Below are 144,179 nucleotides of genomic sequence, written 5' to 3'. Positions count from 1 at the left end.
TATCGCGATAGCGAGCGTGTAAGTACCCGTCCCCGTCGCGCATGCGATTGGTTGTGATCGCTGCCGTAGCGAACATTATCGCTACGGCAGCGTCACACATACTTACCTGGTCGGCGTCGCCGCTGTGACTGCCGAACAATCCCTCCTTCAAGGGGGAGGGACGTTCGGCATCACAGCGACGTCACCGCAACGTCACTAAGCGGCCGGACAATCAAAGCGGAGGGGCGGAGATGAGCAGGACGTATCATCCCGCCCACCTCCTTCCTTCCGCATTGTGGCCGGCGGCAGGTAAGGAGACGTTCCTCGCTCCTGCGGTGTCACACATAGCGATGTGTGCTGCCGCATGAGCGATGAACCACCTGGATAAACAACCCTTACCGATTTTTGAGTTTGGGACGACCTCTCCATGGTGAACGATTTTCACCATTTTTGAGGTCGCTTAAGGTCACTGGTCAGTGTCACACGCTGCGATATCGTTAATGACGCCGGATGTGCGTCACTAACAACTTGACCCCGACGACAAAACATTAACGATATCGTAGCGTGTAAAGCCCCCTTAATTGTTGAGCTCATTGACTGGCTGCAGCACTGTGGACAGGAAGTCAGCATTGTAGGCAATAGAAGACACTGGGAGCAGTCAGTTCTAGACCTCCGAAGGAATAATAATGCACAGATTGTTTTTTTATAGAGCAATTTATGCCTGAAGACAAGGTTTTCATGAAAAAACCCTTTGACCTCAAGACTAAGAAAAATCAATAAAATCTGAATTTGCTCCAAAAAGGTCTTATGGCATAATATATCACGTGTTCTTAAAGGTCATAGCAGACTGTGGACCTCCCAATATAGCAGTAAGGGCCTTCATAGACATTTGAGTAGAATCTTCTGAACTCAACCAGTCAATCATCCATTGTGTATATGTGCCACCCCCACGCCAGCAGCCAGGCTGCTCGGATCCGGATCCGCGGTGTGGCTCGCGGACACTTCAAATAAAAGGGGATTTGGTTGTATGTGGGATTTTCTATATACTCCATGACGCCCACCCACGGCGTGTGGCAAGATGAGGTACCACCGCTGCTATTAGGGAGTAACCGGGGGCATTGGAATGGCAGCTAGTTGTTTTTAACCCTCCGTGGGTAGGGGTGGATGCCCCGGGTCCCAGTGTCACTGTGCTGAGGATGGTGGCTGCAGGGACAGACGCGCCCGGTCGGACTGGGGGATGTTAGTGTACTCACAGTCAAAGAAATCACACAAGTCAGCGTTAAACTAAGGTGCCAGTGGCCGGCCGCTGCGGACGGGTGTATTCTGATCCCTCACCCGGGGTGATGGTCTGTGTCCCTTTCCTCTACACGGTTTAGTTCTCTTTGGACTTCCCGGTATGGAACACGGGAGTCTGCTCCCAGAACTATGGATGGGAGCCTTGCCCGCAGACGCTGACCTGTGGGAACTAAAGGGGCCCTGGCGGATGCCCTATCCCCTGTGGTGGGCTGCTGGTCTGCTCTTTTGTGACTTTGGGTGGGACAGGACCTATAATCCTGTCCTCAACTGGTGAATTAACAAAGCTGGTGGTTCCGGTCCTTGCTTCAGGGTCCAGGTACCCCCTCTGTGCACGCTTTCCGGGTCGGTTCTCCGGTGTCGGCACCAGTGGGCTCCTACCCTGTCCCGGTCCACCTCGGATCTCCGGCAGCTGTCTTCCTGTCTCCTGAAAGACATGGACCACCGTCTGCCACCTAGCCAGAACGCTGGGGCTCCAATCCCGACGCCTTTCCTTTCTGACTTCCACTTGAACTTCATTTTCTCCCCTCCTCTCTACTCCACACGCTCTGCTCAACTCCACTCTCAACTTAAAACTTCAAACTGTTCTTTTTCCCGCCCCTGGATTCTCTAGACCCCTATGTGGGCGTTTTCCTTCCGCCTGGTCCGCCCACTGGTGTGCCTTTGTCACCCTGGGGGGTGACTAGGGTTTTATCAGCTCAGTGTAACCCTATGAGGGATGGTGTTATGTGGGGCTCTATTTTGTGTGTGCCCACCTGGAATCGAGCATCATAAAATTTGCATTCCTCATTCTTTTGTTGTACCTAAGATAAGATGCCTCCAGAGGTGTCTGACAGCAGCTTAATCTCCTCTGACCATAGAGGACACATGCATGATCAGCTCAGTGTTGGGGTTGTTAGAAGAGACTACATATCCAAGCTATGAGGGCTATGTCACCAAGAAGAAGGATGATTGAAGCTGTGTCAGATATCATGATCTCCCCAATAACCTGACCTAAACCCAATTGAGAGGGTTTGGGCTGAGTTGGACCACAGAGTGGTGGCAAATCAGCTAATAAGACTTCCACACCTCTAGGAACTCCTTCATGACTATTGGAAAGCCACTGTAGATAATGACGTGATGAAGCTGAGAAACAACAAGGAGGTGTATAGCTGACTTCCGAGTAAAAGGAGGGGTTGAGGAATGTAAAGTTTAATACATACTCTGGTATGTATTACCAGAGTATGTATTACACATGTGATTCTTTACTCCTTGTTTCCATATGAGTTTACGGTTTTGGTGCCTTTAGTCTGAATCTACAATGTGCACATTCCAATAGCTGGTTCTCACGGGAGTGATGGGTAACTGAAGCAGGGGCACCTTACACTGACCTTCAGACTGGGGGACTCTGGGCTGTCCCTTATCCCAGAGGTATGCTCAATGGAAACGAGGTCCGGACTCCCAGTGTGACCCTAACTCTTTTCCGAACCCTGGTCTAATACCCTCGCGTCCCTGTAGAGGGCCGGGACCAAAGCAACAAACACCAGAAATAACACAGATAGGGGAGAACCAAAACACATACACACTGCAATCAGACTTAAAGAGAGAGACAGAACATGCACAGGAAAAAATAACATACAGGTAGGAAATAAATTAATATAAGAAAGATACCCCTGCGCTAGACACCATAAAGATTTATATTGTTTCAAACAAAGAAAAGAAGAAAGCAGGAGGGTTGATAGCTAATTGTGATAATCAACCCTCAAACATATAACCAATGTGAATAGCCCTATACAGAAGTCTACAACCAGAGGTCCTAAAATGACAATATTACAGAAAAGCAGTATTATAAATTATTACAAATGGGTGCAAAAAGTTACAAAAAAGGGATTCATGCAGTATACAATAAAATTAAACATTACACTCACCCTCCCAAACGATTAGCTGGAGTGAATGTCTGTACAGAGATCCTCCCAAACGATTAGCTGGAGTGAATGTCCATGTGGATAAAATCTCCAGATAAGAGTCCACAGATAGAGCCCAAAAATAAATTTCCTCTGAAGAAGAAACCCGCCAGGTTTTGAAACATGTAAGGATTAGTACAAACCTTCTCGGCCTCTGTACTCTGCCCGTGTGACGTCACACGCCGTTCTGACAGCGGTGCCGCTCTGCTTTACTGCTGGGATAGCAACCGGCCGGGACATCGACAACGGCAGCATTGCAATCTCACAGCGTGGGTTAGCAGGTCTGACAGCTCTTATCCTCCTAGCACTCTCCAGCTCCCTGGAGCTTTTAGAATAAATACTCTACAGGAGCGAAGAGGTATTTATCTGCACCCACCTTTTATTTTTGGATTCTAGAGAAGACACGAGGAGGACACACTGGGGAAAATGCATGAACTACTTATCTACAGATGACTCAGGTAGAAGTTCAACAAAGTTTCAGCAACAATACCACAGCTGAGTATAAGCCACTTGCTTGCAACCAGAGCTTGAATGAACTGAATAATATCTCCAGCACAAGTCCAGGGAAGATGGGAATGTTTAAGCGAAGGGGAATATTGGTAATCAGCACCTCGATGGAAGGAGAGCTCCACTGGGTCCTAAAGGGGAAGAGCTGAAAAGCCAGCAGGAAAGCTACCTAGTACGATGAATACTAACAGGAACAATAGAATGTCATGGAATATTTTGTGTAGCCAAAAGTTGTGACCTTCTATTGCCAAAAACCACATGATTGTCTATCACCTGTAATAGAACCCCAATGGAAGTCACTAATTGGGTAGTTCAGATCTCCGCCCACATGCAGCAAGTCATACACAGATCACTTTCGGGGGCAGGTGGGCAGGGTTTATCCATTTTTTTGTTTGGTGCACATTACATCCGATTCTTTTTACTCTTTTTATTAATGACCTTGTGGATGGGATTGATAGTACAGTGTCAGTCTTTGCCGATGACACCAAACTATGTAGGATATTAAAAACTGACCTTGATAGTATAATATTACAAAAAGATCTGGATAAGATGTCAGAATGGGCAGATACTTGGCAAATGAGATTTAATGTTGATAAATGTAAAGTAATGCACCTAGGACGGAGTAATCCTATAACTGCGTATACATTAAATGGAAGTAAACTCGGGACTACAGAACAGGAGAAGGACTTGGGTATTCTCATTACAAATAAGATGAGCAGCAGCACTCAATGTCAAGCAGCAGCTGCTAAAGCAAACAAGATTCTAGGGTGTATAAAAAGAGAGATTAGATCCCGTGATCCCAACGTATTGTTACCCCTCTATAAATCACTTGTAAGGCCACATCTGGAATACGGGATCCAGTTTTGGGCTCCACATTTTAAAAAGGACATTCAGAAGTTAGAGTCAGTTCAAAGGCGGGCAACTAGACTACTACAAGGAATGGAGGCCGCCCGTATGATGACAGGTTGAAAAAGTTAGATATGTTTAGCTTAGAAAAAAGACGTCTCAGAGGAGATCTCATTTATATGTATAAATACATGTGTGGTCAATATAAAGGACTGGCACATGACTTATTTTTTCTGAAGACAGTACTAAGGACCAGGGGGCACTCACTGCGAGTGGAAGAAAAGCGATTCCGACACCTAAATAGGAAAGGGTTCTTTACAGTTAGAGCAGTCAGACTGTGGAATGCCGACCACAAGAGGTAGTAATGGCAGATACTATAACAGCTTTTATATCAGGGCTGGATGATTTCCTCAGTACACACAACATTGTTGGTTATAAATGACTTAGTGACTAAATGTAGAACTGGTGGAGGAAGGTTGAACTAGATGGACCTAGGTCTTTTTTCAATCTAAGTAACTATGTAACATCAGATCACTCTGTTTTTACCCGCAGTGTGAGCTGATCAAACACTGCAAGCGGCTCGCCCCGGGCTGAGCATACCAGAGTACAGCGATGCTCACTCGAGTGGTTTGCATACATAAAGCATCCAAACTCTAAAAGTCGGTACAAATACCGAACATCTCTAAAAATCTGTAATTCGAGCTTTACGCTACTAAGAAAAATGAAAATAGTAAGTAGCAAACCATATATTAAGTTCTATAATACTAACGTCTTACAGCTTTCAAATGGTACAAATCCAAGAATGGTGTAAAGAAAAAAAAAAAAAAATATATAAATATATATATATAATGTGAAGAAAAAAGGAAGCGCTAGATTTGACCAGCAATACTAAGTAGCAATATTCCCTGTTGTTTAACCAAACTTGTTATCTTCTTTTGTTTATGTGGGAATGTCACTGGGGATTGTAACTTTCTGAACTTTGAAGTAACTTTTTCTCCATTCACAGCACAATTCCCAAAGAAAAAGCACATTCCATTGATCCATGGTTATGCAGAGAAAAATGAGCGTGGCTCTAGTTACAGCAACCCAGAGCATCCCTGGACAAGAATGTGGGCATACATTGTGTGCTAATTTATTTTCCACTCAATCCTGCCACAGATCAATAAAACACATGGAGGAATATATTTGCAGAACTCGAGGGGTTGAAAAAAAAAGTTTTTATTTAAATAAATAAACATAGAAATCAAGGGGCAGCATGCTAATAAATTATAGATGTACAGAGCCTTCTCCATGCAGAACGATTGTAAGCTCTTGTGCCAAACCTATTAGTAGGCAAACACTTGTGAGTTCTAGGTTACAAAAAATCAATAACATCATTTTCTTCGCATCCCCATCTCTGTCATATATATACGCACAGTATATCAAGGAGGTCTGTACAAGGTGCGCCAGTGTTTTTACATTTTGGTACTGGGTCCATCTGTATGCTGTATTTTTCATAATATAATTGTTAACTTACCTTAAATTATTAGATTTACAAGTGAATCTTAATAAATTAGAATATCATCAAAAAATGTATCTTTAAGTAATTCAATACAAAAAGGGAAACACATACAGTCATATGAAAAAGTTTGGGCACCCCTACTAATGGTAACCTTTTTTCTTTATAACAATTTGGGTTTTTGCAACAGCTATTTCAGTTTCATATATCTAATAACTGATGGACTGAGTAATATTTCTGGATTGAAATGAGGTTTATTGTACTAACAGAAAATGTGCGATCCGCATTTAAACAAAATGTGACCGGTGCAAAAGTATGGGCACCCTTGTCAATTTATTGATTCGAACATTCCTAACTACTTTTTACTGACTTACTAAAGCACTAAATTGGCTTTGTATCCTCATTGAGCTTTGAACTTCATAGGCAGGTGTATCCAATCATGAGAAAAGGTATTTAAGGTGGCCACTTGCCAGTTGTTCTCCTATTTGAATTTCCTATGAAGAGTGGCATCATGGGCTCCTCAAAACAACTCTCAGATGATCTGAAAACAAAGATTATTCAACATAGTTGTTCAAGGGAAGGATACAAAAAGTTGTCTCAGAGATTTAAACTGTCAGTTTCCACTGTGAGGAACATAGTAAGAAAATGGAAGAACACAGGTACAGTTCTTGTTAAGCCCAGAAGTGGCAGGCCAAGAAAAATATCAGAAATGCAGAGAAGAAGAATGGTGAGAACAGTCAAGGACAATCCACAGAACACCTCCAAAGACCTGCAGCATCATCTTGCTGCAGATGGTGTCAATGTGCAGAGGTCAACAACACAGCGCACGTTGCACAAGGAGAAGCTGTATGGGAGAGTGATGCGAAAAAAGCCATTTCTGCAAGCACACCACAAACAGAGTTACCTGAAGTATGCAAAAGCACATTTGGACAAGCCAGTTACATTTTGGAAGAAGGTCCTGTGGACTGATGAAACAAAGATTGAGTTTTTTGGTCATACAAAAAGGCGTTATGCATGGAGGCAAAAAACCACGGCATTCCAAGAAAAGCACTTGCTACCCACAGTAAAATTTGGTGCTTTAGGGCTGTGTGGCCAATGCTGGCACCAGGAATCTTGTTAAAGTTGACAGTCGCATGGATTCAACTCAGTATCGGCAGATTCTTGACAATAATGTGCAAGAATCAGTGACGAAGTTGAAGTTACGCAGGGGACGGATATTCCAGCAAGACAATGATCCAAAACACCGCTCCAAATCTACTCAGGCATTCATGCAGAGGAACAATTACAATGTTCTGGAATGGCCATCCCAGTCCCCAGACCTGAATATCATTGAACATCTGTGGGATGATTTGAAGCGGCTGTCCATGCTCGGCGACCATCAAACTTAACTGAACTTAACTGAACTGGAATTGTTTTGTAAACAGGAATGGTCAAATATGCCTTCATCCAGGATCCAGGAACTCATTAAAAGCTACAGGAAGCGACTAGAGGCTGTGATTTTTGCAAAAGGAGGATCTACAAAATATTAATGTCACTTTTATGTTGAGGTGCCCATACTTTTGCACCGGTCAAATTTTGTTTAAATGCGGATTGCACATTTTCTGTTAGTACAATAAACCTCATTTCAATCCAGAAATATTACTCAGTCCATCAGTTATTAGATAAATGAAACTGAAATAGCTGTTGCAAAACCCCAAATTGTTATAAAGAAAAAAGGTTAACATTAATAGGGGTGCCCAAACTTTTTCATATGACTGTATATTATATAGAGTCATTACACACAGAGGGATCTATTTCTATGTATTATATAGAGTCATTACACACAGAGTGATCTATTCCTATATATTATACAGAGTCATTACACACAGAGGGATCTACTCCGTGTGCAGAATTATTAGGCAAGTTGTATTTTAGAGGGGTTTTTTTATTATTGATCAACAACTATGTTCTCAGTCAACCCAAAAGACTAATAAAAATCAAAGCTTAATATTTTTGGAAGTTGGAGTGGGTATTTTTTTAAGATTTGGCTATCTTAGGAGGATATCTGTTTGTGCAGGTAACTATTACTGTGCAGAATTATTAGGCAACTTAATAAAAACCAAATATATTCCCATCTCACTTGTTTATTTTCACCAGGTAAACCAATATAACTGCACAAAACTTAGAAATAAACATTTCTGACATGCAATAATAAAACACCAAAAAATTAGTGACCAATATAGCCACCTTTCTTTATGATGACACTCAGCAGCCTACCATCCATAGATTCTGTCAGTTGCTTGATCTGTTTACGATCAACATTGCGTGCAGCAGCCACCACAGCCTCCAGACACTGTTCCGAGAGGTGCACTGTTTACCCTCCCTGTAGATCTCACATTTTATGAGGGACCACAGGTTCTCTATGGGGTTCAGATCAGGTGAACAAGGGGGCCATGTCATTATTTTTTTATCTTTTAGACCTTTACTGGCCAGCCATGCTGTGGAGAAGTTGGATGCATGTGATGGAACATTGTCCTGCATGAAAATCATGTTTTTTTTGAACGATACCGACTTCTTCCTGTACCACTGCTTGAAGAAGTTGTCTTCCAGAAACTGGCAGTAGGTCTGGGAGTTGAGTTTCACTCCATCCTCAACCCGAAAAGGTCCCACAAGTTCATCTTTGATGATACCAGCCCATACCAGTGCCCCACCTGCACCTTGCTGGCATCTGAGTCGGAGTGGAGCTCTCTGCCCTTTACTGATCCAGCCTCTGGCCCATCCATCTGGCCCATCAAGAGTCACTCTCATTTCATCAGTCCATAAAACCTTTGCTAAATCAATTTTAAGATATTTCTTGGCCCAGTCTTGACGTTTTATCTTATGTTTCTTGTTTAAAGGTGGTGGTTTTTCAGCCTTCCTTACCTTGGCCATGTCCCTGAGTATGGCCCACTTTATGCTTTTTGATACTCCAGTAACGTTGCAGCTCTGAAATATGGCCATACTGGTGGCAAATGGCATTTTGGCAGCTTCGCGCTTGATTTTCCTCAATTCATGGGCAGTTATTTTGTGCCGTTTTTGCCCAACACGCTTCTTGCGACCCTGTTGGGTATTTGCAATGAAGCACTTGATTGTTCGGTGATCACGCTTCAAAAGTTTGGCAATTTCAAGACTGCTGCATCCCTCTGCAAGACATCTCACAACTTTGGACTTTTCAGAGCCCTTGAAATCTCACTTCTGACCCATTTTGCCAAAGGAAAGGAAGTTGCCTAATAATTAAGCACACCTTATATAGGGTGTTGATGTCAGTACACCGCACCCCTCCTCATTACAGAGATGCACATCACCTGATTTACTTAATTGGTAGTTGGCTCTCAGCCTATACAGCTTGGAGTAGGACATGTATAAAAAGTATCATGTGATCAAAGTACTCATTTGCCTAATAATTCTGCACACAGTGTATTCCTATATATTATATAGTCATTACACACAGAGGGATCTATTTTTATATATTATATAGAGTCATTACACACAGAGGGATCTATTTTTATATATTATATAGAGTCATTACCCATACAGTGATTATTAAACCAGGTATTGGTACTTTTGGCAGTGTGGACAGGTGTCAAGACCTGCTAGAAAATGAAGTTGCCCTCTCCAAAAAGCTTGTCGGCACCGGGAAGCGTGAAGTGCTCTAAACTTTCTTCGTAGATGGCTGTGCTGACTTTGGTCTTGATAACCCACAGTGGACCTACACCAGCAGATGACATGGCTCCCAAACCATCACTGATTGTGGAGACTTAACACTAGACCTCAAGCAGCTTGGATTGTGGCCTCTCCACTCTTCCTCCAGACTCTGGGACCGCGATTTCCAAATGAAATACAAAATTTACTTACATCTGAAAACAACACCTTGGACACTGAGCAATAGTACAGTTCTTTTTCTCTTTGGCCCACGTAAGACGCTTCTGGCGCTGTTTATTGGTCATGAGTGGCTTGACACAAGGAATGCGACACTTGTAGTCCATGTCCTGGATGTGTCTGTGTGTCTACATGACTGAGACAAAAACGCATCAAAAACACCTTTATCAAAAACGCACACACAAAAAAAGGAAAAACAACCTACATTATTGAGACAAAAACACATAAAAAACGCACACAAAAACACAAAGAAAAAACATAATCTACATGATTGAGACGAAAAAACATCAAAAACGTCTTTACCAAAAACGTACATAAAAACACACAAGGAAAAAACAACCAACACTACTGAGACAAAAATGCATCAAAAATAAATGTAACAAAAAATGAAGACAAAGACATAAGGAATCAACACAACCAACATTACTGAGACAAAAACGTATCAAAAATGCACTCAAAAACACAAGGAAGAAACACAACCTACATGATTGAGAAAAAATGCATCAAAATATGAATTTAACAAAAACACAAGGATAAAGCACAAACTGGTACAGAAATAATTCAATGCCAAAAACTCAACAAACACTGATCATAGGAACGTACCCTTAAAAGCACAACTATTTTTTCCCTTCAGATCTCTAATTCAGGGGTGAACCGGTTATTGAGACCTATAATTTGGCTCTTATGGCCCATTTACACACAACGATATCGCTAATGAGATATCATCGGGGTCACGGTGTTGGTGACGCACATCCGGCCTCGTTAGGGATGTCATTGTGTGTGACACTTTTTTGCGATCAGTAACGATCGCAAAAAGGTGTCAAATCGTTCGTCGTTTATGCGTCGTTCATTTTTAAAAAATCGTTCCTCATTTGGAACGCAGGTTGCTTGTCGCTCCTGCGGCAGCACACATCGCTAAAGGCTGCTTTACACCAGACAATCTATCGTGCGATAGATCGTCGGGGTCACGGTTTTTGTGATGCACATCCGGCATCGCTGGCGATGCCGGCCTGTGTGACACCTCCTAGCGACGCAGTATCGCTCACAAATCGTGCGTCGTGTACTGGTCACTAGGTTCCATAATATCGTTTAATTTAGTTGTTCATCGTTTCCGTGGTAGCACACGCCGCTCTGTGTGACACCCCGGGAACGATGAACAGCAGCTCACCTGTGTCACGCGGCCGCCGCCGGCTATGTGAAGGAAGGAGGTGGGCGGGATGTTTACGTCCCGCTCATCTCCGCCCCTCCGATTCCATTGGCCGGCGGCCGTGTGACGTCGCTGTGACGCCGAATGTCCCTCCCACTCTAGGAAGTGGACGTTCGCTGCCCACAGCGTGGTCGCACGAGAGGTAAGTACATGTGACGGGGGGTTACCAACTTTGTGCGACACGGGCAGCGATTTGCCCATGACGCAAAAAGGATGGGGGCGGGTACGATCGATTTGGAAATTGCACAATCGGTCGTACCGTGTAAAGCAGCCTTAAGTGTGACACCGCAGGAACAAGTAACAACAGCTTACCTGCGTCCACCGGCAATGAGGAAGGAAGAAGGTGGGCGGGATGTTCCGGCTGCTCATCTCCTCCCTTCCACTTCTATTGGGCGGCCACTTAATGACATCGCTGTGACGCCAAACGAACCTTCCCCTTAAAGGAGAGATTGCTCGGCGGCCACAGCGACGTCGGTGAACAGGTTATTTCGTGTGACTCTGCCGTAGCGGTATTGTTCGCTACGGCAGCGATCACCCCATGACGCGCCACCGATGTGGGCGGGTGCTATCGCTCGCGACATCGCTAGCGATGTTGCAGCGCGTAAAGCGCCCCTTTAGATAGATGTTGTTCCATAATTTTGCTACTGAGTGAGGAGAAAGTGATATGTACCCTTTTTACTCTGGATTGAAAGAGGAAAAATATAAAAAGTAAAAGAAGAAAGACAGAAAAAAAGGGGACTGAAAAAAAGAAAGCTTAATTAATCTAATATTAAATTAATGATCAATATCAGATATTATTAGGTTTCCTGACACATAAACAATCTGAACAGTTCTCTACAGAGAGTACAGTACTTCTTTATTTTATATTTGATGCCATACGCACCCGGTCTACATTTCTGTGGTTCCTTTCCTGCACAGAGCAAATGCTAATATTTGATATGCATTTATGCAAAAGAACACAGGGAGGTTTGATTCTTAATTTAGAGTGAGGGTCTCTAGGGTTCCAGAGCTTGAAGATAAATTTATTTCCGAACCTTTTCTTTCTTTGCGATGTGTATTCTTTTTTCAGGGCAGTATGATCCCGACGAGACTCCTTGGGTTTGATGATGTAAATATTGCCACTGTAGGATGGAGTCCTTATTACGGCTGCCGTTATTATTTCATTGTACTGTGAGGGGATTTCTAGTAAACAAACACGGAACTGAATGGAAATTAATCATGTGAAAGAGAATTCGGCTTAGGCGTAAACTTGCAATACTATATTGTAACGTGCCATAGAGAATTACCTAAAACACTATTATAACACAAAAAGTGTAATCCAGATTCTTAACTTTGAAAAGTAAGACATTGATATAGAAAAACATAAAATAATCGCTTTGTGTTAAACAATTGTGGGCTTTTTAAATTATTTTATTTTATTAAAATGTTTGGGGTTTTTAACGGCACAATTGACTTCAGGAAAACGTACAAGAAATTAAGTTTTCCAAGACTTTAATATTAAGATTAGAAAAAAGAAGCGCTGATAGGGTATTACCACTCACCTAATGTGGTTGTGAAAGTCACAACCACTGCCAAGCATAAGATAATGGCGTCTGTCGCAGAACCACGTGGATGAGCATTCAAACAGGAGAAGAGAAGGGGTTAACGCCGCGCATCAGCCAAATGAAGATGTAGAGTTGTTGATGAATAAATATCTTTTTTATTTCATAGGTCTACGCGTTTCGAGGTTGACACCTCTTCCTCAGGACCAGGACATCAACAAAGAAACTGCTGGTCCTGAAGAAGAGGTTTCAACCTCGAAACGCGTAGACCTATGAAATAAAAAAAGATATTTATTCATCAACAACTCTACATCTTCATTTGGCTGATGAGTGGCATTAACCCCTTCTGCTCTCCTGTTTGAAGACTTTAATATTAACAGCCTCTCCTTACAAAATTGATAATTGCTCAATGGACATCCAACTCCCAGAATCTACCTTTATTGTTTACACACACACTGCCACTAGTTTGGTTGTGGCTGTGCCTGGTACTGCACTTCATATCAATATTAACATCATTGTCCCTTGTAAGCAACTGTGTTAGATTTTTGATCATGGGTGGCCTCTGATAAAACCAATGTGTGTAAGCTATACCAGCAGGTGGGAGTGATGCTGTTATAAAGATCCTTTGGTCATGTAGCTGTCTCTGGGGGTGGATTTAAATCAGAATAGGCACTATATGATGATGGTGAAGAGTTTTTATATACAAAGTACATGTACTTTAACCTGTGTGCCATGCATCTGAAGAAGCCATTACTGTGGCGAAACGTGTTCATGGGACTCCAGAGAAACAGTCATCTATAATATACTCTGTGCCTGTATTTTGACTATTGACATTAGGATTGGGTGCTGAAATCCCCAAAATCCTGTCAGTGAATAGAATTAAGAGCGCTAATTCGATAAGATATTGGAAAATTACAAATAGTAAAGACACAGTTTGTTTTTAATCACATTCTGTCCCTGACCCATTCAGCAAAAGTTATTTTTAATAGTCCAAGAGACAAGGGTTTGGTTACTATCTGGACCTTGGCCCAGTATAGAAATGAATTATCATACAGGTCATTGTTTTCCCCAATCATACTGGTAACTTTGGTTGGTAAATAATGAAGAGAACAAGATGGAGAATCAATATTGTTAGAAACAGTTTTAAAGAGGCCCAACCACCAGAATTTCCTATATAAACTGAAGCCAGTGCTATACTGGCGCTATCATGCTGATTCCATACATACTGTTAATTGTGAGATCGGATGTATACTTTCTGGAATATAGGCTGGTAAAGTTTGTGAAGTGCACTGTTATTTGATTGATAGCAGCTACAGAATATCTAATAGGTGAGTCGGTTTTGCTAAGTATTCCCGCCCCTGTCTGCCTGCCTGTCCTTCCTCCCCCATCTCTGTTATTACAGGAGGAGGAAGGAGGGAGGAAGGGCAGGCAGGCAGACAGGGGCGGCAATAACTAGCAAAATCTGACCCACCTATTAAATATTTTGCAGCACCTATCAATCAAATAACAGTGTATTTCAAAAACTTTACTTTCCTGTATTTCAGAAAGTATACCTCTAATCTCACAACTAAAGGTATGTATAGAATCAGCATGATAGCGCCAGTATAGCACTGGCTTTAGATTATATAGGAAAATCCTGGTGGTTCGTGCTCTATAAGTCAAAGGCCAGATGATATTGAATTTTTATCTAATAAATTATTAATAAGCAATACCTGTTACAAATAACAATTGTAACATAGCACCCAAATTTTGCTCTAGTCTCCTGACTCTATTAATTGTTTGTTTCCCACTGTGTCATTGACAACTATTAAAAAACACATTGAACATGCAAATTTATGCTCCATTCAGGATGGGACTCTGCACATCCCGATTCCTAGGTTTCAGAGAACCCATTTTTGGGGTCCTTGGGGGTAAGTCATAATTGCATTTCCTGCAGCGATTTACGCAAAGAATTAATAAAATGTGTAAACACAACCTCAGACCCATAACTTCTGGATGTCAGAGAAATTCTGTTGGACAGTTTTTGAAGATATTACATTTGTTTAACCACTTCTGGACTTCCATAGACTTTAAACGTCTGCGTTTTATGTGTCTGCTCCTACTCTGCAGTGACAATCTAAAACATCCCTGTATAGGGACGTAGCTACACACTGTGCGGATCCGGGAATCTGGCTATTAGACACAGCCGGCAACCTGATAGAAAAGGCACCGACAGTTTATTACCTTATATGAGGCTGTTGCCTCACCACTGCCGTAGCTGCCGCCTAACAACCACCACACCTACTGTTTCCTCCCCAATATCCTATAGAATGTAAGCCTGTAAGGGCAGGGTCCTCTTCCCTCTGTACCAATCAATCTATTCTAACTTGTATATGTATTTTGTATGTACCGTATTTTTCGGACCATAAGACGCACTTTTTTTTCCCCCAAATGTTGGGGGAAAGTTGGGGGTGCGTCTTATGGTCTGACTATAGGGCTGCGGCTGGGAATGAGGGTGCTGCAGGTCATCGGGGGCACGAGCAGGCAGCAGCAGCGCCTGCCGTAACCACGTGGGCCCGCTCATTACATATGCACGCCCATCCTCCCGCCCATCTCTCAGCGCTGAAGCCGGCGATGACAGGTGGGCGGAAGGATGAGCGGGGACGCGCACATAGTAAAGAGCCGACATGATCACCCCTGGCAATTACAGCCTGGAGTGATCATTTGCGGCTGTATTCACTGCTCCCCGCGCGTCATTACCAGCGCGGGGTGCAGTGAATCAGTGCACTCACCCGTCCCCGTGTGTGGAGCCGGCCCCCTGCAGCACGCGATGTTTTCCTGTCTGTGCCGGTCAGCTGATCGGCACAGACAGGAAGACATCGCGATGTTGCAGGGGAACGGCTCCACACACACACAGATCAGCGTGCCAGAGAGGAAGATGTGATCGGTGCTGCAGGGAGTGAGGAAAAGGTGAGTATAAACGTTTATTTTTTTCTCTGTGCTATAGGATACAGGCCATATACCAGGATGGTATATGAGCACGATGGGGGCATATAGCAGGATGGGAGTACCGTATATGAGCAGGCAGGATGGGGGGGTATGTGAACAGGCTGGATGGGGGGGGGGGTATGTGAACAGGCTGGATGGGGGGGGTATGTGAACAGGCTGGATGGGGGGGGGGGTATGTGAATAGGCTGGATGGGGGGGGTATGTGAACAGGCTGGATGGGGGGGTATGTGAATAGGCTGGATGGGGGGGGTATGTGAACAGGCTGGATGGGGGGGTATGTGAACAGGCTGGATGGGGGGGGTATGTGAACAGGCTGGATGGGGGGGTATGTGAACAGGCTGGATGGGGGGGGCATGTGAACAGGCTGGATGGGGGGGGGCATGTGAACAGGCTGGATGGGGGGGGGTATGTGAACAGGCTGGATGGGGGGGGGGGGGTATGTGGGCTGGATGGGGGGGTATGTGAACAGGCTGGATGGGGGGTATGTGAACAGGCTGGATGGGGGGGGCATGTGAACAGGCTGGATGGGGGGGTATGTGAACAGGCTGGATGGGGGGGGTATGTGAACAGGCTGGATGGGGGGGGTATGTGAACAGGCTGGATGGGGGGGGTATGTGAACAGGCTGGATGGGGGGGTATGTGAATAGGCTGGATGGGGGGTATGTGAATAGGCTGGATGGGGGGGGTATGTGAATAGGCTGGATGGGGGGGGGTATGTGAACAGGCTGGATGGGGGGGTATGTGAACAGGCTGGATGGGGGGGGTATGTGAACAGGCTGGATGGGGGGGGTATGTGAACAGGCTGGACGGGGGGGGTGTATGTGAACAGGCTGGACGGGGGGGGGTATGTGAACAGGCTGGATGGGGGGGTATGAACAGGCTGGCTGGGGGGGGGGTGTGAACAGGCTGGCTGGGGGGGGGTGTGAACAGGCTGGATGGGGGGGGGTATGTGAACAGGCTGGATGGGGGGGGTATGTGAACAGGCTGGATGGGGGGGTATGTGAACAGGATGGATGGGGGTTTATAGCAGGATCATATACAAGGCAGGAGGATCATTACCAGGATGGGGTACCTTAGTAGAGAATTTGGGGACATTACCCCCATAACAGTGTCAGCAGCAGATCCTCGCCCCGTAACAGTGTGTCATGACCACATTTTTTGCTTAAAGTTTTATTTTCCCATTTTCCTCCTCTAAAACCAGGGTGCGTCTTATAGTCAGGTGCGTCTTATAGTCCGAAAAATACGGTAACCTCTTCTCATGTACAGCACCATGGAATCAATGGTGCTCTATAAATATTATTATTATTATTATTATTATTATTCATAATGATAATAATTTAAAAATAGCATATAAAAATAAATAAAAGAAATAATGCTTCTGTCAATCCAAATTTATGTTACTAGTCTCATCCTCATAAAAACAAAAGTTACCAATATGTAAAAGTATTTGTTTCAAATATTTAAATGTATTTCAATGGTCCTGTGTGGTTATAAAAAATGGAAAAACAGGCACTTATTTATTTTGATTGGTTTATTTTCACCGATCAAAATCAGTAAAAAAAATAGTAAAAAAAAAAAATAAAAATGACAATAACATAAAAATGAAGCCCCATAGATTTGGAAAATGAAAGAAAAATTATTGTGCATCTAAATAGGATTTTTTTGAAAAGCTCTTAAAATGTATGGAGGAAAAAGAAAAATTGTGTCTGGCCAGGAACGAATGTAAATGGCCCAATATTCATTATTTTAAATATTTGCTTCCTAGTTAAAGATTTGATAAGCAAACCATCTCTTTAGAATAAATATACAAAACTACATATAATTAATAGGGATGATCGAATACCTCAAATATTTGGCTTCGTGAATATCCGACGAATAGGTTGCCGCTATTTGAATATTCCATGCGCAATGTAAGTCTATGGGAAGCCCAAATAGATCCGAATAGTTGTTATTCGGGTTTCCCATAGACTTACATTGTACATCGAATATTTGCGAATAGTTGAATAGCGGCGACCTATTCGGCAAATATTTATGAAGCCGAATATTTGAGGTATTCGATCATCCCTAATAATTAAGCCTTCCAAAAATACAGATGCAAATATTCAAAGTTTTGTCTCATTCCTCAGCTCTAAAACACATTTTTGGAAAACCTTTGTTTTCATAAAATCACAATTCCGTATTTAAAATAAAAAATATAGAAAGTAATCTTGTAGCCTTCTTGGCTTCGAGTCAACTTTGAAGTTTTTGGAAAATTCGACCTTGTGTTCGTTCTTGGTCTCATATTTTTAAATATACCAAAGAAAATACTAAAAAAAAAGCTAAGTGAAATGAATAGCTTTGTAAATCTGAACTACAAATCCAGTTAGTGGTTAAAACAATGTCCTTTTGCCGGTACGGTGTAAATCGTAACGTTCGGACATTATTCTTATACCGTGTCTAATCATTTTATTCACCTTCCCCCTTTGGAGTCGTCAATGCAAGAACTTTCTGCAAACTTCAATACCTTTGTCTTATTACCCAGAGTACGCCGGCAAGATGATACATTTCTCTCTTATGTAAAACGGGTTTGTCGAATTGATAAATGTAATTATTTTTCGGTGGCGGGGCGCTTGTCACATCTTTTTGACCTTAATGCAATCATTTGTTTTAAACCTGTCCAGGACAATGGACTATAGAGACTATGGGAAAATTGTTCTGTCTCTTTTCTGCTCTGTAGACCCATCGCTCTTTTGTTGTTTTTCACCCATTTTACAGTTGGGTACCTTTTAACAAAAGGGCCGAAAGTGACTTTTGCTGCTGTAAAGATCGGTCTGCACGCTTCAAGCCACAATCAAGGCTTTGGTGGAAAAAGCCTGCCGAACCTCTTATAGTAACACAAACTGAATAGAGATTCCAAAAGGCTATTTGCTGGAAATGTATTTTGTGAGTTTCTTATCAGAAAGCCTGGAGAATAATGGAGGACAATTGAAAATGCTTTTAACTCTTCTACTGCTGCTTTTCTTTTCTTATTGCATTTCTTTTGTAAAAATGATGTATCATTACATTCACAGTAAATCATTTATTCTTCTTTTGAATAAATGTCCCTAGGGCAAACATACACAAACATAACTTATATCAATATATTGCTACAATATCAAATATGTAAGAAGATAGGCAAGTCTATGTATTAATTTACTTAGTAAAACTCAAAATCCAAGTTGATCTCAAATTAGCAAATTCTTTAACATAGATTATAACTTACGAATCACTCGGGGTCCTATCATTAAGATCTTCACCAATCCTGAGAATGGAGCTCTAAAGTGCCCATTTAAATGCAGTAAGGAATGTACGTGCAAGTCACTGCTCCATTCATTATCTATGGACACTATTTTCTATCTTCAGCAGTCCCATAGTTAATAGATGGAGCAAAGCAGTGCAGGAGTAGTTAGTGGGAATTCCACTTATAGGTTTCTCATTAAGTTATTATTTATAGAGAAAAACCTGACTCTTTGAAGGTTTATTTTTAGAATTTCTGTCCAATATGTAGTAATATTTTGACGTAAGTCTGATTTGACTTCCATATACATGGGGTGTAAGAATTGTTCTAGTCTCTCTCTAGTCTGGGTGTAGAATCTCATGTTTTCACCCTTTATCACAATTTTAACTGGTAACAGTAGACATCACGGGACCACAATGGGGTGTTATATATTGTAGAGAGTTCTTGAAATCACTGACAATGAAAGTGATATTCCTTTTTCCTCTTTTAACTGGTCATGAATCATGATCACTTGATCTTTCATGCTGAAGGCAACAATCATTTTCCCTGCACTTCACCTGGCAAAAACGCTGACATTCTCACCTCCCCTGTTGCACAGTGTCTCTCTGCTTCCAGGTCCCGAGCATGCCATGCAGGTCTCCTAGGAGCATACTAATGGTTCAGGTATGTGTATTCCTTGCCCCTTAAAGGGGCAGTGTGTAAATTCTGTGAGTGTCCCCATACAATAGCTGGAGGACACTAAGTACTTCAGGCACCCTATCCTATTGGCAGGTGAGTGAGTAACATATATATTCAGTCTGGGTGCAAGCTACTAGTTGTCAGATTCCTGTAATCCTGACCTGGTCCTTTGTATCTGAGCCTGTGTTCCAATTCTTTAAAGTGCAAGCTTTTATTATTGTGACGCCCCTGGACTATCAGGTCATCACAGGGTTACTGCACGCTCTTTTCCCTTAATGCAGTATTCAAATCCCTCATGATTCTGGGTCCCCATCTTGCAGTGCTGCCTTCAACAGCAAATCAAATCCTATAAACACCCTGCACCACACCCACCAGACACACCAGTGGGTGGCATGAGCAGAATAGGGTCGCCCACCTAGGGGTCAGGAAGGGAGGGTCAGGAGAGTGTCAGTGAAGTCGGTGAAGTAAGGAGTGAAGTGGGGGAAGGAGGGAGCAGTGGCTCCCAAGAGTAGCTGTCTAGGTTGCAGGCGGTGTCTGGGCCTAGAGGAGTCAGACCCCCAGTCGCAGGGGATTGAGGCGAGGTGCATAAGACCTGTTCAGAGGACGGTCAGCAGCTTGGTCTTATCTCCGTTCCGGGACCGAAGGCACGGTGGGGTACACGGACCCTAGGTCGGGGAGAAGCTTCAGGCAACCAGGCAATTAACCTGTGGAGAGCGGCACCTTCATGGACTGTTACCACTAGCTCCAGAATCGGGCCACTAGCGCAACAAAGGGGATAGTGCCTCCCACATACGCAGCCCACAATATCCTAAGTCTGAGCCCTGAGAGCAGGCTCCCACACTTATCCACAGTGGGGAGCGGGGCCCAGCAAGTTCCAAAGTACCGGGCCACTTCAGTAAATCTCAACTTTGTGCCAGGAGGCAGGTCACAGATCACCAGGCAGCACTGCAGGGGACGGGACCCGGACGATCTCCCCGAGAGAGGCAGCAGCACCTAGAAACTTGGTTTACCTGGTTATCAGCATCTGCTTATTTGCTGAGTGGGTACATGAGTGATCTTCCCGTCACGGCACCCAGTAGCACTATCCAGAGCCTCGGGGCCTACCCCTACCCGTGGAGGGTAATAACACCTTGCTGCCCTAATCTATCACCCCAGGTACTCCCAACAATGGCAGCTGCGGTACTCCCAATTACCACACACCACAGGTAGCGTCACGAACTATCATCCCCCTATATATATCCCCTTTACATTTGAGTGTGGCCCCTAAGCCCCCGGGTCCGGAGACCCTTGAGCCATGAACGAACAGTACCCCCGGATCTGAGCAGTTCGATCCACTGCTGGGGTGGCATATGATCATCATGGTCCTCTCTTTTTTGTAGAGTGTGAGCTCTTGTAGTCAGCAGAGTCTTCACTCTCCTATAGAGTGTAAGCTCTTATGGTCAGTGGAGTCCTCTCTCTCTTTCCTGTAGAGTGTAAGCTCTTATGGTTGATGTGGTCCTCTCTCTCTCTCTTATAGAGTGTAAGCTCTTCTGGTCATCAGGGTCCTCTCTCTCCTGTAGAGAGTAGGCTCTTATGGTCAGTGGGGTCCTCCTCTCCTATAGAGTGCAAGCTCTTATGGCTAGTGGAGTTCTCTCTCTACTGTAGAGTGTAAGCTCTTATAGGAAGAAGAGTTATCTCTCGCTCCTTCCCTACATGTATTTTTCAAACAATTACAAGTTTTCTAGAATTGATATTCATTGAAATTTATTTGCTACAAATCAATTTATGGGGCAAAATTTGACAAAGCCCACAAATTTAAATATCAAATCCGCTCATCTTATTTGTAAGCTCTTGTTGGCAGGGATAAAGGTTGACTGTTCAAGAGGGCATGGTATAATGTATAGAGAGGAGCGGATCGAATAGTGGGCCTCCGGACCAACATCCAGGTCAGTGGTACCTGGCCACTAGATGGTAGCCCCGTGAATCTCTTACATTCCAGTGTCTTTGGCCTTTGATTTGTCAGGGCTGGTGCAACGTCATCTTTACAATGTGAAAAAAGAAAGAGGAAAGGTTCCGCACATACAAGCAGGGGCACACCAATAATGTAATGTATAAAACACACCTTTATTTATTGCACAAGAAAACACATCTTTACAATGTGATGCACAGATGACGTCGCTCCAGCCTTGGGTAATAAAAGTCGTGCCAGGGATGAAAGTAAGAGATTTTCAGGACTCCAGTCTAGTTGCCATTTACCACTCACCTGAACGCTGGACTGGATTTCTGTGACTTGATCCGCTCATCTCTAATTAATGAAAAAGAAAACATAATGACCTGGAAAATGGAACCATCTATCCTGTTTCCCCGAAAATGAGACACTGTCTTATATTTTTGTTTTGCCCCGAAAAAAGCACTGTGTCTTATGTTCAAGGGGTGTCTTATTCTCGAGGAGACATGGTTGAGGGTAAGTTTATCCCCCACAAAAAGTACCCCCCCTTCCCAGGATCGTCATACTTACCAGACCCAAGAGTCTGTATGGCTCCCAGATCTACCTGTGATCTCCCAGTAGGTATGCTGCACGCCTCCCCTGCGTTTGGCTGACACACATACTTCAGATCACGTCACACTCACACATCAGATAGCATACACTAATATAGACACACAGATACACACATCAGATTCTATATCATTCCTCCCTGTGATCTCTGTGCAGCACACTGTCCTCCCCTGCATCTGACTGACACACATACATCAGATCACACACACACCTCAGATTTCACATTATTCCTCCCTGTGATCTCTGGTGGGCGCTGCAGGCAGCTGTGCTGCACGCAGTCCTCCCCTGCGTTCGGCCGAGACTCACACATCAGATAACACACACACATAAGACAGCATACACTCACACACATTCACACATCCGATCGCACACACACACACTCACGAAATCGCACATACTTGTACAATCGCGCACACACACTCATAACATCCGGAGATACCACGTGCTTCCGGCCATGTGATGCAGGTCCTGGTAGCTCACTGCATAGTGCACAGCGTCGCAGGTCCTTACGCGCGCTGAGAAGCAAGCAATATCGCTGGATGTGGTGAGTGTGTGTATGTGATCTGTAGTGTCTGTGTGTGTGGGTGAGTATATGTGATCTGATGTGTATGTTCCGCCGCAGGTTCTTGATGCGCTCACATCCACCCGGTCGGCGTCTGGTGAGTATGATCGGGGGGGGTCTTCTCTCTTCTTTCTTCTTTCTTTAGGGAGTGTCTGCTGTCTATAATGAAGTGTCCTGCAGGATTCTTTAACTTTTTTACCGCTGCATGGACACTTCATTATTGGACCGCGGCTAGGGCTTATTTTCGGGGGATGTCATATTTAGGCATCCCTGAAAACTCCTACTAGGTCTTATTATCGGGGGAGGTTTTATATTTAAGCATCCCTTAAAACTCCTACTAGGTCTTATTATCGGGGGAGGTCTTATATTTGAGGAAACACGGTAAAACACAGATCTATTTATATTAACTAGAAAGTGATCAAACTCTTTCAACCATTTAAAAGTATCTTGGTCCTAATTGTTTTTGTTTTGTTTTTTTCATGTAAAAAGCCGATGAGACATTGATGTTAAAAACAAATACACGTATGGAAACTTGATTGAAAAAACAGGAAACTGAAAAAAAATTATCCATTTTGCCGACATTAAAATCACAAACACAGATAATTCTATAGACTGAAACTTATATAAAGGAAAGACATTATCAATTGATTCATACATTTCCAGAAAGATTAAAAAAGGAAGTAAACAATTTAGTATTTGAATAAAAGACATATTGATATTTAGTGTAAAATACAAATATCCAGTAATATTCTAATTAAAGGGAAGGTGATGCATTTTTAAATTTTTGTATTAATAATAGTGATTATGAAATCAATTATTTTTAATTCAAAATAAATTCACTGTTTATTTAGTTATTATTTAATTCTATTTTCACTGAAAGCACAGGGGCTGCCATCTTGGGGTAACAACAGTTACTCACCTCTAATATGGCAGCTCTCTGTGCACTGGGTCTGATAGTCAGACTCTGACCCTCTAACACTGAGAGCTTTCTGCTGTGAAATGGACACGCCCCCTAGGCTGTCCAGATTACAGCTCTGGGAGGAGACTGCGGCCATCTTTATGGAGCCCACAGCATATGACGTGTGCTGCATTTTCCCTCTGTCACCCACTGGTATGAGTACTGGTGCTGTCGCGGGCGGAGGAGGGGACGCCGCGCTCTCCCACTGCTGCTCGGGTCCGGCTGCCGCGGCTGCTGCGGCCTGCTGCTGCTCGGTGGCTCGAGCGATGGGCCGGATCCCGGGGACTCTAGCGGCGCTCCTCGCCCGTGAGTGAAAGGGGATTTTGGGTGTGGGGATTGGTTATTGTCCGTGACGCCACCCACGGTTGTGGTGATTTGTTGACACCACCGCTGCTCTGTATGGGGATCCCGGGAAGGATGGTATGGAGCAGCCAGTTGTTGTGTTGCCCCTCCGTGGGTAGGGGTTGGTGATCCCGGGGCCCAGTGATTAGGTGGGTGATGCAGGGCTTGGTGGGGTGTAGGGACGCGGGGACAGCGCTGTGCCTTGCGGCACTGTGGTACACACTCAGCCTGAGACGTTGACACAGTTTTCGGTAAAACACACGGCTGGAAAGACGGTTCCCACGGACGGCTGCACTTGCTTTCCCCAGTAGGTGACGGTGACGGTCCCTCTGTCCTGCACCTAAGTTGATGATGGTTGCGATGGGTTCCCACCGGTAACCCGCTCCCCGGCTTGGATATGGGCCGGAGGAGCCCTACTTTGCCCGCAGGCGCTGGCCCTGAGAAACTGGTGCCCTGGCGGTGGCGGTGTCTCTCTGTAACGGTCGGACTGTTGCCTTCAATCGGGGCTTGGTTGTTTGGAGACAGGACAGACGTCCCCTTCACTGACGGATTTGGCAAATTATGGCGACTCCTAGCCTTGCCGGGATCCGAAAGGCCCCTGCCCTGGGGCTGACTGTTCTTCGTATACTGCTCCAGACCGCCGGGCCACTACCCGTCCGCGGTCCTTCCAGCAACCTCCGAGCAGTCACCCCTGCGGACTATCACCGCTGTCTGCTGACCTTGCTGTCACTGTCCGGGCACACAGCCGGACCAACTACAGGCTTTACTACTGTCACTTCAGCTTCTCTCTTTAGCTTCACTACTCCTTCCTTCCACTTCACTTCACTTTCCTCACTCGACTCTACTGTTTACTCCTTCACTTCCCTAACTGAATTCACTCAAGCTCTGCCTGAGCTAAACTCTAACACTCATCTTTCCACTTCTTCCTCCAAACTCTATCTGCCTGGTTCCTCCCGCCTCCAGGGCTGTGTACTCCTCGGTGGGCGGAGCCAACCGCCTGGCCCACCCCCTGGTGTGAACACCAGCCCCTGGAGGAAGGCAACAAGGATTTTGGTAGCTTGGGTGTTCCTAACTGGGGTGTAGGGTGTGGTGGTGTGATGACCTGTGACCGCTGGCTTGTCCAGGGCGTCACAGTGCCGGGCAGCGGTGATTGCACTTTAGATGATCCTAGTGTTCTGCTCCCCCCGCCACTCCACTCCCCCCACCACACGCCCTTCTCCCCACTCCACTGCTCACCCCCCCTCCCCGCGTGTGCTCACCTCGGGCCTCCACTCCAAGCAGCTCTTCACTGCTCTGTGCTGTGATAACTGACGGGAGGAACAGACACCAGGCTGACAGGAGAGGCTGCCAAGTGCGAAGGTCTAAGGTGAGTGTATGTGGCTGCGAGTGGTGATCATGGCGTGACATCTGTAGTGCAGTGCCAGGCTCCAGGCATAGGCTGCAGATCACCCCTCCTCGCCACATGTCATCTCGGACTTCCGATCCTGTCTGACAGCTACTCTTGCCAGCCTGGTGTCTCTTCAGTTTCTCCTCTCAGCGCTCAGAGCACAGTATAGTATATGGGGGCAGAGTATATGGGGCACGGAATACAGTGGGGCACAGTATATGAGGTCACAGGAATATTGGGGCATGGTATATGGGTCCGCAAGAATATTGGAGCACAGTATATGGGGTTATAGGAATATCTGGGCACAGTATATGGGGGCACAAGAATATTGGTTCACAGTATATAGGGGCACAAGAATATTGGGGCACAGTATATGGGGTCACAAGAATATCTGGGCACAGTATATGGTGGAACAAGAATATTGGAGCACAGTATATGAGGGCACATAAATATGGGGGCACAGTATATGGGGCATAGTATACAGTGGGGCATAGTATACAGTGGAGCACCATGCCGGCCATCCTTGGTGACACTTTAGACATATCAGGATCACTTTGCAGGTCCCAACAAAATGGCTCCGCACTGTGATGCTAAACTTTTTCTTCCCTTATCCTTTTGGAAACACTCCGAACGGGAAGGGCAGGCATGACATCACACACATGAGAGCAGATTCCATCCATTTTTACTGCAGTTGTAATGTGAGCTAGTCCTACAGTAGAATTTTAGTAGTTGCTCCCCCTAGTGTTTAAGAGTGGAAAATGTCAAACTTTTAAAAGTCTTTTGCTCAGTTAAAAACAAATATAATATTTAAACAAAACATTAAGGCTATGTGCGCACTAGAGCTTTTTACCTGCGGATTTACCTGCGGATTTGCCCCGGAAATTTCTTGAGAAATGTCTGCAATCTTTGTGCAGACATTTCCCATGAAATTCAATGAGAAAAAAAAATAGTTGTGCGCACTGTGCGGATTTTTCTCAAGAAAATTTCTTGAGAAAATTTTCTCGAGAAACTTTCTTGAGAAAATGTGCATGTCCATTAATTTCCGCAGGTACCTGCGGTATTCCGGGGGTATTCCGCAGGTAGCAATGATGTGCGGTATACCACCAGAATAGCCGCGAATTACCTGCGGGAATGCTCATCGCTGCCTGCGGTTTTCCAGGAAGCGATGTCATTATGCCAGGAAGAGGAAGCGGAGCAGAGTAAACACAGACGTCGCACTCCCTGGACGCCACACAGAAGCACTTCCGTGCGACCTCCAGGTGCCCGTGCAGTCTGTGTCCTGCTCCGGCCTCGCGGCTGCCTGCACTGCAGTGTCAGTGTCTGCCCGCAGTGTCAGCAGCCTGTCACGCGGCAGCGCAGGCAGACACTGACACCCTGCAGTGCTGAGAGCCGCGGGGATGACGATCGCTGCTGTCAGGTGAGATGAGATCATTACCTGCTGTGAGGATCTCCTGCCTCCTGACGTCAGCGCTGTCACTGCTCTCTATGCCCGTCTCGCGAGCGGCCCGAGACTGTCACTAGCAGTGACGTCACGGGCTCTCGCGATTTCTTCTGAGAACGCGGCGGGCATAGAAGTCAGTGACAGCGCTGACGTCAGCAGTACAGGAGATGATCACAGAAGGTAATGATCTCATCTATGCTCCTGATGGCAGCGCTCGTCATCCCCTGCAGTGACCTGAGCTGACCTATTGATGTTAGCTCAGGTCACTGCATTGCTCTCCCAGCCAATGGGGAACATTCTGTTCTTCATTGACTGGGACAGTGACTATGGTATGGATCGCCGTGCCCCCCCCCTTATTGGATTACGCCAGACGTGGAATTGATTGTGCTCTTTTCAATAAATTGGTTAAAGAGGGAATGTTTTGGGGAGTGTTTTTTCAAATAAAACATTTTTTGTTGTCTATTTTTTAATTATTACTGACTGGGTTGGTGATGTCGGGTATCTGATAGACGCCTGACCTCACCAACCCCAGGGCTTGATGCCAGGTGACATTACACATCTGGCATCAACCCCATATATTACCCCGTTTGCCAACGCACCAGGGCGCGGGATGAGCTGGGGCAAAGCGCCAGGATTGGCACGTCTAATGGATGCGCCACTTCTGGGGCGGCTGCGGCCTGCTATTTTTAGGCTGGGGAGTGTCCAATAACAGTGGACCTCCCTAGTCTGAGAATATCAGACCCCAGCTGTCACCTTGGCTGGTGATCCAATATGGGGGGACCGCACGTTTTTTGTTTTAAATTATTTATATAATTTAAAATAACAGCGTGGGGTGCCCACTGTTTTGGATTATCAGCCAAGGTGAAGCTGCCAGCGGTGGTCTGCAGGCTGCAGCCGTCTGCTTTACCCTAGCTGGCTACAAAAAATGGGGGGACCTCACGTCGTTTTTTTTAAATTATTTATTTATTTTATGGCTAAATACAAGGCTAAGCACCCTTTAGTGCCACATGAAAGTCACTAAAGGGTGCCAGCTTAGAAAATGCAGGGAGGTGGAACATTATATAGGTTTTTCTCATCTATCTATCTATCCCTCTATCTATCTATCCCTCTATCTCTCTATCTATCCCTCTATCTCTCTATCTATCTATCTATCTATCTATCTATCCCTCTATCTATCTATCTATCTATCTATCTATCTATCCCTCTATCTATCCCTCTATCTATCCCTCTATCTATCCCTCTATCTATCCCTCTATCTATCTATCTATCTATCTATCTATCTATCCCTCTATCTATCTATCTATCTATTCATCTATTCATCTATCTATCTATCCCTCTATCTATTCATCTATTCATCTATCTATCTATCCCTCTATCTATCTATTCATCTATTCATCTATCCATCTTTCCCTCTATCCATTATCTGTCTATCGATTATCTTTATTATTTATTGCAGGGACAAACCTGCGGTAAATCCGCGGTAAATCCGCGGTAAATCCGCGGCAAATCCGCGGCAAAACCGCATGCGGATTTTTTCCGCAGGTCCGGAAATCTTTCACTGGCAGAAGTTTCTCAAGAAATTTTCTTGAGAAACTTCACATTTCTAGTGCGCACATAGCCTTAAACATTAATACTTGTCAAGACTGACGAAAAGATAAAAAAGTTACTGCTCTTGAAATAAGGGGAGCAGAAAACGAAAAATGGAAAATCGCCGGGGAGTAAAGGAGTTAAACAAACAGCAACCAGATGGCACATGGATGGCATCCAAATGTTATCAATTTTGATGGAGCTGTTTATTTGGATGAGTAATTTTGATGTGTCAAAAAAAAAAATGTATGTGAATATGACCATAGACCATATTAGGTGCGTGCTCGCTTTGTGAAAAGCACGGATTAAACACATATGAAAAGCAAAAGTCTGAATGAGGCTTAACACAGACATGTCGGAGAGTTGATGGGTTCCCTTCAAACTGAATTATATCTATCTCAATTTTTTTTTTTTAAAAATGTACAGTTTAGGTGATATTTTAAGTTGCTATCTACTTCCAATTCCATTATTAGGAGACTTTAGACTTTTATCAAATATGATCCCAAATTTTAAGAAAGGTATATTTAATTTTGCATACATAATATATTATCAATTATCAATATTTTGTGCATATGTAACTGTTCTAAATATATTGTAAAATTTTGACCAATCAGAAAGTCATACTTTGTGGGCCAAATTAGACTTTATTATGCAGCCTGCATCTAAGGGACAGATAGACAAGTTCTTAGCCGTGATGCCTGTGGCAAGAGGTTTCAAGGCAGCACTTTACGCAGTACGGCCTCAGGTACCATGATAAGAAGCGCACCGTCCATGCAAGGTGACAGTCTGACCCAATCACTTTTCTTAATTGGAATCAAGCCAAGGCATTATTAATATTATGTTTTCATCTTAAAGAAGAAGGAAGTCAGGTTGCATTTAGGAGATACAAATTACGGATCAGGACTCTGGGAATTAATTTTAAAATGAAACGTTGAAAAAAAAAATGAATTTCAATTCTCAATTCATTAAAATGATGAAAAGTTAGAACTCCAAATAGACTTTCTCTAAATAGACTTAAAATGTAAAATAAGAGTAATAGTAATAGTTTATGGCATTGGTGAACAACCTGTGGTCCATCGGCTGCCCTTGTTGCAGTCATGACTGAAGCTGGCCAATTTTTTGGCTTCAGCTTCCCACTGTCTACCATTGGTATAAATTGGTGTGCAAAAACCTACAGATCCAGGAAAGGAAACAGGTTTTTGACAACAATGGAGGACAATTACCTTTCACAACTAGTTAAAGACCCACAGAAGAAGGGGAAACTGGTACACCTAAAGGCCCCGTTACAAGCAACGACGTATCTAACGATATATCGCCGGGGTCACAGATTCCATGATGCACATCCGGCATCGTTAGTGACGTCGTTGCGTGTGACAGCAACGAGCGGCCGTTAACGATGGAAAATACTCACCAAATCGTCCCTCGTTGACACGACGTTCATTTTCAAAAAAATCGCTGATTGTTGAGGACCCAGGTTGTTCATCGTTCCCGAGGCAGCACACATCGCTATGTGTGACACCTCGGGAATGACGAACTACAGCTTACCTGCGGCCGCCGGCAATGAGGAAGGAAGGAGGTGGGTGGGATGTTACAGCCGCTCATCTCCGCCCCTCCGCTTCTATTGGGCGGCCGCTTAGTGACGCCGCTGTGATGCCGCACGAACCGCCCCCTTAGAAAGAAAGTGGTTCGCCGGCCACAGCGACGTTGCTAGACAGGTAAGTCCGTGTGATGGCTCCTAACGATATTGTGTGCCACGAGCACCGATTTGCCCATGACGCACAAACGACGGGGGCGGGTACACTCGCTAGCAATATCGCTGCATGTAAAGACCCCTTAATACTAACAAATAGGTAGTATCGCATATCAAATATATGGGTTGGGGATCACTTGGGTAATAGTGATCACAGAATAAAAAGTTTTCATGTATCCTTTAATAAGATGGACAGTAGAAGGGCTGCAAAGACACTAAACTTCAAGAAGGCAAAATTCCATGGCATAAAGATGAACTTAGTGCCATAAACTGGGACAATGTCCTGAGAAGTAAAAGCACACAAATCAAATGGGACATGTTTATAAGCATCCTGAAGAGGACTTGTGAACAATACGGTGTTTCACCTAAAATAAGACAGGGTTTTATATTATTTTTTGTTTCGAAAGATGCACTAGGGCTTATTTTCAGAGGATTTCTTATATTTTCCAGTGAATAACAATCCACATTTATTTTAAACAAAAAAAATATCAATATTTATTCAACTATAATCATGTCATCACATTCTGGAACATTCATATTATATGTTAATCCTATTACTGGTTCACATGCACATTTTCTTATCTGATCCGCTATTCTCATGGTGGAGAACCCGTCCTATAGTGGCAGGTACATATCATATTTAGAAAGGGTTAAATGACCTGTTTAAATATATAATTCTCTATGTACTACTACTGTAAGTCTACCCTGAATAGAAAGCAGACACCCCCTAAAAGAATCGCACTTACTATATTCCTAACAATTAGTGTTGACAAGTGAATGGACACTCATATACAAATCTGCACGTTCTACAGCGGTTGGCTCCCTCTAGTGACTGGAAGCAGTATCACCTGCACAGAGGGATACTGGTACCCGATCTCTTTGTGAGAGCTGCAGTGCAATACAGTTGGAATGGCAAGGGACCGGACATCGATGGACATCTCTATGTCAGAGCCTATCCACCATTGGCACTTGCCAACTGTAATTGTTTGAGGTCTGGTGAGCAATTTTTTTGAGGGGGTTGGGGAGAGTGCTTCCTGCTTTCTTTTGGTGGTGTCTGCTTTATTTTATGGATGTCTGGTTTCTTTGATGTGCTTGGACGCTTCCTTATGGAACCGCAACTAAGGCTTACTTAGACTTACAAAATCACGAAAGTAGATAAATCCCCAGGCTCGGATGGCATACCAGTTACATCCCAGACTGGACCAGAGAAATGCAGTGGATATTGTATATACGGACTTTTCAAAAGCATTTCATACAGTGCCTCACAAAAAGTTAGTACATAGAATGAGAATAGTGGGAGTGGGGAAAAATATGTGTGCCTGGGTTAAGAACTGTCTCAGTGATAGGAAAAAAAGGTGGTTATTAATAGAACACACTTAGCTTGTGTCATAGTTAACAGTGGGGTACCACAGGGGTCAGTATTGGGCCTTCTTCTTTTGCAACATAATTTTTAATGACCTTGTAGGGAGCATACAAAGTAGAATTTCAATATTTGCAGATGATACTAAACTCTGCAGGGTAATCAACACAGAGGAGGATAAATTACTATTACAAAAGGATTTTTGTAAGCTGAAGGCTTGGATTGAGAAATTGCAATTGAAATTTAACTTAGATAAATGTAAGGTTATGCACTTGGGCAGAGGAACTAAAATGTATAATGATATATTAAATTTAAGCACTGAGTAAAACCGTTACTGAAAAATTCTTGTTTTTATGAGTGTACTGCAAACTCAACTTTAGTAACCAGTGTTAGGCAGCTGCTGCCAAAGCTAGTGAAATAATGGATGCATTAAAAGAGGCATACAGTAGTGTGAAATAGTGTTTTCCCCCTTCCTGATTTCTTATTCTGTTTGTCATACTAAAAATGTTTTAGATCACCCAAAAAAATCTAAATATTAGTCAAAGATAAGACAAGTAAACACAAATGCAGTTTATAAATGGAGATGTTTATTATTAGGGGGAAAAATCCAAACCTACAGGGCCCTGTGAGAATAAGTTATTGCCTCCTCCTAAAACATAGCCTCACCCAAGCCTGATTATTGCCACTTCTGTACTTCAAGAATTAACTTAAATAGGACCTGCCTGACAAAGTGAAGCAGAACAAAAGATCTTCAAAAGCTAAACATCATGCTGCGATCCAAAGAAATTCAGAAACAAATGAGAAACAAAGTAATTGAGATCTATCAGTCTGGAGAATGTTATAGAGCCATCTATAAAGCTTTGGGACTCCAGCAAACCACAGTGAGGGCCATTATCCACAATTGGTGAAAACATTGATCTGTGGTGAACCTTCCAAGGAGTGTCCAGCAGACCTAAATTACCCCAAGAGCGCAGCAATGACTTATCAAAGAGGTCACAATAGACCCCACAACAAAATCCAAAGAACTGCACGTCTCACTTGCTTCATTTAAGGTCAGTGTTCATGACTCCACCATAAGAAAGAGACTGGGCAAATATCATCTGCAGTTCCAAAACAACAACCACTGCTGAGCTAAAAGAACATAAAGGCTTGTTTCATTTTTCCAGGAGCATCTTGACGATCCCCAAGACATTTGGGAGAGTACTCTGTAGACTGATGAGACAAAAGTTAAACTTTTAAGAAGGTGTATATCCAACTACAGCTGGCATAGAAGTAACAGCATTTCAGAAAAAAAACATAATAACAGTAAAATATTGTGGTGGTCGTGTGATGGTGTGGGTCTGTTTTGCTGTTCCAGAGTCTGGAAGGCTGTGGTAAATCGAATCATGAATTCTGCTGTCTACCAAAAAGTCCTCAAGGAGAATGTCCGGTCATCTGTTCCTGCCCGCAAGCTGAAGCACACTTGGGTTATGTAGCAACAAAATTAATACTTTGGAGTGACCTTAATGCGATTGAGATACTGTGGCATGACCTTAAAAAGGCGATTCATGCTTCAAAACCCTCCAATGTGGCTGAATTGCTACAATTCTACAAAGATGAGTAGGCCAAAATTCCTCAAGAACATTGTAAAAGACCAGTTATCGCAAATGCTTTCTGTTCTTGCAGCTAAGGGTGGCCCAAAACATTATTATTTTATGAACTGTCATGGAATTTCTGGACTATTAGCAATGCTGATGCTGAACCTCCCGGCACACTGAATATTGTGTACTTTGAAGTACTTTGATGTTCTAGACAGATGAGACCAATGTCACTTCCCTCCCCAGGAAAGTAGCAAGAGCCCTAAATGCATTTTTCACTCAACTCCACCACCACAGATGGATCAGACGACCATTTCCACTAAAATTGTTACCTTTTTCACCAAACAATACTAGCCAAAGTAAAAAGGGGTGTGCTTTAAGGGTGTTGCTAAATAGGGTATGTGATTTCACAGTTCAATATAGGAATTATTCACTGTCAACACAAAACCAGAGATAAATAGCGATAGTTATGGAAACGAATATAGGTTAACTATAAAGGGTTTGTTTGGTTTCAATTAAAATATCCAATATTTGATTGACACCTTAATGAAAACCAACAGACTCCATTATAAAAAAGGGATACCTCTGATAGTGCTTGAGTCTGTTATAAATCGGGCTTTAGACGCTACAACAAATCTAACGATGTGTCCACGGGGTCACGTCGTAAGTGACGCACATCCGGCATCGTTAGTGGTGTTGTAGCGTGTGAAAGCTACATGCGATTGCGATTAGACATAAAACCGTTCATCGCATGCACGTCATTCATTTCCTTAAAATTGCACGTCGGGTTGTTCAATGTTTCCGAGGTACCACACATCGCAGTGTGTGACACCCCGGGAATGATGAACAGATCTTACTTGCGTCCCGCGGCTCCGCTGGCAATGCGGAAGGAAGGAGGTGGGCGGGATGTTTATGTCCCACTTATCTCCGCCCCTCCGCTTCTATTGGCCGGCTGCCGCGTGACGTCGCTGTGACGCCGAATGTCCCTCCCACTCCAGGAAATGGATGTTCGCCGCCCACATCGAGGTCGTATTGAAGGCTAAGTTCGTGTGACGGGAAATAATCGTTTGTGTGACACGGTCAACAAATTGAACGTGCCGCACATATGATGGGGGCAGGTACGATCGCATACGATATCGTATGTGATATCGTAAGGTGTAAATCAGGCTTAAGACAAATACAGCTTGCAACAAAATGGTTGGTGATTCTGTTGCTGTATTCATGTACTTATTGTGGTTCTGGTGTCATATTCAAGTAGTAATAGTGGTTTTAGTGATGTATTTATGTAGTGATGAAGGTTTGGTGATTTATTCATTATCAGAACCATTAGTACTGGAAAATTGCACAAGAACCACCTTCAGTACTTGACTTCAAGAGCAAAACAGTAGTGATCAGCTACAATGTCAGGTCAGCCCAATATATATTTTTATTGCATGAACCAACAACTCCCTAAATGTCCTTAAAATGGTAAGGAGATGATGGAAGTCATTCTTACCAGCCATCATCAGGCTGCAGATTATACAGGAATAAGATAACAACATTACTGATTAGATGATATCCAAATCTCAAATAACCAATTACATTCAGTAACTTTATAGGTGTCAATACCAAGTATGCAAAATACGCCAGTAAAATAAATAATCACACAAAATCAATCAGTAATTTTATATTTATTCATGCAAAATAGAGAGTAAAAACAACACAGCGCAACGATGTGATTACAAATAAATAGATGATAAGGAAAAGTACAAAATTAAAATGTAACCAAGTAAACCTCGAAAGAAATTAAATACTGGTCAACTAGGATGTATCAAAATATTTGAAAATTAAACATGCAGACTTGTAGTCATAATGACAACTATTTGCTCCCCTGCTATGCACCTTATCAATACTAACCCTGAATTAAGAGAGGTCATTATCTAAGACATTGATACCTAGATCTTTCCAGGACTTTACTAAAGCTGGTGTCACACATAACGACGACGACAACGACGTCGCTGCTACGTCACCATTTTCTGTGACGTTGCAGCGACGTCCCGTCGCTGTCGCTGTGTGTGACATCCAGCAACGACCTGGCCCCTGCTGTGAGGTCGCCGGTCGTTGCTGAATGTCCAGCTTCATTTTTTGGTCGTCACTCTCCCGCTGTAACACACACATCGCTGTGTGTGACAGCGAGAGAGCGATGAAATGAAGCGATCAGGAGCCGGCACTGGCAGCTGCGGTAAGCTGTAACCAGCGTAAACATCGGGTAACCAAGGGAAGACCTTTCCCTAGTTACCCGATGTTTACGCTGGTTACCGGCCTCCGCTCTTGCTGCCAGTGCCGGCTCCTGCACTGTGACATGTGGCTGCAGTATGCATCGGGTAATTAACCCGATGTATACTGTAGCAAGGAGAGCAAGGAGCCAGCGCTAAGCAGTGCGCGCGGCTCCTTGCTCTCTGCACTGTGACATGTAGCTGCAGCACACATCGGGTTAATTAACCCGATGAGTACTGTACCTAGGAGAGCAAGGAGCCAGCGCTAAGCGCGGCTCCCTGCTCTCTGCACATGTAGCACAGCGACGTTATGATCGCTGCTTCTGCTGTGTTTGACAGCTAAGCAGCGATCATAACAGCGACTTACAAGGTCGCTGTTACGTCACCGAAAATGGTGACGTAACAGCGACGTCGTTGTCGCTGTCGCTTAGTGTGACACCAGCTTAAGCCACCCAAGGTCATTGTTATTTAAATAAGCCAAGTAACATTTTTGACCAGGTACCTATACTTAAAGGGAATCTGTCACTAGGATGAACCCTCCTAAGCTGTTCATATGAGCATGTAGGTCATAGAAATTTAAATAAAGTGATACTTTGATATCTATGATCCGATATCTTATTTCATAGAAATCCACATTTTCTTATCCCCTCCACGGTCGGGCAATTTTCCATTTTTCAGCTTTTTTAGCTCCCCCTCTTCTGAGAGCCGTAACTTTTTTATTTTTCCGTCTATCTTGCCATATAAGGCCATATAAGTTCTTTGTGGAACGAGTTCTAGGTTTAAATGAAACTGTAAGTTTTACCAAATAGTGTACTGGAAAACGTCAAAAAATTACAAATGTGGAAAAATTGCAAAAAAAGTGCAATTGCACGGTAGTTTTTGGGATATTTTATTGACCTTGATTTGTCAGTATGATGCCTCATGTTGGTATGAGTTCATGGACACCAAACATGTATAGGTTTATTTTCATCTAAGGGGTTAAAAAAAATTCAGACGTTTGTCCCAAAAAGGGGCACATAGTGGGATCTATGGCTCAGTGATGGCTAATTTTTTGAGTCTCGAGCTAACGTTTTTAATGGAACTATTTTTTATGTTTTGATCGCCTGATATTGCATTTTGTGCAAAATTTGAGTCGACCAAAAAAAAGTAATTTTGGCGTTTGGAATTTTTTTACACAATTTGACAATCAGATTAATTTGATTTTATATTTTGATAGATCGGGCATTTCTGAACTCTGCGATGCCAAATGTGTGCATTTTTTTAATTTTTTTAACGCTTTAATTTTCAAGGGGAGTGATTTGAACTTTTAGCTGTTATGTTTTTAATTTTTTGAAACTTTTTTTTATCTTTCTAGTCCCCCTAGGGGACTATAAGGATCAGCAGTCTGATCACTCATTCATTTCTGTTGATCACAGTTACACAGCTGTGATCACCAGAAATGCTCATCACTTATAACAGTGGCTGTTCTGCTGGCTGTTGCAGGAAGGGAGTCAAGTGATCTGCTGAAGTCATCACATGATCTGATCAGCTGAAATGCACAGCTAACAGGAGCAGGTGGATCTCAGATTCATCTGAGCCTGTTAACTAGTTAGATTTTGTTGTCAAACTCCAACAGCGTGATGCAACATGGGCCAATGGAGATTGTGCCGTTCCCCGCCGCCATTGGCAATCTTGTGATGCGGTCTGTTGTCTGTACATTTTTCAGTTTTGGGCTCCCTCTTGTGGTCAGTGTTGGTGGTGCAGTTAATTTGTGGAATGAGAGCCAGACACCTGTGGAGGACTGGCAATCAGGTTATTCAGATTGGGACTATATAACTGAGTAGTTTTATCATGTTACTTGCGGGTGCTCAATGGTCTCCTGTGTGCTAAGGACATTCTGTAACCAGCCCTTCTCTCTACCAGAACTCCTCTCAGATAAGTTGGTCTTTGTACCCCTGCTTATTGTTTTCACTTTCTTGTAGTTTTTTCTATTTTGATACTAATGCTTGATTCCTGATTTTTCCTGTGTGGAGTTCTTGGTGGAGTAAAGGGGGCTTTACACGCAACGACATATCTAATGATATGTCGTCGGGGTCACGGAATTCGTGACGCACATCCGGCATTGTTAGCGACATCATTGCGTGTAACAGCTCCGAGCGAGTGTAAACGATCAAACATACTCACCTAATCGTTGATCGTTGATACGTCATTCATTTTCAAAATCTCGTTGGTCATTGTGGACGTAGGTTGTTCGTCATTCCTGAGGCAGCACACATCGCTACTTGTGACACCCCGGGAACGACGAACAGCAGCTTACCTGCGTCTTCCGGTAATGAGGTAGGAGTGTCATTAATGCAGCTGGTCACCGCCCATCCACTTCTATTGATTGGCCGCTGTGTGATGTCCCTGTGATGGCGCACGAACCTCCACCTTAACGAAGATGTTGTTCGCCGCCCACAGCGACGTCGCTAGGAAAGTAAGTATGTGTGACAGGTGTTAGCGATATTGTGCGCCATGGGCAGCTATTTGCCCATGATGCACAAACGATGGGGGTGGGTACTTTCATGAGCGACATCTCTAACGATGTTGCTATGTGTAAAGCAGCCTTTAGATCATTCCCTGCTGGGAGTGTCTGTATAACTAGCTATATGTGCTGCTATGTATTGTGTTTTGTCATGCTTGGTATTAAATTCAGTCCCTCAACTATTTTAGTGTTTTTTGGATCCCAGTAACACCAGAGTCCTGATTTAGTGGGGGTGAGCCTGTGTGGGCTCAGGGCATTGTTTCATATCAGGCGTGCTGAGATTTATTAGGGTTTGTGCGGCTGCAGACATTGCTCTTTCTGTCCTTTCCTATACAGATAGATTGGGCCTCATCTTTGCTGAATCTTTTCTCTAGCTGTGTGTTGTGTTTTCTTATATCACCATAGTCTTTACATGTGGGGGGGCTATCTATATCTTTGGGAACTGCACCGAGGCAGATTAGCTATTCTAATATTTCTCTCTGTAGGATTATTTAATTCTCCGGCTTTGTTGAGGCGTGTAGGTCATCATGGGCACGCCCCACGGCTATTTCTAGTTGTGTGTCACTATTAGGTCTGCAGTCCATTAAGGTACCTGCCACTCTGGTTACTTTTTGTGTTTCCGCATTTTTGTCCCTTTTCTGATCCTCCTCGGTCACTGATCATAACAGCGGTCATGGGGTGTCGATGGGTTATTTTGACAGCCGAGGCTCAAATGATAATCCCTACTGCGGTCATTTCCTGTGAATGTCAGCAGAGAGTCGGCATTCACAGGAGATCAGCATTTCTGCTATATCGAGCGATGATGAAGTATCTCTCTGAATAGTGGAAGTAGTCGCAGCACATCAGCTTCAAGTCCCCTAAGGAAACAAGTAAAATCAATAAAAAGTTTTTAAAAAGTTTTCAAAAATATTAAAAAATTGAAAAGTTCAAATCAACCCCCTTTTGCCCCATTGAAAATAAAACAATACAAAAAAATAAAAAATACACATATTTGGTATCACCAAGTTCATAAATGCCCGATCTATAACAATATAAAATCAAATATTCTGATTGGTACATGGCATAGCGAGAAATAAAAATCAAAAGACCAGAATTACATTTTTTTGGTCACCGCAACATTGCAATAAAATGCAATAAAAGGTGATTAAAACATCGCATCTACAAAAAAATTGCATCATTAAAATTGTCAGCTCAAGACACACAAAAAATAAGCCATAACTGAGCCCCAGATCTTGAAAAATGAGAAAACTAGGAGTCTTGGAAAATGGAGATAAAAACGCAATTACGTTTTTTTAACAAATTTCAGATTTTTTTTTTTACAACTTAGATAAAAGTAAAACTATACATGTTTGGTATCTATGAACTCGTACCGACCTGAGGAATCATAATGCCTGGTCAGTTTTACCATATATTGAAAATGGTAAATAAAAAAAACATGCAATTGTACTTTTTTGTGCAATTTCTCCACACTTGGAATTTTTTTCCCATTTTCCAATACAATATGGGACAGAATGAATGGTGTAATTCAAAAGTATAACTCGTCCCGCAAAAATAATCCCTTAAATGGCAATATTGCTGAAAAGTTAAAAAATTATGGGTCTTGGAAGAAAAGGAGAATAAAAAAACAAAAAGCGGAAAATTGCCGGGTGGTAATGGGATTAATGACGTAGGCTCCCTTCACGTCAGTGAAAACCACACATGTTTTTCACTGACATGATAAAGATGCATATATTCCTCCGTGTGCCGTGATTTTAGCACACGTGTGATCACCATGTGTTATTCATGATAGTACATGGAGATCAGGCACTTATACTAACCTGTCCACTGCTCTCCATGGTGATGAAGTCTTCCTTGATGCTGTCTCTGGTCACTGCTGTCTCACCGCTGCTGGAACTTCCAGGTCCACGGTGCAGTGCATATGCATAAGCATAATTAGCTAGCCTGGAAGCAGGAGACAGCAGTGGCTAAAGACAGCATCGCTGGAGATGAGTGAGTTTAAAAAGCTTTTTATTTTAAATGTATGTGTTTTTTCTGGTACGAGTTACACCGATCACACCACTGTATGGTCCGTGTGACATCAATGTTCTCAGAAAAATGGACTTGTCTCCATGCGGAACTCACGGACATGCATGTGTGCCACACAGACACACGGTCAGTGAAAAAACACGGATGTGAGTGACGTGCCCACAAGTTCAGAGGTTACCCCTCACCGGGCCTCGGTTCTTCTCCTGGGTCGCAACTGTGGCCCTGCCCAGTTCTGTGACCCCGGCGGTGTCAATAAAGATGGGGATGGGGATGATGGGAGTAGTTGTTTGTGACGCCACTTGTGGTGTGCGGCTGTATTAGCGGTGGTTGGAGGTCTTCCTTGTAGCGCTTTAGTGTACGGGTCTCTGTGGCTTGGAGCCCTACAGGGACTCTTTTTCAAGTTGTCATTGTCTGTCCTTCCCTTATGACGGGCAGCGCAAGCCTGTCTGGGGCACCATCTGCTTAGCTGCGGTCCTGGGTTGTATTGTGCTGCTGAACCTTTGAGCTTTCTTTGGACCAGGGGATGTATAATCGCCTACCTTGCGGGTTTTACTGATGGGGCTAAAGCACAGATACAGCCTAGGGCCCCGGTGCCCTGTTCCTGCGCTAGGTCCTGAGAGGGCTATATCACACAGCTCTCCTCAGCGACAGCATGCACTGCTCTCCTAAACTGTTCTGTTAGTTTCATTTTTGGTGTGTGCTTTTGTGTTCTAACCCATCACCAGAGCAGAATGCATAGGGAAGCTCTCCCTAAACCAGGTCTTGAGCTCCCCCTTCAGACCTGAGTTAGGAAGTGTTGTATGTAGATTTACCGAGCATGGAGACCTCCTCATTGCTTCCAAGCATTGTATCACCTCTGGAAGGAGAGCAACGCTACTGTGGCTCCCATGACCACTGGGGTGCCACATTTGCGCAACCCATTTATTTTAATGGGTCTGTGTACATCCATGATCCTGGTGCATATAAAAACTGCAACATACGTACCAGAATCACTGACGCGTGAAGGGGGCATTAGTCTTAGATAATAATGACCTGTCTTAATACCTACATTATGTTGGTAATTGATGGTGTGTCAGCTATTTAACCTGCAATGATCTTGTAGGTATCAACCCCTTTAAAGAGAAAAAAAATATTTTCAAGCTTTTACTGATCTGAAAATATAAAAAAAAATATGGTTGATAGAATGTACAATATTTTAATAAGTTGTTTGTTCTTTTTTTTTCATTATTTATATCAAAATGTTCCCCAATAAAAAAAATCAATTTCATAAAAAAGGTTGATTTTTTTAATGTTTTTTTTTATGGTCAGAATATGTAGTTACACAAATCTTTTAAGGTTATTAACAAGTTCAATACAATGGGAGCATTACTAATTTTCAGAGACAAAATTTACTGCCGATTTCAAAACTAAATAAGTAAATATTTTGTCTTTGTTCTTACATAGAATATTCAATTTTTCTGTGTTTCTCTTGACATTGAAGGGATTCTATCTCTCATGTAACCTCAGTGTGTGTCCTTGGTTACATTTTATTCCCAAATACCACTTTTTCCCTGTAGCTCCCTAAATTTGTTCTGACTGCTCCTGTTCGCTCATACATAACAAAAGCAGCAAGTCAAGCGGTAATGAGAACAGAAACGGGAAAGAAGTAAGTCCATGTGGACATTAAGATCACAATTCTATTCAAGCGATGGGGGCTTTGGACCCTGGCCATCTGTGCAGCAGGGAAAATTAAGGGGACAGTAATGGACAGTTAAGTTGAATTCAATGTGTATGGGTGACATAGTCCAACAATGACAGAAATATTATAGAATCTTGATGAAAACCAGGTAGAATAAACTTTTTTCTACCCTATTTTTTTATTTATTTTTTTTTACATCATTATGAAAAAAATAAATAAAATATTGCAAAAATATTTTTTTTTAAAATACGTATGTTAGAAATTGAATACCGGAAAAAAAAGTAGCAGAGATAGAGTCTTATCTGGGGGTGATAGAAATCCGTGGAAGGACAAACAGATTCACCTGGGGTAGGAGTGAGGTGCCACAACTACTGAAAAGGCATAGATGACTGCTGCTGCAGCATCCCTCTGGGTAGTAGTTCTTATGGAAGCAGAGACGGGACAACGCTGCGCAGCCATGGAAAATTCCAGAATGAAAGGTTAATTTGAGTGTTTTTTATTGTTGACACATTTCAAGGGAGCAATATCTCCAACTTCAGGACAAAAATCCCATATCACATGATGATGAAATTTCTTCCAGAAATGCGTCGACAATTGTGATGGGTGGACCTGATTGGTTGCCATCAGACGTGCCTTCACCATGTGTGACAGTGTGCCTGACTGCTTTCAATCAGAGGCACTGTGTGTATGTCACTGCTGGTGTAAAAATAAAAAAAAAATTGGCGTAGGGTCCCCCAGAATTATGACACTCAACATAAATAAAGCTTACAGCTACACGCTGTAGCCCCCAGCAGAGCACTTATCTTGGCTGCAAAATAAGTGGGAACGCATGCGGCTTTCTTCAAAATGATTTAACTAATTAATATTAAAAAAATGGTGTGCAGTCTCCCCCCATTCAATTTTGATACCCAGCCATGATAAAACTGACAGCTGGGAGCAGGTATTCTTAAGCTGGGGAGACCCATGCTTATTGGGCCCCACAAACTTTAGAATAGCAGCCTGCAGCCACATAAAGATTGCCACATCCATTAGATGCTACATTCCCAGAAATTTACCTCCCTCATCCCAATTGCCCTGGCATGGCAAAAATTAGGGGGACCACACGCCATTTTTTCAAATGATTTATTTAAATAATTTTTAAAAAGCCTCATGTGATCCATCTTATTTGATGCACAGCGAAAATAAGCGCACGGCTGGGGGCTGTAGCCTGTAGCCATATGCTTTATCTGTGCTTGATATCATATTATGGGAGGGCCCTATCCCAGTTTTTTTATTTAATTATTTTTACACCAATAGAGATGCACACAGCGCCTCTGATTGGTTGCAGTCAGACACGCTGTCACACAGGGTGGGGGCGCATCTGACTGCAACCAATCAGAGACTGCCAGGTGGGTGGGGGAAGCACTGCATATGAATGAGGTTAATGAACGACCACAGAAGTTGAGTTACAGCTGCACGGAAGACTTAAGTATAATGCGCTTGCTAAAATCCCCCTATCCCTTCTACCACCATTATAAAACGCTGGATTCTGGTGCCCATAGACTTATATAGGGACCGGCATCCAGCCAGATATATGGGATCAATTTTGGGTGGGAATTTTTTTTTTTTCAAACCCGATTGGTCTCGCCGACCTGGGTATCTGTCCACCCATCACTAGTCAACATAAAAATCACTCAAATTTACCTCTGTGTCTGAAATTTTCCACGGCCACGCTACAGTTAGGTCCAGAAATATTTGGACAGTGACACAATTTTCGCGAGTTGGGCTCTGCATGCCACCACATTGGATTTGAAATGAAACCTCTACAACAGAATTCAAGTGCAGATTGTAACGTTTAATTTGAAGGTTTGAACAAAAATATCTGATAGAAATTGTAGGAATTGTACACATTTCTTTACAAACACTCCACATTTTAGGAGGTCAAAAGTAATTGGACAAATAAACCAAACCCAAACAAAATATTTTTATTTTCAATATTTTGTTGCGAATCCTTTGGAGGCAATCACTGCCTTAAGTCTGGAACCCATGGACATCACCAAACGCTGGGTTTCCTCCTTCTTAATGCTTTGCCAGGCCTTTACAGTCGCAGCCTTCAGGTCTTGCTTGTTTGTGGGTCTTTCCGTCTTAAGTCTGGATTTGAGCAAGTGAAATGCATGCTCAATTGGGTTAAGATCTGGTGATTGACTTGGCCATTGCAGAATGTTCCACTTTTTTGCACTCATGAACTCCTGGGTAGCTTTGGCTGTATGCTTGGGGTCATTGTCCATCTGTACTATGAAGCGCCGTCCGATCAACTTTGCGGCATTTGGCTTAATCTGGGCTGAAAGTATATCCCGGTACACTTCCGAATTCATCCGGCTACTCTTGTCTGCTATGTCATTAATAAACACAAGTGACCCAGTGCCATTGAAAGCCATGCATGCCCATGCCATCACGTTGCCTCCACCATGTTTTACAGAGGATGTGGTGTGCCTTGGATCATGTGCCGTTCCCTTTCTTCTCCAAACTTTTTTCTTCCCATCATTCTGGTACAGGTTGATCTTGGTCTCATCTGTCCATAGAATACTTTTCCAGAACTGAGCTGGCTTCATGAGGTGTTTTTCAGCAAATTTAACTCTGGCCTGTCTATTTTTGGAATTGATGAATGGTTTGCATCTAGATGTAAACCCTTTGTATTTACCTTCATGGAGTCTTCTCTTTACTGTTGACTTAGAGACAGATACACCTACTTCACTGAGAGTGTTCTGGACTTCAGTTGATGTTGTGAACGGGTTCTTCTTCACCAAAGAAAGTATGCAGCGATCATCCACCACTGTTGTCATCCGTGGACGCCCAGGCCTTTTTGAGTTCCCAAGCTCACCAGTCAATTCCTTTTTTCTCAGAATGTACCCGACTGTTGATTTTGCTACTCCAAGCATGTCTGCTATCTCTCTGATGGATTTTTTCTTTTTTTTCAGCCTCAGGATGTTCTGCTTCACCTCAATTGAGAGTTCCTTAGACCGCATGTTGTCTGGTCACAGCAACAGCTTCCAAATGCAAAACCACACACCTATAATCAACCCCAGACCTTTTAACTACTTCATTGATTACAGGTTAACGAGGGAGACGCCTTCAGAGTTAATTGCAGCCCTTAGATTGCCTTGTCCAATTACTTTTGGTCCCTTGAAAAAGAGGAGGCTATGCATTACAGAGCTATGATTCCTAAACCCTTTCTCCGATTTGGATGTGAAAACTCTCATATTGCAGCTGGGAGTGTGCACTTTCAGCCCATATTATATATATATAATTGTATTTCTGAACATGTTTTTGTAAACAGCTAAAATAACAAAACTTGTGTCACTGTCCAAATATTTCTGGACCTAACTGTATATTGTCCCATCTACGCTTCCATAAGGACTACTTTTAAAATATATTAAAACTCAGTTTCTGACGACTACATGTAATCTTTGGACATCTTATTCAACAGTTTTAAGCAATATCTCAAAGACTAATTTAGTTGAAAACTGTGTACAAAATGGCAATTAACAATGAAATAGTTATCTAAAGCTAAGAATTTCATACTAATTCCATGATAATGGATAAAATGGATCATCTATAGCAGCCTGTAGGTCACATCTGAAATAAGAAAAAGAGAAAAATAGCCAGCTCACTACCAATTGGAAAGTCCAATATGTAAGGAAGAGCGTTCCGACCTGATGAGGTGCGATACACGGTATTCTGTTTGTTACAGCATCCAGGTAAAAAGCTAATTTATTAGAAAATGCTTAAAAAGATAATATGCAGAATACAGGCATCAGGAGGAAGTGGCAAAGCGACACGTTTCGAACACAATATGGTGTTTTTTCTCAAAGTTTTCGAGAAAGAACCCCACATTGTGTTAGAAACAGTTGCTTTGCTGCTTTCTCCTCATTCCTGTATTCTACATGCCAGGTCACATCTGACCCTTTGGCTGTATCCATGTGGCCCATGCACTGGGACAATGAAAGGGCAGGAAATAGTGACCCATGACCCCATCAAATGGACTCCTTCCCCAGTGTGGCATACTCATATTGCAACTACCAGTGAATACAATGGTGGAGGAGGAAGTCCATGCTGCCCGTTAAGCGTGTATGACTGAGACTCAGGCCAGCAGGTGTGATGATGTCAATAATTGTGCCTGCTGAAGGAGCTTCAGCCTGCACATAGCAAAGACCAGAGCAGTTCTGTGGAGACATCATACTGTGGGTCTTGGAGGTTGATTTGTGCATCGTATTGTGCGGGAACCTGTCTGGGCCATTGCCACTGGTACATTTCATATAATTGAAGGAAGGTTGAACTGACAAATGTACAGAGACATTCTTGATATAAATTTGCTGCCATCTACCAAGATGATGATGAAATGAGGGCGGACATTTTAGCAAGACAATGTTCCCAAAAACACAGCAAAGGAAACTCTCAATTGGTTTCAAAGAATGAAAGTAAAGCTGCTAGAATGGCCGAGCAATCACCGGACCTAAATCCAATAGAAAATTTATGGAAGGAACTAAAGCTCAGAGTTCATATGAGGAGCCACGTGACTTTCAGACTTTCAAAATTTGAAGGGTGTCTGTGTGGAGGAATGGCCAAAATCACCTGAGCAATGCAGGCAACTAGTTTCTCCAAACTGTCTTCACCAATAAAGGCTTTTTTTCAAAGTATTTAATAAATCCCAGTAGATGTGATAAATACTTTTTCCCTTTGTGATTTCTCATTATTAAACATCACTAAATTTATGGCCATCTTTGACTTAATTTCTTTGGCTGTGTGGATTGGATTGGTTGTTACTGACATCTAGTGAGAAATTCATGTCAATAGCACGTTTAAAAATATTTTTGCTTAGAAAATTGGTGATGTGTTCAATACATATTTCCCCTGCTGTGTTTTTTTTTGCCATTCTTCTGTTTTTTCTTGCTATGTGTGAAAAAATGAACAACTGTCAATGAGGAATGACCTTACAAACTGTAGCACTGTCAGACCGTGCTCTGAAACATCTTATAGATAATAGGATATTATGTTTTCATACATTTCCAAAATTTATAATTGAGTATTGACTAAAGCATATATCATAGCCATATATAAAAATATAATACAAAGTTCTAAAAACTGAAATTTACTGCCAAAAAGTCAATTAAGTTAATAATTGCTTATTGAGAATATACACGATGGTAGATGTTAGGACCAGGAGGACGGGTAGGCCCAGGAGGTGGATCCACTGGGCTGAACACCTCACCGAGGGCAAGGTGCCCGGTAGCCGGAGCACTACGGGTAGCAGGACAGTCCGTACAGAGGAGTGGAGTGAAGAAGTCCCTGGGACCACGGAGTCTCTGAGGGTAGTCTGGATGACGGAGCTCAGGTTCGGAGGCCGAGATGATGTCAGGCAGAATCCGGAACCAACGGAGCGAAGAGGTGGGTCACCACACGGATCCAGGGATCGGAGATGGTAGGGACTGACGAGATGGCGGACAGTCACCGTTCGGGGTTCTGGAATCGTCAGGACCGGTTGGCGGAACAGGAGCGGCTCTACACCGCTGTACCTGCATCTTCAATATCCTGTTGGAGGACACTGGCCCTTTAAGAAAAGGTCACTGACCGTGCGCGCGCCCTAATGCGCATGCGCGAGGCCCGGGTGCCAGAAGCCAGAGCAGGATGCGGTGTACAGGAGGCAGGAGTGCCGGGCCGGCTCAGGACAGCAGACGGGCGCCGGGACCGGGGACCGGGTAGTCTGGAGGACGCAGGTGAGGGAGCATGGAGGCTGAGGAGCGGGGGACCGGGGAGCGTAGCACGGGAGCAGGGAAGCGAGGTCCGGGAGCGGGGGAGCGTGGCAGAGGAGCCGGGGAGCGTGGCACGGGAGCCAGGGAGCGTGGCAGGAGAACCGGGGAACGTGGCATGGGCACCGGGGAGCATGGCATGGGCATCGGGGAGCGTGACAGTAGAAATACATTATAAATATATTTGTTCAATGTAAGTTTGTAATATAATTTTGACAATACATTAATGCTAACTTTCAATTTTTATTACACATCCTTATATAAAATATGGCTGAGTACCTTCAACCTTATAGATATTAATGAGTAGACGAGCATGATAATATTAGCACTCCCAATCCTCCATGTAAATCATGCAAATCTTCAGGGGAAACATGCAACTCTATCCCAAAAGTCAGATGTACAATACTGATACATTTTCACTATTACAAATTAATCTCTGAGGATTTATTACATTTTAGAACTAGGGAAGAAAGATCAGAGGATTTGAGAAAGCTGTACAGCTTGAACTAAGTTAATGGTTGAATATGGCTTGGTATATGTCTGAGGTTAAAAAATGTTTTTGGATTTGATGTTGGCAAATGATAAGAGAACTGAAAATAGATTTTTTTTCCATTACTAAAAGAGTGTTATACAAATTTTCAATACAAATTTTATTACAAATAGGGATGAGCAATTCAACTCAACTCAAAATTTATAAAAATGCTCTTTCGATAAAATACTGATTTTTTTTTGTAGTTTGCCTTCGTGTGGACTTCCGCTGTCCACCCTTTTTCTAAACCATAAAAGACCATCAAAATGTTAAGGAATTAAAAAAAAAGTATGTACTCACCTTACCATTCAGCTCTCTGACCCCTTCGTTCTTCACCATCACTTATTCGGTCCTCACCGCACCTCTTAGATCCCTGTGACTTGCACTAAAATGCCTTGCAGATCAATCAACAGAAATTGCCGCAGCTACCCACCCCTGGGCATCAGCCGTGTTGCTTATGTAGACGGCAGACGGTAATCCTCCACATACACTGGGCAGGTGGTGCTTATCCCCCAAGCAAAAAAAAGTTCCTGGATAGAGTCCAACAATAGAGATAGGGCAGCACTCACCAGCATCCAGTAAAAAAGACTTTATTTATTCATGGTGCAGGTAAAAAAGCAGGAGCAGAGTTGACAGCAGGTGCAGGGACCCGAGGAAGCGTGAGTACATGCGAAACGGCTGTCGTCCATGAGGGGGCCCTGCTGTCAACTCTGCTCCTGCTTTTTTACCTGCACCATGAATAAATAAAGTCTTTTTTACTGGATGCTGGTGAGTGCTGCCCTATCTCTATTGTTGGACTAAAATGCCTTGACCTCTTGCGCTGAGCCATCTTTAATGGGGATTGGAATGGTTTTGTGCATGCATGCCCAAAGTCAAGGCGAATGTTGTGATGACATGAATTTTCATGAGTGAAACCTCTTGAGCCTTATCAAAACGGGTCCTGACCCATTGTGACAGGCTTGGGAGGGTTCTGTGCATGTCGCCCTCAAGGTCATGGTGAACTTGATGATGCCAAGAACTTTCATGATTAAGCCCTGTCGAGCCTCATTGAAGCTGAAGGCTCTGGCCCATTGTGAGAGGCTCAGGAGGTTTCTGTTCTTGCCACCCTCAAGGTCACGGTGAACTTGATGACCCCAAGAAATGTCATGCTTGAACTCAAAGCTGGAGGCCATGGCCCAGTGTGATAGGCTTAGGAGAGTTCTGTTCATGGATGCTACAGGTCACAGTGAACATCATGACACCATGAACTTTCATGCTTGAACCCTGTCGAGCCTCATCAAAGCTATAGGTCCTGGCACAGTCTGAAAGGCTCGAGAGGACTCTGTGCATTTGCGCTCAAGGTCACGGTGAACATCATGATGCCAAGAAATTTTAATGCATGTATCCTCTCAAGCCTCATGAGAGCTATAGGTCCTGGACCAGTGTGAGAGGCTCAGGAGGGTTCTGTGCATTCACAGTCAAGGTCACAGTGAACATCATGATGCCAAGAACTTTTATACTTGAACCTTCTCAAGCCTCATCAAAGTTGGAGATCCTGGCTCAATGTGGGAGGCCTGGTAGGATTCTGTGCAAGCATGTGAAAGATTATGACATCATGACGTCACGGCATGCACTACGACCTTGCACGCATATGCGTAGAACCCTCTTGTGCCCCATCAAATGCGGAAGTCCCAGTCCAGCATGAGAGGCAAGGGGATTTAAGGATGAGCAGCAACAAAACTGAAGATGAGCGGAAGATTGGACGGGTGATGGTGAGGAGTGAAGGAGCCGGAAAGGTGAGGGGTAGGGTCAGCTTGTGGATTTTGTTTAATTCCTTTAGATTCTGCGCTCCCTATGCTCTGAATGTTGTGTTGGAGAAACTCCTGAGAATATATGGGATATATATATATATATAGATAGATAGATATCTGTATTATATGTAAATCTAATTTACAGGAAAATTGCTGTGAACAGGCAAATTTTGTTTTATCCACTGATCCATTGATTAAGTACAAAAAAAAGTGTGACATTCATTGTTTCCTCATTCTATAAATAAAATATTATTATTATTATTATTATTATTAAAATATTATTAATACAATATTTATTTATATTAATGAAAAAGTTACTAAATAGCAGAAGTAATGGTAGCAATAGAAGAAATAGTAATAGCATAGTAAAAAGTAGCATAAAAGTAAATAGCAAACTGTTGTAATACAGTGGTAATAATTATTACTAATATAAAATAATTATTAAATAATTTTATATAAATAAATATTACTATATAAAAATATGACAGTAAATTGCAAACTGTAGTAAATAGTGGCAACGTTGTCCATATTGGTACTAAGGTCTTATTCAGACATGTGTAGAAAAAAAGGGCTGATTTTCCTGTGTTTTCTTCTCAGACACTCTGTCTCCAAATAAACAAAAAGCCAACATCCCCATAGACTACAGTGGGTAAACTATAATGAACACATGGATAAAACTAAAAGTAATATAACTGGAATTACATAGTGAGTAGTTGTACATTATAATTTGCAATAAATTTGAATTTGTAATCTTTTCTGAATTGTCCAAAAACATTTGCCGTACAACTAATTTATTCTCAATACTGCAAAGCCTCTAAATGCTAGAAAAATATGTAGATAACACTATGAGATCTCATAGAACTGTTTTGATCTCTTTTTGAGCTCTTTAATGCGAACACAGTCTTATTAAAGGGAATCTGTCAGCAGGTTTTTGCAATGTAATCTGAAGACAGCGTGCTGCAAGGGTTGAAACATAGAATTCAGGGATGCCTGTTTTGTCAAGGTCCGATCTGTTGTTTATTTGCTATGTTTGTTTAAACAGCAGGACTTCTCATTGCTTGGGCTACAATGTCACATACACGGCAGTCCAGCACACCCCCTCCTCTGATTGACAGCTCACTGTCAATGTACAATCTTTATAGAGAGCCTGGTGTTGGCGGGGACAACTCTCTCTGCTACATGGCTAAATCTACAAATTCTTTTTGTGTCAGAACAGCTGCACCCAGTAATCTAAGTGATACATTATTGTATTCAGAATCTCTTTGCCTACATCATGCTGCTCTCAGATGAGGTAGCAAAAACCTGCTGACAGATTCCCTTTAAAGTACAAATGACATTAACCTATCTGGCTGGGGAAAATGGATGGTAACTGGAGGTAACCATCAATCTATTTAAAAGCACATTGAAATATCAGACTTTTTAGGCTACCTAAATTGTAAAAAAAAAAAGTCCAAAATGGATTCCTTTTCAGATGCAGATGTCTGCCTTACTGGTGTTTATACACAGCAGGTCAAAATAAAGAAGACATGGAATTTTCACAAGAGGTGTTGCTATTAAGGTTTATGTCCCATAAGCAAGCACCTGCAATGGGCTGGTGTATCAGGGTGCCATGTGCAGGTCTAATATTGGACTATTACAACAAGTATACAAAAATCGTAAAAAGGTGTGTTTACATTTTTGGAATAGGAAGATTTTTTTCTGGTTTTAACGTCTTAAGCGATGAAGCCCACTTTCTCTGGCACACAAGCCTTGGCATCAGGATTTTTCTTCAGAAACAAAATTAAGACAGTGGGTTTAAACTAACCTTCTTACATAAGTGCATAGTTTTCTAGGTTGAAAAATACACATCTATCAGACTACCCTTTCTCCACTAGTTAAATATTTTCTTTCACTATGCTGGTTTGAAGTGTATTTGAAGAGTAAAAGAAAAATGTGTAATAGAGAAGCAATTGCTACAGTATATCCCAAATCAATCAATTCCCAATCACACTGACTATGCAGGTCCAACACCTCCTTATTTATCACTACCATCCCTATATTCAGTAGTACACTGCAATCAGATTAGGCCTTTTTCTCTCCTTATGCGTAATGATGATGTAGAAATGATCTATCTGTGTTTTTGTGATGTATCCTCATACCCCTGTATCCATTTTTTGGTTTATTTTTATTTTATTTTCATGGTAAATGTTATATTTTTGTTTGTGTATCACTTTTGTGTTTGTACACTTCTCATTGTTTTTAATGGCAGTGACATAGACTAGGTGCTCCTCTTTAAGAGGGGGTGGTTCCCATCTCTCCATATGGACCTGTTGAAGCATAATTAGACGCGAAATGGCCATCGTCCTGGAGGGGGCCGGCACCTAGCTCCTCTCCTGCTTTTTACCATGCACCTTTAAATCAATAAACAAGATCTTTTGGCATACTTTGGAGAGTGCGGTCTTATCTCTTCTGTGGAGTACATAATGATGTAGTGAGCTGTGCACTCTTACCACCAATCACTAGGCTGTAAAATTCTAAAAATGGCACTGATTGGCCAGCCCCCAGCTTTTATATTGGCTCCCTTGATTAGCTGTTATTTTTCAGCATTTTTACCTTTAGTTTTAGCTATATGTTGGACATCATTTGATAGTAAAGTCATTGTAAAAGTGAGCCAGTGATGGATACACTTTAACAATAATTAATTATACACTCATCTGTGTAAAAGTTATAACTGTGTTTACAATTATCAATTATACTAGAGACATACATTTGATCCAAGATAATAATCTGAATGATGATGTGGTTCAAATATTTAATTTTACAATGACTAAAGTTTATAGTCAACTCTGCAAAGTGTGTTAAATTGTCTTTTACTGTTCAAGGGAGCCTTGTCTGACAAAGGTTGGACTTGCAATTTACTGCATCTTTAATTTATATAACACCATTACACATACCATATGGGTGTTGTAAGTGCTAGAAGGAGCTGCCTGATAAACCCCCTGCTGCCTAGGGATAGCCTGGTGAAATCAAACCCTGCCGCACACAGCAGGGTTATGTTTCTGCAGGAAATAGCCACACTTCCCTATAGCCAGGTGGAGACAGCAGTGATATGCAGGAGAGTTGGGAAAGCTGCAAGGGAACTCAATGTGACAGTCTGACACAGGAAGGAGCAGAGGAGCGAGCACAGTGAGTAGCACAGCACCAGGGACACATACATGTTAATACCGTGACACCGTCTTAGAGGGGACTAGTCCTCAGCGTTGGTGAGGAAAGCGATTAACTTTCACCAGAAAATACTTCGGACAAAGTTATTAAATTGATGGCCAATTATGAGAATAGTCACCTTTAGTGATCAGAGAATGAATTTGAGTGGACTTTAATTCTACTCGAATTTTACAAAAAAAAAAACGTTTACCAAAATGGCAGTATGGATTCAGCTGGCCACCTATTTTTCTGAACTGTAGAAAGACATCAAAAGGTTAAAGAAATAGCAAAAATTCTTCGTTTTTTCTATACTTACCTACCGGCTCTCTTCTGCGAATGACATTGTGGTCTTGTGTGAGATGGCTGGTGATTTCAGCATGAATATCATGGATTATATTAAGTAAATGAGGCAAAAATTATTTCAATAAATTAATGCGATATATTTTAGAGCTGTTAAAAAAAGACCCCTAAAAATGTGTTTGGTCAGAAAGGAAGAAAATTGCCCAGTTCTTAAATGGTTAAATATATAGCTCACCTCTCTAGAATCTCCACTCCTCACTGTCACCTGTCCAGTCATCTGATCTTCTGATCTTCGCCACGCATGCTGAAATCCTTGGGCCTTTCACAGTGAGTTAGGACTTCCTGTTCTATTCTGCCCATGCTATTGTGACCTTCCCCGAGCTTGGGTCTGAGGGATGGTGATTTCAGCATGTGCGGGAGGATTAGAACATGCGACAAAGAGCAGATTGGTAAAGGTAAGGAGCAAAAGGGCCAGATAGGTGAGTGGTGATTTCAGGATGAGCAGTGGGGATCAGAAGATGTGACGAAGACTAGACGAGTCACGGTGAGCAGCAGAAGGGCCGGAGGGGTGAGCGGTGATTTCAGTGAGGAGCGGTGATCAGAAGATGTGATGAGGACCAGATTGGTAACAATGAGGAGCAGAAGGCCAAAAAGGTAAGCCGTGATTTCAGCATGAGTAGCGGGATTCAGAAGATGTGATGAAGACCAGACAGGTAACGGTGAGCAGCAGAAGAGCCGGAGAGGTAAACCAGTGATTTGAGAATGAGTAGCGGGGATCAGAAGATGTGATGAAGACCAGACGGGTGAAGGTAAGTAGCAGAAGAGCCGGAGAGGTAAAGCCCGGATTTCAGCATGAACAGCGGTGATCAGAACATATGATGAGGACCAGATTGGTAACGATGAGGAGCTGAAAGGCCAGAGAGGTAAGCGTGATTTCAGCATGATCAGCAGGTATCATAAGATGTAATGAGGACCAGATGGGTGACGGTGAGGAGCAGAAGTGCCGGAGAGATATTTTTTCTCATTTGTTACATATAACATTGTTATACTATGGGGTCTATATACAGGAGGTCTCAGGGCATAATAAGGGATATTGAATTAGTGAAGAATAACTCCTTCGCAAATCAAATTTCTAAGGAAAAATGGGCAAACATGCAAATTCGAATGTTGCCCGTCCCACTCATCTCTATGTCACTTGTCACTATGTGATACCTTAGTGGCCACTGTGGTATCAACATCCGGCTAGGATGAGATGATCATCAGTGGGTTTTAGATGCCAACTTCACTTCATAAAGGGTTTGTACTGATGAGACAATCTCTTTAAGGTCTCAATGCTATATAATATCTCTATACCATAGAAATGGTTTCATTTATGACTGGATTACAACCTTCTAGTCTAGCCTTTAGATAACACCTATTATTTTTTTTCAATCGGAGATCACATCTGGTAGGAGAATAATTATATTGCCAGTCAGTTCGCTCAGTAGTTATGTTCTCCATTCCTCGTCTTACCTCTCTCCCTCCTATTTTCTGCCTTGAAAGATTCGTCTTCTTAATTTTGTTTAGAAATGTGAAGAGCAAGTTCAGTGATGATTATAGATTTTATCTGAGAGTCTGATTTTCATTTCCCTCTGTTCTTATATCAAACATGAAATGGGAACGATAGAGAGAGAGCGTGTTAGCTATGCAGGTAATGAGATTTTATATTAAAAAGAATAAATTAAACTTATACTGTATGAGGCAATTGAGGAAATGAATCGTCTGTGTTTTTTAAAAAAGGAAGACTTTTATATATTAAAAATCCTCTGATAGTTAGGGTCATCCCCAAAAAATATGTCAAGAGAGAAGGCTATTTTTTTTTTACTTGTACGGAAATAAAAAAGTAAAGATAAGAGATCCACAAATTTACTTGAGAATTGCAGAAAAAGGAGTTATTGGGACCCAATGCTTTTGAAAAATGTCAATTTGCAGCTATAAGGTCAGCAGTCACACCTCAGCTCTAGTGTAAATTTCCCATGGTAGGTGGAATCACAAAATAAATATTTTACATTGGGACGTAGAAGCTTCAAATGTTGCCTCAGAGGAATCAGCTAGCAAGCAACATAACTAAATAACAAGAAACAAAAAAAAATAGACAGAAACTCGTCTAGATTAATTCATATGATGAAAGAGCCATTACAAGATCTACCGAAAATAAATCCACAAACACCAAATGCATTATGCTCTTAGTTAGATCCAAACAGCCAAGAATTAAAAAGTTCAGGCAGTCTGCACTTTTGTCAGCACTGATGTTCTAAAACAACAAAGCAGAGCATGCATCTTGAATTAGATTGTGTAGTCGCAGTAGTCGGTTGTCAGACACAGCCAGACTCCCCAATAAGCAAGTCTGAATCACGATTTATAGCCTTGCCTCCATTAAAAAGGTCTAATAAATATATCTCTCTGTCTCTCTCCCAGTCTCTTTCTGTCTGTCTGTCTCTCTCTCTCTATCTCTTTGAATTTATGTCTCTGTCTTTCTCTTTCCCTGTCTGTCTCTCGATCTCTTTCCCTGTCTGTCTCTTTCCCTGTCTGTCTCTGTCTGTCTCTTTCCCTGTCTGTGTCTGTCTCTTTGTCTGTGTCTGTCTCTTTGTCTGTCTGTCACTTTGTCTGTCTGTCTTTGCCTGGGATGTCTCTCTGCCTCTCTCCCAGTCTCTGTCGCCCTCTCTGTCTGTCTCTCTCTATCTGTTTGTCTGTCTGTCTCTTTCCCTGTCTTTCTCTATGTCTCTTTGTCTGTCTCTCTCCATGTCTTTATCTCTTTCCCTATCTGTCTCTCTATTGCTTTCCCTATCTGTCTGTCTCTTTCCCTCTCTGTCTGTCTCTGTCTGCCTCTTTCCCTGTCTGTCTCTTTGTCTGTGTCTATCTGTGTCTGTCTCTTTGTCTGTCTCATTGTCTGTCTCTCTGTCTGTCTCTGTCTGTCTGTGTCTGTCAGTCTGTCTTGATCTGTCTGTCTCCATCTGTCTCTTACCCTGTCTCTTTCCTTGTCTGTCTCTTTCCCAATATATGTAAACCATCCACAGAATTAACAAGTTCAGGCAGTCAAACTTCAGTTGACACTGATGTCCTGAAACAACAAAGCACAGAATGTTGTTTGCACCAGATCGTGCAGTTGCGGTAGTTGGCTGTCAGACACAGCCAGACTCCCCATGGAGAAAGCAGACATTGTTTATTACCATCACTGCCTTTTTGATCACTTTTTTATTTCTGACCCAGTCATCATGTTTTGGATCTAGGGAGAGAACAAGAGCTACTTGGTCATAGGAGACGCAGTCAGCTCTGCTTTGTAGTTAGGAGTCTAAATTTCCCCCAGAACGTAGGCTAATATACCACCCAGTTACATCGGATTACAGCAAAAAAGGCCATTTAAGGCCTGATGTGTGAAATATTTTAAGAAAATGAAAAAACATGAAAAAAGGGACACTACAATATTCCAAATCTGAGTCACTGTTTCTAGCCTTGCCTCTATTGAAATAAAAGACCAATGTATAAAAATATTATCCATGGAAAAGGGAATGTTATTTAAAATGTTTTTTTAGCTGTCACTTGCGGTTGTACAAAAAAATTTAAAATGTAAAGAATAGACATGTATTTCTGTTTTCTTTATACTTACCCAATATCAGCAAAAATAAGGAATTTAACACTAGAACTACTGGACTCGTGACACCTATATAGAAATACATGGTGCAAAGTAGTCAAAATGACTACCTCAGTATTTCTAGTGTTAAAGATGTCTTAAAAATGTATATATTGCTGAAAAAAGGGGGAAAGATTTATTTTACTATCCGATCGAGAAATATTTTAGAGCCGTTATTTGCACATATACAAAAATACTTGAAAATGTTGATGGTCAGGAAGGGAAAAAATTACCAGGTATCAAACTGGTTAAGGATATAGCTATTGTTGACACTTTGTTTAGACTGTTATATATTTCTTTTTTTAATGCGTTTTTTGTTGTTGTTTTTCCCTTTTATGCATCCCATTCATCCATGACTTTAACTATATATATATATATATATATATATATATATATTAATAGCATGTTTTTTAAGTTCCCAAAAACATCTGTGAAGCTTCTGAAAAAAGGAAAACTTTCTAGATTCCCGTAAGAGTTAGTAAATCTCATTCGTCCATGTTGAAGCCTCCAGAAACATCTCAGAAAACAACACTTCCGAAAGGTATTTGTTTCTTTAGATGATCCTATACAGCCAAAGAAAATGGGAAAACAAGGTATGAAAAGTTAAAAGAGATTGTGGTCCAAAAAAGGGATCTGTTTATAGTAAAACATGTCCAAAGGCTTTCTGGATAACCATCCCGATACGTTATCAGCCATGAAGTTACCAAAATGTCAGGGTGAAAAATGAAAAGGTATTTTATAACCAAAGTGCAAAGAGAGGACACGGGTTTTCTGAAACCAGAATGCCCCCTTTAACAGAGTCTGTAATATTCTAAAACACTTTTTGTCAATTAAATTTAATTAATCACAGCTCTAATAAAACATACACAATCCTTCAAAAACGTTTGTGTCTCTAATTTACAAAAAAAAAAAAAATTTACATCATTAAAACAATAAAAAATGTCTCTTTAACAGATATATAAAAATAGCAACAAAAAGAGGACAATGTCCTCCAAAAATTAAGTATTACTCACAGCAAGTTGGGCTGCAGTGTGCACAACGCCCAGGCCAAAATCTAATGCTCTACCAGGATACAGCTAAACCCCCATTAATGTGGAAGCGTCACAGGTGCAGGAGAAGCAGATCACACACACACCTCCATGGAATGGAGGGGAGGCGAATGCTAGATGATAAAACTGCACACTGGTTACTTGCATAGAGCGCTGTTCACATGCAGATGGCACAGTCACAAACCCGCAGCCTATTAGGTGACGCCCTTCTATTAGATCAGGCGGGCTGCCAAGCCATACCCCACTGTGTATCATGCACGGACAGACACTCTACAATGCAAGGCCCAACAGAAAGGGGCCTGGCTGTATCCTGTACAAACAAAAAAATATGAGGTTTTTGTTGGTATTTATGGCCATAAAACATAAGCCTACACCCTCGTCACGGGACCTCATGTCTGTAGGTCCCTACACTAAATATAAAAATAGCAACAAAAAGAGGACAATGTCCTCCAAAAATTAAGTATTACTCACAGCAAGTTGGGCTGCAGTGTGCACAACGCCCAGGCCAAAAGCTAATGCTCTACCAGGATACAGCTAAACCACCACTAATGTGGAAGCGTCACAGGTGCAGGAGAAGCAGATCACACACACACCTCCATGGAATGGAGGGGAGGCGAATGCTAGATGATAAAACTGCACACAAGTGGCTTGCATAGAGCGCTGTTCACATGCAGATGGCACAGTCACAAACCCGCAGCCTATTAGGTGACGCCCTTCTATTAGATCAGGCGGGCTGCCAAGCCGTACCCCACTGTGTATCATGCATGGACAGACACTCTACAGTGCAAGGCCCAACAGAAAGGGGCCTGGCTGTATCCTGTACAAACAAAAAAATATGAGGTTTTTGTTGGTATTTATGGCCATAAAACGTAAGCCTACACCCTCGTCACGGGACCTCTGTCTGTAGGTCCCTACACTAAATATAAAAATAGCAACGTTGTGCACACTGCAGCCCAACTTGCTGTGAGTAATACTTAATTTTTGGAGGACATTGTCCTATTTTTGTTGCTATTTTTATATTTAGTGTAGGGACCTACAGACATGAGGTTCGGCGAATGGCTCGACGAACCTCTCGAGCCCCATTGAAACCAATGGCAGGCAAACACAAACACATAAAAACACACTATAAATGTACACACTCAGTTAATAAACATTGCCATAACACTTACCTGTCCCCGTGACGCATCCTGCACTCTGTCTCCCGCCGTTTTTCCTTCCGATAATCGCTGCGTCCTCCCGGTAACCAGTACTGATGATAGGACCTTCCGTGATGTCAAAAAAGCATGTGACCAGTCACGTGTCTATTATCTCATTGGCTACAAACTGGTCACATGGCTAGACATCATTGCTAGGTCCTGTCAGTGCATCTCTCCGGTACACGGTGGTTGTTTGTGCATCCCCGTGCACCGGCAAGATGCTCTGGTACATGGTCGGCTCCCCGTTCTGCTTCCCCGTTCCGTTCTTCACCAGCTGTCACAGCCGGTGAATAACGGAGATCACCGTTGCTATAGCAACTCGCCTGTCAGCGGTGACATCACCGCTTACAGCACGCAGCTTCTGATCACTCACGGAGCAGCAGCGTCTTCCTCCCATGCTGTGCTGTCTGATGTAGCAGAGCTGCATGGGTTGATTCTCCTTCAACCCATGCAGCACTGCTACATCAGACAGCACAGCATGGGAAGAAGAACGCTGCTGCTTCGTGCAGTCTATTCACTCAATGAGCGTCTTTCTCCCATGCAATGCTGTCTGATGTAGCAGAGCTGCATGGGTTGAAGGAGAAAGAAGACAGAAGACCATGGATCGTGGAGGGATAAGAGGGAGTAATAAACATGGAGTCTCTAAGTGTGTCTGTGTATTTTATTTCTATTAAAGTATTTTTTTTCTGTATGGTGTCTTTTTTTTAACCCTTTATTGGAGATTCTTAATGGCCGGGTCAAACTTGCCTGACATTAAGAATCTCTGGCTTAATACTAGCTAGTAAAACAAGGCTAGTATTAACCCATAATTACCCAGTGAGCCACCATCACCAGGGCAGCTGGAAGAGTTAGACACAGCGCCAGATGATGGCGCTTCTATGAAAGCGCCGTTTTCTGGGGCGGCTGCGGACTGCAATTCGCAGCTGAGGGGCCCAGAAAGCTCAAGCCAACCTGTGCTGCGGATTCCAATCCCCAGCTGCCTAGTTGTCCCTGGCTGGACACAAAAATGGGGCAAAGCTCATGTCGATTTTTTTTTTAATTCATGAAATTTATGAAATAATTAAAAAAAGGGCTTCCCTATTTTTTTTCTTCCCAGCCGAGTACAAATAGGCAGCTGGGGGTTGGGAACAGCCGTACCTGCCTGCTGTACCTGGCTAGCATACAAAAATATGGCGAAGCCCACGTCATTTTTTGGGTGGGCAATAAACTCCTGCATACAGTCCTGGATGGAGTATGCTGAGCCTTGTAGTTGTGCAGCTGCTGTCTGCTCTCCTGCATACACTAGTGAATGGAGCATGCTGAGCCTTGTCATTCTGCAGCTGCTGTCTGCTCTCCTCCATACAGACAGACAGCAGCTGCAGAACTACAAGGCTCAGCATACTCCATCCAGGACTGTATGCAGGAGTTTTTTGCCCCCCCCCCAAAAAATTACGTGGGCTTTGCCATGTTTTTGTATGGTAGCCAGGTACAGCAGGCAGCTACGGGCTACCCCCAACCCCCAGCTGCCTATTTGTACCCGGATGGGAACCAAAAATATAGGGAAGCCCTTTATTTAATTATTTCATGAATTTCATGAAATAATTAAAAAAAAACGACGTGGGCTTCGCCCAATTTTTGTGTTCAGCCAGGTACAACTAGGAAGCTGGGGATTGGAATCCACAGCTCAGGGTGCCCAAGCTTTCTGGGCACCCCTACTGCGAATTGCAGTCCACAGCCGCCCCAGAAAATGGCGCTTTCATAGAAGCGCCATCTTCTGGCGCTGTATCCAACTCTTCAGCTGCCCTAGTGACGGGTAGCTCACTGGGTAATAATTTGGTTAGGGCTGGCTGTATATTATCAACTGGCCCTAAGCCCGAAATTCATGGTGTCATGCCAATATTAGACATGGCCACTATGAATTTCTAGTACAGATAAAAAAAAACACAACACACAGAAAAATATTTTTATTACAAATAAAACACAACACAATTAGTGACTCCATCTTTATTGAAATAAAGAACCCACCTACGCAGTAATCCTGGGTCAAGGGTCCCGCGCCGTCCAATCCAGATCCAATATCATCTGATCGGTTTGCTAGAAGGCAAAGCGATCAGATGATGTGTCAGGTTCAGGTTGTGATTCAGGTTCAAGGGCCTGAATCACATGACACAGCAGCTGATTGTATAAACGGCTTTTATACAATCAGCTGATGCATCAGTGAAAAAAAAAACTACACACTTCAGTGCAGACTCCTATCCGACAGCATCAGCTGATAGTTTGAACCCCGGCACACTGTATGGTTTCCCACAAGAAAAGCGGACACAAGTTCAGTGATCTTGATCTATTTTTTCTTTTATTGTGAGAACAAAAATTGCTGTACAATAGTAGAAAGTCCACCTCGACGACGTTTCGGCTTCAAGCCTTCATCTGGTCGGACAATCTGACTTTAACATTTTTTACATGTGAAAGATATACAGAAAAAAATATATAAGTATCATAAGGGAAAAACATAATGTAAAAATAGCAACAGTAATTCATACGACCTAGTTTATCCATATAAGGAGAAAGAACCATAGAGACCAATGTCACAATAGATGGAGCAACTCTGAATTATCATATGTCAGTAGGACCGATGACATAGTAGTTTGTGTATGGGAAGACTTGTAGTAGCAAAAGGGCAAAAAAGACATACCTGTGTATAGGATTGTAATTAGAGACCTAGTAGCGGGTGTGGGGACCCAATGGAGAAATATATCTGACTTTGGTTATGTCAGACTCTAGAAAGACAAAAATTATATGGTAAAGATGTGGCTAAAATTGACCTATGTCATTTGGAAGAGAAGGGAAGTCAGGCATGTGTGAGTACACATACCGTTAAATAGCATCACCAGGTAAAGCAGTCTGTTGGTGCAATAGTGGGCACAGGTAGTATGAGAGTAGTTCAGGTATTATCCCTATGTGAGAGATAAAGGGTATGGTTAGAATGAGACCAATTAAGTCACTAAAATATATGTCAGGTAATGCGATTTACCTCAATGTAAAGCGTACTGTATCTCAGGACAAATGTGTATACCTAATGGTGTCCAGGGCTAAGCTCAGTCTAAAGACAAAGGAAGACTATAATGAATAAACATCCCACAACACAGGGGATTAATAGTAAAATGTTACCATTATACGTAGGAGGCTGGGTTGAATCCAGGATCTGGATATGGAAGCTTCAGGTGTAGATAAGTATCTGAGCAGGTTGGCCTGGCAAGACCAGGTCAGAGTGAAGGAAGGAGAGAGGGGGAGAAACGGCATGAAAAACATAGATAAGGTCACAGAATGGGGATGCCAGGATGTCTGGGCGAGCCACTTACCCTCCTTGTGTGGGTGGTCGTGCGTTCTGTGCGTCCTGAGCTTTTAATGCTGCAGCTTCCGTGTATAAATAGATGGTGCGGTCAGGGACGCAACTTCCGGTGTTTGATACGCGGAAGTGATGCGTGCCGGCGTGAGACGCACGCCGCGCATGCGCAAATGCCACGGGCGCTGTTGTGACATGGGTCATAGGTGCGGCGTGTCATATCCGGTATTTAGATTTCAGAGGAGTATGGGCGGTGGGAGGCAAACCGCGCATGCGTACTAGATTCAGAATAATACGGTGGAAGTAGAGGTGCTTAATATAGTGCTGTGCAGCTCCAGTATAATGGAATACATTTGCCAGTATATCGGGTGAGGTGGAGCGCTGGTGGGTGATAATACAGGTGCCTATGGACGAGATGAGTAGTTCTGCAATAGAATGAAGAAAAAGAATTAGAGATTTATCTAAGGCACAAAACACATATCACAATATTAATCAAATCCATAAGGTATAGGGTAATATGAATCCCTAAGAGGGAGATCTAAACATTGGATATGTACATAACACAGGAATCCATCATAGCATATCTAGATAATTATCATAGATGGAGTAGTTATTTCTGAAATACAGGGACAGCTGTCAGACCGCTCTACGTACGAACCCATTAGTAACGACCCCACCCCCAGGATTGCGTCACTGATTCAATCAGTAGCTAAACGTCACTATGATTTAGGCACCATTGACCAGAAACTCAGAGACTATCTCCATAATCCACACCCCATCACCCCAGTTTTTTATACTCTCCCTAAAATTCATAAACACCTAACTCGCCCACCCGGAAGACCTATCGTAGCCTCTACTGATTCTATTCTTTCACCAGTAGCCAAGACTATTGAGAAAATTTTGTCCCCTTTCATTCCACTTACCCCATCATACATCAAAGATACCTCCCATTTTCTGGAAATCCTGACAGATTTAAACCGGATACCACCATCATCGCTTCTGGTTACATTAGACGTCAACAGTCTATACACAAGTATAGATCATGACATAGGACTCTCGGCAGTTGACTGGTTTTTGGAACAGTACACCACTTTACCAATTGACAATAGATCCTTTTGTATGGACATGCTTGCAATCATCTTGGAACAAAATTTCTTTCTCTTCCAGGATCAATTTTATGTTCAGCGTAGGGGGAAAGCAATGGGCTCTAATGTCGCACCCCCTATGCTAACATATTCATGACGCGTTTTGAGGAAAGATACATACACAATCATCCACTCATCATTCAGCACGCGCTCTTATGGCGTCGTTATATAGATGATGTGTTTATGATTTGGAATGGTGATCTGGAATCCTTATTCACCTTTCATACGGATATCAACAGCTTCTTACCCGGTCTCTCATTTTCTATACACTATGATCCTGACAGGATCAATTTTCTGGACTGTCTAGTCATTAAAGACACTACAGGCCTACTGTCCACTGACATTTACATCAAGTCAACAGACCGTAATAATCTTCTCCACTACACCAGTAATCATCCAAGACATACCAAGCGGTCCCTACCCATTTCACAACACACAAGAGTGGATAGATTGGTTAGTGATAATGAGACCAGAATCAGCAGGCACCAAGAAATGAGTAGCAAATTTATCCAGAGAGGGTATCCCCAGGAAATAGCCAAGAAAACCGTAACATCTTCAGTGAGAACACATGACACAAATAATCGTATTTATTTCATAAATACTTACCATCCTTTTTCTCCCTTACTTAAGAACATCATTCTCAGACATTGGCCGCTTTTGGGACTTTCTTACCCCCATATTAAAGAATTCCAGAACCCACCATTGATCTGCTACAAAAAATCTCAAAATCTAAAGAACAAGCTCATTCGGGCGGACATAGGTTCCGCCATAACCCCCCCCCCCCGGCAACGGTTCATAGGCAATCCTCAGTTTGGGACTTTTCCGTGCCTGAATTGCGCAGAGCGTTCCAATATCACCAGAGGCAACACATTTACACATTCCAGAACCGGTAAAGTCTTCCACATTAAGAGTTTCTATACTTGTGACAGCTCATACGTCATCTACTACATTAAGTGTCCGTGCGGTCTCGGATATGTTGGTGAGACCACCCAACATGTCCGAGACCGCATAAACAAACATAAATCCGACATTCGTTGCGGACGTACTTTATTACCCATCCCCCATCATTTTCTGACAATGGCCCATAACGTCTCTCAATTAAGATTTCAAGTAATTGATCAGGTCTGCGTTAATCGCAGAGGAGGCAACAGAGTAAAACGCCTCCTAGAACTGGAAGCAAGATGGATACACACTCTGGGCACCATGGAACCCCATGGGCTCAATCGGAAATATGAATCAGGTTTCTAAGAATAACATTTGAAAAAAATTTTTTTCCATTAACTATTTTCACTACTCCATCTATGATCCATCCATCCATCTACTCCATCTAGCCCTGGACACCATTAGGTATACACATTTGTCCTGAGATACAGTACGCTTTACATTGAGGTAAATCGCATTACCTGACATATATTTTAGTGACTTAATTGGTCTCATTCTAACCATACCCTTTATCTCTCACATAGGGATAATACCTGAACTACTCTCATACTACCTGTGCCCACTATTGCACCAACAGACTGCTTTACCTGGTGATGCTATTTAACGGTATGTGTACTCACACATGCCTGACTTCCCTTCTCTTCCAAACGACATAGGTCAATTTTAGCCACATCTTTACCATATAATTTTTGTCTTTCTAGAGTCTGACATAACCAAAGTCAGATATATTTCTCCATTGGGTGCCCACACCCGCTACTAGGTCTCTAATTACAATCCTATACACAGGTATGTCTTTTTTGCCCTTTTGCTACTACAAGTCTTCCCATACACAAACTACTATGTCATCGGTCCTACTGACATATGTCATTCCATTCATAGGATCATTGCTTACAGATTCTATAGCCATCACAGCAGGTTAATTTCGCCAGACCCTGTTTTTTGCAGGTAGGCCCTTGCCCCCCTTCTTTTTTTCCCCTCTTTACTTGTTTTATTTAAAGATCACACTAAAACACGATTCTTCACTGTGTCTCTCTCCCCCCTCTTTTTTCTTACCTCATAGGCCGATATCTTCTATTAATACATATTACCATCTCTGTCTTGCTGGATGCGGGCGTAGATGGGTGAGCATCTTATCCTCCTCTCTCTAGATTCTATGAATTACGGTATCTCACACACGGTTTTCTAATCCCTCTTTAATGATAATTCAGAGTTGCTCCTGTGACGCCCTGGGCAAGCCAGGGGTCACAGGTCACAACACCACCACACCCCACACTCTAGGTAGGCACATCACAGCTAAACTACAAATCCTTGTTGCCTTCCTCCAGAGGCTGATGATCCACACCAGGGGGTGGGCCAGGTGGTTGGCTCCGCCCACCAAGGAGGTCACAGCTCTGGAGGCGGGAGAAACCGGGCAGTTAAGCCCAGGCAGGGCAAGTGTGAGGAGCTAAGTAGAGGAGTTAAGAAAGTGAAAGTAGAAAAGTGGAAAAGGAGAAAAGCAAGCAAAGTGACAAGAAAGAAAGAAAGCCTGAAGGGTCCAGCTTTGTGTAGGGCCAGATCAACAAGGTCAGCGACGGCGGTGACTGTCTGGAGGGGGACCGTTTGGAAGTTCCTGGAAGGACCCCGTTGGCTGTGTGCCCGGTGGTCTGGAGCAGTGTTCCGAAGGACAGTCAGCACCAGGGCAGGGGCCTCTCGGACCCCGGCAAGGCTAGGAGTCGCCAAATTTGCCGAATCCGTCAGTGAAGGGGACGTAGATCCCCCAACAACCAAGTCCCGATTGAAGGCAACAGCCCAACCCATTACAGGAGAGACACCGCCACCGCCACGGCACCAGTTTCTCAGGGCCAGCGCCTGCGGGCAAAGTGTAGAGCTCCTCCGGCCCAGATTGTAGTCGGGGAGCGGGTAACCGGAGGGAATCCACCGCTACCACAAGTCAACCATAGGTGCAAGGAAGAGGGACATCACCGTCACCTACCGGGAGTGCAGGTGCAGCCGTCTGTTGGACCGTCCTACCAGCCGTTTGGTTTACCGTACAAACTGTGTCCACGTCTCAGGCTGAGTGAGTACCACAGTGCCGCAAGGCACAGCGCTGCCCCCGCGTCCCTGCGCCCATCAGGTCCCGCACCTCACAACCCATCACCGGGCCCCGGGATCACCAACCCCTGCCCACGGAGGGGCAACACAACACCTGGCTGCTCCGCATCACCATCCCCGGGATCCCCGTATCGAGCAGCGGTGGTGAAATCACCACAACCGTGGGTGGCGTCACGGACAATAATCATCCCCACACCCAACAACCCCCTTTCACTCACGGGCGAGGAGTGCCGCTCGAGAAACCCCCGGGATCCGGCCTACGGCTCGAGCCACCACTGAGCAGCGGCCGCCGGACCCGAGCAGAAGGGGGCGAGCGTAGTGTGCTGACACCCTCCTCCCCGCCCGCGACAACTTGGTGTCACGAACAGGATCTTACCGCTCTGCCGTCTGGTAGAGGTGCGCCTTGTTATCGCCGGAGGTATCCGGCAGAAAAATTTCAGAAGCCGCCATCTTTGGCGCGAAAAGTTCCCGCTCGAGCGTCTTCTCGAGCAGTAGAGGCGCGAAGGCCAAAACTCCGCCCCGAGAGAGGAGGGGCCGGAAAGAGCTAAGGGGGACGAAATGGCGGCTGGCCGCATGTGAGCGCGGCTGTGGAAGCAGGGACGCCAGGACCCTGCGGCCATTTATTGGTTCCTGGAAGAGGCCGCTGCTAAAGATGCTGAGTCCGACCAACAACACCGTGGTCCCCGCGCCCGGCATGGCGGCGTGGGTGGAAGTCCGGACCACCCAGCTAAGCAGCCGTCTGCAGGTCCGCATGCAGCTCCTCCTGGAGGAGTGGGAGGCCGACATGGTGGAAGCGGTGGCTGCTATGCGGAGATGCGAGGTGGAGGAAGATTTGGAGGAACGGGTAAGAGACCCACGTCCCTGTATTCCCGAGGGATCGGCCGCTGCGGCTGAGGGGCCCGGCCTACACCCGTTCACCCTGCTGCCTCTCCCGCTACCCGCGTTAGCTGCTGCTGCCCCGCCACTAGGCCCACTACCACCACCACCGGTAGCGGTACCCTGCCAATCCGCCCCGGCGGACCGACCTGCAGCAGAAGCTCGTGACCGCCCTGATCCGCTTCCATGGAAGAAGCCGAAGGCTGAAGCCGTCAGCAAAGATGCACCGGAGGCACGGCGGGGATGCGGCTGCCAGGAGGCAGAGCAGGCCATGTCACAGCGGGGTCCCTCATTACTGAAGGTGCCGGTCGTAGCCGATACGGAGGGACTCTGGCTGGGCCCGTCCCCCGCACACGCTGAACCGGAGCAAACAGAAAGTTCTCCCGGCTGGGAGCGACGGCAACAGCAGCTGCGCAGGGAGATCGATGCCCGAGAGGGGTGTAGAGCGGATGTGCATGCCCGCATGAATATGGAGGAAGATGACCCACAGCTAGCTACCATCGGGGTCCACGGCGGTGCACCATGTGAAGGTGGCACTAGAGCCCCGCGATTGAGGATGGACTGCTAAGCCGGCGGTCCTCCGCCTAAAAGTTGTCCCTGTTGGGACCACCACTGTTTGTTGTTGTTGAAAGTTTGAAAAAGAATGATAAGAAAATGATGACCGAAGTTTCACCTGATTGTCTGTAGTGATTGGACCGGCCGGAGCCGGCACCGTTGTCCCCGTGGGGACCGTTTAAAGTTTTGCATGGGAACTATCCATGGACAAGCCCGTGAACTTGCAGGGCACCACAAACGTTAAGTGGCTTGTAAATATGTTGGTTACCGTTACCGTTTCCGCTATGCCGCCTCCGGAGAGGCAGGTTGGAGGGAGGGCCCTCAGCAGAGCAGGCTGGGGCCCAGCCACCACAGGAACCGGTGGCTACCCTCTGGAGGGAAGGACAGATCCCGCTCGGGTAACTTATGCTGGACTGTGGGTCAAGGGGTGCTGCCTGGGTTTTAGGGGCAGCATCAGGGCCAGGTTGCTTGGGTGGGAGAGAGCGGAAACCGTAACCGTAAACCGTTGTAACGTTAAAAGAAATGTGCCTCCCGTCTTGGGAAGAATGATTAAAAATGTATATATGTTAATTTCAAATGTTATCTTTTTCAGAAAAAATAAAACCGGTGTAGGACGGCAGCCCGCGGACGGTCTGCATTTTGCTAAGGGGGAATGTGACGCCCTGGGCAAGCCAGGGGTCACAGGTCACAACACCACCACACCCCACACTCTAGGTAGGCACATCACAGCTAAACTACAAATCCTTGTTGCCTTCCTCCAGAGGCTGATGATCCACACCAGGGGGTGGGCCAGGCGGTTGGCTCCGCCCACCAAGGAGGTCACAGCTCTGGAGGCGGGAGAAACCGGGCAGTTAAGCCCAGGCAGGGCAAGTGTGAGGAGCTAAGTAGAGGAGTTAAGAAAGTGAAAGTAGAAAAGTGGAAAAGGAGAAAAGCAAGCAAAGTGACAAGAAAGAAAGAAAGCCTGAAGGGTCCAGCTTTGTGTAGGGCCAGATCAGCAAGGTCAGCGATGGCGGTGACTGTCTGGAGGGGGACCGTTTGGAAGTTCCTGGAAGGACCCCGTTGGCTGTGTGCCCGGTGGTCTGGAGCAGTGTTCCGAAGGACAGTCAGCACCAGGGCAGGGGCCTCTCGGACCCCGGCAAGGCTAGGAGTCGCCAAATTTGCCGAATCCGTCAGTGAAGGGGACGTAGATCCCCCAACAACCAAGTCCCGATTGAAGGCAACAGCCCAACCCATTACAGGAGAGACACCGCCACCGCCACGGCACCAGTTTCTCAGGGCCAGCGCCTGCGGGCAAAGTGTAGAGCTCCTCCGGCCCAGATTGTAGTCGGGGAGCGGGTAACCGGAGGGAATCCACCGCTACCACAAGTCAACCATAGGTGCAAGGAAAAGGGACATCACCGTCACCTACCGGGAGTGCAGGTGCAGCCGTCTGTGGGACCGTCCTACCAGCCGTTTGGTTTACCGTACAAACTGTGTCCACGTCTCAGGCTGAGTGAGTACCACAGTGCCGCAAGGAACAGCGCTGCCCCCGCGTCCCTGCGCCCATCAGGTCCCGCACCTCACAACCCATCACCGGGCCCCGGGATCACCAACCCCTGCCCACGGAGGGGCAACACAACACCTGGCTGCTCCGCATCACCATCCCCGGGATCCCCGTATCGAGCAGCGGTGGTGAAATCACCACAACCGTGGGTGGCGTCACGGACAATAATCATCCCCACACCCAACAACCCCCTTTCACTCACGGGCGAGGAGTGCCGCTCGAGAAACCCCCGGGATCCGGCCTACGGCTCGAGCCACCACTGAGCAGCGGCCGCCGGACCCGAGCAGAAGGGGGCGAGCGTAGTGTCCTGACACCCTCCTCCCCGCCCGCGACACTCCATCTATTGTGACATTGGTCTCTATGGTTCTTTCTCCTTATATGGATAAACTAGGTCATATGAATTACTGTTGCTATTTTTACATTATGTTTTTCCCTTATGATTAGAGATGAGCGAACCGGTCCCGGTTCGCGGCTCGAGGCCGGTTCGCCGAACGGAGGTCCCGTTCGAGTTCGGCTCGTCGAACGTTCGACGAACCGAACTCGAACTGCATAGGAAACAATGGCAGGCAATCACAAACACAGAAAAACACCTAGAAAACACCCTCAAAGGTGTCCAAAAGGTGACAAACAACTCACAACACACGGGAAAGTGACAAGGACATATACTCATGCGAAAACAAAACAGCTGGACAAGGAAAAAGAGGAGGACACACAGATATATCAGTATATGCAAGGAAACATCGATTCCATTATTGTGCAACTTGAGCCCTGCTCATTTTAGGCTTCCAATCTTGATAAATTGCCTGAGCTCGCCACGTACGCCTTGGGGATCTTGTCGTGTCCTGCAGCCAGCGTTCTCTCGGAACCTGTCTTCAGTGCTGCTGGGGGTCTGCTGGCAGATAAGCACACGTGTCTGTCCACTGACAATGTGGACATGGCTCTCAGAGGACTTTTCTTCCCCTGGGTCAGCCAGGGGACGGGAAAGGCACGCGTATTTTTGAGAGTGCTTCATGCAAAGCATCTTTTTCTTTTTCAAAAGGGGGCTCAACCGATGCCAGTCAAGTGGGGTGTGTGTGGCCCAATTAGTGGCAACGAGGGAGACTGTGGTTGGAGTCCCCTCGCTGTGTTTCTAAAAGAACCAAAATGAACAAATCATGGCTCTCAGAGGACTTTTCTTCCCCTGGGTCAGCCAGGGGACGGGAAAGGCACGCGTATTTTTGAGAGTGCTTCATGCAAAGCATCTTTTTCTTTTTCAAAAGGGTGCTCAACCGATGCCAGTCAAGTGGGGTGTGTGTGGCACAGTAGGTGTAAACGAGGGAGACTGTGGTTGGAGTCCCCTCGCTGTGTTTCTAAAAGAACCAAGATGAACAAGTCATGGCTCTCAGAGGACTTTTCTTCCCCTGGGTCAGCCAGGGGACGGGAAAGGCACGCGTATTTTTGAGAGTGCTTCATGCAAAGCATCTTTTTCTTTTTCAAAAGGGGGCTCAACCGATGCCAGTCAAGTGGGGTGTGTGTGGCACAGTTAGTGTAAACGAGGGAGACTGTGGTTGGAGTCCCCTCGCTGTGTTTCTAAAAGAACCAAGATGAACAAGTCATGGCTCTCAGAGGACTTTTCTTCCCCTGGGTCAGCCAGGGGACGGGAAAGGCACGCGTATTTTTGAGAGTGCTTCATGCAAAGCATCTTTTTCTTTTTCAAAAGGTGGCACAACCGATGCCAGTCAAGTGGGGTGTGTGTGGCACAGTTAGTGTAAACGAGGGAGACTGTGGTTGGAGTCCCCTCGCTGTGTTTTACATGCTTTTAGAAGGGCATGACATGGCTTGGAGGTTGACTTTCAGCATCTGCAAACTGTTGGCTACCAAAATGCTGCCTTTCCAACACCTGTGGTTATAGACAATGAGGAACATACTGATGAAGATGAGACGCAGATACCCGATTGGGATGACAACTTAAATATTCGGTCAGGGCAAGAAGAGGCTCGGTCTGAGGGGGAGGGGACTGCAAACACAACAATTGATGATGAAGTTCTAGATCCCACCCACTGTCAACCCACAGTCAGACACTCGAGGAGGTCAACAGAGCCGGTGGAGGAGGATGCAACCGACGACGAAGTTACCTTGCGCCTTCCTGGACACAGTCGGAGCACTGGTAGCACGTCTACAACTGCATCCTCAGCCACCACTCTGCCTCTGAGCATTATTCGTGGTGGATCAACAGGTCGCATGTCCTCTAAGCCTTGCCTAGCCTGGTCCTTTTTTGACATAAAAAAAGATCGCCCAAATTATGTGATCTGTAACATTTGGCATGGTTCTCTTAGTAGAGGTCAAAACCTCAGCAGTTTGACAACTTCTTCCATGAATCGTCACATGAATAAATATCATATGGCCTGGTGGGAAACTCACCGTGCTGCAATGCGGCCTAGCGGAGCCAACCATCCACCGCCTGCCCCTTCCAGTGCATCCGCGCGCTCGTCATCTTCTAGGACTGTGGGGACAGCTGTCACACCTGTTTTTCCACCCACAACTTCCACCACTGTAACCGAAACAGGCAGTTTGCTTGGTAGGTCGTCAGTTGGTTTGGAAGGGGAAACAAGTGATTGTGTACAGCTCTCTCAAACATCGATAGCACCAACGTTGGATGAAGGCAACATGATGTCTCCGCCTGCACTTTCCTCACAAACCTGCATTTTTCCAGGGACACCCTACTCAACACCGTCTACACACAGCAGCCAGATCTCTGTCCCTCAGATGTGGTCAAATAAAAGGCCACTTCCTGCGACCCATGACAAAGCTAAGAGGTTGACTCTATCCCTCTGTAAGCTGTTGGCTACCGAAATGCTGCCTTTCCGCCTAGTGGACACACAGGATTTTAGAGACCTTATGTCTGTCGCTGTGCCCCAGTACCAGATGCCTAGTCGCCACTACTTCTCTAAGAAAGGTGTGCCCGCGCTACACCAGCATGTCGCACACAACATCACCGCTTCCTTGAGAAACTCTGTGTGTGAACGGGTGCATTTCACCACCGATACTTGGACCAGTAAGCATGGACAGGGACGTTACATGTCGCTGACTGGCCACTGGGTAACTATGGTGATAGATGGTGAAGGGTCTGCTGCACAAGTCTTGGCGTCCCCACGACTTGTGTGTCAATCCTCTGTCTGTCCAAGTTCCGCCACTGCTTCTGCATCCTCCACCTCATCTGGGTCCTCCACCTCCGCCCCAAGCCTGCCTGGTCAGGCCACCAGCGTTCTCACTGCGCAGAAGGAATCACGCACCCCTCATTACTATGCTGGCAGCAGAGCGCAACGGCATCAGGCGGTCTTTAGCTTGACATGTCTTGGGAATAAGAAATACCAGCAGTATAGAAACAGGTGATGAGAAGCCGTTCCCAAATTACCTCTCAAAATTAAGATAAGTATCAGCAGTGAGAAAGGGAATAATACATAACTTTTATTAGAATTATTAGAAAAATTGCGTAGTGCTGCAATTTATAAATTAATTTTTTGTGCAAAAAAATGAAACAATACTCATGTCCAAGAGGACCAACAAAGATAGCGTTGGAGCCCCCCCGGTGGTGTCCGTCAATGATAGACCATAATCACCAGATGGACATTGAGGGGCTTCGACGCCAAATCAGTGTCCAAGATTCATAGACACTGTGAATTGATGACTACTATGAGCCGGATAAATGGGGCAACAACCTATAATCCTATTAGTCAGGTTAGGGTCATGGGAGGATATATTCCAGTGGGAACCAAGCCCCCCAATAGGACTCACCAATGTAATATACAGTATGGGGTTACTAAATCCCCCAAAAAACAAGCTTTTCATACATGTAAACACCAATTACCAACCATAACCTAACAGAAATCTAACAAAAATCCATCCAAGATCACAGTGGTGTTTCTTGGATTTAATTCAGAGTATAATCACGGCAGTAAACATATAGGTATAATTATTGCCTCTTGCTTATAATGACCGGCTCATTTATACATCATGCAATTATAAATAGAGAAATGGAATGGTCTCACCCAGTTGTAGGTGCAGGTCAGTAGTTAGAAGGGGGTCATCAGGATAGATGAATCGGGTGGCTGTCCATGGCCGGGCAGGAGCTCTCTCCCTGGCAGGAACTAGCTGAACCCTCAAGCCCCATTAGCTCCAGCCCTTACAAGGACCGTCCCAAACTGACCCTGATTAAATTAGCCCTAAAGATTCATCACCATGGAACCTCCCGACGCGTTTCCTCCGCCAGGATTCATCAGGGGAGATACTGTAGGTGAAGGGCTCAAGATGCAGGTATAGCGACCCCAACATACAAGTGGTCAGACTCTAGGGTAAGCTGCCACTGCAAGTGTCCACTATTAAATAGACCATTAATTGTTGCTCCAATCAGACAATCAAAAAAACCAACCAATAATACATCAAAACGAGTGTTTAAACTCACCTGCCTGTTGTAACAGGTAACTATAGGTAGCAAAACATCACACAGCGTGGGGCAGTGCTGGGCGCAGCCATCTTGTCCCGCCCACCTGGGCATGTCATCAATCCCAGAATGCTACACACCACACTGACTGACATGCATAGTGCAGGACAGTGCTGAATCACAGCACCGCCTAGCAGGGCGGTGCTGTGATTCAGCACTGTCCTGCACTATGCATGTCAGTCAGTGTGGTGTGTAGCATTCTGGGATTGATGACATGCCCAGGTGGGCGGGACAAGATGGCTGCGCCCAGCACTGCCCCACGCTGTGTGATGTTTTGCTACCTATAGTTACCTGTTACAACAGGCAGGTGAGTTTAAACACTCGTTTTGATGTATTATTGGTTGGTTTTTTTGATTGTCTGATTGGAGCAACAATTAATGGTCTATTTAATAGTGGACACTTGCAGTGGCAGCTTACCCTAGAGTCTGACCACTTGTATGTTGGGGTCGCTATACCTGCATCTTGAGCCCTTCACCTACAGTATCTCCCCTGATGAATCCTGGCGGAGGAAACGCGTCGGGAGGTTCCATGGTGATGAATCTTTAGGGCTAATTTAATCAGGGTCAGTTTGGGACGGTCCTTGTAAGGGCTGGAGCTAATGGGGCTTGAGGGTTCAGCTAGTTCCTGCCAGGGAGAGAGCTCCTGCCCGGCCATGGACAGCCACCCGATTCATCTATCCTGATGACCCCCTTCTAACTACTGACCTGCACCTACAACTGGGTGAGACCATTCCATTTCTCTATTTATAATTGCATGATGTATAAATGAGCCGGTCATTATAAGCAAGAGGCAATAATTATACCTATATGTTTACTGCCGTGATTATACTCTGAATTAAATCCAAGAAACACCACTGTGATCTTGGATGGATTTTTGTTAGATTTCTGTTAGGTTATGGTTGGTAATTGGTGTTTACATGTATGAAAAGCTTGTTTTTTGGGGGATTTAGTAACCCCATACTGTATATTACATTGGTGAGTCCTATTGGGGGGCTTGGTTCCCACTGGAATATATCCTCCCATGACCCTAACCTGACTAATAGGATTATAGGTTGTTGCCCCATTTATCCGGCTCATAGTAGTCATCAATTCACAGTGTCTATGAATCTTGGACACTGATTTGGCGTCGAAGCCCCTCAATGTCCATCTGGTGATTATGGTCTATCATTGACGGACACCACCGGGGGGGCTCCAACGCTATCTTTGTTGGTCCTCTTGGACATGAGTATTGTTTCATTTTTTTGCACAAAAAATTAATTTATAAATTGCAGCACTACGCAATTTTTCTAATAATTCTAATAAAAGTTATGTATTATTCCCTTTCTCACTGCTGATACTTATCTTGGGAATAAGAGTCACACAGCTGAGGAGTTGTGGTCAGCTCTGCAGTCCGAGTTTAATAAATGGTTGTCTCCACTCAACCTGCAGCCTGGTAAGGACGTGTGCGACAATGCTGCAAACCTGGGTGCGGCCCTTCGCCTGGGCAAGGTGACACACGTACCTTGTATGGCTCACGTGTTGAACCTTGTCGTGCAGCAATTTTTAACACACTATCCCGGCCTAGATGGCCTTCTGAACAGGGCACGAAAACTGTCTGCTCACTTCCGCCGTTCAAGCGCCGCAGCTGAGCGACTTGCATCGCTCCAGAAGTCTTTCGGCCTGCCGGTTCATCGCCTGAAATGCGATGTGGCGACACGCTGGAATTCAACTCTCCACATGTTACAGCGACTGTGGCAGCACCGCCGTGCCCTGGTGCAATACGTCATGACGTATAGCCTGGGCCAACGAGATGCAGAGGTGGGGCAGATCACCCTGATGGAGTGGTCTCAGATCAAGGACCTATGCACCCTTCTGCACAGTTTCGACATGGCGACGAATATGTTTAGCGCTGACAATGCCATTATCAGCATGACGATTCCAGTCATATACATGCTGGAGCACACGCTAAACACTATTCGGAGTCAGGGGGTGGGACAACAGGAAGGGGAGGAACTACAGGAGGATTCATATGCGCAAGACACAACAACATCAGCAAGGTCCAGACGTTCATCATCACCAAGGCGCCCGGCATGGGACCATGGGGGACAGGGATCAACAAGGGCGCATGGTAGCAGGCGAGATGTTGAGGAAGGTGCAGGAGGACATGAAGATATGGAGGACGAACTGTCCATGGACATGGAAGACTCAGCAGATGAGGGGGACCTTGGTCAAATTTCAGTTGAAAGAGGTTGGGGGGAGATGTCAGAGGAAGAAAGAACGGTTAGCACCTCTATGCCACAAACACAGCGTGGACTTGGTCCGCATGGCTGCGCAAGACACATGAGTGCCTTCTTGTTGCACTACCTCCAACATGACCCTCGTATTGTCAAAATTAGAAGTGATGATGACTACTGGCTTGCCACACTATTAGATCCCCGGTACAAGTCCAAATTTTGTGACATAATTCCAGCCATAGAAAGGGACGCACTTATGCAGGAGTATCAGCAAAAGCTGTTACTCGATCTTAGATCCGCTTTTCCACCAAACAACCGTGCAGGTGCAGGGAGTGAATCTCCCAGTTGTAACTTGACAAACATGGGACGGTCTCGTCATCTTCAACAGTCTACACATACCAGTAGGACCGTATCTGGTGCTGGTAACAGCAATTTTATGGAATCTTTTCATAATTTTTTTAGACCCTCCTTTGCAAGGCCACCAGAGACAACAAGTCTGACACATAGTCAACGGCTGGAGAGGATGATACAGGAGTATCTCCAAATGAACATCGATGCCATGACTTTGCAAATAGAGCCTTGCTCATTTTGTGCTTCAAATCTAGAAAAATGGACAGAGCTATCCAGTTACGCCTTGGAGATTTTGTCGTGTCCAGCTGCCAGCGTTGTCTCTGAACGTGTCTTCAGTGCTGCTGGGTGTGTGCTGACAGATAAGCGCACGCGTCTGTCCAGTGACAATGTGGACAGACTGACGTTCATCAAAATTAACAAGTCATGGATCCAGAAGGAATTTACAACCCCTGTGTCATCCTGGGGAGAGTAAATGCTTGTGGATTTGGAATGTGCTTGATGCAAATCTAGCTGTGAAGTGTACAACTAGGGCACAAGTGCTGCCACTGAATGGGTGGGTGTGTGTGGGGCACAATTTTTGGAAAAAAGGGAGGCTCCGCTTGGAGTAACCCTTGCTTACATTGTTTTTAAAAGGAGCCAAGATGACCAAGTCATGGTTCAGCAAAGACTTTATCTACCTACCCTGGTGTCATGCTGGGGACGGTTAATTATGGCGTATTTTTGAATGTGCTTGATGCAAATCAAAACATCCTGTTTGCAACTAGGGCACAAGTGCTGCCACTGATGGGGTGTCTGTGTGCCCAATTTTTGGAAAAAAGGGAGACTTCGCTTGGAGTAACCCTTGCTTGCTGTGTTTTTTAAAAATGATAAAAGATGAACAGATGTGAAGGCAAGATGAAGGCAACATCATGTCTCCGCCTGCACTTTCCTCACAAACCTGCATTTTTCCAGGGACACCCTACTCAACACCGTCTACAGACAGCAGCCATATCTCTGTCCCTCAGATGTGGTCAAATAAAAGGCCACTTCCTGCGACCCATGACAAAGCTAAGTGGTTGACTCTATCCCTCTGTAAGCTGTTGGCTACCGAAATGCTGCCTTTCCGCCTAGTGGACACACAGGATTTTAGAGACCTTATGTCTGTCCCTGTGCCCCACTACCAGATGCCCAATCACCACTGCTTCTCCAAGAAAAGCATGCCCGCGCTACACCAGCATGTCGCACACAACATCACCACTTCCTTGAGAAAATCTATGTTCGACAGGGTGCATTTCAACACAGATACTTGGACCAGTAAGCATAGACAGGGTCATTACATGTCACTGACTGGGCACTGGCAAACTATGGTGAGAGATGGAGAAGGGTCTGCTGTACAAGTCTTGCCGTCCCCACGAGTTGTTTCAATCCTTCTTCTGTATGTAGAAGTTAATACACTGCTTCTGCCTCTTCAACCTCGTGTGGGTCCTCCACCTTGGCACAAACCCTGTGTGGTCAGGCAACCCTTCCTTGTAACTGCGCACAAGGACTACCACACACCTCCTTACTATGCTGGCAGCAGAGCTCAATGCCATCAGGCGGTCAAAGTTTTACTTTGAAATGTATGGGAAATGTGAGTCACACCGCTATTCCAGAGAATAGTAGTCAGGCAGGGTCAAAACATTAATTGAGGAACAGGAACAGAATGGGACGGCCAGGACTTAATCAGAAAACAAGCAGAGGTGAAATGCGGATCGACCAACAAGGTACATAAACAGCAAGCAGGAAAAGTAGTCAGGTAACAAGCACACAAAATCATAAAACTGAACTGGGGGTAAAATTAACCAGAGGTTCATAGCTATGTCTGGCAGTGGTCTGCAGACAGGATGGGCATAAAAAAGGGTGTGGTGTCTTCCCATTGGTTGTAGCTGAATGATGGTATTTCATCTGTGAGATACCCACCAGCTACATTCAGCCAGAGATTCTGCATCTGTTAAGGTAATGCAGCCCAGTGGGTGAGCATAACCTGCGTCCACCTGCGCCGCTGGCATCGACTCCTCTCCCATCATCAGCACTATTCATGAAAGGAACACGTTGTCACCTGGCGACCGGAGTACAAATTGACGGAGCGGACTCCGTTGGTGACTTAACAGCCGTGTGCGGCAATGATGCAAACCTGGCTGCGGGCCATCCTCAGGGCAATGTGACACACGTGCCTTGTATGGCTCACGTGTTGAACCGAATTCTCCAGCAATTTTTAAAACACCATCACGGCCTACATGGCCTTGTGCAGCGGGCACGCTCGCTATGTGCTCACTTCCATCGTGCGCACACAGCAGCTCAATAACTTTCATCACTCCGGAAGTCTTAGGGTCTGTTAGTTAAACGCCGGAAATGCGATGTTCCGACACGCAGGAATTGGAATCTGCACATGTTGCAGCGTTTGTGGCAGCACCGCCGAACCCTGCTGCAATACGTTATGACATATAGCCTAGGATAACTTGATCAAGAGGTGGTGCAGATCACGCTGCTGGAGTGGTGTCAGATCAAGGACCTATGCACCCTGCTACACAGTTTACAAATGTCGACGAAGATGTTTAGCACTGGCAATGTCATTCTCAGCGTGACAATTCTGGTCATCTACATGATGGAGCACACTGTAATTATTATTCGGAGTCAGGTGTTGGGACAAGAGGAAGGGGAGGAAGTACAGGAGGAGTCATATGCGGAAGGGATAACAAGATCTACGAGGTCCAGATGGTCAGCGGCACCTATGCGGCATTCATGGTGAGGGAGAGGGATTAACAAGGGCGCATAGTATCAGCAAAAAGTGTTGATGAAAGTGCAGGAGCCCATGAAGAAATGGAGGACGAACTGGCGATGGGCATGGAAGACTCAGCAGATGAGTGAGAGCTTGCTCACATTTCGGTTGTGCGAGGTTGTGGGGAGAGGGCAGAGGAAGGAGGCACGATTCTCACCTTTCTGCCACCAACACACCAAGGACTTGGTCCTCCTGGATGCACAAGACACATGAGCGCCTTCTTGCTGCACTACCTACAACATGACCCTCGGATTGTACGAATTTGAAGTAATCCTGAATACTGGGTTGCCACACTGTTAGATCCCCGGTACAAGACAAAATTTGGCGAACTAATTCCTGCCATAGAAATGGACGCACGTATACAGGAGTATCTGCAGAATGTGGTACGCAATCTTAGATCTACTTTTCCACTAAACACCAGTGCTGCACAGAGTGAATCTCAACGCTTTGTCATGGATAGGAGGAAATGGTCTTTTACTTGTCCACATCGGAGGGACCGAGGGATGGCTGCTGTGCTGAGATGGCGTTGAGTACGGTGTCCCTGCACAGTTGCACTTTTGGTCATATCCCAAAATGAGTTGAAAAAGGACAGATGCTGTTGGAAAGGGGAACAGGTGTGTTGGAAAGGGGAAAAAAGATTTGGTCCGTGGATTTGGTGGTTAAGCAACTGTAACATTTGCTGAAGAAACACCATCTGTTACAGTGGGACTGGCAGATTTGGATAAAGTGGTATATAATCTGTGACCGCTATATAACGAAAATTAATAAGAAAAGAAAGAGAAAGGTATATATCCCCATCAGCAGTCAGTGTCCACCGTCCTCCCAGTTGGAAAAGGAGAGGTTGGCAACTGGAAGGTTTGGTGGAGGATACAGAGCTGTATGGCTATGAAACTAATAGTAGCCTGAACCGAGTTAGACGCCATTCGGATCTGGAGACTGTGAGCCCTGTTAGCGTCACAGGGTCCACATGCCCACCCAGCCCAGGAACTCCCTGTTAACAACACAGGGGCCATTGAGTACGCTGAACGTGTGCGTAGGGGCACACCTGTGGACAGCAGGCGCATCAGCAGCAGCAGGCCTGTTAATGCCACTGGGCTGCACAAGCAGGACTGGTAGGACAGGAGCTGGTCTTAACCGTTCTGCGTTACCAACTGTGGTGGTGGCCTGCATCGACACCCTATCCCTGCCTACCTCTGGCCTAAAGCCGCAATGGGTTCAACACATGGAGGTGTGCTCTTTCGGAGCATAATAGAAGACTGCGCACCTCCTTGTTGGATCCCGCCCCTTTTATAACCTGGGTCCGCCCCAAACCAGGGTGAACCACAATGCACCTCCTGGAGACAAAAGTAGAGTGACACGTCATGAGTGGCATAACTAGCGTCCTATTTGGAACCGCAACTTCAATGATGACCTCATGGCTGCCATGACCCAAACACCTCACCAGTCATCGTCTGACCATCAATAATGCGGTGACAAGTCATAGGTGTGGGCCTCTGCAAGCCATTTGGGAGGACACCTGATGCCCTGTGGTCTATATGGGACCCCCACATCAGTGCCAGGGCCAAAGAGTTCATTACCGGACCTAGTCTCTGATGCAGGAAGTGCCTGAGCATGCTCAGTAGCATGAAATACAGTCTCTGAAAAAAGACTATCAGCTTTAGCATGGTGTCTAGGCACAAAACAGGACTTAGACCCGGCACGGAATGCAAGCACCTGTGCAAAGAGGCTTTTCACACTTAGTGTGGGAGCATGCGCTGTATCCCGAAAAGAAGACTTAGCGTCAGGAATAACACAGTCAGGCTGAGCATACTCACTAGGCGAAACACTGTAATTATGCTGCAGCTGGGGTACATCGGCACACGCATGCGCACTAGCTGCCTCTCCACACTTAGACGTGGAGGGGAAATTGATCTTGGAGATGCTGTCTATGAACAGAAGGAAAAGCTAAAGGAAGCCTGACTTTCTATCCCTCCGAATTATGAAATGCAGCAATGAATTCCCTGAGTTTGCTATAACATTAGCGTAGCAAAATGTGCATGAGGGTGTCATGTAGAGGTGCTAGAAATAGCTTGTCACCAGTGGGGCACTAAAGGAATACAACAGCCAGTTCTATGATGCCACAAAATGGCAGTATTTTGTGCTATCATTATAGCTTATTAAAAACAGAGCAGGAGGGTGTCATGCAGAGGTGCTGCACATAGATTTGCAGTAGTGTGAATAGACAAAAGTACAATAGCCACGTTTAGGATGCCACTAGGTACACTGACTGTTTGCTAGTATAATGGCTTAGTTTAAAAAAGTTGGAGTGTGCAATGCAGGCAGACATGCTGCAAATATCTTTACAATAGTGTGAATAGACAAAAGTACAATAGCCACGTTTAGGATGCCACTAGGTACACTGAGTGTTTGCTAGTATAATGGCTGAGTTTAAAAAAGTTGGAGTGTGCAATGCAGGTGTCGGGCCCCGGGTACGTTGCGTCGGTGCATTACCTTCAGGGACTCCGCTGTCAGTCTGGATCTTGTCACTGGTAGGAGATCTTCTATTTGTCGTGACGCCACTCTCAGTATTGCGGTCAGTGGGGACCGCCACTGCAGGTTGAGGGACGCCTGGGGCTGATGGTGAGTGCAGTTAGTTGGAATAGCCTCCTGAGAGTGAGGCAAGCCCCAGGGCCCTGTGTAGGTGCGTAGTACCACAAGACGCAGAATAACTCCACACACGCAGGATGTCTTTCAGGGGTTTTACTCACTTCAGGTGGCAGGGTGAGTAACCCGGGCGTAGCTGGGATGAACCAGGCGGGAACCAGGTATCCTTCAGGCTGACTTCTGATGGTGACTACCAACTCGCCTTCCTTAGCCCTTGGTGGTTTGGGGTAACCCCGACTTTTAGTCCCTATGGGGGTCACCCAGGGAAGTTGCTGAAGCCTCTCTCCCCTTCGTTTGCCGTTTGCTTGTTGCCTGGGCCAGATCACTCCAGCTGCTTGCCTCCTGTGAACTATGGGCCCTAACTGTGGCTACGTGGCTGCGGCTTTTGGGTGTTGTGGTGTGGGCTTTGAGGGCCCCACACCGGCAGGTTTAGCAGGGAAAGGTGGATCTATCCCCGCTCCGGGATCTGCCGCCCGTTTGGGCCTGGTTCTCCCTAGCAGTCTCCTTACTTCCCACTCTGTGCTCTCTCTCTAGCTGGAGATGGGTTTCGGGTAGCCCTCCTAGGTGACCGTTCTCCCCCGTCGGTAGCCACTGCGCGGACGCTGTCAGACTGCAACAGCCCAGGGGAAGGGGTCAGCTCTCCTTGGAGCTCCCTGGACTCTGCACTGAACCGGCTCACTGCTCCTCCTCTCCTGTTCTTGCCTACGCCACCTAGCAACCAGACTCTCTTACCACACCCCTTGAGAGGAGATGGAGGCTTTTGGCCCCCTCCACTATTCCAGTGGAGGTGAAGGCTTTTCCCCCTCCTGGGATCCCCAGGGGTCCTCTCATAGGTACATGTGTGAGACCTGATCACTATGCGCCTGTGTAGTCACACCTCGGTCAGCCTTCTGGATTACCTGTATTGTACTGTCCCCAGCATGGGTGCAGTACTCAGTGGTGCCTGACCAGGTCAGGGGCGCCACATTCCCCCTTAGTTATCACCAGCACGTCCTCGGGCTGCAAGACAACATTTTAAAATGCATAAAACATTAAAACATGTAAAACATTTTTAAAAGCACCAGGTACCATACATCACCACCCTCCACCCACAAGTCCGTTAACCCACCCAAAACCCTCTCACGTTGGCCGCGCCTTCAGCCACTTCTGGCAGGATGTAGAGGCGGCTTTCATGGTCTGGTGGTCTTCAGGGTATACCTGGCCTGGTGGATCCGCGCCTTCAGCCTCTTCTGGCAGGATGTAGAGGCGGCCTCCACAGTTGGTGCTGACCAGGTACCCTCTTTGTGGTGGAGAGCCAGGCCCCATAAACAGGCATGCTCTCTGGTTGCAGGTAAGCCAAGGCCCTATATACGGACGTGCCCCCTGGTTGCAGACGAGCCAAGCCCCTAAACAGGCTGACTCTGGTGGTGGTGGTGCCCTCTGGTGTAACTATTTACACTGCGAGAGTTTGTGGCTATAGCCAGTTCATAGCCTTAAGGTTCATTTCTCACATTAGTTTATGTGGGTACATACTTAAACTTTAACGTTGCAAAAACTTCAAAACTGGTAACTTGCTTCACTTTACACGAACTTTATGCAGACTCCTCCTCACCAGGGCTTGGGCCTGTAGGGCTGCGGCACCTGTTGTTTCCTTGACCTCTTTCTTCATCTGTGGTAGTCTCGTCAGTAGGTCCTTTGTCTTTTCTTTCTTTATCGCTGTCTTTCCTTTCTTCTTCTTTAGGACATGGTGCTACATCTAGCGCATACCACCCTCTTTCTCCTTGATGCATGGTAAATTGTACGGAGTCTCCCATCTTTAAGTTTCTGCCAGGGTGTCCTCTGGGCAAATGAGCTCTCACATCTCTTCTATTGACGAAGATACCTTCCTTTATACCAGGTGCAACGATGAATCCGTATCCTGACTTCAGGCTAAAGTCTTCCACAATTCCTCTACAAAGGGGTCCTCTGACCTGTGCTTTGGCTCTTCTCAGGAACCGTTTTTCTTCTAAGTCTCTGGCCGTGACTTCTCTCTGCTCTGGGGATGGCGGTGCAGGGAAAGACTGTGTTCTATTACGGCGCCGTGTCTTGCGGACTGGATTCTGCGAGGTACAGCTTACCAGCTCCCAGGTGAGGCTTTTAGGCAAATCTTCTTCAGCAGACGGTGTCAGGTCTTCTTCATCCCAGCGGGAATAGGGCAACATCTCCGGCTCTGGGCATGGATCCACTGCTGGTGGCTCCTGAGTCAGCTCCTCAGCTTCCTGGCCTCCCCTCCCCCTTAGTTCTTCTGAGCACTCCTTTGGTGGTAGTGCTGGGGATGGACTTTCTTCAGCAGGCCCAGGCGGGGGACTCTTTGGCGTGGTTGCTGCAGGGGTTGCCGGAATCCTCTTGGGGGTGTGCGGAGGGAGCATGTACTGATCCACCATCTCCTGTGGGAACTTGGCCTCCATGTCAGCCTTCAGCTGCCAGTATGCAGGGTCCTCCCCCAGTGTGGGCTTCCTAGCAGGGACCTCCTTGGACTGGGGAGCAGTGTCTGCTCTGGCCTTGCAGGCCGGGGAAAATGGTGATGCAATCTTGTCTCGGCGGGCCGCGCCTGACATGGCGGCGGCCTGGTCTTGGCGGGCCGCGCCTGGCATGGCGGCGGCCTGGATGGGCGTTTCTGGCGCAGCTTGGATTGGCGTTGCAGCTGCGATGGGGTCTTTGCAGGCTGGGCTGGGCGTCGCTGCCTCGATCGGAGCTTGGCGGGCCGCACCTGACGGGGCTGCGGCCTGGTTCAGCACCTCACTTGCGGCGCGGACGAGCGTTGCTGCTGCGGTGGGGTCTCGGCGGGCCGGGCCTAACAAGGCGGCGGCCTGGGTCAGCGTCACACCTGCGGCGTGGATGAGGGTCGCGGTGGCTGCCGGTTCTCTGCGGGCCGGACTGGGCGTTGCTGCAGGGACCGGGTCTTGGTGGGCCGAGCAGGGCATCGCTGCGGCGGCCGGGGCTTGGCGGGCCGCACCTGGCGTGGCTGCGGCCTGCTCCAGCATCGCCGCGCCGGACGCCTCTTCAGGGACCGCGGGCGTGGTAGCAGGGGTCGGGGCACTCGCGCCGGCAGGGGCATCACTGGACTCACCCATCGGTGGCAGCATCGGGGTCTGAGTCGTCACCGCCCGGTCTGGCACTCGGCGCGCGGCTCTCCCCTCATAGGCCTGAACCGCCGCGGTCATCCACAGAAACTCCGTCCGTCCCTCTCTAATCAGCCTTCCGACCCTGGCCTCCAGTTGATCGCAGAACTCGGCGAGCTCCCGACACCACCAGGCAGCGGAGCCTGGCTCTGGGTCTCTGCATTCAGACGCCATTTTCTCTAGCCACAAGCTGCTGGCTTCTTTTCCGTTCCGCCGTCTCTGGACGCTTCCGCTCTCTTCACAAGCGAGGTCAGAACTCTGCAGGGGATCTCTGGGTAGCCACACCTCTTCGTGGGCGGTAACTTCTCCCAGCGCGGGCTGCTGTTGTTTTTCAGCGCGCTTTTCATGGTGGCAATATGGCGGCGCTTCCAATTTTTCAAGCGGACCGCCCAGGCACATGGTCACCTGTCTGAACAGGTCTAGTCCTTATCCTGTTCGTGACGCCAGATGTCGGGCCCCGGGTACGTTGCGTCGGTGCATTACCTTCAGGGACTCCGCTGTCAGTCTGGATCTTGTCACTGGTAGGAGATCTTCTATTTGTCGTGACGCCACTCTCAGTATTGCGGTCAGTGGGGACCGCCACTGCAGGTTGAGGGACGCCTGGGGCTGATGGTGAGTGCAGTTAGTTGGAATAGCCTCCTGAGAGTGAGGCAAGCCCCAGGGCCCTGTGTAGGTGCGTAGTACCACAAGACGCAGAATAACTCCACACACGCAGGATGTCTTTCAGGGGTTTTACTCACTTCAGGTGGCAGGGTGAGTAACCCGGGCGTAGCTGGGATGAACCAGGCGGGAACCAGGTATCCTTCAGGCTGACTTCTGATGGTGACTACCAACTCGCCTTCCTTAGCCCTTGGTGGTTTGGGGTAACCCCGACTTTTAGTCCCTATGGGGGTCACCCAGGGAAGTTGCTGAAGCCTCTCTCCCCTTCGTTTGCCGTTTGCTTGTTGCCTGGGCCAGATCACTCCAGCTGCTTGCCTCCTGTGAACTATGGGCCCTAACTGTGGCTACGTGGCTGCGGCTTTTGGGTGTTGTGGTGTGGGCTTTGAGGGCCCCACACCGGCAGGTTTAGCAGGGAAAGGTGGATCTATCCCCGCTCCGGGATTTGCCGCCCGTTTGGGCCTGGTTATCCCTAGCAGTCTCCTTACTTCCCACTCTGTGCTCTCTCTCTAGCTGGAGATGGGTTTCGGGTAGCCCTCCTAGGTGACCGTTCTCCCCCGTCGGTAGCCACTGCGCGGACGCTGTCAGACTGCAACAGCCCAGGGGAAGGGGTCAGCTCTCCTCGGAGCTCCCTGGACTCTGCACTGAACCGGCTCACTGCTCCTCCTCTCCTGTTCTTGCCTACGCCACCTAGCAACCAGACTCTCTTACCACACCCCTTGAGAGGAGATGGAGGCTTTTGGCCCCCTCCACTATTCCAGTGGAGGTGAAGGCTTTTCCCCCTCCTGGGATCCCCAGGGGTCCTCTCATAGGTACATGTGTGAGACCTGATCACTATGCGCCTGTGTAGTCACACCTCGGTCAGCCTTCTGGATTACCTGTATTGTACTGTCCCCAGCATGGGTGCAGTACTCAGTGGTGCCTGACCAGGTCAGGGGCGCCACACAGGCAGACGTGCTGCAAATATCTTTACAATAGTGTGAATAGACAAAAGTACAATAGCCACGTTTAGGATGGCACTAGGTACACTGAGTGTTTGCTAGTATAATGGCTTAGTTTAAAAAAGTTGGAGTGTGCAATGCAGGCAGACGTGCTGCAAATATCTTTACAATAGTGTGAATAGACAAAAGTACAATAGCCACGTTTAGGATGGCACTAGGTACACTGAGTGTTTGCTAGTATAATGGCTTAGTTTAAAAAAGGTTGGAGTGTGCAATGCAGGCAGACATGCTGCAAATATCTTTACAATAGTGTGAATAGACAAAAGTACAATAGCCACGTTGAGGATGCTGTCACGCTCCCCGGGTCCTCTGCTCCGCTCCCCGGGTCCCCTGCTCCGTTCCCCGGGTCCTCTGCTCCGCTCCCCGGCTCACCTGCCACGCTCCCCGCTCTCCAGCCTCCGGTGCTCGTACTTCCCAGGCCCCCTGGTCTCCGCTCCCGGCGCCCGACGGCTTCCCAGTCCCTGGCCGGCTCCCCTGCGTCCTCCTCTCAGCTTCCTGCCCTGGCTTCTGGCACCCGGGCCGCGCGCATGCGCATTAGGGCGCGCGCGCGGTCACTGACCCTTTCTTAAAGGGCCAGTGTCAACTAACAGGAAATGATGCACACAGGTACAGGGTATATAGGGGGTTAATGTCCAAGGGAGCGGGGCCTGTTCTTCGTGTTTTCCCAAGCTAGGAGTCAGGTCTCCTTGTGTTCTGTGAGATACTTACCTCTCTGTCTCCTAGAGCCGATCCTGCATCGCCATCCGGTCCTGCGGTACCTCGAACCCCGAACGCTGCCCATCTGCCATCCTGACAGTCCGTACCATCTCGGATCCCTGCGGTGACCCGTCATCTCGCTCCAACGGTTCCGGACCCCGCCTGACACCATCACGGCTTCCGAACCTGAGCTCCGTCACCCGGACCACCATCAGTGACCTCGTGGTCCCAGGGACTTCTCCATTTTCTCCCAGCGCACGGACTGTCCTGCTACCTACAGTGCTCCGGCTACCGGACTCCTTTCCCTCATCCGGGAGTTCGGCCCAGTGGATCCACCTCCTGGGTCTGCCCGTCCATCTGGCCCTAACAGTAAGAACAGGCCATGGATCCCGCCGAAGCACTAGCGGCCTTGCATGAGGAACTCCAACGCCAGTGTGAAGTCCAGACCCGCATGCTGAACTTTATGACTTCCGTGGACACCCGCCTGACCACGCTACAAGCGGCAGTCACGTCTTCAACATCCCGAGCCTCCACTAGTCAAGCCACGACCCCCGCTCCCGTGGCTGCCTCTTCGGATGCTTCCAGACTGCGTTTGGTCTCACCACCCCGGTACGCCGGAGATCCCAAGACCTGCAGGGGGTTTATAAACCAATGCTCCCTCCATTTCACGCAGCTGCCACATCTGTTTGCCTCCGACCAAGCCAAGGTCGCCTTCATCATGTCTCACCTAGAGGGCGAGGCACTGGCGTGGATGAACCCCTTGTGGGAGAAGGAGGAACCTATGACCAAGAACCTCCAGGAGTTCCTGCAGGCCTTTCGCAGCACCTTTGACGAACCCGGACGCGCCTCCGCGTCTGCGTCATCACTTCTCCGGTTACGTCAGGGAACACTGACGGTGGGTCAATACGCCATCCGTTTCCGCACCTTGGCTTCAGAACTCGGGTGGAATAACGAGGCCCTAACCGCCGCCTTCTGGGAAGGACTATCGGGTCGAATCAAAGATGAGGTGGCTGGACGTGATGTACCGTCCACCCTGGACGCCCTGATTACCCTAGCGACTCGAGTGGACATACGCTTTCAGGAGCGGTCCAAAGAGGTATCCCGTGAGAGACGTCCGGTACGGCATTCCTCTCCTCCACAGGAGCCCGCCGTACTCCAGTCAACGGCCTCTGGTGTCTCCGTCCATGAGCCCATGCAGATCGACCGTGTGCGACAGTCTGAACAACGTCGAGCAGAGCGGCTCGCCAAGGGTCTCTGCTTTTACTGCGGAGAGGGCACACACCTGCTACGCGCCTGTCCAGAGAGGCCGGGAAACTCCAAAGCCTAGGGTTGGTAGGAGAGGCCACCCTAGGTGCTGGGACTCTCTCAGACCCAGTTACATGGACTGTGCAAGTGACAACGGGAGAGACGCGGTTTACGGCTGAGGCGTACCTCGATTCTGGGGCAGCAGGCAATTTCATCCAGCAGGCCACGGTGGACAAGTACCAGGTGCCTGTTACTCCACTCGCCAAACCTCTTGTGATTGCCTCTGTGGATGGGAGACCTCTCTCTGACACCATCTCCTGGATCACCAAGCCGCTTGAACTGCGTATCGGTGCTCTGCACACCGAGAACATCGCTCTCTACGTCCTCCCACATATGTCACATCAAATCCTGCTGGGCCTTCCCTGGTTGCGGACACACGAGCCTTCAGTCAGCTGGGGCACTGGCGATATCGCTCGATGGGGGTCTTCTTGCCATGAGAGGTGTCTGAAGACCATACAACCCACCCGGCGACCTCCGGTTCCCGAGTCCCTACCGGGACTGCCCTCAGCCTATTGGTCCTTCGTGGACGTCTTTGATAAGAAGGAGTCCGAAGTACTTCCGCCACATCGTCCTTACGATTGTGCCATTGACCTGCTCCCGGGAACTACACCACCTCGAGGACGGATATATCCACTGTCTCCAGCCGAAACAAGGGCCATGTCTACGTACATCACAGAGAGCCTGGCTAAGGGATTCATCCGGAGATCCTCCTCTCCTGCTGGAGCAGGCTTCTTCTTCGTAAAGAAGAAAGAGGGCGACCTACGCCCATGTATAGACTACCGGGGATTGAACCTAATCACCGTAAAAAACAAGTACCCCCTGCCGCTCATCCCCGAATTGTTTGATCGGCTCAGAGGAGCTCGTGTGTTCACCAAGTTGGATCTTCGGGGTGCCTACAACCTGGTCCGTATCCGCTCAGGGGATGAATGGAAGACCGCGTTCAACACTCGCGATGGGCACTATGAATACTGCGTGATGCCCTTCGGCCTGTGTAACGCACCAGCAGTCTTCCAAGAATTAATGAACGATGTGTTTCGGGACCTTCTCTACGTCTGTGTGGTGGTATATCTGGATGACATCCTTGTCTTCTCTCCGGACCTCCAGACCCACCGAGAGAACATGCAACTGGTTCTACAAAGACTGAGAGAGAATCGTCTGTACGCCAAGTACGAGAAGTGCGTCTTCGAACAGTCTTCTCTCCCCTTCCTGGGGTACCTCATCACCGATACCGGACTGCAGATGGATCCAAAGAAGGTCTCCATTCTCAACTGGCCTCCTCCTTCTGGACTGAAGGCAATCCAACGCTTTCTGGGATTCGCTAACTATTACCGCCAGTTCATTCCTCACTTCTCGGCTCTGACTGCTCCTCTCTCCGCCTTGACCAAGAAGGGGGCTAATCCAAAGGACTGGTCACCTGCGGCCGACGCCGCGTTTGGCGCTCTAAAGCGAGCCTTTGCCTCCTCTCCTGTACTCCACCGTCCAGAGTTAAACCGCCAGTTCACCTTGGAGGTGGATGCCTCCTCCTCGGGAGCCGGAGCAGTGCTCATGCAGAACTCCTCCTCCGGGAAGATGGTGACGTGCGGTTTCTTCTCCAAGAGCTTCTCCGCGCCTGAACGCAATTACACCATCGGTGACCGAGAGCTATTGGCGGTCAAACTGGCTCTGGAGGAATGGCGCTATCTTCTGGAAGGAGCAGTGTACCCTGTCATTGTTTACACGGACCACAAAAACCTGGAATACCTGCGGACTGCTCAGCGACTGAACCCACGGCAAGCCAGGTGGTCCTTGTTCTTTGCCCGGTTCGACTTCCAGCTTCATTTCCGACCCGCGAACAAGAATGTACGCGCTGATGCCTTGTCTAGATCTTTCGTGCCCGTGGAACAGGAGGAAGAGACATCTCAACCCATCATCTGTCCAAGTAAGATTATTCCGGTGGCTCCTGTCACCTTGGCCCAGATACCGCCCGGGAAGACCTATGTCTCTGAGACTGACAGGCAAAAAGTGTTACACTGGGGCCATGCCTCGAAAACAGCCGGTCATGCAGGTCAGAAGAAAACATGGAGCGCTATTGTACGTCATTACTGGTGGCCATCCCTTCGCACGGACGTCGCCTCTTTTGTCTCTGCCTGCTCCTCCTGTGCCAGGAACAAGACACCCAAACACCTGCCATACGGCCGTCTTCTGCCTCTGCCCATACCCTCAGTTCCCTGGCAACACATAGCGATGGACTTTATTACGGATTTGCCATTGTCCTCCGGACACACAGTCATATGGGTCGTGGTGGATCGGTTCTCTAAAATGGCCCATTTCGTTCCTATGGCTGGACTGCCCTCTGCTCAGGAACTCGCGGACGCCTATATACATCACATCTTCCGCTTGCATGGCTTTCCATCACACATAGTGTCCGACAGAGGAACTCAGTTCACCTCCCGCTTCTGGAGGGCTCTCTGCAAACACCTGGGAGTGACTCTGGACTTTTCTTCGGCCTACCACCCTCAGTCTAACGGCCAAGTGGAACGGGTCAATCAGATATTGACCTCTTTCTTACGTCACTACGTGAACGCCCATCATGACGATTGGTCCACGCTTCTTCCTTGGGCTGAATTCTCCCAAAATCACCACGTCAGTGAGTCCTCCTCCAGTTCTCCCTTCCATGTCGTCTACGGACTTCAGCCGTCTGTCCCATTGCCTGTATCCTCGTCCTCGGACATCCCTGCTGCTGATGCAGTACTCCGTGACTTTACAACCATTTGGGACTCAGTTAAGGCGTCCCTTGCACGGGCAACCCTGCGGATGAAGAGACACGCGGACAAGAGACGCCTGGATCCTCCGTGTTTCTCTCCGGGAGATCTCGTCTGGCTTGCTTCCAAGTACATTCGACTGAAGATACCATCCTACAAGCTGGGACCTCGCTACATCGGACCGTTTAAAGTCCTCGGCAAGATCAATGAGGTCTCCTACAAACTGCAGCTCCCAGCCACGATGAGAATACCCAACTCCTTCCACGTCTCTCTGCTCAAGCCGGTTGTCCTTGGTTCCTTCTCCGCTGCCGCCAGTCCGGCTCCTCCTCCTATTGCTGAGGACGACATCTATGCGGTAAGAGATATCGTGGCCATGAAGACCGTACGTGGTCGGCAGTTCTTCCTGGTGGACTGGGAAGGGTATGGTCCTGAGGATAGGTCCTGGGAGCCCAGGGAGAACGTGGGCACTCCTCTGATCCGTGCCTTCCTGTCCCGGTTGCGGGGAGGGCGACGTGGGGGGGGGTACTGTCACGCTCCCCGGGTCCTCTGCTCCGCTCCCCGGGTCCCCTGCTCCGTTCCCCGGGTCCTCTGCTCCGCTCCCCGGCTCACCTGCCACGCTCCCCGCTCTCCAGCCTCCGGTGCTCGTACTTCCCAGGCCCCCTGGTCTCCGCTCCCGGCGCCCGACGGCTTCCCAGTCCCTGGCCGGCTCCCCTGCGTCCTCCTCTCAGCTTCCTGCCCTGGCTTCTGGCACCCGGCCCGCGCGCATGCGCATTAGGGCACGCGCGCGGTCACTGACCCTTTCTTAAAGGGCCAGTGTCAACTAACAGGAAATGATGCACACAGGTACAGGGTATATAGGGGGTTAATGTCCAAGGGAGCGGGGCCTGTTCTTCGTGTTTTCCCAAGCTAGGAGTCAGGTCTCCTTGTGTTCTGTGAGATACTTACCTCTCTGTCTCCTAGAGCCGATCCTGCATCGCCATCTGGTCCTGCGGTACCTCGAACCCCGAACGCTGCCCATCTGCCATCCTGACAGTCCGTACCATCTCGGATCCCTGCGGTGACCCGTCATCTCGCTCCAACGGTTCCGGACCCCGCCTGACACCATCACGGCTTCCGAACCTGAGCTCCGTCACCCGGACCACCATCAGTGACCTCGTGGTCCCAGGGACTTCTCCATTTTCTCCCAGCGCACGGACTGTCCTGCTACCTACAGTGCTCCGGCTACCGGACTCCTTTCCCTCATCCGGGAGTTCGGCCCAGTGGATCCACCTCCAGGGTCTACCCGTCCATCTGGCCCTAACAGATGCCACTAGATACACTGAGTGTTTGCTAGTATAATGGCTTAGTTATAATGAGTTGGAGTGTGCAATGCAGGCAGACGTGCTGCAAATATCTTTACAATAGTGTGAATAGACAAAAGTACAATAGCCACGTTTAGGATGCCACTAGGTACACTGAGTGTTTGCTAGTATAATGGCTTAGTTTAAAAAAGGTTGGAGTTTGCAATGCAGGCAGACATGCTGCAAATATCTTTACAATAGTGTGAATAGACAAAAGTACAATAGCCACGTTTAGGATGCCACTAGGTACACTGACTGTTTGCTAGTATAATGGCTTAGTTAAAAAGAGTTGTAGTGTGCAATGCAGGCAGACGTGCTCTGCAAATGGCTTTGCACTAGTGGGACTATAGCAAAGTCCAATAGCCACGTATAGGATGCCACAAGGTACACTGAGTGTTTGCTAGTATAATGGCTTAGTTATAATGAGTTGGAGTGTGCAGAGGACAGGAGGGTACAGTGCCAGGATTGTGGGGTCTGGGTAGAGGAATGGAAGCCTGCCTTTCTATTCCCTCCTAATAGGGAAATGCAGCGACGAAATCCCTGACCTTAGCTACACAGACGCTGTCTCTGTTTTCAGGACCTGTCACCTTAACTCTGACCCTGCCGGTTTGAGCCCTTAAAAGGACTGCTAGAAAGTGCTCTCCCTAAGCTGTCTAACGCTGTGTATGCAGCGCATACAGCTGTATCGGCGATAGGACTCAGGAGGACGGAGCTGCGACAGTGATGTCTGACACCAAAGACGCAGAAGAGATAATGGCGCCATTATAGAAACAGCAGTGATCTGAAGGCGCTGTTCCCGCACACTATACACTGAAATGTCATAATAGTGTGATTCACAGAGTGACTTACACTATTACAGCGGAAACCAAGCTAGGATTTAGCTGGTTTTTTGCTGCTAGAACCGTTCTCGAACGTTTCTAGAACTATCGAGCTTTTGCAAAAAGCTCGAGTTCTAGTTCGATCTAGAACAGGCCCCAAAATCACTCGAGCCTAGAACTGGAGAACCTCGAACCACGAACCGCGCTCAACTCTACTTATGATACTTATATATTTTTTTCTGTATATCTTTCACATGTAAAAAATGTTAAAGTCAGATTGTCCGACCAGATGAAGGCTTGAAGCCGAAACGTCGTTGAGGTGGACTTTCTACTATTGTACAGCAATTTTTGTTCTCACTTACAATAAAAGAAAAAAATAGATCAAGATCACTGAACTTGTGTCCGCTTTTCTTGTGGGAAACCATACAGTGTGCCGGGGTTCACATTTTTCTTGTCTACGATTTTTTCCCAGAGCACCTGTCTAAGGTGATGCTAGGTCCTATCTTCTTTACTGACAAAAATTTTTTTGACCTAAGCTCCCTTGGTTCCCTGACTAATACGACAATCTTAATTTGAGCGAATGTCTCAACCCAATTTTTCAGTTTTCTCATACAATGATGAGGAGTCAAGCAACATAGTTTCCAAAGTCACAACATCAAGCTCCTTCCTAAGTATACCTACGGATGAGATTCGACGAAGGGATTACGAAAAAGAGTGTCAACGGCACGCGGCACTTGACCTTCATTTATGCACATTGGCTGAACATCACCGCACAAAACGCATACCACTGGGCCTACGTGTCTCACTAAGACCGACCTTGTTTTCTGACAATAATGAGTATTGCGACAAATTTGAAGCCATATTAAATAAATGCTCCATGGACATCATTACTCTGACAATTGACTACCTATATAAAGAGATTGAACAACTGTCCACTAACATCAAGACCACCGAAACTCAGCTGAAACAGGTCCTTTCCATCACGGAATTTGACCAACTCAGAAATAAAACTCAAGATCTGATTACCGAATTTAGGAAAAATTTGGAAAATAGAAAACGACAAAAATTTCAGAGGGACCAGGAGGACTATACGAGAGGCTCAGTATATCGATGGCGATCAGGAGATTCATTCAGCACAAGGCGCCCTTCGAGATTTACAGGTTACTCCTCCTCGGGAAGTTCGGACAACGAATATCGACCACCACGCCAACAGTCCCATTTTTTAGGACAACGTCGTCAGTCAGGAAGAAGACGAGGAGGGGACGTAGACACCACTCGTTATCACCGGGAGGATCGGGTATGGACGAGGTCTCAGGTAAAACCGATTTGGTCTACAATGTTTCGTCCTACACCCTGTCCCCCTCCGAATACCTAGTACTACAGAAAGGTCTCTCATTTAGTCCCACTCCCCTGTACGATACGTTCAGAGTTGAACAAGAACTCAACCGTTTATTTAGATCTATTCGCTTAAAAACGCATTTTGATAGAGTTGGTGAGAGTAATACCCTGAATGATATGCCTGACTCTGATAACCTGTGTTTTTCCTTAAAAGGTCTTAATCTTCAATCCTCCAGCTCTTACATGCCTCCCAGATCGTACCATCCGGTCGAGACATTTGTCTCCTTAGTATCTAATGACGTCAGCACACTTAATAAAAAGATTTACACAGGAGATTTCCACCTTAAGAATAACCTTACAGTAGAGGAGTCCAGAGCATTAAATTCCCTTAAAAATAATTCATCCATTATCATCAAACCGGCTGACAAAGGCGGCGCCATTGTCATCCTTGATCGGACATACTATATTTCTGAAATACAGGGACAGCTGTCAGACCGCTCTACGTACGAACCCATTAGTAACGACCCCACCCCCAGGATTGCGTCACTGATTGAATCAGTAGCTAAACGTCACTATGATTTAGGCACCATTGACCAGAAACTCAGAGACTATCTCCATAATCCACACCCCGTCACCCCAGTTTTTTATACTCTCCCTAAAATTCATAAACACCTAACTCGCCCACCCGGAAGACCTATCGTAGCCTCTACTGATTCTATTCTTTCACCAGTAGCCAAGACTATTGAGAAAATGTTGTCCCCTTTCATTCCACTTACCCCATCATACATCAAAGATACCTCCCATTTTCTGGAAATCCTGACAGATTTAAACCGGATACCACCATCATCTCTTCTGGTTACATTAGACGTCAACAGTCTATACACAAGTATAGATCATGACATAGGACTCTTGGCAGTTGACTGGTTTTTGGAACAGTACACCACTTTACCAATTGACAATAGATCCTTTTGTATGGACATGCTTGCAATCATCTAGGAACAAAATTTCTTTCTCTTCCAGGATCAATTTTATGTTCAGCGTAGGGGGACAGCAATGGGCTCTAATGTCGCACCCCCCTACGCTAACATATTCATGACGCGTTTTGAGGAAAGATACATCCACAATCATCCACTCATCATTCAGCACGCGCTCTTATGGCGTCGTTATATAGATGATGTGTTTATGATTTGCAATGGTGATCTGGAATCCTTATTCACCTTTCATACGGATATCAACAGCTTCTTACCCGGTCTCTCATTTTCTATACACTATGATCCTGACAGGATCAATTTTCTGGACTGTCTAGTCATTAAAGACACTACAGGCCTACTGTCCACTGACATTTACATCAAGTCAACAGACCGTAATAGTCTTCTCCACTACACCAGTAATCATCCAAGACATACCAAGCGGTCCCTACCCATTTCACAACACACAAGAGTGGATAGATTGGTTAGTGATAATGAGACCAGAATCAGCAGGCACCAAGAAATGAGTAGCAAGTTTATCCAGAGAGGGCATCCCCAGGAAATAGTCAAGAAAACCGTAACATCTTCAGTGAGAACACATGACACAAATAATCGTATTTATTTCATAAATACTTACCATCCTTTTTCTCCCTTACTTAAGAACATCATTCTCAGACATTGGCCGCTTTTGGGACTTTCTTATCCCCATATTAAAGAATTCCAGAACCCACCATTGATCTGCTACAAAAAATCTCAAAATCTAAAGAACAAGCTCATTCGGGCGGACATAGGTTCCGCCATAACCCCCCCCCGGCAACGATTCATAGGCAATCCTCAGTTTGGGACTTTTCCGTGCCTGAATTGCACACAGTGTTCCAATATCACCAGAGGCAACACATTTACACATTCCAGAACCGGTAAAGTCTTCCACATTAAGAGTTTCTATACTTGTGACAGCTCATACGTCATCTACTACATTAAGTGTCCGTGCGGTCTCGGATATGTTGGTGAGACCACCTGTTACGGTTGCTGCGAGCACTGGAGACTATGTCCAGATTTCTTGCTACTGCACATGTGCGAGCGCTGGAGACTAAGTCCAGATTTCTTGCTACTGCACATGTGCGAGCGCTGGAGACTAAGTCCAGATTTCTTGCTACTGCACATGTGCGAGCGCTGGAGACTAAGTCCAGATTTCTTGCTACTGCACATGTGCGAGCGCCGGAGACTAAGTCCAATCTTGGAGCCATTGCACATGTGCGGGTGACATCATCGCTGACACGAGGTCACATGTCTCTGACACCTTCTATGCCGATTGGTCGCTGGTCATGTGCTTGTGACGTCTTGCTCGATGATAGGCCAGCATGACGTCACTCCTGTCGTTCTGGAAGCGGATTGGCTCTGGTGTCCTCCATCTTGGATGAGGCACAGAGTCTATATAAGACCCTGACACACGCCGCATGGTGCTCAGTCCTCTTGGTTCATGCATATGAGTAGACGCTCTGTGCGCGTTCCTCTATGCATTCCTCTGTCTATGCTAGGTGAGCGCTACCGGCAGGGTAGCGTTCTTATACCTTACAGCTTCGGCTGCTGTCCGTATCCTTACCTCTTAGGGGAGCGGACATAGGCAGGTGCCTGAGGCACATGGTCTGGCTGGGCCTTGTGATTGTACTCGTAGGTGGACGTTGCCGCTAGGGTAACGTTCCTTATACTGCGTCTGGCAGTTGTTCGTATCCTCGCACACTAGGGGAGCGAACAGAGGTAGGAGCTTTGTGCGGCTTACGCTGCTGTTCGTCTCTTTTGCACCACTAGAAGAGCGGACCTAGGCAGGTGCCATATCTAGTGGTTCGTGTCCTCGCACACTAGTGGAGCGAACGCAGGTAGGAGCTTTGTGCGGCTTACGCTGCTGTTCGTCTCTTTTGCACCACTAGAAGAGCGGACCTAGGCAGGTGCCATATCTAGTGGTTCGTGTCCTCGCACACTAGTGGAGCGAACGCAGGTAGGAGCTTTGTGCGGCTTACGCTGCTGTTCGTCTCTTTTGCACCACTAGAAGAGCGGACCTAGGTAGGTGCCATTTCGCACACATTGCCTTTGTCTCTGTGATTATTAACAGAGATCATTCCACACACCCTCCAAGTAAGGGAGGAATTGCTTTACTTTCTTATTATATCCTTCTGTGAGTTAACAGAGATATTGCACTCTGCCATAGTCTGCAGCAAAGTCTTTGCACGGTGGACCCTGACTGTCTGATACTCCTTTCGGTTATTATCAGACAGCTCCCGGTAACACCACCCAACATGTCCGAGACTGCATAAACAAACATAAATCCGACATTCGTTGCGGACGTACTTTATTACCCATCCCCCATCATTTTCTGACAATGGCCCATAACGTCTCTCAATTAAGATTTCAAGTAATTGATCAGGTCTGCGTTAATCGCAGAGGAGGCAACAGAGTAAAACGCCTCCTAGAACTGGAAGCAAGATGGATACACACTCTGGGCACCATGGAACCCCATGGGCTCAATCGGAAATATGAATCAGGTTTCTAAGAATAACATTTGAAAAAAAATGTTTTCCATTAACTATTTTCACTACTCCATCTATGATAATTATCTAGATATGCTATGATGGGTTCCTGTGTTATGTACATATCCAATGTTTAGATCTCCCTCTTAGGGATTCATATTACCCTATACCTTATGGATTTGATTAATATTGTGATATGTGTTTTGTACCTTAGATAAATCTCTAATTCTTTTTCTTCATTCTATTGCAGAACTACTCATCCCGTCCATAGGCACCTGTATTATCACCCACCAGCGCTCCACCTCACCCGATATACTGGCAAATGTATTCCATTATACTGGAGCTGCACAGCACTATATTAAGCACCTCTACTTCCACCGTATTATTCTGAATCTAGTACGCATGCGCGGTTTGTGTCCCACCGCCCATACTCCTCTGAAATCTAAATACCGGATATGACGCGCCGCAACTATGACCCATGTCACAACAGCGCCCGTGGCATTTGCGCATGCGCGGCGTGCGTCTCACGCCGGCACGCATCACTTCCGCGTATCAAACACTGGAAGTTGCGTCCCTGACCGCACCATCTATTTATACACGGAAGCTGCAGCATTAAAAGCTCAGGACGCACAGAACGCACGACCACCCACACAAGGAGGGTAAGTGGCTCGCCCAGACATCCTGGCATCCCCATTCTGTGACCTTATCTATGTTTTTCATGCCGTTTCTCCCCCTCTCTCCTTCCTTCACTCTGACCTGGTCTTGCCAGGCCAACCTGCTCAGATACTTATCTACACCTGAAGCTTCCATATCCAGATCCTGAATTCAACCCAGCCTCCTACGTATAATGGTAACATTTTACTATTAATCCCCTGTGTTGTGGGATGTTTATTCATTATAGTCTTCCTTTGTCTTTAGACTGAGCTTAGCCCTGGACACCATTAGGTATACACATTTGTCCTGAGATACAGTACGCTTTACATTGAGGTAAATCGCATTACCTGACATATATTTTAGTGACTTAATTGGTCTCATTCTAACCATACCCTTTATCTCTCACATAGGGATAATACCTGAACTACTCTCATACTACCTGTGCCCACTATTGCACCAACAGACTGCTTTACCTGGTGATGCTATTTAACGGTATGTGTACTCACACATGCCTGACTTCCCTTCTCTTCCAAACGACATAGGTCAATTTTAGCCACATCTTTACCATATAATTTTTGTCTTTCTAGAGTCTGACATAACCAAAGTCAGATATATTTCTCCATTGGGTCCCCCACACCCGCTACTAGGTCTCTAATTACAATCCTATACACAGGTATGTCTTTTTTGCCCTTTTGCTACTACAAGTCTTCCCATACACAAACTACTATGTCATCGGTCCTACTGACATATGTCATTCCATTCATAGGATCATTGCTTACAGATTCTATAGCCATCACAGCAGGTTAATTTCGCCAGACCCTGTTTTTTGCAGGTAGGCCCTTGCCCCCCTTCTTTTTTTCCCCTCTTTACTTGTTTTATTTAAAGATCACACTAAGACACGATTCTTCACTGTGTCTCTCTCCCCCCTCTTTTTTCTTAGCTCATAGGCCGATATCTTCTATTAATACATATTACCATCTCTGTCTTGCTGGATGCGGGCGTAGATGGGTGAGCATCTTATCCTCCTCTCTCTAGATTCTATGAATTACGGTATCTCACACACGGTTTTCTAATCCCTCTTTAATGATAATTCAGAGTTGCTCCATCTATTGTGACATTGGTCTCTATGGTTCTTTCTCCTTATATGGATAAACTAGGTCGTATGAATTACTGTTGCTATTTTTACATTATGTTTTTCCCTTATGATACTTATATATTTTTTTCTGTATATCTTTCACATGTAAAAAATGTTAAAGTCAGATTGTCCGACCAGATGAAGGCTTGAAGCCGAAACGTCGTCGAGGTGGACTTTCTACTATTGTACGGCAATTTTTGTTCTCACTTACAATAAAAGAAAAAAATAGATCAAGATCACTGAACTTGTGTCCGCTTTTCTTGTGGGAAACCATACAGTGTGCCGAGGTTCACATTTTTCTTGTCTACGATTTTTTCCCAGAGCACCTGTCTAAGGTGATGCTAGGTCCTATCTTCTCAGCTGATAGTTTAGCCGGCTGGGCGGTAAAAAGCCGGCCTAACCGTTCGACTTATAGTGTCAGCTGATTCCGTTAGGTGACCGCATCAGCTGATCATCGCCAGGTCTGAGAAAGAGAGAGAGAAAGAAGAGAGAGAAGATAGAGAAAAGAGAGAGAACAGAGAGAGAAGAGAGAGGGAGAGAGAGAGCGAGAAGAGAGAGAAGAGATAGGAGAGAGAGAGGAGAGAGAGGAGAGAGTAGAAAGAGAGAGAGGGAAAAAGAAAATGAGAGACTGAGAAAAAGAGAGAGAAAAAGAGAGAAAAAGAGAAAGAGGAGAGAGGAGACAGAGAAAGAGAGAAAAAGACAGAGAGAGAGAAAGAGAGAGAGAGAAAGAGAGAGAGATAAAGAGAGAGAAAGAGAGAGAGAGAGAAAGAGAGAGAGGGAAAGAGAGAGAAAGAAAAAGAGAGAGAGAGAGGAGAGAGCAATGCAGACTCATTCCGTGAACTGCTCCGATCTTAGAAGTGTGTCCCGCGGCTCACAGCTGATGTCCGGCTCCTCCTCTCAGTGCATAATTAAATTAAATTATAATTTAAAATTAAAAATAAAAAAATAAAAAATTAAGCTCTTTACCAGAACCGGGATTAGAACTCGTGACCTAATGCTTCTGAGGCAAGCGCTCTATCCACTGAGCTACTTTCTCTATTGATAAAGATTACATTTGGTAATCTTGAAGTCTGCACTGCTGAAGTCTCTGCTGACCGCATGATTCACTTCATTGCTACGTGGAGCTGATACAGAGCCCTCGTGTTCTGTAGCGGAGCTGACAGTGTCTTGTGGATTACGTCGGACCTGGAGGGGTATTTGGGGATTAATAAAGGGGTGAAACAGGGTGTTTTTTTGTCTTTTATTTCAAATAAAGGATTTTCGCTGTGTGTGTTTATTTACTTTCACTTTCAGTTTAATCATGGACGGTATCTCGGGGAGACACCTGGCATGATTAACTCATTATTACCTCGATTGCCACCGAACCAGGTCAATTCGGGATGAGCTGGGCAGAGTCCCCGGGGAGTGTTGCATCTAATGGATGCGGCTATTCCAGGCGGCTGCTGGGTGATATTGTTAGGGTGGGGGGCTCCCCATAACGTGGCGCTCCCCATCCTGAAAATACCAGCCTCCAGCTGTGTGGCTTTATCCTGGCTGGTATCAAATATGTCGGGAACCGCATTTTTTTTTTTTTATTATTCGTTTATTTATTTTACTGCACGATATATAGACCCGCTCACCGGCGGCTGTGATTGGTTGTAGTGAGACAGCTGTTACTCAGCTTGGGAACGTGTCTGACTGCTACCAATCATGGGCGCCGGTGGGCGGGGAAAGCACGGAATAACTAATTGACTAATGAAGTGGCAGCCATTTTCTAAAGAGGAAAAGACACCCCAGATATGTGACAGACGTGGAGCGAGGCGCCCGTGATCGATGAGTAGGAAAGGGAGAGGGATTGTGCTGGGGACGCAGGACACATGCAGATAGCAACATGTGCACATAGCCTTACTGTGAAAAGCCACATTTTTGTTGATCGAACCGTTCTCGAACCTAACTCGAACTGTCGAGCTTTTAGCAAAAAGCTCGAGTTCGAGTTCGATCTCGAGCACCCCCCAAAATCACTCGAACATGAAATTGGCAAACCTCGAACATCGCTCAACTCTACTCAGTAGGTACAATTGTTTCAAAGAAATCAATAAGTAATGCACTGCACCTCCTTGGCCTGTATGCACGCTCACCACGCAAGACTCCACGCATGTTTAAAGTTTGCTCAACAACATTTAGACCAGTTTGTAAAATACTGAGAGTATATAGTCTGGTCAGGTGAGACCAAAATTGAATTCTTTGGATGCCATAATACACATCATGTTTGGAAGCCAAAAGGCACTGCATATCACCCTCAAAAAACAGCATACCCAACAGTCAGGTTTGGAGGTGGGAACATCATGGCATGGGACTATTTTTCAGCATAATGTACTGGCAAACTTCATATACTGTAATTGAAAGAAGGATGAATGGACTAGAGTTGAGCGCGGTTCGTGGTTCGTGGTTCTCCAGTTCTAGGCTCGAGTGATTTTGGGGCCTGTTCTAGAACGAACTAGAACTCGAGCTTTTTGCAAAAGCTCGATAGTTCTAGAAACGTTCGAGAACGGTTCTAGCAGCAAAAAAACAGCTAAATCATAGCTTGGTTTCTGCTGTAATAGTGTAAGTCACTCTGTGAATCACACTATTATGACATTTCAGTGTATAGTGTGCGTGAACAGCGCCTTCAGATCACTGCTGTTTCTATAATGGCGATCGCCATTTTTTTTTTTTTTTCCTTGTCTTCCTTCCCTAAGCGCGCGCGTCTTGTGGGGCGGGCCAGCATGTCAGCCAATCCCAGACACACACACAGCTAAGTGGACTTTGAGCCAGAGAAGCAACGGCATGTGTGATAGGATGTCCATGTCACATGTCCCTGCATTATAAAACCGGACATTTTCTTCCAGGACGCCATTATCTGCCTTCTGCGTCTTTGGTGTCAGACATCACTGTCGCAGCTCTGTCCTCCTCCTGAGTCCTATCGCCGATACAGCTGTATGCGCTGCATACACAGCGTTAGACAGCTTAGGGAGAGCACTTTATAGCAGTCCTTTTAAGGGCTTAAACCGGCAGGGTCAGAGAGCCATAGGTGACAGGTCCTGCAAACAGCAACAGCGTCTGTGTAGCCAAGGTCAGGGATTTCCTCCCTGCATTTCACCATTAGGAGGGAATAGAAAGGCAGGCTTCCATTCCTCTACCCAGAGCCCCACAATCCTGCCACTGTACCCTCTTGTCCTCTGCACACTCCAACTCATTATAACTAAGCCATTATACTAGAAAACAGTCAGTGTACCTAGTGGCATCCTAAACGTGGCTATTGGACTTTGCTATAGTCCCACTAGTGCAAAGACATTTGCAGAGCGCGTCTGCCTGCATTGCACACTACAACTTTTTTAAACTAAGCAATTTTACTAGCAAACACTCAGTGTACCTAGTGGCATCCTATACGTGGCTATTGGACTTTGCTATAGTCCCACTAGTGCAAAGACATTTGCAGAGCACGTCTGCCTGCATTGCACACTCCAACTTTTTTAAACTAAGCCATTATACTAGCAAACACTCAGTGTACCTAGTGGCATCCTAAACGTGGCTATTGGACTTTGCTATAGTCCCACTAGTGCAAAGACATTTGCATAGCACGTCTGCCTGCATTGCAGACTCCAACTCTTTTTAACTAAGCCATTATACTAGCAAACAGTCAGTGTACCTAGTGGCATCCTAAACGTGGCTATTGGACTTTGCTATAGTCCCACTAGTGCAAAGACATTTGCAGAGCACGTCTGCCTGCATTGCACACTCAAACTTTTTTAAACTCAGCCATTATACTAGCAAACACTCAGTGTACCTAGTGGCATCCTAAACGTGGCTATTGTACTTTTGTCTATTCACACTATTGTAAACATATTTGCAGCACGTCTGCCTGCATTGCACACTCAAACTTTTTTAAACTAAGCCATTATACTAGCAAACACTCAGTGTACCTAGTGGCATCCTAAACGTGGCTATTGTACTTTTGTCTATTCACACTATTGTAACGATATTTGCAGCATGTCTGACTGCATTGCACACTCAAACTTTTTTAAACTCAGCCATTATACTAGCAGTCAGTGTACCTATTGGCATCCTAAACGTGGCTATTGTACTTTTGTCTATTCACACTATTGTAAACATATTTGCAGCACCTCTGCCTGCATTGCACACTCCAACTTTTTTAAACTCAGCCATTATACTAGCAAACACTCAGTGTACCTAGTGGCATCCTAAACGTGGCTATTGTACTTTTGTCTATTCACACTATTGTAAACATATTTGCAGCATGCCTGCCTGAATTGCACACTCAAACTTTTTTAAACTCAGCCATTATACTAGCAAACATTCAGTGTACCTAGTGGCATCCTAAACGTGGCTATTGTACTTTTGTCTATTCACACTATTGTAAACATATTTGCAGCACGTCTGCCTGCATTGCACACTCCAACTTTTTTAAACTCAGCCATTATACTAGCAAACACTCAGTGTACCTATTGGCATCCTAAACGTGGCTATTGTACTTTTGTCTATTCACACTACTGCAAATCTATGTGCAGCACCTCTGCATGACAACCTCCTGCTCTGTTTTTAATAAGCTATAATGATAGCACAAAATACTGCCATTTAGTGGCATCATAGAACTGGCTGTTGTATTCCATTAGTGCCCCACTGGTGACAAGCTATTTCTAGCACCTCTACATCACACCCTCATGCACATTTTGCTACGCTAATGTTATAGCAAACTCATGGAATTCATTGCTGCATTTCATAATTCGGAGGGATAGAAAGTCAGGCTTCCTTTAGCTTTTCCTTCTGTTCATAGACAGCATCTCCAAGAGCAATTTCCCCTCCACGTGTAAGTGTGGAGAGGCAGCTAGTGCGCATGCGTGTGCCGATGTACCCCAGCTGCAGCATAATTACAGTGTTTCGCGTAGTGAGTATGCTCAGCCTGACTGTGTTATTCCTGACGCTAAGTCTTCTTTTCGGAAAACAGCGCATGCTGCCACACAAAGTGTGAAAAGCCTCTTTGCACAGGTGCTTGCATTCCGTGCCGGGTCTAAGTCCTGTTTTGTGCCTAGACACCATGCTAAAGCTGATAGTCTTTTTTCAGAGACTGTATTTCATGCTACTGAGCATGCTCAGGCACTTCCTGCATCAGAGACTAGGTCCGGTAATGAACTCTTTGGCCCTGGCACTGATGTGGGGGTCCCATATAGACCACAGGGCATCAGGTGTCCTCCCAAATTGCTTGCAGAGGCCCACACCTATGACTTGTCACCGCATTATTGATGGTCAGACGATGACTGGTGAGGTGTTTGGGTCATGGCAGCCATGAGGTCATCATTGAAGTTGCGTTTCCAAATAGGACGCTAGTTATGCCACTCATGACGTGTCACTCTACTTTTGTCTACAGGAGGTGCATTGTGGTTCACCCTGGTTTGGGGCGGACCCAGGTTATAAAAGGGGCTGGAGCCAACAAGGAGGTGCGCAGTGTTCTATTATGCTCCGAAAGAGCACACCTCCATGTGTTGAACCCATTGCGGCTTTAGGCCAGAGGTAGGCAGGGATAGGGTGGTGGATGCAGGCCACCACCACAGTTGGTAACGCAGAACGGTTAAGACCAGCTCCTGTCCTACCAGTCCTGCTTGTGCAGCCCAGTGGCATTAACAGGCCTGCTGCTGCTGATGCGCCTGCTGTCCACAGGTGTGGCCCCTACGCACACGGTCAGCGTACTCAATGGCCCCTGTGTTGTTAACAGTGAGTTCCTGGGCTGGGTGGGCATGTGGACCCTGTGACGCTAACAGGGCTCACAGTCTCCAGATCCGAATGGCGTCTAACTCGGTTCAGGCTACTATTAGTCTCATAGCCACACAGCTCTGTATCCTCCACCAAACCTTCCAGTTGCCAACCTCTCCTTTTCCAACTGGGAGCACGGTGGACACTGACTGCTGATGGGGATATATACCTTTCTCTTTCTTTTCTTATTAATTTTCGTTATATAGTGGTCACAGATTATATACCACTTTATCCAAATCTGCCAGTCCCACTGTAACAGATGGTGTTTCTTCAGCAAATGTTACAGTTGCTTAACCACCAAATCCACGGACCAAAACTTTTTTCCCCTTTCAAACACACCTGTTCCCCTTTCCAACAGCATCTGTCCTTTTTCAACTCATTTTGGGATATGACCAAAAGTGCAACTGTGCAGGGACACCGTACTCAACGCCATCTCAGCACAGCAGCCATCCCTCGGTCCCTCCGATGTGGACAAGTAAAAGACCATTTCCTCCTATCCATGACAAAGCGTTGTGATTCACTCTGTGCAGCACTGGTGTTTAGTGGAAAAGTAGATCTAAGATTGCGTACCACATTCTGCAGATACTCCTGTATACGTGCGTCCATTTCTATGGCAGGAATTAGTTCGCCAAATTTTGTCTTGTACCGGGGATCTAACAGTGTGGCAACACAGTATTCAGGATTACTTCAAATTCATACAATCCGAGGGTCATGTAGGTAGTGCAGCAAGAAGGCGCTCATGTGTCTTGTGCATCCAGGAGGAACAAGTCCTTGGTGTGTTGGTGGCAGAGAGGTGAGAATCGTGCCTCCTTCCTCTGCCCTCTCCCCACAACCTCGCACAACCGAAATGTGAGCAAGCTCTCACTCATCTGCTGAGTCTTCCATGCCCATCGCCAGTTCGTCCTCCATTTCTTCATGGGCTCCTGCACTTTCATCAACACTTTTTGCTGATACTATGCGCCCTTGTTAATCCCTCTACCTCACCATGACTGCCGCATAGGTGCCGCTGACCATCTGGACCTCGTAGATCTTGTTATCCCTTCCGCATATGACTCCTCCTGTACTTCCTCCCCTTCCTCTTGTCCCAACACCTGACTCCGAATAATAATTACAGTGTGCTCCATCATGTAGATGACCAGAATTGTCACGCTGAGAATGACATTGCCAGTGCTAAACATCTTCGTCGACATTTGTGAACTGTGTAGCAGGGTGCATAGGTCCTTGATCTGACACCACTCCAGCAGCGTGATCTGCACCACCTCTTGATCAAGTTATCCCAGGCTATATGTCATACCGTATTTCAGCAGGGCTCTGCGGTGCTGCCACAGTCGCTGTAACATGTGGAGAGTTGAATTCCAGCGTGTCGCCACATCGCATTTCAGGCGATGAACCGGCAGGCCGAAAGACTTCTGGAGCGATGCAAGTCGCTCAGCTGCGGCGCTTGAACGGCGGAAGTGAGCAGACAGTTTTCGTGCCCTGTTCAGAAGGCCATCTAGGCCGGGATAGTGTGTTAAAAATTGCTGGACGACAAGGTTCAACACGTGAGCCATACAAGGTACGTGTGTCACCTTGCCCAGGCGAAGGGCCGCACCCAGGTTTGCAGCATTGTCGCACACGGCCTTACCAGGCTGCAGGTTGAGTGGAGACAACCATTTATTAAACTCGGACCGCAGAGCTGACCACAACTCCTCAGCTGTGTGACTCTTATTCCCAAGACATGTCAAGCTAAAGACCGCCTGATGCCGTTGCGCTCTGCTGCCAGCATAGTAATGAGGGGTGCGTGATTCCTTCTGCGCAGTCAGAACGCTGGTGGCCTGACCAGGCAGGCTTGGGGCGGAGGTGGAGGACCAGATGAGGTGGAGGATGCAGAAGCAGTGGCGGAACTTGGACAGACAGAGGATTGACACACAAGTCGTGGGGACGCCAAGACTTGTGCAGCAGACCCTTCACCATCTATCACCATAGTTACCCAGTGGCCAGTCAGCGACATGTAACGTCCCTGTCCATGCTTACTGGTCCAAGTATCGGTGGTGAAATGCACCCGTTCACACACAGAGTTTCTCAAGGAAGCGGTGATGTTGTGTGTGACATGCTGGTGTAGCGCGGGCACACCTTTCTTAGAGAAGTAGTGGCGACTAGGCATCTGGTACTGGGGCACAGCGACAGACATAAGGTCTCTAAAATCCTGTGTGTCCACTAGGCGGAAAGGCAGCATTTCGGTAGCCAACAGCTTACAGAGGGATAGAGTCAACCTCTTAGCTTTGTCATGGGTCGCAGGACGTGGCCTTTTATTTGACCACATCTGAGGGACAGAGATCTGGCTGCTGTGTGTAGACGGTGTTGAGTAGGGTGTCCCTGGAAAAATGCAGGTTTGTGAGGAAAGTGCAGGCGGAGACATGATGTTGCCTTCATCCAACGTTGGTGCTATCGATGTTTGAGAGAGCTGTACACAATCACTTGTTTCCCCTTCCAAACCAACTGACGACCTACCAAGCAAACTGCCTGTTGCGGTTACAGTGGTGGAAGTTGTGGGTTGAAAAACAGGTGTGACAGCTGTCCCCACAGTCCTAGAAGATGACGAGCGCGCGGATGCACTGGAAGGGGCAGGCGGTGGATGGTTGGCTCCGCTAGGCCGCATTGCAGCACGGTGAGCTTCCCACCAGGCCATATGATATTTATTCATGTGACGATTCATGGAAGAAGTTGTCAAACTGCTGAGGTTTTGACCTCTACTAAGATAACCATGCGAAATGTTACAGATCACATAATTTGGGCGATCTTTTTTTATGTCAAAAAAGGACCAGGCTAGGCAAGGCTTAGAGGCCATGCGACCTGTTGATCCACCCCGAATAATGCTCAGAGGCAGAGTGGTGGCTGAGGATGCAGTTGTAGACGTGCTACCAGTGCTCCGACTGTGTCCAGGAAGGCGCAAGGTTACTTCGTCGTCGGTTGCATCCTCCTCCACCGCCTCTGTTGACCTCCTCGAGTGTCTGACTGTGGGTTGACAGTAGGTGGGATCTAGAACTTCATCATCAATTGTTGTGTTTGCACTCCCCTCCCCCTCAGACCGAGCCTCTTCTTGCCCTGACCGAATATTTCAGTTGTCATCCCAATCGGGTATCTGCGTCTCATCTTCATCAGTATGTTCCTCATTGTCTATAACCACAGTTGTTGGAAAGGCAGCATTTTGGTAGCCAACAGTTTGCAGATGATGAAAGTCAACCTCCAAGCCATGTCATGCCCTTCTAGAAGCATGTAAAACACAGCAAGGGGACTCCAACCACAGTCTCCCTCGTTGCCACTAACTGGGCCACACACACCCCACTTGACTGGCATCGGTTGAGCCCCCTTTTGAAAAAGAAAAAGATGCTTTGCATGAAGCACTCTCAAAAATACGCGTGCCTTTCCCGTCCCCTGGCTGACCCAGGTGAAGAAAAGTCATCTGAGAGCCATGATTTGTTCATTTTGGTTCTTTTAGAAACACAGCGAGGGGACTCCAACCACAGTCTCCCTCGTTGCCACTAATTGGGCCACACACACCCCACTTGACTGACATCAGTTGATGCCCCTTTTCAAAATGAAAAAGATGCTTTGCATGAAGCACTCTCAAAAATACGCGTGCCTTTCCCGTCCCCTGGCTGACCCAGGGGAAGAAAAGTCCTCTGAGAGCCATGACTTGTTCATCTTGGTTCTTTTAGAGACACAGCGAGGGGACTCCAACCACAGTCTCCCTCGTTTCCACTAACTGGGCCACACACACCCCACTTGACTGGCATCGGTTGAGCCCCCTTTTGAAAAAGAAAAAGATGCTTTGCATGAAGCACTCTCAAAAATACGCTTGCCTTTCCCGTCCCCTGGCTGACCCAGGGGAAGAAAAGTCCTCTGAGAGCCATGACTTGTTCATCTTGGTTCTTTTAGAAACACAGCGAGGGGACTCCAACCACAGTCTCCCTCGTTGCCACTAACTGGGCCACACACACCCCACTTGACTGGCATCGGTTGAGCCCCCTTTTGAAAAAGAAAAATATGCTTTGCATGAAGCACTCTCAAAAATATGCGTGCCTTTCCCGTCCCCTGGCTGACCCAGGGGAAGAAAAGTCATCTGAGAGCCATGATTTGTTCATTTTGGTTCTTTTAGAAACACAGCGAGGGGACTCCAACCACAGTCTCCCTCGTTGCCACTAATTGGGCCACACACACCCCAGTTGACTGACATCAGTTGATGCCCCTTTTCAAAAAGAAAAAGATGCTTTGCATGAAGCACTCTCAAAAATACGCTTGCCTTTCCCGTCCCCTGGCTGACCCAGGGGAAGAAAAGTCCTCTGAGAGCCATGACTTGTTCATCTTGGTTCTTTTAGAGACACAGCGAGGGGACTCCAACCACAGTCTCCCTCGTTTCCACTAACTGGGCCACACACACCCCACTTGACTGGCATCGGTTGAGCCCCCTTTTGAAAAAGAAAAAGATGCTTTGCATGAAGCACTCTCAAAAATACGCGTGCCTTTCCCGTCCCCTGGCTGACCCAGGGGAAGAAAAGTCCTCTGAGAGCCATGACTTGTTCATCTTGGTTCTTTTATAAACACAGCGAGGGGACTCCAACCACAGTCTCCCTCATTTCCACTAATTGGGCCACACACACCCCACTTGACTGGCATCAGTTGACCCCCCTTTTCAAAATGAAAAAGATGCTTTGCATGAAGCACTCTCAAAAATACGCGTGCCTTTCGCCTCCCCTGGCTGACCCAGGGGAAGAAAAGTCCTCTGAGAGCCATGTCCACATTGTCAGTGGACAGACATGTGTGCTTATCTGCCAGCAGACCCCCAGCAGCACTGAAGACAGGTTCCGAGAGAACGCTGGCTGCAGGACACGACAAGATCCCCAAGGCGTACGTGGCGAGCTCAGGCAATTTATCAAGATTGGAAGCCTAAAATGAGCAGGGCTCAAGTTGCACAATAATGGAATCGATGTTTCCTTGCATATACTCATATATCTGTGTCTCCTCCACTTTTTCCTTGTCCAGCTCTTTTGTTTTCACATGAGTATATGTCCTTGTCACTTTCCCATGTGTTGTGAGTTGTTTGTGACCTTTTGGACACCTTTGAGGGTGTTTTCTAGGTGTTTTTATGTGTTTGTGATTGCCTGCCATTGTTTCCTATGCAGTTCGAGTTCGGTTCGTCGAACGTTCGACGAGCCGAACTCGAACGGGACCCCCGTTCGGCGAGCCGACCTCGAGCCGAACCGGGACCGGTTCGCTCATCTCTAGAATGGACAAATGTACAATGAGACATTCTTGATAAAAATCTACCAGGATGATGAAAATGAATAAGGCTGGCGTCACACAGGACGATATATCGTGCGATCGCATGAGCAATCACACACGCCCCCGTCGTTTGTGCGTCACGGGCAATTTGCTGCCCGTGTCGCACAAAGTCGTTAAACCCCCGTCACACATACTTACCTCCCAAACGACCTCGCTGTGGGTGGCGAACATCCTCTTCCTGAAGGGGGAGGGACGTCCGGCGTCACAGCGACATCACACAGCGGCCACCCAATAGAGGCGGAGGGGCGGAGATGAGCAGGATGTAACATCCCGCCCACCTCCTTCCTTCCGCATTGCCGGCAGGACGCAGGTAAGCTGTGTTCGTCATTCCCGGGGTGTCACACGGAGCGATGTGTGCTGCCTCGGGAACGATGAACAACCGGCGCGCAGAAGGATGAACGATTTTATGAAAATGAGTGATGTGTCAACGAGCAACTCGAGGTGAGTATTTTTGCTCATTAACAGTCGCTCGTAGCTGTCTCACGCTACGATATGTCAAACAATGCCACATATGCGTCACGGAATACATGACCCCCGACGACATATCGCCCGATATATCGTAGCGTGTGACGCCGGCCTAAGGGTGGACATTTCACCAAGACAATTATCTCAATCACATACTCAAGGAAACTCTCAATTGGTTTCATCAAAAGAAAACTGCTAGAATGGTTGAGTCAATCACTGGACCTGAATCCAATAGAAAAGTTATGAAAGGAACTGAGTTCATATAAGAAGTCAGGGGATCTTCAGGATTTGAAGAGTCTTTGTGTGGTAACATGGTCCAAAGTCACACCTGAGCAATGAATGCTACTACTTTCTCCATAAAGGAGGTGTCTTTGAAGCTGTCATCAGCAACAGACTTTTGTATGAAGTAAATTCCAGTAAATGTGTTCAATACTTTTCCATGTGTCATTTCTGATTTTTACACCCCCACTAAATTTATGGACATTTATGATTTGATTTCTTTGCATTTGTGGATTGGATGGGTTGTTATCAATATCTAGTGAGAGATTCATGTCAATAACACCTTTAGAATTATATTTGCTTAGAAAATTGGTGACGCATTCAATACTTATTTCATCTGCTGTATCTGATCTACATCTAATAAATGAAAGCAAAAATTAAAGAGGTTGGCCATTATTTTAACATTTATGGCTTATCCTTAGAATGTCTGACAACCCATACCCCCACTGATCAGCTGTTTTTGGTGCCGGCGGTCACCATCAACTGATAGTGGCTGCGCCGGCTGCTACACATTCGCCTCATATTGATTTTAATGGAAGACTGATGTGCAGTACCCGGCCACTGACGCTATCAAAAGACTGGTCAGCTCTGGAACTGAGCATTTCTGGCTGCTTACTGGCACTAAAAACAGCTGATCGGCGGGGGTGGAGGGTGTCAGACATCCTAAGGATAGGTCATAAATGTTAAAATAGTAGCCAACCTCTTTAATTTTTTGTTTCATTTATTAGATTATTCTTCATGTATGGAGAAACTAGTAGCATACATTGCTCAGGTGTGACTTTGGTCCACTCTACCGCACAGACATTAATGAAGGTCATCAATGTTAAATTAGTGGCCAACCTATTTAATATCTTATATTGATTAATGAGGACTATAATGTTATTAACAAAGCTTTTGAAATATGTTGGGCTAGTAATTCAAAAATTCTCAGCTTCATTTACTAATGCTTTTTGCCTTTACACGTTGCAGTAGTATTTTTCCATATTTTCCTCTAAAACTAGTAGTATTCATGGAAAGTAGGTGAAAAGTTTTATGAGATAATCATAAGAACCTACGGTATACAGACCACAAGAATCTTCAATACGCTGTAAAGGCCAAAAGATTAAATTCTTGTCAGGCTACCTCTTTTTCAATCCCTTAATCACCTTTAGACACATTTCAAAAGACATCAAAACCAGTGCTCTCCGTTAGTTTTGTTTGTGAACATAGAGATAGTCTGCAACCCCTATCAATAATTCCTAAGTTGTGGACTATAAAGCTTTTGATTCCAGATTTGTCTGATGATATTCAGGAAGTTCAGGCACAGTCTTCTACACTCCTCCGAAATTATTATTCATGCCTTCTTCTGCAAGACAAACATGGTTATCAAAATAAGACATTCCAAGAATCCTTAGATTTCTCTATGCTGGCTTTAATGTACAATAGACATAAAGAGAACACTGTTTTGTAATAATAAATGTATATAAAAAAATAAAATAGATATATTTCTATATCTGTATTTTTATATATATATATATATATATATATATATATATATATATATATATATATTTATATATATATATATATACAGTACAGACCAAAAGTTTGGATACACCTTCTCATTCAAAAAGTTTTCTTTATTTTTATGACTGAAAATTGTAGATTCACATTGAAGGCATCAAAACTCTGAATTAACACATGTGGAATGGAATACTTAACAAAAAAGTGTGAAACAACTGAAAATATGTCTTATATTCTAGGTTCTTCAAAGTAGCCACCTTTTGCTTTGATTACTGCTTTGCACACTCTTGGCATTCTCTTGATGAGCTTCAAGAGGTAGTCACCGGAAATGGTTTTCCAACAGTCTTGAAGGAGTTCCCAGAGATGCTTAGCACTTGTTGGCCCGTTTGCCTGCACTCTGCAGTCCAGCTCACCCCAAACCATCTCGATTGGGTTCAGGTCTGGTGACGTGACTGTGGAGGCCAGGTCATCTGGCGTAGCACCCCATCCCTCTTCTTCTTAGTCACGTAGCCCTTACACAGCCTGGAGGTGTGTTTGGGGTTATTGTCCTGTTGAAAAATAAATGATGGTATAACTAAACGCAAACCGGATGGAATAGCATGCCTCTGCAAGATGCTGTGGAGGTCATGCTGGTTCTGTATGCCTTCAATTTTGAATAAATCCCCAACAGTGTCACCAGCAAAGCACCCCCACACCATCACATCTCCTCCTCCATGCTTCACGTTGGGAACCAGGCATGTAGAGTCCAACTGTTCACCTTTTCTGCGTCGCACAAAGACACAGTGTTTGGATCCAAAGATCTCAAATTTGGATTCATCGGACCAAAGCACAGATTTCCACAGGTCTAATGTCCATTCCTTGTGTTCTTTAGCCCAAACATGTCTCTTCTGCTTGTTGCCTGTCCTTAGCAGTGGTTTCCTAGCAGCTATTTTACCATGAAGGCCTGCTGCACAAAGTCTCCTCTTAACAGTTGTTTTAGAGATGTGTTTGCTGCTGGAACTCTGTGTGACATTGACCTGGTCTCTAATCTGAGCTGCGATTTCTGAGGCTGGTGACTCGGATAAACTTATCCTCCGCAGTAGAGGTGACTCTTGGTCTTCCTTTCCTGGGGCGGTCCTCATGTGAGCCAGTTTCTTTGTAGCATTTGATGGCTTTTGCCACTGCACTTGGGGACACTTTCAAAGTTTTCCCAATTTTTTGGACTGACTGACCTTAATTTCTTAAAGTAATAATGGCCACTTGTTTTTCTTTACTTAGCTGTTTTTTTCTTGCCATAATACAAATTCTAACAGTGTATTCAGTATGACTATCAGCTGTGTATCCACCAACACAGTGCACAACACAACTGATGGTCCCAACCCCATTTATAAGGCAAGAAATCCCATATATATATATATATATATATATATATATGTGTGTGAACAACGGCAGAGCAGAATCCAGCAATAACGTGAGCAATCCAGGATGCTGTTAAAAAAAGTATTTCATTTTATTTAATTTTTAAATTAAAAAATTAAAAAATATTTTAACAGCATCCTGGATTGCTCACGTTATTGCTGGATTCTGCTCTGCCATTGTTCACATTTGTATGGATGGACTCCTACATCCTAATCCGGGCACAACGGAGTTAACCAGGTTAGCTGAGGTTCCAGGTGGTTCACAGGAGTGAGCTGGTCTACACTGTTTGACATATATATATATATATATATATATATATATATATATATATACATACATTAGTACTGTTCAAAAATTGAGTAGATTTCAAAAATTTGAGTAGAATTTAATTCTACTGGAACATTATAAAAATCTACATTTGCTAAATGCAATTTTTTTGTTTTTCACTGGTGTCCATTTTTTCTGAAGCATAAAGGACTATCAAAAGATTTAAAAAATGTGAAAAATCTCTTGTAGTCACCTTACCACTCACATCTCCAGCCCCTCTGCTACTCGCAGTTACCCTTCGAGTTCTCAACGCATCTTCAGAGACCCTAATTCCAATAATTCAGTTAGTTGCTACGTGCAGCAATTACACAGAGTTCTTAGATTTATCATTAAGCAGAGATGAGAAAGTGAACTCCACCCACATAGCAGCTTTCTGTGTACATTGTCTATTTACAGTAAGCTGCTCATCAAAGAATGGGGCGTGGTCAGCCTTGCAGTTGTATGAGACCTACTCTTAGAAAGTGATAACCAACAAGTGAGAAAACCTTGATTGTAAGTAAACAACTGCACAAAATCTAATAAGTGACACATTGCTGAATTCTGTGTTTTAACCCCCTCATGCTGGCCTTAGATTATATAGCAAAAAACTGCTTACAGATTCCCTTTCTCATTTCTATTTTTGAAATATATTTTACATTTCAGCATTTTTTGAGCACTTGTCTAAAATGTTTGTGCTAAATATGTCCAGTACTTTGCAAATGTTTTACGTAGGTATGAAAAAGATGCAGAGCTGTCATTTTTCTGTACTTCAGTTTCTATGTTTTTTTATGAATAGTTGTGGCACAACCGCACGCTCCCGCTCCCAGGCTACGACGGGGTCGCCCCTCTCCTTACCTGTCCGCCAGTTCCCTTCACTACGAGGTCTGCCATGACCTCCTTTTCCTTCCAGGCCACATGCAGGCCTTTTGGGAGTGCCCATAGGTGTGCGGGTCCACGCCCCTTTCTTAAAGGGCCAGTGTCCTATTACCAGGAAGTGATCCCTGAGGTCAGCTATTACCCTGAAGGTATTTAAGCCTGCCTCTCCTTAGGAGTAGTGCCTGAGCAATGTTGCCTATCATCCGTGCATTGCTAGTTCTCAGGTCCCATACGCGTTACTGTGTCTGACCTTGCACCTTTGTGTTTTGTACCAGTGACTCGTTCCTGCTAAGTTGTGTCTCTTTCCAGAGCTTGTTATCATCTCTACCTCCATGCTGCCATGTCTGAGCCACTACCTTCACGCTGCCACGTCTGAGCTACTACCTCTGTCCTGCCACGTCCGAGGCTCCACCTCTGTGCTGCCACATCTAAGCACACCTGTACAAGACATCAGAGACTCCCCAGTCTATCAGAGCCAAATCCCCTAGTACTGGCTGCCATGCATTTAGGCCCCTTGGTGCTGCGCCTGACAATCCTTGTATAGGGGTTAGTTCCAGGTTAGCTCCTACCAGGGGTGTAGGGTGTACGGCCCAGTGGGTCCACACCCCGACACTCGCCACCCCTCAGCGACTGTAACAAAAGTTGAATCTTTGACCTTATTTCCATATCAAAACTATAACTTTTGGATGAAAGTCTTCCTCAAAGACCACTTTTGGTCAGACTTTGACCAGTAAATGTGTGTAGTTGGGTCGCTCTGGTTGATGCCAATTCTGATTTGAAGGTAATAAAATGCTCATCATTATGAAATTAAAAAGGCAGCGTGTCTTTGTCATATATCAGTACTGGCTGCAGCTAGAAGAAACAGGGCTCATAAGACCTGTGTCTCAACTGCCAGAGGAGCCGTTCTATAAGCACAGATATTAAAGTTGCCAGAGAATTGTAGGAGAGGAGAAGTAATAAATCTTTTCCTCAGCTAACTGACCACAAAGGAGTTTTTCTCCAGCCTCAGTCATCTGTGCTCAATCACACACTTCTCTGGCTGTTACGGTATGTGTGCTAATGATATACTTCCTCTGTCAGTTGAGATACATGTTTTGACATATGTATTTATTGAAATTCAAGTCAGCTTGACACGTAACTCAGACAAGATTAGTTACATAGTTACATAGTTACATAGGTTGCAACATACCTAAGTCCATCTAGTTCAACCTTCCTCCACCAGTTCTACATTTTGTCCCTAAGTCACTTATAACCAGCAATGTTGTGTGTACTGAGGATATCATCAAGCCCTTTTTTAAAAGCTGTTATAGTATCGGCCATTACTACCTCTTGTGGTAGGGCATTCCACAGTTTGACTGCTCTAACTGTAAAGAACCCTTTCCTATTTAGCTGTCGGAATCGCTTTTCTTCCACTCGCAGTGAGTGCCCCCTGGTCCTTAGTATTGTCTTTGGAAGAAATAAGTCATGTGCCAGTCCTTTATATTGACCACACATGTATTTATACATATTTATGAGAGCTCCTCTGAGACGTCTTTTTTCTAAGCTAAACATATCTAACTTTTTCAACCTGTCATCATATGTAGCCTTCCATTCCTTGTAGTAGTCTAGTTAGATGCCTTTGAACTGATTCTAACTTCTGTATGTCTTTCTTAAAATGCGGCGGAGCCAAAAACTGGATCCCATATTCCAGATGTGGCCTTACAAGTGATTTATAGAGGGGTAACAATACGTTGGTATCCTGGGATCTAATCTCTCTTTTTATACACCCTAGAATCTTGTTTGCTTTAGCAGCTGCTGCCTGGCATTGAGAGCTGCTGCTCAGCTTATTTGTAATAAGAATACCCAAGTCCTTCTCCTGTTCTGTAGTCCCGAGTTTACTTCCATTTAATGTATACGCAGCTATAGGATTACTCCGTCCTAGGTGCATTGCTTTACATTTATCAGTCTTATTTCCCAAGTATCTGCCCATTCTGACATCTTATCCAGATCTATTTGTAATATTGTACTATCAAGGTCAGTTTTTAATATCCTACATAGTTTGGTGTCATCAGCAAAGACTTAGGCGGGCTTTGCACACTACGACATCGCAGCCCGATGCTGCGATGCCGAGTGTGATAGTCCCCGCCCCCGTCGCAGCAGCGATATGTGGTGATAGCTGGCGTAGCGAAAGTTATCGCTACGCCTGCTTCACACACACACTCACCTGCCGTGCGACGTCCCTGTGGCCGGCGACCCGCCTCCTTGTTAAGGGGGCGGGTCGTGCGGCGTCACTGCGACGTCACACGGCAGGCGGCCAATCAGAGCGGAGGGGCGGAGATGAGCAGGATGTAAACATCCCGCCCACCTCCTTCCTTCCGCATATCCTACGGAAGCCGCAGTGAGGCCGGTAGGAGACGTTCCTCGCTCCTGCGACTTCACACACAGCGATGTGTGCTGCCGCAGGAGCGAGGAACAACATCGGACCGTCGCGTCAGCGTAATCATGGATTACGCCGACGCTGCACCGATGATACGATTACGACGCTTTTGCGCTCGTTAATCGTATCATCCAGCCTTTACACACTGCGATGTCGCATGCGATGCCGGAAGTGCGTCATTTTCAATTTGACCCCACCGACATCGCACCTGCGATGTCGCAGTGTGCAAAGTGCCCCTTACACTTTACTATCAATCCCATCCACAAGGTCATTAATAAAGAGATTAAAAAGAATCGGTCCTAGCACAGATCCCTGAGGCCCCCACTGCTGACTATAGCCCATTTAGAGAATATACCATTTATGACTACTCTTTGTTTCCTATCTTTTAGCCAATTCCTTACCCAGTTGCATATAGTTTCCACTAGTCCTTGCTTCCGGAGCTTTAGTATAAGGCTATTATGTGGTACAGTATCAAATGCCTTTGCAAAGTCGAAATAAATCACATCAGCTGCATTACCAATATCCAGGTTTGCACTTACCCCCTCATAGAACCCCAACAGGTTGGTTAGACACGACTTATCTTTCATGAATCCATGCTGTCAGTTATTATATTATTTTCTGCAATATATTTTTGCATGTCATCCCTTAAAATGCCCTCAAAAACTTTGCATACTACTAATGTCATTACTAAAGATGCCATTTGATTTATATGTCAGGGGTCACTTAATTACATTCTTTGACAACCCCTTTAATTCCAAATAGAACTGGTATTTAATGTCCAAATAATACCTACATATTTGGGAAGTTATAATTGTAGCCCATGATGTTCTAGAGAGATGAAGGGTTAACGTAATCTAGAAGTTCCAACCCACCCAAAAAAAATTAGCCCTGAAATATTGTATAATATACAAAAAAATGTAAGGCATCGGGGAAACTGTTCTAATCTAACACTGCTGTGAATTTTATTTTCGTCACACACAATGTCTATTGTTTCCATTCATTTATTTTTCATTTTACACTTGTAAGAGTTTATTCCATCAAAGACGTCTAGTTCAAGTATTTTACATCAGGGATGACAAAAAAAACTGTGCGAAATGAGAGAGAAGATAAATAAATCACAAAATAGTTCCTAACCAGTGAGTGAGAAATGTCTTCTGCCCTGGATGCCTATTTAGAGAATGAACACCGGAATGTTTGTCGATATTAAAGCAGTTTTCATACCGGGCAATTTGTATTACCTTTTACTTAAATGGATATTATAAGGCAGCTCTGCAAATGTGAACTTATATAGTTATATAGTTCTATAGATATAAAGTGAACGTTCCCTTCTTACCAGATTTTCTGCAGTCAGTGCAGTGAATATTCATGAGGCATAATGAGCGGGACCCGGAAGCAACAGCAGCGCTGGAGATAGGTAAGTATAAAACTCCATTTAATTTCAGTAAAATGTCCTCCGGTATGTGTCACACTGATTTCATACAGATCCCATCAGTGTGTGGTTTGTGTGACATCCATGCTGCAGGCCAAAAATGAACATGCCGCCATGTGGAGCACATGAACATGTGTGTGCTCCACATGGACACAGAGCCCATGTCAAAACATGGACGTATGAACATACCCGTTGAATTTAATGGGACTACGTATGTCCATGTTTCCAGTATGTGTGGAAACGTACACCACATGTACCGGAGACACGTATGTGTGAAGGGGGCCATATACAGGCTTCCAAATCTTATTGCTATAGGTTTAATGGGAACTTGTCATCAACTATACCTTCCCTTAATTAATTATATTTGTTCTTTAAAGATGTAAATCTGTGAAATTAGCCCTAGAGCTGATGTGGGCAAAGTGGTACCGGAGGCCACATGTGGTCCTTTGGCTGTTATGGTGCAGCTCACGGACTGGGACAGTAAAAGAGTAAAAGGGGTTTATGCAGTGGCATCACTGCCTGACGCCTCATCTCTATTGGTCGTGTTATCCTTGGGATCCAAATAATGGTTAAAACAATGATGGAACAAGGACAGGATGGCTCCCTCCTCCATCATTGAACCTGTGCATCTGAGTGCAGTGCCTCTGTATACAGCTCAGACCAGATCTGTAGGAGAACAGAGTGACCTTAGTGTTTTTTTTGTTTTTTCCTCAGTGTGTGGGGGACGGGGTAGGACATAATACTGTGTAAAAAAGCTGTGTGGGGATATAATTCTGCATGGGGGCTGTGTGCAGACATCATTTTGAGTGGAAGACATAAAACTGTGTAAGGAGGCTATGTGGGGGACATAATACTGAGTAAGAGGGATGTCTGGGGGACATAATACTGTATAAGGGGGATATGTGGTGGACATAATACAGTGTAAGGGGGATATGTGGGTGACATAAAAAAAATGTGTAAGGGGGATGTATGGGGGGACAAAATACTGTGTAAGGGGATGTGTGGGGGACATAATACTGTGTAAGGGGATGTGTGGGGGACATAATACTGTGTAAGGGGATGTGTGGGGGACATAATACTGTGTAATGGGGATATGTATTCAAACAGGAGAAGAGAAGGGGTTAATGCCGCGCATCAGCCAAATGAAGATGTAGAGTTGTTGATGAATTAATATCTTTTTTATTTCATAGGTCTACGCATTTTGAGGTTGAAACCTCTTCCTCAGGACTAGATCATCAACGCGTAGACCTAAGAAATAAAAAGATATTAATTCATCAACAACTCTACATCTTCATTTGGCTGATGCGCGGCATTAACCCCTTCTCTTCTGATTGAATGCTTATCCACGTGGTGCTGCGGCAGACGCCATTAACTTATGCTTGGCAGTGGTTGTGACTGTCACAACCACAATAGGTGAGTGAATATATTTCTATATATTACTCCTGTCATCTGGTAATACTCTATCGACGCTTCTTTTTTCTAGTCTTATAACGGGGATATGTGGGGGACATAAAAAACTGTGTAGGGAGGTTGTGTGGGGGACATAATACTGTGTAAGGGGGATATGTGGGGGACATAATACTGTGTAAAGGGGATATGTGGGGGACATAATACTGTGTAAAGGGGATATGTGGGGGACATAAAATTAAACTGTGTAGGGAGGTTGTGTGGGGAACATAATAATGTGTAAGGGGGATGTGTGGGGGATATAATACCGTGTAAGTGGTATATGTGAGGGACATAAAAAAACTGTGTAGAGAGGCCATGTTTACTCTTGTCCACAGCATTATCCCTGACCTGTCTGCTGTGTTCCTTGGTATTCATGATGCTGTTTGATCTCTAATAATCTCAAACAAACCTTTGAGGCCTTCACAAAACAGCTATCGTTATGAGACTCAATCTACTAATTATGTGACTTCTACAGGTAATTTTTTCACTCAGGATTTTATTTAGGGGTATCAGACTACAGGGGGCTGAATACAAATGCATATCACAATTTTCAGATTTATATTTTTCAAATATATAGAAAACATGTATCATTTCCTTTACACTGTACAAATACTTTCTACTTAGTGTTGGCATATCTCATAAAATCCCAATAATTACATTTACGTTTGTGGGTGTAATGTGAAAAAATGTGGAAACTTCACAGGCTATGAATACTTTTTCAAGGCAGTGTACTAGAAACTACCTTTTTGTGCTCACTAACTAACTGCCTGCAGTAAACTCCCTTTAGCAGATGCTACTGTTTCTTAGATTTAACAACACCTGTTAGAGTACAGATAACTCCAACCCAAACACAGTGAGTAATAGTTTAAAATATTTTTTATTGAAAAATAATTAAAACAATTTTAATTTAAAAAAAAATGCATAGTGATGCTTGAAAATAGGAGGGACAGAAAGCTATTTGAAACGTACGTCAGGGTGGAGGGACGACACAGCTACACTATAGCCACTACTGCAGGTAAAAAATACAACGGCACTTCACCACTAATATGCACTTTGCTCTTAGGAATGTTATCCCATGAAAATTTTTTCTATTATATTGATCTACATTGCAGGTCTATCTGAATAACTACATATACCTCATGACTTAGTATCTATTTATACAGCTATATCACAGTCAGTACTGCAGGTAAATAATACAAGAGGCACAAGAGCACTTTACTACTAATGTGCACTTCGCTCTCAGGAATGTTACCCATGAATTTTTTCTATTACATTGATTTACATCGCAGAACTATCCGAATAACTACATACACTTCATGACTCTATTGCATGCATCTATTTTTTTGTACATGGGTAGATCAGGGAAGTGGTGATATACCCACGCGAAATGCGCGTTGGAAGGTCTTTAGTGGCACTGGTGGGCACTTAATCTCGGGGTTATTCCTGTTTGAATGGGTAAGCAAGCTTGAGTCATACTTTATTTGAGTTCATTGTGACTTTCTCTATTTATTAATACATGCTAGGCACTTTGCATGATGTCTCAAGCTATGCTCATAGAGGGTTAACATGCAAACCCCCCTTTTTCCATTTTTGTAGCCATCTCACCTGTTTTTGCTGGGGCACTGCATAACCCCTTTCCTCCTTGTCCTTCTTATGTAAAATATTTGCATATAACTGTATTCGATTTAAGTATGTTTTGATATTGATGTCCAATAAAGAATTGACTTTTTTACAAAACGTTTTTTGACACAAGAACTCCAAATTCTTTTCCTGTTCAGATACTAGTTAAATAGGAGAGGTCCAATATGTTTCTGATATTATATCTCATACCATGAACCTCTTGGAAATGTTTGTGTTACTAATAGGTGTATAGAGGCCCATTTCCAACAACCACCACTCCAGTGTTCTAATGGTGCATTGTGTTTGCTAACTGTATTAGAAGGCTAAGGGATGTTTAGGCATCCCTTGAAAACTTTTGTGCATGTATGTTAGCACAGCTGAGAACAGTTTTGCTGATTAGAGAAGCTATAAAACTGACCTTCCTTTGAGCTAGTTGAGAATCTGGAGCATTGAATTTATTGGTTCCACTAAACTCTCAATATGGCCAGAAAAAGAGAACTTTCATGTGAAACTCGACAGTTTATTCTTCTTCTTAGAAATGAAGGATATTCCATACGAGAAATTGCCAAGAAACTGAAGATTTTCTACAATGGTGTGCACTACTCCCTTCAGAGGAGAGCACAAACAGGCTCTAGCCAGAGTAGAAAGAGAAGTGGGAGGCCGCGTTGCACAACTGAGCAACAAGACAAGTATATTAGAGTCTCTAGTTTGAGAAATCAATGCCTCACAGGTCCTCAACTGGCAGCTTCTTTAAATAGTATCAATGTCTACAGTGAAGAGGCGACTCTGGGATGCTGGCCTTCAGGCCAGAGTGGCAAAGAAAAAGCCATATCGGAGACTGGCTAATAAAAGGAAAAGATTAATATGGGCAAAAGAACACAGACATTGGACAGAGGAAGATTGGAAAAAACTGTTATGGACAGACGAATCGAAGTTTGAGGTGTTTGGATCAAACAGAAGAACATTTGTGAGATGAAGAACAACTGAAAAGATGCTGGTAGAGTGCCTGACGCTATCTGTCAAGCATGGTGGAGGTAATGTGATGGTCTGGGGTTGCTTTCATGTTGGTAAAGTGTGAGATTTGCACAAGGTAAAAGGGATTTTGAATAAGGAAGGCTATCACTCCATTTTGCAACGCCATGCCATACCCTGTGGACAGCGCTTGATTGAAGCCAATTTCATCCTACAACAGGACAATGACCCAAAGCACAGCTCCAAATTATGCATGAACTATTTAGGGAAGAAGCAGGCAGCTGGTATCTATCTGTAATGGAGTGGCCAGCCCAGTCACCAGATCTCAACCCTATAGAGCTGTTGTGGGAGCAGCTTGACCGTATGGTGCAAAAAAAGTGCCCATCAAGCCAATCCAACTTGTGGGAGGGGGAAGCATGGGGTGAAATATCTCCAGATTACCTCCGCAAATTAACACCTAGAATGCCAAAGCTCTGCAAAACTGTAATTGCTGCAAAGGAGCATTCTGTGATAAAAGCAAAGTGTGAAAGAGAAAATTATTATTTCAAGTAAAAATCATTATTTCTAACCTCGTCAATGTCTGGACAATATTTACTATTCATTATGCAACTCATTTGATAAATAAAAGTATGATTTTTCATGGAAAAGACAAAATTGTGTGGGTGACCCCAAACTTTTGAACTGTAGTGTATATATAGTAGCTGTAGTACCCAGCGTTGCCCGGGATAGTAATTAAGTTACCCACTCTGCCACTTTCTCCATCAAAATCATATGAGCAGATGATTTTTTGAATTTGTTTTCTCATTTTGTCTCTCATAGTTGTGGTCACCTATGATGTCAATTACAGACCTCTCTCATCTTTTTAAGTAGGAGAACTTGCACAACTGGTGGCTGACAATACTTTTTTTCCCTACTGTATATGTATAACACACCAAGATCTGTACTTAACACTTAGCGGCAGAGACTTTGGTCAGCACTCTGATTGGTACCCGTTTTAATTTATTGAGCGGTGTATGCCTCTGGCCACTCAACAAAACCATAGATTAAAAAACGTATATTAAGAGCTGGGCTGTATTTACGTTCCATAGCAAGTGATGAAAGAACTTAATGGTGCTTTACACGCTGCGACATTGCTAACGATATATCGTCGGGGTCACGTCGTTAGTGACACACATCCGGCGCCGTTAGCGACATCGCAGCGTGTGACACCAATGAGCGACGATCAATGAGCGCAAAAACGTGAAAAATCATTGCTCGTTGAGACATCGTTCATTTCCATAATATCGTTGCTGCTGCAGGTACGATGTTGTTCATCATTCCTGCGGCAGCACACATCGCTATGTGTGACACCGCAGGAACGACGAACATCTCCTTACCTGCATCCACCGGCAATGAGGAAGGAAGGAGGTGGGCGGCATCTTCTGGCCGCTCATCTTCGCCCCTCCTCTACTATTGGACGGCTGCCGTGTAACGTCGCTGTGACGCCGCACGAACCGCCCCCTTAGAAAGGAGAGAGAGGGGAGCCAGCACGATCTGAAAATGGCATGCATCATATAAAAAGTGCAAATTCACAGATTTATTCCAACTGTACTGTAATATAAATGAGATTTTTAGCAAATAATTGATCAATTCTTTGAGCCACCCCTGCCAACGTCATGGCAAATCTCAATAGGGGGGTCCTACTCTATATTCTGTATTTCATGTGCCATGCGGCCTCCTAGATAAAGTTAAAAGTAGAACCATAATGGAGCACACATACCTGTAACCTGTATATATAACCGCTTCTATGTTGCAAAAGAGGCAATTGTGGATAGAGGCCAGCCCAGGTCCCAGCATGTGGAGCAAGCTCTACACATACCAGGGCTATATCAGAACTGACCCTTCCAGTGCCAGACAGCAACCATTGATAAAGGCGGACCAGATCCAAGTATGGTGCTTAATTAGCACTGCCTGTGGAAAGGGGTGAGGCAACTGAATGTGTACAGCTACCAACAGGAGGAATATATTGCAAACCAAGATCAGGCGTGCATAGCATGGTGGTGACCAGCCACCAGACATTTGTAGCATAACTACAGTCATAACAGAGAAAAAGGAGCCAGCACGATCTGAAAATGGCATGCATCATATAAAAAGTGCAAATTCACAGATTTATTCCAACTGTACTGTAATACAATGGTTGCTGTCTGGCACTGGGAGGGTCAGTTCTGATATAGTCCTGGTATGTGTAGAGCTTGCTCCACATGCTGGGACCTGGGCTGGTCTCTATCCACAATTGCCTCTTTTGCAACATAGAAGCTGTTATATATACAGGTTACAGGTATGTGTGCTCCATTATGGTTCTGCTTTTAACTTTATCTAGGAGGCCGCATGGCACATGAAATACAGAATATAGAGTAGGACTCCCCTATTGAGATTTGCCGTGACGTTGGCAGGGGTGGCTCAAAAAATTGATCAATTATTTGCTAAAAATCTCATTTTTTTTTTTTTTATTATAGTGCAGTTGGAATAAATCTGTGAATTTCACTTTTTATATGATGCATGCTAATTTCAGATCGTGCTGGCTCCTTTTTCTCTGTTATGACTGTAGTTATGCTACAATTTCTGGTGACTGACCATCACCATACCATGCACGCCTGATTTTGGTTTGCAATGTATTCCTCCTGTTGGTAGCTGTTCAGATTCAGTTGCCTCACCCTTTCCACAGGCATTGCTAGTTAAGCACCATTCTTGGATCTGGTCCGCCTTTATCAATGGTTGCTGTCTGGCACTGGGAGGGTCAGTTCTGATATAGTCCTGGTATGTGTAGAGCTTGCTCCACATGCTGGGACCTGGGCTGATCTCTATCCACAATTGCCTTTTTTGCAACATGGAAGCGGCTATATACAGGTTACAGGTATGTGTGCTCCATTATGGTTCTGCTTTTAACTTTATCTAGGAGGCCGCATGGCACATGAAATACAGAATATAGAGTAGGACCCCCTATTGAGATTTGCCGTGACGTTGGCAGGGGTGGCTCAAAAAATTGATCAATTATTTGCTAAAAATCTCATTTTTTTCTTTATTATAGTACAGTTGGAATAAATCTGTGAATTTTCACTTTTTATATGATGCATGCTAATTTCAGATCGTGCTGGCTCCTTTTTCTTTCTTTTTTCCCCCTTAGAAAGGAGGCCAGAGCAACGTCGCAGGGAAGGTAAGTCCGTGTGACAGGTGTTAACGATGTTGTGTGCCACGGGCAGCGATTTGCTTGTGACGCACAACCGACAGGGGCGGGTACGCTCGCTACCGATATCGGTACCGATATCGCAGCATGTAAAGTACCCTTAAGACTTGTCTGAATGATTAGTGTAGGACGTGCTCGACTTCCCTCCCCAGTAGTGCATATAATGATGGTTGTCTTGTATTAATGTGTATGTGATAATGTTACTTACGAAGTTAGAACCTATATGTACTAGTTTAGCAAAGAGTTAGAAATGTTGCTATCTAGTGGCTACTTTAGGTAATGTAAAGTTACGTTAGTACAGGTAAGATTGAGTAAGGTTTTATATATGATTTCAGCTGAGATAGGGTTAACAATAGTTAATGGAGAAGAAAGAGTAATAAGTGTGGCCATCTAAAGCGGGCTTTACACGCTATGAGATAGCTACAGCGATCTCGTTGGGGTCACGGATTTTGTGACGCACATCCGGCCGCTGTAGCAATCTCATTGTGTGTGACTCCTAGGAGCGATTTTGGATCGTTGCAAAAACGTCCAAAATCACTCCTCGTTGACATGGCGGTCCGCTCCCAATTATCGCTGCTGTCACTCGGGCGAAGTTGTTCCTCGTCCCTGCGGCAGCACACATTGCTACGTGTGACGCCGCAGGAACGAGGAACCTCTCCTTACCTGCCTCACGCCAGCAATGAGGAAGAAAGAAGGTGGGCGGGATGTTCGTCCCGATCATCTCCGCCCCTCCGCTTTGATTGGCCGGCCGCTTAGTGACGTCGCGGTGACGCCGCTGTGATGCCGAACATCCCTCCCACTTGAGGGAGGGATTGTTCGGCAGTCACAGCGACGCCGCCGACCAGGTAAGTTCGTGTGACGCTGCTGTAGCGATAATGTTCGCTGCGGCAGCGATCACCAAATATCAGCATAATGATAGGGGCGGCTAGCAATGTCGCAGCGTGTAAAGCCACCCTTAGAATCAAGAGACCGAGTGGGTTCGAGCAAGAAAAAGGAGAGGACGTGGGCCGAGGTGTGAGGGTCAGCCCTGGAAGTCCAAACCACCTCTAAAAGGACCGGAGCCAATGGCTCATCCAGGCGGACACGGTTAAGATGTCTGGGGGTGGAATGGACAAGGAGTGGGAAAGGGACGAGGGAATGGTCCTGGAGTAGCAAAGACTATGTCAAATCGGAGAGAGGAACTGAGAAACAAGGTGGCCACCACCACTTAGGTGAAGAGGGGAAGAGTATCCCCCCAGCTAGGGTGAAAGGATGTCGGTTGCCATGTTTGTCATGAAGGTGTTAAAAACAAATAAAGCAAGTATGTTTAAGAAAACCCTGGTGTGCTGTGGTTTCTTTGCAGCTGTGTCTGAGCCCAAAGACGGGAAAATGGAAGGAGCCCCAGGAGACCAAGTGAGTGTCAAGCACCCACCATGGAGTCACACCCACATACAGGGAACTTCAAGCATAGGAGCACAGCTTCCGAGCGGCCCGGCGCCGTCCTCCTTCAAGTGCACCACCCAAGCCCATGCAATCTAATGAAGCATCTATCCCTCCAGGCAGTGAGCCCGGCCATGACGTCACCACTGCCCCTGAAATTTCCTTGTCAGAGCAGGAGCAGCCCAACCTTATAATGGGGGCATTTGCCATAAGACAAGGTCAAGGTAAGTATGTAACAAGGGAATCCATTCTCCTTCTCAAAGGGGTGTGTTCTTATATAGTCAATGTAATAAACAGAAACGGTTCTGCACTAAACAGTGCAATACCTTACACCGAAGACCTTAGAACAGCCTCAGTCCTCCTTTTAGAAGAAATGGTAATGGGTGTACGTGGACGAGAAAAAGAGATATCCAGAACAGAAGTCCATAAAAGTAGAAAACCACGGCATACACCATCCAAGATCCATATAGCGTGCAGGTAAAATAGCGGGGAAGAGAGAGCCGGGTGCAGGCCCCCCAAGGACGATGGCCGTTTCGCACCTTGTGGGCTTCTACGGGTCCAATCACCCGTAGACGCATACAAGGTGCGAAACGGCCATTGTCCTTGGGGGGCCTGCACCCGACTCTCTCTTCCCGCTATTTTACCTGCACGCTATATGGAATAAAAGCACTTTCTGGATCTTGAATGGTGTATGCTGTGTTCTTATATAGTCAGCACTGATTGGACAATGTGTGTGCAGGGACACGCCCCCAACTGGTAACACCCAATTGTCAATTTAGTCACCATTCTTTTTAGAAGGAATAAAAGAGAAATGGCACAATGTAGAGGTATGGAATACAATAAGTTACTAAAACACGGGTCCTTTTTAATGATGCACCAAAGGTATCCCAAGCTGTCAAAATGCATTACATATCCCTATATTAATAGTGTAATACATTAGTGTTTATTCTGGATGTATACTAAATATTCTAAAAACAAAGATCACATTGTTAGGATCTGGCACTAGTCTCCATCCATACAATTCTGGAAAACTCCTGTCTAAAGATGTGCCAAGAGCTGTTTGTCTTACTACACATTGGTACAAGCAGCTTTGCTGCTTACCATCTGTCTGATGAGAAGAGTCTGCCTTGTTCTCGTGTATTAAAAGACTGCACAGCAGTACCAGCTGTGACATTACAGGGGGGACCATACAGCAATGCGCTCCATATTACAGAGATAATCTGCTAGTATATGGATGCCGTCTACATCTTGATAACATGTTTTTCTGATAATGACATTTGGGTAGTTTACCAGACGCAGAGATATAGAAGACTAGAAATCATGAACTGACTGAGATTCGAGAAGCAGATGGCGCATATTCTAACACTTGTCTATCATTTGTGGCCACATGCAAATTATACATTTATAGGTACAATAGGTAAATAGGTAAACACGTTAATAATGGAAGACAAAAGTCCATCTCGTAAGACTGGAATCAGTCCCAACACCAGGTGTGGATTTAAAAGGGAAAAAAGTATTGTAAGGGGTGGGCAGACCCCTTACAAGGAAGCACAGGTTTTCTCTGAAGTGGTTAATGCTGTCCCCATGGAAACTGTAGAGGAGAGAGGAGGAGCTGGCAGCTTAGGGGGAAAGGAAGTGTGTGCTGAAGGAGTTGTGTCCGGGACGGGAGAGAAGAAACAGCCAGGGGCAGAGTGTGGAGCTGAGTGGACAGAAAGAAAGAAAGAAGGGAGCTGGAAGAACAGGGAAGCCGGAGAGAAAAGGAGCGGGCGGAACCTCATAGTGCGAAGCAGTCCCGGTGTGGGTCCGGGCTGTGGGTAGCCAGAAGTGGGAGCCGGGCGAAGAGGAGTAGTCAGGCAAGTCGCCCACTTGAGGGGACGCTAGGGCAGGCTTTCCCTCAGCTAAAGGAAGCGCCACAGCACTGTGTTTTATTACTGCCACGTGTGGAGACTTGCGAAGAATAAAACATGTTTGTTATTTGCATTGAACCATGCCTGAAGAGTATTTGTGCGCCGGACAACAGCTGCACCACCACACTCTGCCCCACCAAGACATCTCCCGTCCCGATAGTGACGGCGGAGCCAGGGGTAAGCCTGTCAGCAAGGGCCACGACTACAAGGCCGGAGGCACCCCTGGCACCCCGTTACATGTGGCGTAGTCAGCAGGATCCGGATCATATGCAAGGGGACCCGCTCCAAGAAGATGGAGACCAAGTGGTGCCAAGGGCCCCTGATCCGGACTTTCAGCGAAGATTTCCAGTCCCATGGTGGGAAGAAGAAACAGTGCCTGAGGCGTTGGACCGGGCACAAGATGGCGGCAAGGTGGCCGTCGTCTGTGAAGAAACAGAAAGCGCGCGAAAAATTGGCGCCAAAAGAAGAGCCTGGGGCTGGCCGGTGCCGAAAAAGAAGTTCGGAGTACTCCGCCCAAAGAGGGGAGGTGCCGGTCCCAGGGCACGAACAAAGACATGTACAGTGGGCGGTGTCGTAAGAAGAAAGAAGTGCCGCCGCGTAGGGGTCGACCTGATGTGTGAGACTGGGGGTGGAGTATACCCAAGAGCGGGAAAAGTAAGCCCGCCTCCACTTCCTCTAGCATCTCCACTGACCCCGATGCCATTACCAGAAACGCTGACTCCGAGCAAGATGGAGACTCCAAGAAGACAGCAAGCTGCGGTAGCCGCACTAGTAGCGACTAGCCTGGGCAGAGGACGCCCGAAGCAGACTGCGGCTGCGGAAGGACCCACCCTTAACCTACCGGCTGTGCCAGGAGGACCGGAGCGGCCCACTACACAAGAGGCCGCACAGTGGCAACAGGAAATCGAGTGGGAGGAATGCCAATACCGGCGGCGGTCGCAGCAAAGACCGGTGCTAGCTGAACTCTCCCACCCGAGATGTTGGAGTAACCCGCCAACTACGAGCCCTTCCGGAGGCTGCGCCGGTTGCCCGGACAGTCCCTGTCGGAGTACGTGCAGGCCCAATGAGCCGAATGGCAACGTGCATATCATCCGGAGTGACTTTTCAAGACCGGAAGATGGCGGGCCTGTTTTTGTTCAACACCGGCGTTGTTTTGAGCCGGAAGAAGGTGTGTTGTTTGTAACCGTTCAAGTTGCTGAGCCCGGAAGAGAGCCTGATGCTGGACTGAGCCAGGGGCTCCCTCCGCGTCGTTAAGAAGATTTTTGCCGAGTTGTGTTCCTGCCAGCTAACGTCTAAGACCGGGAGTGCTGCAAAAGCCTCCGGGCAGAAACTCCACTAAGACCGGGAGTGCCTGCCGACGGCCTCCGGGCACGACTAAGACCGGGAGCTTCCAGGAGGAACTCCGGGCGCTGGACTGGTGTGCCCTTGCGGGTGCCCTCAGGTGAACATGTTCGCAGTTTCATTAAAATGACTTTGTTTAGTTTTAAAATGTGATTTTAGATTTGTGCCTTGCCGGGAGGCTTAGGCTTAAAGAGGGGAGGTATGTAAGGGGTGGGCAGACCCCTTACAAGGAAGCACAGGTTTTCTCTGAAGTGGTTAATGATGTCCCCATGGAAACTGTACAGGAGAGAGGAGGAGCCGGCAGCTTAGGGGGAAAGGAAGTGTGTGCTGAAGGGAGTTGTGTCCGGGATGGGAGAGAAGAAACAGCCAGGGGCAGAGTGTGGAGCTGAGTGGGCAGAAAGAAAGAAAGAAAGAAAGAAGGGAGCTGGAAGAACAGGGAAGCCGGAGAGAAAAGGAGCGGGCGGAACCTCATAGTGCGAAGCAGTCCCGGTGTGGGTCCGGGCTGTGGGTAGCCAGAAGTGGGAGCCGGGCGAAGAGGAGTAGTCAGGCAACTCACCCACTTGAGGGGACGCTAGGGCAGGCTTTCCCTCAGCTAAAGGAAGCGCCACAGCACTGTGTTTTATTACTGCCACGTGTGGAGACTTGCGAAAAATAAAACATGTTTGTTATTTGCATTGAACCATGCCTGAAGAGTATTTGTGCGCCGGACAACACCTGCACCACCACACTCTGCCCCACCAAGACATCTCCCGTCCCGATAGTGACGGCGGAGCCAGGGGTAAGCCTGTCAGCAAGGGCCACGACTACAAGGCCGGAGGCACCCCTGGCACCCCGTTACAGTATAAAGGAACAAAGTATTCTGCCCTTGTCTTTTCGATTTACACCTTTAAAGGTTCAAAAATAAATCTTAAAATTCCATAACCCTTTGTGGTGCTAACCAGTCTAAACAAGCTGTATGTCATGTGATGTTCACGCACATGGTGACACGTGCGGCATCGGACTCTGTTGATACTACTGGGTCTGACAACCAACCTGATGCTTCAGAGTAGTTGTTCAGCCAGAGCCGGCCATTGGCTGATTCAGGTTCCTTGTTCTTGAGCCCTGTAGGCGTTACTTCCTATAGACTAGTGAGCATGAACTAGGAGCTCAGGTTGCTAATTGCCACATGTAGCTGTCTCCTTCCTATTTAAGGTACTGGTTTCTTCCAGTATGTGCCGACAATAACTTCAGTGTAGCTCCAGCTATTTCTGTCTTGGTGGTGATCCTGTTTATGGTGATCTGTAGTTGCTATTTTGTGTGGTGTGGAAGTTCCCTATTTGTGCGTTTACTTCCTTCCCTTTTCTTTATTCCCCTGTACAAGTATAGTCTCTCCTTTGTGTTTGAGTGTAGTGTGTATGAGTTTTCATTGTCCCTTGTCTGTGTCATTTCAGTGGGGTTTTGTTACTGTGTTGGGGAGGGAGGAGTAAGATCAGGGCTAGGACCGGAGTCATGGTCATGCTGAGGGTTCAGATGTGACTACCATCAAGCCTACCTCTGAGTGCAGGCTCTCGAGTCTGAGGGCCAGCCTAGGAGCCCCTGTTCTGTCATTTCATACCCTGTAACACTATAACCTACCCACAGGATAGGTGATTACAGTTAGATTAGTGTAGGCACAGCTGCTCCGCCTCTTTCCCTTGGTTCTCCTGCCAAACTTTAGTTAAGTTGCACATGCGGGATGTGCTCCTGTCAATATTGATATCTTTCAGTGAGAGCTGATCTTCAGTAACCTGGACTGAGCATGTGAGCGTGACACCTTATGGAAGTGGCGCATAGTTAATTGTATGGTCTTAGAAAAAAATGTCTTCCTGTTATTTAACCCTTCTTGGAGTCCCACTACTAGAGCCTTCACAAATGATGGAAATGAGGGTCTCTCAACCATTGTTTTTATAGAGAGGAAGCCAAGCACGAATGCTACAGGTTTATGAAGCACTTATTGATTAAACTTTAATCACTTATACTGTGGATCATAGGCAAATTATAATGAGGGCAATCTGGGCTACCACCCAGGCCTGAAGCTCCAGGTGGACCCAAGAACAGATGGCCCCCATTATAATGCTTTGTGCACTGCCATCTAAGAGCAGAGATGTATGGGATTTATGTAGGGACTCATGCTGTGTATATGAGAACTCACCCTGTATTTATGGGGTTTCTTGAGGGCTAATACTCAATATATGGTACTATGTGAGGGCTCATACTGTGTATTGGAGGCTATGTGAGGGCTCTTCTTGTATATAGGGTCTATGTGGGAGCTCATCCTGTATATAGGGGCTATGTGAGGGCTCACACTAAATAAGGAGGCTATGTAGGAGCTCATTTTATATATATATGGGCTATGTGAGGGCTTATACTGTATACAGTTTGGACTGTGCAGGGGTTCATCCTATACATGGGGAGCTATGTTGGGGGTCATACTGCATATAGGGGGCTATATGAGGTCTCAAACTGAATATACCGAGCTATGTAGGTGCTCAAACGGTATATTAGAGGCTATGTGAGGGCTAATACAGTATATAGGGAGCTATGTGGGTGTCTCATCTTGTATATAGAGGATATGTGGGAGGCTTATACAATGTATAGAGGGTTATGTGAGCGCTCATACAGAATATAAGAGTAGTGTCAGCTTAATTCTGCTCAATATTAAGTGACTCAATTAATACTAATATAAACTAATAATTAATTATGTTAATGTTAATATTAATATTGCAAATCTGTGGATAAAAAACACAATAGGGTCTTATCCAAGGGTTTATTCAACTCGTTTCAAAGTGAACCTCTCTTCTTCTTCAGGAAAGGTCATCAAAATGCAGGGCAATGACAACATTTCATATATATATATATATATATATATATATATATATATATATATATATATATGTATATACATGCACCGCAATTTATATACATACACCACAATAATATATATAGGTCACCAAAATGCAGGACAATGACAAAATTGCGCAATATATATATATATATATATATATATATATATATATATATATATATGTATATACAGTCATGGCCAAAAGTTTTGAGAATGCTACAAATATTAATTTTTACAAAGTCTACTGCTTAAGTTTTTCTAATGGCAATTTGCATATACTCCAGAATGTCATAAAGAGTGATCAGCTTAACAGCAATTACTTGCAAAGTCAATATTGGCTAAGAAAATGAACTTTAACCCCCAAAACACATTTCAACATCATTGCATTCCTGCCTGAAAAGGAGCAGCTAACATTGTTTTAGTGATTGTTCCATTAACACAGGTGTGGGTGTTGATGAGGACAAGACTGGCGATCAATCAGTCATGATTAAGTAAGAATGACACCACTGGACACTTTAAAAGGAGGTTGGTGCTTGGTATCATTGTTTCTCTTCAGTTAACCATGGTTATCTCTAAAGAAACACGTGCAGCCATCATTGCTCTGCACAAAAATGGCCTAACAGAGAAGAGTATCACAGCTACAAAGATTGCACCTCAGTCAACAATCTATCACATCATCAAGAACTTCAAGGAGAGAGCTTCCATTGTTGCCAAAAAGGCTCCAGGGCGCCCAAGAAGGACCTGCAAACGCCAGGACCGTATCTCAAAACTGTTTCAGCTGCGGGATCGGACTACCAGCAGTGCCGAGCTAGCTCAGCAATGGCAGCAGGCTGGTGTGAGTGCTTCTGCACGCACTATGAGGTGGACACTGCTTGAGCAAGGCCTGGTTTCAAGGAGGGCAGCAAAGAAGCCACTTCTCTCAAGAAAAAACATCAGGGACCAACTGATATTCTGCAAAAGGTACAGGGAGTGGACTGCTGAGGACTGGAGTAAAGTCATTGTCTCAGATGAATTGTAATACTATTGTATGTTTGAGGATTTCGATAGCGTTAGGGCAATGACAGCCAGAGACGAGTTTGTGGTACAAGATGTTTTTATGATATGTAACCACGGTAGATACACAACGGAAATACACAGTATAACAAACACAAAAAATACCTTTCTGAAACGGAGCGAAGGGGATTCCCGGGGCCACGCACCGGACTCCCCCAGGGAGACCACCAGAGCAAACCCCTATACAGGGACTGTCCGGCAATCAACCCCGGAAAGCCTAAATGCGCCGCAGCCGGGACACAAGGGGCAAGCGGTAAAGTCCAGAAGTGTCCGTACGGAATGAAAGTCCAGAATGGTTATGAACCGGAAGAAACCGGGCAGACGTGCTGACAAAAGACGGCAGACGGAGTCCGGGCACAGTTTGAAGAAACCGGGTATGGTCCAGAGTCGGTCGGTAGATTTCCAGGAGGATCCAAAGGTAATCAAGTAGCAGCAGCAGCAAAGCAGGAGCACACAGCAAGCAGTATACTCAGGCACTGGACTAAGCTTAGAGGCGGCCTTTTAAGCAGCTGGACAGGAAGTAGGGCAACAGAACACAAAACTCCATGTTAACTGAGGGCAAGCTTTTTCAAAAGAGGACTGGAAAACCCGGAAACCTGACATGAATCCTCTTTTCTATTGTTTGGGACATCTGAAAAACAGCTTATTAGGAGAAGAAGAGGTGAGCGCTACTACCAGTCTTGTCTCATGCCAACTGGTAAGCATCCTGAAACGATTCATGTGTGGGGTTGCTTCTCAGCCAAAGGAATCGGCTCACTCACAGTCTTGCCTAAAAACACAGCCATGAATAAAGAATGGTACCAGAATGTCCTCCAAGAGCAACTTCTCCCAACTGTCCAAGAGCAGTTTGGCGCCCAACAATGCCTTTTCCAGCATGATGGAGCACCTTGCCATAAAGCAAAGGTGATCAATAAATGGCTCATGGAACAAAACATAGAGATTTTGGGTCCATGGCCTGGAAACTCCCTAGATCTTAATCCCATTGAGAACTTGTGGGCAATCATCAAGAGACGGGTGGACAAACAAAAAACAACAAATTCTGGCAAAATGCAAGCATTGCTTATGCAAGAATGGACAGCTATCAGTCAGGATTTGGTCCAGAAGTTGATTGAGAGCATGCCAGGGAGAATTGCAGAGGTCCTGAAGAAGAAGGGTTAACACTGCAAATATTGACCTGCTGCATTAACTCATTCTAACTGTCAATATAACCTTTTGGTACTCATAATACCGGTACCATAATACCAGGGAACGTTATAGACTATGTTTTGAGGGGAAATTTTAACCTCACGCTTTACAGTTACGCTCCAAAAAACCTGCCTCCATTGAAGTCAATGGAGCTGTGAGCTACAGGTTATTAATAGCAGCTGTGATTGGTTGCTATAGGAACAAAATAAATTGTTAGCATAAGAAGCTTTTGTGTGAGGTACTATGATGTCGGTGGGGAGATGGATAGAGAGAGACAGAAAGAGACAGACAGACATAAGCACAGACAGAGTCAGAGGCAGACAGGGAAAGAGAAAGCCAGAGACAGACAGAGGCAGACAGACACAGACAGACAGGGAAAGAGACAGAGAGAGACAGACAGTCAAAGAGACAGACAGGGAGAGAGACAGACAGGGAAAGAGACAGACAGGGAAAGGGACAGACAGGGAAAGAGACAAAAACAGAAAAAGAGACAGAGACAAAGAAATAGACAGGGAAAGAGACAGGGAAAGGGAAAGAGACAGACAGGGAAAGAGATAGAGAAAGACAGACAGTCAAAGAGAAAGAGGCAGACAGAGACAGACAAACAGGGAAAGAGAGAGACAGTCAAAGAGACAGAGACAGACAGGGAAAGAGACAGAGACAGGAAGAGAGACAGACGGGGAAAGGGACAGATGGGGAAAGAGACAGACGGGGAAAGAGACAGGCAGGGAAAGAGACTGACAGACACAGAGATAGAGAGAGACAGACACAGAGATAGAGACAGACAGAGAGACTGATACAGAGACAGACAGACACACAGAGACAGACACAGACAGACAGAGACAAACAGACAGAGACAAACAGAGAGACAGTTACTATCCCGGGTACTACAGCTAGTACATATATATATATATATATATATATATATATATATATATATATATATATATATAATGCTTTAGAAAAGAAGATCCCCAAACAGGCACATAAGGCAACAGCAAATGTTCAAAGGATTACAACAACCACCTGCTGTTGTATAAATAGATATAAAACAGGAAACATAAAACATATAAAACATGACCATTATTAGAAACAAGGATGATATAAATGTAACAATGAGAAGAAAAAGAGAATAAAAACAAAGGAAATTGGAATGAAAAATAGGAAAATAGATTGAAAAATAAGTGAAAATTGGGAAAGAAGCTGGACTGGAACCTGTGAACATGTGTCACTACAATTAGTGGGGTGACACTATAATGCTGTTGCAAGCCAGCGAAACTAGTTCAGATGGTAATGGAGGTCCAGGAAGCCTGGAAGCAATTGGGGGATACACCTGTCCCGTGTAGGTCCCTGCTGCTAAAAGCTATGCTGTGGCCCTCTTCCTAGTGTCGGTACCGTTTCTCACCCGTATGGCAGGCGGAGTGAGCCTTTTACAGGTGCCGCTCCTCTGGCAGTGGCTCCGGGCTCTTGTTTGCTGCTGTGCTGCCAGGCGTCTGGTGTGGCCAGAAGACATGCAGTCTCCTGCCCTCTGGATTCAGCTGCCGGGACCTCAGTACCAGAACAACCAAGTGCTCCATCGTCCTGTCTCTAGAGCTCTGCTCTGGGGTGAGCTCTGTCACTGCTCTGCTGCCCAGGCTCTTCTCCACTTCCTCTCTCTCTCCTCTTCCCTTTCACTCACTAACCCCTCCCCCAGGCCAGAATGTATAGGCAAGCTCCCCTTAAAATGGGTGTTAGAGCTCCCCCTTCTGGTCTGGAGGCAGGAAAGTGTTGGCAGCTGGTGCTATCTAGCCAGGGGGACCCCTTTCTTGCTTCCAGGCATAACATCACTCCTTGTGAGGAGGGCGATGCTACTGTGGCAGCCAGACCACTGGGGTGCCAAATTTTCACTTGTGGCACCATCAGTATAAGACATCAGTGACATCTAAAAACTGCACAAGCAAAATATAATCAATTGTTAGTTTTCAAATACCTGCCTCCATCTGAGTCTCAATGTAAGGGGAGTATATGAAAAGCAGAAACTGCTGTGTGAATACTGACATGAAAAATCCAATAGCTATATGAAGAGTGAAAATGTGAAAAATGGATTGATCAATTCAGTAGCTAAATTTCTCTTGATTCATATATTCATGGCAGTAATGCAGATTCCATTTTTCATACCTTCATTCTTACATATAGCTATTGGATTTTTCATGTCAGTATTCACACAGCAGTTTCTGCTTTTCATATATTCCCCTTACATAGTCACTGGTGTGCATACCTTCTCTCCATATAGTGTAGATTTTTTAGGTTTTTGCACCCAGTTCAGACTCAGAATGGTGTTCCAGACGTTATTTCTTGATCCATCTGAGTCTCAAACATGTCAAGACGTCTGGTTTCTATGGTACATCTCACCTAGAATACAATATCTTACAGAACATTTCAAGGATTTCTCCAGGCCTCTTTTCTTTAGACAAAATTAACAAAACACAATATTTTATAAAGCTGGTGTATAGCTGGCACATTACAAGTAATATAATTGGCAAATTATAGATTTATAATAGCTGTATTGATTATTTTTTATCAAAAAAAATCTACTAAAGCTTTAAATAATATTTAAGCAAATCTAAAAAAGAATAAAATAAAATTAAAAAGCGTAATTATTGTTTGTATAAATGCATTGTCTTGTTAATAAGTATCGATTTTATTTCTATCCCATTAAATTCTTCGTGTAAAAAGCTCCTGTTCATCTTGTTTTTAGTGAAGGCGAGCTTCCAGCTCACTGAGAGATCAGATTACAATTACTGTTTTCCCCTTAAACCCTTAGTCAGAGATTTCTCACTAGGCCAAATCAGACCTCCTGCTTTGCACTGAGGAGGGAGCAACACCCTGAAACACGTGTTTCTGATTTGGCTTCTTATCCTAAGTCATGGGGTCGATATTGACTTTTGTGATTGATACATCCAATAAGAGGCGCCAGATATCAAGTTATCTTCTTTCTGAAGGGGCTATGTGCATATTTGTAAAGGTACATAGATAGGAAAAGAAGATGATGGGGATGGCGCAAGAGAAACAAATAAAAACTGATAAAGAATACAGGATACAAGTCACCTATTGGCCAGAAGTAATGTAACCCCTCGTCCTCTCACACAACCACTTATTTCAAAAAGTCAACTGAATTGAATTTACTCTCATTTTCTTGGTGATGTTGTTTGAGTACAAGACGACATCAAAGAATCTGTAACTCTGAACGTCACCACTAGCAAGATCTTATGCATGGATTCCATTTATATTCTGTTTTACTTACGTCTCGTCCTCCTTTGGTGTCTGATTGACCTTCTCATGTGCTTCCATGTTTGATATTCTCAAGATATTTGGGTCTGTTCTTTAGTAACAATTTGGCAGAATGATTTTATCTTGCTTTACCTCTCATCATTCATAGCAAACATCCTCAGATATTTTTACTACTAGATATTATCTTGCCACATCTCGACCATCTTGACACAGTTGAGTTATCTGGGCTTTGAAGGAAACCATGAGGACACTGGAAGGACACTGTAGGGTAATATGCTTGTTGCCATTAGATGGCAATTTACGAGCACTACAATATATGGGCTCACTGCATTTTACTATTTGGGCATTATAGTTTTGGGAAAAAAGCATGACATTGTTTGCACATTGTATATAGCAATTAGAGATTAGCAGTCACTACCTACTTGTAATGAGCAGTTTAATGCTCGATGGTTGTGACTCAAGTACCTGAGTATAGTAGAAGAGTCATGATGTAACTGTTGAATAATGAGGGATAGGACCCCTATTTTGTCCCTCATGCTAGGGGGCCCTATGCTATGCCTAAACGTAGTGATACTCCTAACGGTGGAGACGCCTGAGTCCCGTTCCTGTCCCTGCTCCTGACCAGACCTAATCTGATACCGCCTCCAACCAGGGAAGGACGGGGCAGAAGTGTGATGTTAACCACAGACAAAGGCAAAAAAGTAAAAACCAAAACTCTGACACGCTGCTCTCACACACACAGGATTAGACAATATGAGATTCAGGAGGAAAATAAGAGCAGGAAGGTAGCTACAAAAGACAACAGGGGTAAATTACACAACTGCACAAAGCGATAAACTCTACTACCAGCAGATAGTCTGGAACATCACAACTCACCAGACCAACCAAGATAAACTATGTGCCACGTCTCCACCAGGGCCTGCTCTGGTGATGTCTGCCCCAGTCACCAGGCGTCGCTCTACTGTCATGTCTCCACTAGGGCTTGCTCCGGTGACGTCTGCCCCAGTCACCAGGCACCGCTCTGCTCACACAGCAGGCAGTGCTGGTGATGAGAGAGAAGTCAGTTCCCATGGCTCTGGTGGGCGGAATCGCCGCACATTCACCAAGCTTGGTCTGGCTGGAACTTGCAGTACTGCTGACTGACTGTAAGGATGTGTGCCTTACAGCTAGTATCAGCTTCTACTTCTGCCTATAGGGCACCACACCCTTTTGATATCCTTCACTGTTCTTGGACCTTTGCCAGCTATAGTCTTGTGTTACTGTGAGCCACATCCTTCCTGGTACTGTGCACCTTGTTTGTTGCCTTGTATGAACTCGGCTTTGTTTATTGATGTCCCTCCTGCCTACTGTTTTGTACATTGCCTGACATCTCGGTTTGATCTTTGACCTTTTTCTGGACATTCCTCCTGCTTGCTGTTTTGTACCTCACCTGACATCTCGGTTTGACCTCGGCCTGTCGACTATCCCCATCTCTGGACTGCAGCCTACCATAGGCAGTGAACTCCTGGACCCTGCAGTAATTCCATATCCCTGTATAGGGGTTAAAGGGTTTCGGGGTACCTTGGGGTCCTGCTTAGTGGCTGACTTGCCGTTACACTATAGTTGGCATAGGTGGAAGGATTCAGCCAGAATAAATAGGAGGGGAGTGGCTTACCCACAATATGTGGTCAAAGGAGACTAACAAGAAGACTAGTAGATATTAACTCTTGCTACCTTACCTATGAATTAGCACGTAGCAGGTTGACACTGAGTCTGCCTGCGTTGACCCCACACCCCAGAAAATTTCTCATTCGGAGTATCAGAATCTGTAATATGAACAGAGTCTGATGCCACCATGACAGTCAGCAAAAATCTCAGTGTGACAAGAAGTCAATGTGGATCTCAAACATTTTTTTGGGGAAACTTGCAGAAAAATGTTTGAGTTCTGAAAGTATTCAGACCCCTTTAAATTTGTCACTCTTTGTTTCATTGCAATAAATTAAAAAAAGTTCCTTTTTCCTCATTAATGTACACTCTGCTCCCCATCCCCCATCTTAACAGAAAAAAAACAGAAATGTAGAAATTTTTGCAAATTTATTAAACAAGAAAAACTGTAATATCACTTGGTCATAAGTATTCAGACCCTTTGCTCAGTATTGAGTAGACGCCTCCTTTTGAGCTAGTACAGCCATGAGTCTTCTTGGGAATGATGCATCAAGTTTTTCACACCTGGATTTGGGGATCCTCTGCCATTCTTCTTTGCAGATCCTCTCCAGTTCCGTCAGGTTAGGTGGTGAACGTTGGTGGACGCCATTTTCAGGTCTCTTCAGAGATGCTCAATTGGGTTTAGGTCAGGGCTCTGGCTGGGCCAGTCAAGAACGGTCACAGAGTTGTTCTGAAGCCGCTTCTTTGTTATTTTAGCTGTGTGCTGAGGGTCATTGTCTTTTAGGAAGTTGAACTTTTGTCAAGTTTGAAGTCCAGAGCACTCTGGGAGAGGTTTTCTGACAGGATATTGTCACACTTGGCTGCATTCATCTTTCCTTCAATTGCAACCAGTTGTCCTGTCCCTGCAGCTGACAAACACCCCCATAGCATGATACTGCCACCACCATGTTTCACTGTGGGGATTGTATTGGGCAGGTGATGAGCATTGCCTGGTTTTCTCCACACATACTGCTTAGAATTATCACCAAAAAGTTCTATCTTCGTCTCATCAGAACAGAGAATCTTATTTCTCACAGTCCTTCATATGTTTTTTGCAAACTCTATGCAGGCTTTCTTATGTTGTGCCCTGAGGAGAGGCTTCCATCAGGTCACTCTGCCATAAAGACCCAACTGGTGGAGGGCTGCAGTGATAATTGACTTTGTGGAACTTTCTCTCATCTCCCTACTGTATCTCTCGAGCTCAGCCACAGTGATCTTGGAGTTCTTCTTTACCTCTCTCACCCAGGCTCTTCTCCCATGATTGCTCAGTTTGGCTGGATGGCAAGTTCTAGGAAGAAGTCCTGGTGGTCCAAAACTTCTTCCATTTAAGTCTCTTATGAATCTTAAGTACTGCAGAAATTATTTTGTAACCTTGGCCAGATCTGTGCCTTGCCACAATTTCTCTGAGCTCATTTGGCAGTTCCTTTGACCTCATGATGCTCTTTTGGTCTGACATGCACTGTGATCTATGAGGTCTTATACAGACAGGTGTGCACCTTTCCAAATCAAGTCCTATCAGTTTAATTAAACACTGCTGGACTCCAATGAAGGAGCAGAATCTTCTCAAGGAGGATCACAAGGAAATGGACAGCTTGTGACTTAAATATGAGTGTCTGAGCGAAGGGTCTGAATACTTATGACCATGTGATATTTCAGTTTTTCTTAATACATTTTTAAAAATTTCTACATTTCTGTTTTTTTCTGACAAGATGGGGTGCAGAGTGCACATTAATATTAATGAGAAAAAAATGAACTTTTTTGAATTTACCCAATGGCTGCAATGAAATGAAGAGTGAAAAATTTAAAGGGGTCTGAATATTTTCAGTACCCACTGTATATAAGAACTATTTATATATCATTCTGATCACTTTATTTATTATTTTGGAAATCCACAATATTTTTTTTTAGGATTCTGTAGAATGGGATTTTTAATGCACTGTTTGGCAGCATTATTTGAATTTCTGTTACGATGGAAATGTGACGCCTCTGGATTATCAGGTCGTCACAGGGTATTGCACAATCTGCCCTCCCGTGCAATATC

This window comes from Anomaloglossus baeobatrachus, chromosome 10, assembly GCF_048569485.1.
Source record: "Anomaloglossus baeobatrachus isolate aAnoBae1 chromosome 10, aAnoBae1.hap1, whole genome shotgun sequence".
NCBI classification, from domain to species: Eukaryota; Metazoa; Chordata; class Amphibia; order Anura; family Aromobatidae; genus Anomaloglossus; species Anomaloglossus baeobatrachus.
The sequence above is the reverse complement of the archived record's forward strand: the minus strand, read 5'-3'. Positions refer to the sequence as shown.